Here is a 104,844-nt window from a genome sequence, read left to right on the forward strand (position 1 = left end):
CACCCCAACACCGGCACACCCCCAGCCCTGTGCACACTCCGACACTGGGCACCCCCCCCGCGCAGCCCTGTGCACACCCAGCCCTGTGCACACACACACAGCACACACCCCAACACCGGCACACCCCCAGCCCTGTGCACACTCCGACACTGGGCACCCCCCCGCGCAGCCCTGTGCACACCCAGCCCTGTGCACACACACACAGCACACACCCCAACACCGGCACACCCCCAGCCCTGTGCACACTCCGACACTGGGCACCCCCCCGCGCAGCCCTGTGCACACCCAGCCCTCTGCACACACACAGCACACACCCCAACACCGGCACACCCCCAGCCCTGTGCACACTCCGACACTGGGCACCCCCCCGCGCAGCCCTGTGCACACCCAGCCCTGTGCACACACACACAGCACACACCCCAACACCGGCACACCCCCAGCCCTGTGCACACTCCGACACTGGGCACCCCCCCGCGCAGCCCTGTGCACACCCAGCCCTGTGCACACTCACAGCACACACCCCAACACTGGCACACCCCCAGCCCTCTGCACACTCCGACACTGGGCACCCCCCCGCGCAGCCCTGTGCACACCCAGCCCTGTGCACACACACACAGCACACACCCCAACACCGGCACACGCCCACCCCTGTGCACACTCCGACACTGGGCACCCCCCCGCGCAGCCCTGTGCACACCCAGCCCTGTGCACACACACACAGCACACACCCCAACACCGGCACACCCCCAGCCCTGTGCACACTCCGACACTGGGCACCCCCCCGCGCCGCCCTGTGCACACCCAGCCCTGTGCACACACACACAGCACACACCCCAACACAGGCACACCCCCAGCCCTGTGCACACTCCGACACTGGGCACCCGCCCCGCGCAGCCCTGTGCACACCCAGCCCTGTGCACACACACAGCACACACCCCAACACCGGCACACCCCCAGCCCTGTGCACACTCCGACACTGGGCACCCCCCCGCGCAGCCCTGTGCACACCCAGCCCTGTGCACACACACACAGCACATACCCCAACACCGGCACACCCCCAGCCCTGTGCACACTCCGACACTGGGCACCCCTCCGCGCAGCCCTGTGCACACCCAGCCCTTTGCACACACACACAGCACACACCCCAACACAGGCACACCCCCAGCCCTGTGCACACTCCGACACTGGGCACCCCCCCGCGCAGCCCTGTGCACACCCAGCCCTGTGCACACACACAGCACACACCCCAACACCGGCACACCCCCAGCCCTGTGCACACTCCGACACTGGGCACCCCCCCGCGCAGCCCTGTGCACACCCAGCCCTGTGCACACACACACAGCACACACCCCAACACCGGCACACACCCAGCCCTGTGCACACTCCGACACTGGGCACCCCCCCGCGCAGCCCTGTGCACACCCAGCCCTGTGCACACACACACAGCACACACCCCAACACCGGCACACCCCCAGCCCTGTGCACACTCCGACACTGGGCACCCGCCCCGCGCAGCCCTGTGCACACCCAGCCCTGTGCACACACACACAGCACACACCCCAACACAGGCACACCCCCAGCCCTGTGCACACTCCGACACTGGGCACCCCCCCGCGCAGCCCTGTGCACACCCAGCCCTGTGCACACACACAGCACACACCCCAACACCGGGACACCCCCAGCCCTGTGCACACTCCGACACTGGGCACCCGCCCCGCGCAGCCCTGTGCACACCCAGCCCTGTGCACACACACAGCACACACCCCAACACAGGCACTCCCCCAGCCCTGTGCACACTCCGACAGTGGGCACCCCCCCGCGCAGCCCTGTGCACACCCAGCCCTGTGCACACACACACAGCACACACCCCAACACCGGCACACCCCCAGCCCTGTGCACACTCCGACACTGGGCACCCCCCCGCGCAGCCCTGTGCACACCCAGCCCTGTGCACACACACACAGCACACACCCCAACACGGGCACACCCCCAGCCCTGTGCACACTCCGACACTGGGCACCCCCCTGAGCAGCCCTGTGCACACCCAGCCCTATGCACACACACACAGCACACACCCCAACACCGGCACACCCCCAGCCCTGTGCACACTCTGACACTGGGCACCCCCCCGCGCAGCCCTGTGCACACCCAGCCCTGTGCACACACACACAGCACACACCCCAACACCGGCACACCCCCAGCCCTGTGCACATTCCGACACTGGGCACCCCCCTCGCGCAGCCCTGTGCACATCCAGCCCTGTGCACACACACACAGCACACACCCCAACACCGGCACACACCCAGCCCTGTGCACACTCTGACACTGGGCAACCCCCCGCGCAGCCCTGTGCACACCCAGCCCTGTGCACACAACACACAGCACACACCCCAACACAGGCACACACTCAGCCTTGTGCACACTCCGACACTGGGCACACCCCCCGCGCAGCCCTGTGCATACCCAGCCCTGTGCACACACACACAGCACACACCCCAACACCGGCACACACCCAGCCCTGTGCACACTCCAACACTGGGCACCCCTCCGCGCAGCCCTGTGCACACCCAGCCCTGTGCACACACACACAGCACACACCCCAACACCGGCACACACCCAGCCCTGTGCACACGCCGTCATTGAGCACCCCCCCGCGCAGCCCTGTGCACACCCAGCCCTGTGCACACACACACAGCACACACCCCAACACAGGCACACCCCCAGCCCTGTGCACACTCCGACACTGGGCCAATACCCCCTCGCAGCCCTGTGCACACCCAGCCCTGTGCACATGCACAGAGCACACACCCCAACACAGGCACACCCCCAGCCCTGTGCACACTCCGACACTGGGCACCCGCCCCGCGCAGCCCTGTGCACACCAAGCCCTGTGCACACACACACAGCACACACCCCAACACAGGCACACACCCAGCCCTCTGCACACTCCGACACTGGGCACACCCCCCGCGCAGCCCTGTGCACACCCAGCCCTGTGCACACACACGCAGCGCACACCCCAACACCGGCACACACCCCCACACCCACAGCCCTGTGCACATGCCGACACTGGGCACCCGCCCCACGCAGCCCTGTGCACACCCAGCCCTGTGCACACACACACAGCACACACCCCAACACCGGCACACACCCAGCCCTGTGCACACTCTGACACTGGGCACCCCCCCCCGCGCAGCCCTGTGCACACCCAGCCCTGTGCACACACACATAGCACACACCCCAACACCGGCACACACCCCCACAACCCCAGCCCTGTGCACACTCCGACACTGGGCACCCAGCCCGCGCAGCCCTGTGCACACCCAGCCCTGTGCACAGACACACTGCAAACCCCTGTGCACACACACACAGCACACACCCCAAACAGCGGCACACACCCCCACAGCCCCAGCCCTGTGCACATGCACACTGCAAACCCCATGCACACACACACAGCACACGCCCCAACCCCGGGCACACCCCCCCCACAGCCCTGTGCACACTCCGACATTGGGCACACCCCCCCACGCAGCCCTTTGCACACCCAGCCCTATGCAAACGCACACTGCAAACCACTGTGCACACACACACAGCACACACCCCAACCCCGGCACACACCCCCCGCACACCCAGCCCTGTGCACACTCCGACACTGGGCACCCCCCCATGCAGCCCTGTGCACACCCAGCCCTGTGCACACGCACACTGCAAACCCCTGTGCACACACACACAGCACACACACCCCACACACACAACCCTGTGCACACCCCGACCCCAGGCACACCCCCCGCACAGACCTGTGCACACCCAGCCCTGTCCACACACACACTGCAAACCCCTGTGCACACACACACAGCACACACCCCAACCCCGGGCACATACCCCCTGCACACACAGCCCTGTGCACACTCTGACACTGTGCACACACCCCCATGCAGCCCTGTGCACACACACAGAGCAAACACCCCAACCCTGGGCACACACACCCCCACACAGCCCTGTGCACAGTCCAACACTGTGCACCCCCCGTGCAGCCCTGTGCACACCCAGCCCTGTGAACACGCACACTGCAAACGCATCTGCACACACACACAGCACACACCCCAACCCCGGGCACACCCCCACCACAGCTATGTGCACAATCCAACACTGTACACACACCCCATGCAGCCCTGTGCACACCCAGCCCTGTGCACACGCAAACTGCAAACCCCTGTGCACACACACACTGCACATACCCCGACTCTGGGCACTCACACCCGGCACACACAGCCCTGTGCACACCCCGACCCCGGGAACACCCCCTGCACAGCCCTGTACACACCCAGCCCTGTGCACATGCACACTGCACACCCCTGTGCGCACACACACAGCACACACCCTGACCCCAGGCACATCTCCCCCACAAGACCTGTGCACAACCAGCCCTGTGCACACACACACTGCACACCCTGTGCACACACACACAGCACACCCCCCGACCCCAGGCACACCCCCCCACAGCCCTGTGAAGACTCCGACACTGTTCACACACACCCCATGCAGCCCTGTGCACACCCAGCTCTGTGCACATGCACACTGCAAACCCCTGTGCACACACACACTGCACACACCCCCACCCCAGGCACACGCACCCCACACACACAGCCCTGTGAACACTCCAACACTGTACATAGACACCCCGTGCAGTCCTGTGCACACCCAGCCCTGTGCACATGCACACTCCACACCCCTGTGCACACACACACAGTACACACCGCAACCCTGGGCGCACCCCCCCACAGAGCCGTGTGCACACCCAGACCTGTGCACTCGCACACTGCAAACTGCTGTGCACACACATACTGCACGCACAGCCCTGTGCACACTCTGACACTGTGTACACACACCCCGTGCAGCCCTGTGCACACCCAGCCCTGTGCACATGCACATTGCTCACCCCTGTGCACACACACATAGTACACACCGCAACCCCAGGCACACCCCCCCACAGAGCCCTGTGCACACCGAGCCCTGTGCACACGCACACTGCAAACCGCTGTGCACACACATACTGCACGCACAGCCCTGTGCAGACTCTGACACTGTGTACACACACCCCGTGCAGCCCTGTGCACACCCAGCCCTGTGCACATGCACATTGCACACCCCTGTGCACACACACAGAGCACACACCCCAACCCTGGGCACACACCGCCCGCACAGCCCTGTGCACACCCAGCCCTGTGCACACCCAGCCATGTGCACATGCACACTGCAAACCCCTGTGCATACACACACTGCACATACCCCTTCCCTGGGCACACCCCCCTGCACACCCAGCCCTGTGCACACTCCGACACTGTGCACACCCCAACCCTGGGCACACACACTCCACGCAGCCCCTGACCCTGGGCGCACACACAGCCCTGTGCACACTATGACACTGTGCACACACACCCCGCGCAGCCCTGTGCACACCCAGCCCTGTGCTCATGCACTCTGCAAACTCCTGTGCACACACACACAGCACACACCCCAACACCGGCACACCTCCCCCGCACACCCAGCCCTGTGCACACTCCAACACTGGGCCCATACCCCCTCGCAGCCCTGTGCACACCCAGCCCTGTGCACATGCACACTGCAAACCCCAGTGCACACACACACTGCACACACCCCAACCTTGGGCACACACACCCCACACAGCCCTGTGCACACCCAGCCGTGTGCACACATAAAATGCAAACTCCTGTGCACACACACACTGCACACACATCAACCCTGGGCACACACACCCTGCACACACAGCCCTGTGCACACTCTGACACTGTGCACATGCACCCTGTGCAGCCCTTTGCACACCCAGCCCTGTGCACACACACACTGCACACCCCTGTACACACTCACACCGCACACACCCCGACCCTGGGCATACCCCCCACGCACAGCCCTGTGCACACTCCGACACTGTGCACACAACCCCACACAGCCCTGTGCACACCCAGACCTGTGTGCACACCGACAGCACACACCCTGACCCCGGGCACTCATACCCCGCGCAGCCCTGTGCACACCCAGGCCTGTGCACATGCACACTGCACACCATAGTGCACACACACACTGCACACACCCCGACCCCAGGCATATCCCCCACAGCCCTGAGCACAATCCGACACTGTGCATACACCCCCCGCACAGCCCTGTGGACACCCAGCCCTGTGCACACACACACAGCACACACGCTGACCCCAGGCACACACACCCCGCACAGCCCTGTGCACACCCAGGCCTGTGAACACACACATGGCACACCACTGTGCACACACACACTGCACACACTGCAAGCCCGGGCACACCCCCCCACAAAGCCCTGTGCACACCCAGCGCTGTGCACATGCACACTGCACACACCCCAACACAGGCACACACACCCTGCACAGACAGCCCTGTGCACACTCCGACACTGGGCACCCGCCCCGCGCAGCCCTGTGCACACCCAGCCCTGTGCACACGCACACTGCAAACCCCTGTGCACACACACACAGCACACACCCCAACACCGGCACACCCCCAGCCCTGTGCACATTCCGACACTGGGCACCCGCCCCACGCAGCCCTGTGCACACCCAGCCCTGTGCACATGCACACTGCAAACCCCTGTGCACACACACACTGCACACACCCCAACCCCAGGCACACAGACCCCGCACACACAGCCCTGTGAACACTCCAACACTGTACACACACACCCCATGCAGTCCTGTGCACACCCAGTCCTGTGCACACACACACTGCAAACCCTTGTGTGCACACACCCCAACCCCAGGCACCCCCCCACACAGCCCTGTGCACACTCCAACACTGTGCACACACACCCCATGCAGCCCTGTGCACATGCACACTGAAAACCCCTGTGCACACACACACTGCACACAACCCAACCCCAGGCACACACACAGCCCTGTGAACACTCCGACACTGTACACACACACCCCGTGCAGTCCTGTGCACACCCAGCCCTGTGCACATGCACATTGCGCACCTCTGTGCACACACACACAGCACACCCCCCAACCCCAGGCTCACCCCCCCGCACAGCCCCTTGCACACCCAGCCCTGTGCACATGCAGACTGCAAACCCCTGTGCACACACATACTGCACACACCACAACTCCAGGGACTAACACCCCGCGCAGCCCTGTACACACCCAGCCCTGTGCACATGCACACTGCAAACCCCTGTGCACACACACACTGCACACACCCCAACTCTGGGCACACACGCACACACACACCCCCACAGCCCTGTGCACACTGTGACAATGTGACACACACCCCACATAGCCCTTTGCACACCCAGCCCTGTGCACATGCACACTGCAAACCCCTGTGTGCACACACACACTGCACACACCCCAACCCCGGGCACCCACTCCCTGCACACCCAGCCCTGTGCACACTCCGACACTGTGCACACACACCCCACACAGCCCTTTGCACAGCCAGCCCTTTGCACATGCACACTGCACACTCCTGTGCACACACACACAGCACACACCCCTATCCCGGGCACACACACCCACACACACAGAGCCCTGTGCACATTCCGACACTGTGCACACACACCCCACGCATTCCTGTGTGCACACGCACACTGCACACCCACTGCACACACACACACAGCACACACCCCAACCCCAGGCACTCACCCCTGCACAGCCCTTTGCACACCCAGCCCTGTGCACACGCACATTGCAAACCCCTGTGCACACACACACTGCACACACACCAACCCTGGGCACAAACACCCTGCACACATAGCCCTGTGCACACTCTGACACTGTGCACACACACCCCGTGCAGTCCTGTGCACACCCAGCCCTGTGCACATGCACATTGCACACCCCTGTGCACACGCACACAGCACACACCCCAACCCTGGGCACACACACCCCACACAGCCCTGTGCACACCCAGTTGTGTGCACACACAAACTGCAAACCCCTGTGCACACACACACTGTACACACACCAACCCCGGGCACACACACCCTGCACACACAGCCCTGTGCACACTCTGACACTGTGCACACACACCCCGTGCAGCCCTGTGCACACCCAGCCCTGTGCACATGCACATTGCGCACCCCTGTGCACACACAGAGCAAACCCCCGAACCCCGGACACACACCCCCGCACAGCCCTTTGCACACCCAGCCCTGTGCACATGCACACTGCACACCCCTGCACACACACACATTGCCCACACCCCAACCCTGGGCACACACACCCCACACAGCTCTGTGCACACCCAGCCATGTGCACATACTCACTGCAAACCCGTGCACACACACACTGCACACACCCCAACCCCGGGCACACCCCTCTGCACACCCAGCCCTGTGCACACTCTGACACTGTGCACACTCTGACACTGTGCACACCCCGACTCTGGGCACACACACTCCACGCAGCCCCCCACCCCGGGCACACACACTGTGCACACACACCCTGCACAGCCCTGTGCACACCCAGTCCTGTGCACACACACACTGCACTCCCCTGTGTACACACACACTGCACACACCCCAACCCCGGGCACACACGCACCCCACACAGACAGCCCTGTGCACACTCTGACATTGTGCACACACACCCCTTGCAGCCCTGTTCACACCGAGCCCTGTGCACACACACACTGCACACCCTGTGCACACACATACTGCACACACCCCAGCTCCGGGCACCCCCCCCCACAGCCCTGTGCACACCCAGCCCTGTGCACATGCACACTGCACACCCCTGGGCATATACACACTGCACACACCCCAACCCTGGGCACACACACACACCCCACACACACAGCCATGTGCACACTCTGACATTGTGCACACACACCCCACATAGCCCTGTGCACACCCAGCCCTGTGCACATGCACACTGCACACCCCTGTGTACAGACACACTCCACACAACCTAACTCCAGGCACACACACCCTGCACAGTTCCCAACCCCGGGCACACTCCCCCCGCACGCACACACTGGACACACTCTGACACTGTGCACATACACCCTGCGCAGCCCTGTGCACACACACATGACACACACCCCAACCCAGGGCACACACACCCTGCATAACCCTGTGCACACCCAGCCCTGTGCACACACACACCTCACACCCCTGTGTGCACACACACAGCACACACCCTGACCCTGGACACACACCCCGCACAGCCCTGTGCGCACCCAGCCCTGTGTACACACATATTGCACACCAATGTGTGCACCCACCCTATGCACACACACATGGCACACTCCTGTGCACACACACATGGCACACATTCTGACCCTGGGCACACACACACCACACAGCCCTGTGCACACACTGCACACTGCTGTACACACAGAGCCCTGTGCACACACACTTCATACCCCACCCCATGCACACACACTGCCCAGCCCTGTGCACACACACTGCACACCCCACCCTATGCACACACACTGCTCAGCCCTGTGCACACACTGTTCTGTGCACACATACACTGCACACACCTGTGTGCGCACACCATCCTGTGCACACACACTGCACATCCCCAGCCCCATACACCCATTAGTACACACTGTCCTATACAAACCCTTCTCCCTGTGCACACACTGTACACAGCTCACCCTGTGCACACACACTGCACATCCCTCCCTGCCCTGCACACACCACGCAGCACACACATATTGCACACCACCCCCTGCACCCTCTAGCCCATGTGTGCACACACACACTGCACAACCCACTCTGCCCTGCCCAGGACACACACACTGCACACTGCCTGCACACATCTCCAAGCATGCACCATATACAGCCCTGTGCACACATGCATACTGCATACCCTGCCCCTCACAGATACTGCACACCACACATCCTACCCTTAAACCACATACACCCCACCACATGCACAAACTGCACCCCACACACTGCACACACTGCCCTGCACTCCCTCCAGACATGTGCACACATACCCCGCACACTCCACCCTATGGACCTCCCACATGCACAGCCTATACCCACACACACTCTGCACACACACTCTCACAACACACCCACTCCAAACCCAACCCTTTGCACACACACACCTTGCTCCACACACCCACATACTCACACATTGCCCTGCACACACACATACACACACACACACACTGCTTGCTGTCCCACACACCGCACACACCCTGCACACAGTCTCCCACACCATACCCAATGCAAACCCCACCTTTTGCACTTGCACACCTTGCCCCACACACTGCCCCACACACACTGCTCCCTGTCCCACACACCACCCCCCCCCCCCCCACATTCTGCCCTGTGCATGCACACACCCCACCTCAAACTCTTTTCTTACTGCATACCGCACATGTATGCACACCTGCACACTCACACAAGCACACCCCCTCCTCCCGGGTGCCCCACACCCTTCCTACTAGAGTAGGCACACATACTCCAAGGGTACTTGGGGAGGGCTGGGCTGCGAGGGGTTAACCCAGCTCCCTGCTTATCTAGCAGGGAACTGGCCTCTGTTTAGTGCAGCAGCAGCCGGGAGGGATTTATCTGCTCATGGCAAAGGAATCCCTGGCCCTGGTGGGAGGGGACCGAGCCCCCGCCTGGATCACACTCACAGGCCCCTGGCAGACTAGCTGCTCAGCCACAACCACCAAGGGGTGTCTCCTTGGGCCCTGGAATGGAAAAAGTTAACCCAGGGCATCCCCACCAGCTAGCCAGGTCTCTCCTCCAGCCAAGGGCCAGGCTAGTCAGCCGACCCCAGGCACAAGCAGGCAGGAGCGGACCCGCTCTAAGAACGGGCTCTTTTCCCTGGCCCCTTGTGTGCCAGGCTCCCTCCCGCTGCATGCAGCTTGGGCTGGGGCATGGCACAGCCCAATGTGAGTAGGAAACTGCCAGGGCACATGGAGAGGCAGCAGGAGCTGGAACTGGGCTAGGAGGCCAGGGAATTCACAGAGACTCCTGCAGATCGTGCCAGGAGATCATTCATGGCCACCAGGGTAAGGACCAAGCCTGTCCATCTCATCCGAGCTGGGGCACTGGTGTCAGAGGGGAGAGCGCCCCCTCCTGAGCCCCCCAGCTGGCTCTCTGCAGCACTGTATGATCGTTGCAGAGCCCTAGAGGGCAGGTGTGTGCAGGGGTCTGGACACAGAGAATGGCCGACACCCTGTTTCCTGGCACCTGATGGTCTGGCCCTTCCCCCCTGCAAGGTGAGAGCTAAAGGGTTGGAGAACAAAGGAATCCGGTGCCCCCCTGGCCCGGGAAAGGGACAAAGCCCAGAGGAGGGGGGGACTGGAGAGAGTTTCAGTTTGGGGCTGGCTGGGGACACGGAGTGAAGTGCAGACGGGGTTGTCTGGCTCACTGCCCCCCAAGATGGACCCAGCTGAGGGGTCCTGTTCTCTGCACCTACAAGCTCTGTGTTAGACCATGTTCCTGTCGTCTAATAAACCTTCTGTTTTCCTGGCTGGCTGAGAGTCTTGTCTGACTGTGGAGTTGGGGGGCAGGACCCTCTGGCTTCCCCAGGACCCCACCTGGGCGGACTCGCTGCGGGACGCGCACGGAGGCGCAGAGGATGCTGGATGCTCCGGGGTCAGACCCAGGAAGGGGGGAGCCGGGTGAGCTGTGGGTCCTGCAGACAGGCTGCTCCCAGAGAGGAGACTTCCCCAGAATCCTGCCTGGCTTCGTAGGGAGCAGGTCCAGAGCCCGGGGACTCCGTGACAAGGTGTTGAACCACACGTGTCCACACTGGGCTCAGCACTGTTAACCCCACTGGTTTGAAGTCCCCCCTGTAGCGAAGCTGACGCTGAGCTGCAGAGACACGAGGCCAGGGCAGAACTCTGTCCCGGGCGCTGTGTGCAAAGCCCCCAGGCCGTGTGTGCAGGGCCCTGGTGCTCACGCCCTGGCTGCTGTGAAAGGCGGCAGGGGCACTGGAACGGCCCGGCAGGAGGGTCCTCGCTTTACTTCTCCCTAGGACACAGCAGTGGCTGCAGCTTAGCCCCCCAACCTCGCGCTGAGGCATGGGGGCCGGTGTCGTCTCTGACGGGAGAGCGCCCCCTACTGAGCCACCCTCCCTGCTGGAAGGGGGGATCCCGAGAGCCTGGGTTCAGGGAGCGCGGAGGAGGGCAGGGCTGGAGCCAGCACAGGGAGCAGCGGTCCGCACTCGTTCCTAGGGGCCGTGTCCCAAAGAGGGTTTGGGTCTCTGCAATAACAGAGAGGGTCTGACCCTGCCAGTCACCCACCGGCATCAGTCCCACCTGGGCACGGAGCGGGACCCCATCCCACCCGCGGACAGGAGGGCAAGGTGCAGTCTGGGGTCCATGCCCACCTGGCCCAGTGGTAGCGAGAACCTAGGTTGGGTGGGGGGTATGTGGACTCAGGCCCCAGCTGCTGGGTGGGGGCAAACAGGCCCCCGGGGATCTGGAGAAGACAAGTGCTGTCATGGACAGGACTGGTGCTGGTCCCCTGGGCTGTTACCAGGTCACACATGCACCCCCACCCTGGCAGCTCTGACTGCACAGGGCCTGGGCCTGAATTCTGAGCCCTGGGAGAGCTCCAGATGGGGCGGGGGTGCAGGGGGTGCTTCTCAAGAGAATCATAGGACTGGAAGGGCCCTCGAGAGGTCATCTAGCCCAGTCCCCTGCACTCAAGGCAGGACTAAGTATTATCTAGACCATCCCTGACAGGGGTTTGTCCAGCCTGCTCTTAAACATCTCCAATGATGGAGATCCCACAACCTCCCTGGGCAATTTATCCCAGGGCTTAACCACCCTGACAGTTGGGACGTTTTTCCTCATGTCCAACCTAAACCTCCCTTGCTGCAATTGAAGCCCAGAGCTTCTTGTCCTGCCCTCAGAGGTTAAACGAGAACCATTTTTCTTCCTCTTCCTTGTAACAACCTTTTACGTGCTTGAAAACTGTTCTCATGTCCCCTCTCCGACTTCTCTTCTCCAGACTAAACAAACCCAGTTTTTTTCAATCTGCCCTCACAGGTCATGTTTTCTAGCCCTTTCCTCATTTTTGTTGCTGTTCTCTGGACTTTCTCCAATTTGTCCCCATCTTTCCTGAAATGTGGCCCCCAGAACTGGGCACAATGCTCCACTTGAGGTCTAATCAGCGCGGAGCAGAGCGGAAGAATTACTTCTCGTGTCTTGCTTACAACACTCCTGCTAATACAGCCCAGAATGATGTTCACTTTCTTTGCAACAGCGTTACACTGTTGACTCAGATTTAGCTTGTGATCCCCTCTGACCCCCAGATCCCTTCCTGCGGTACTCCTTCCTGGGCAGTCATTTCCCATTGTGTATGTGTGCAGCTGATTGTTCCTTCCTAAGGGGAGTACTTTGCATTTGTCCTTATTGAATTTCATCTTATTTATTTCAGACCATTTCTCTAGTTTGTCCAGATCACTTTGAATTTTAATCCTGTCCCCCAAAGTGCTTCCCACAGGTCCTGGTTAGTGCTGCAGCGTGGAGGGGCCCCTTATCCTGGGCACTGTGGGGTATGTGGCACTAGCTGCAACCACCTGCGTACGACTCGACTCGTTGGCTCTGGGAGGCACTGGAGGAAGCTAGGAGCCGCTGCAGGACGTCTTTGTGGGAGATGGGACGCAGCGGGGGGGGGGGGAGTGTTGCCTGGGAATGTGGCAGGGAGTTTCACTGGGGACGGGAGCCCTGAGAGCCTGTAACCTGAGCCGGGAGGGGGAGGTAACCTCTGCCCTGGGAATGTGGACAAAGGCTGCAGGAGGGAGCCTGCTGGGGGGGGTTAGTTTCAGTTTGGGGCTGGGTGGTGGAACGCAGGGAACCCCAGGGCTGGGGTCTGAGCTCCCTGCCCCCCAGAAGGACTTGACGGAGGGGTGCTGGTTGTACCCACAAGCTCTGATGTAGACTGTGTTCCTGTCGTCCAATAAACCTTCCGTTTTACTGGCTGGCTGAGAGTCGCAGTGAATCCCGGGAAGAGGGGTGCAGGCCCCGGACTCCCCCACACTCCGTGACAGGAGCACATGGGGCCAGATCCTCAGCTGGTATCACGCAGGGCGGATCCACGGCTTGGCAGGGAGCTGTGCCGGTGCCCAGGACTCTGGCCCTGTGTGTGGATTGAGCCTCTCGGCAGGCCAGCGCGAGCGACCCCTCTGGCTCTGAGCACAGGGTCGATGTGCATTGATTTGGGAGCGGGCTGGCGCTGCGGGACGTGGGGAACTAGGCCAGTGCTTCTGAACTCGCTAACGAGCTGTATCCAGGCCAGAGCCGCCCCCTCAACACGCTGGAAGGATGTGGCTGCTTGGAGTCTCCCAGGTGGCTGACAGCGCTTAACAGGGGCACTGGCGGGGCTGGGAGCGCCTCACCCCACGGCACAGGGGAGCTCCTGCAGGCAGCCAGTGCCCCACCTGCTGTCCGAGGAGACATCCAGATGGAGGCCCCTGGGGAACGGGGAGATGTTCCTATGGGGGGAACTATAGAGGAGCAGCTCCCCTCAGGGCAGTGGGGACGGAGGTGTCAGGGTGGGAACACACCGCAGCAGGGCACCCCCTCTGCTGCCGGCTCCCCGGGGAAGCCCAGGTGTGACATGGAGCCGCCATGGCTGAGACCAGCCAACTCGTCTCACCCCAGCCACGGGCACCTCTCCAGCTGGTGCCAGCTGTCAGGCACCAATAACCCAAGGCCTCTGGTTTCCTCCAAAAGGGGGGGTGACATCTCCCACAGTGCTGTCAACATCTGGCCCCCGCCTGCCCTGGATACGCGCTTTAGGGCAAGGCCCCTGCCTCCCTTGTCCAAGGGCTTTGCTAAGAGCGGCTCACACAGCATCTGAGCCAGCAGCTCAGGCCGTAGAGAGGGGCCAGGCCGACACCAGGCTGTGGGGACAGGGTGGGAATGGGGGAGGTCGCTGGAGCAGCTGGTGTTACCCCACCCCCCAACACGCGTGAAAAGAGTCCTCCCCATGCCTGCTCCCCCAGCCCAGAGCGGCTCAGCCCCTACTTCTGCAGGCTGCGGCCCGGAATCTCCTTCCCCACATCTCGCACGGCACCGCACGGGGCCCCGTGTTACACCATGCTGATGCGAGGGCCGCCTGGGCCATGCAGTGAGTGTGCTGGGGGCAGCAAGCCGCGGAGACGGGGACTCCAAAGCACAGCATGGTGCAGTGGCCCCGGAGCGCTTGGCGCCATGTGCGGGTCCGTGCGCCAGGGCCATGCCACCTACTCCCTTGCCCCGCTGGGCAGCAGGCCTCTGGCAGCCCCATTCCTGAGCCCTTTGGCGCGCACCCGCCTGCCACACCCAGCTGCTGAGCAGCAGCGAGCGCTCGCCAGGTCACCACTGCGCCAGCTGCCCTGTCGGCTCCCATGGCACAGGCCTGGTGCCTGCTCCTGTCCACAGCAGCACCGCTCAGGAGAAACCCTGTGGCTTGAGCCTGGTCACGGAGCAGGGTCTGGCCCCGAGGGTGACACTGGAGATGGGTCTTCGGAGGCTTCAGCTGGCGTTGATGGGCTCCCAGGTGACAGATTAACCCCTCTGTGCACCCACGACCCCGCAGCCTGGCAGCGCACCCACCCTGCCGACGGCCAGGGCCAGCAGCTGCCGGCATGGTGATATCAGCCCCGGCAAAGGGCTGCCACAGCTGCCAGCCGCCAGACTTTCTGCTTCCCTTCGCCTCTGAAATTTATCCGCCTGGCTGCCTTTGAGAGTGACCCTGCTGAGCCAGAGCGCAGAGGGGTGAGCCAGTCGTGCCAGCATGGCGTGCGGCCGGCCTGGGGCCCATGTGCCCAGACGGCTCAGGGAGCTCCTGCAGACGGGCGGGGCTGTGTCTGCCCCCTGCTGGCCAGCCGACAACCTGCTCGGTGCACCTGGGAGCTGGGCGAGCAAGCTGCACACTATGGAGCCATGCTGGCCTGCTCAGACGGCAGCGGGCACACGGGAAGTGAAGGGCTGGTGGCATGTGGATGCCCACTTCTGCTGCATGGAGTGGAGAAGGGGCAAGCGTGATCATGCAGGGCAGGGAGGGGCCAGAGAGCAAGATGCAAGGAGAGGTTGTGGGGGGCAGGGGGCCAGTGACGCTGCAGGGCGGGGGAGCTGTGGAGTGGGGCACAGTGCGGAGGTAGCTCAGCAGGGCCACCCCCCAGCTGCCACCCCCGCATAGTGACGCCATCACCTGCCCCCACTGATCCTGCCCCCCCCACCTCCCACTCAGTTACACTACTCTCATGCGCCACCCCCACCGTGTCTCCATCCTGAATCCCCCCCCAGCGCCCCCCTCATACACACACACACACACACACACACACACGGTGACGCTGCCTCCCCCTGCCAGGCCGGGGGAATGGGGCTCGCCCTTCTCCTTGCCGGAACAGTAACTCTTGGCTCATTAGCTCCGCTCTGCTGGAGCCCTGTGCAGCAGGGATTCCCATGGCGAGAACGGGACACCAGCCGCGCTGGGGGCTCTTAGTCTCCGGGGTAATTTATAGCGCTGGGGCAGGGAAGGACATGCCCCCGGGCAGGGTTGGCAGCAGCTGCCCACAGAGCTGGGGAAGGGGGGCCGGTGGTTGTGCCATCATTAGCATTCCCTGCAGAACGCGGCCCTTTGCAGCTGCCACGCTCCAGCACCGATCACTGCCCAGCCCTCTGGGGGAGAGGCCCAGCAGTGCCCCATGCCAGGACTCCTGCTCGGGCGGGGACCATGCCCCTGGGGCCTGCCAGCCAAATCGGAGCGCCACAGAGCAAAAGGCAGGGCTCCCTGGGGCAGGAGGGGCTGCCTTTGGAACGGGAGCCTGGGCGGGAATGGCTGGGTGGGCATGCACCTCATTGGGCCCCCACTGCAGGGCCTTGGCATCGGTACCATGGCTCTTCCCCATCCTGCCCTGCAGCCCAGCCTGGCGGTGACATGGGGCCCTGCCCACGCTCACTCCCTAGGCTCACTGAAGCTGGGGGTTGGAGCTGGTGACCTTGGCTGCCAAGCCAATGGGGTTGGGTTGGCCTGACCTTGCCCATCTCAGTCGCCTCTCACGCCCCCACTAGAGAAGAGCCCCTTTGTGGCCAGGTTTCCGCTCTGGCACGGCGCCAGCTGGTGACTGGACACTAGCTTTTAGCATTTGGCACTCAGGCGCTCTGGGCAAGATGCTCCGCACTTGGGTCAGACACATCACCAGGCACATCTGCTCCCCCTTGCCTGCGGCTGTGCTCACACCCAGAGAGCTGGCCTCTCCCTCGTGCCCAGCTGCAGGGGCACGTGCAAACGCCCCAAACACATGTGCACACATGCACGTGCACACCCACACCAAACGTACACCCACACACATGCACATGCACACGAAACGTGCACACCCACGTGTGCACATGCACACCCACGCAAAACGCACACACACACCAAAAGCACACACACTTGCCCGCACAACGCACAGGCTGCCTGGTAGTAGAGAGGCCTGGTTCAGACTCTGGGAGCAGATGCATTATGAATGCCCAGAGCCCCATGCCCCCTAGGTCAGAGGTGAGCCCGTTCTACAGATCCGGGGGGGGGCCCTAGCACCCCTGCCTCCTAGCAGCCCATGGCACAAGCTGCCATGTGTTCCCGTGTCTAAGCGTTGGTGCCACCAAGTGGCCAAGGAGCATCGTGGCCTCTTTGGGTCCCCACCCGGGTGGGAAAGGCAGGCAGGGAATGCGGGTTCATTCAGGCTGGGCCTGTCAGCAGCCAATCAAAGGGGGAAATCATGTGGAAATACGTTTTTCATGATGGGGGGCATGAAATCCCATCTGTCCAGCTCCATGCGTCTCCAGCTGTCTGGCCCCCTGGGCACCTCGCCGCCCACCAGGGCGAGCTCTGTTACTATGAACACCTATAGCCCCCCAGCCAGGCTCCGGGCCTCGCTGTGCCAGGCGCTGCACGGACACTGAGTGAGAGATGGGCCCTGCCTGGCTGAACAGACTAGAAGAGAGACAAAAGGGGCGGGGGGACAGGCCCGGACCTGGGACAGGAGCTGGACACAGAACCCAGGAGTCCTGGCTCCCAGTTTTGTGGTGATTCTAGGACTGTTGAGGTAGCATGTCCTGGCTCGTGCTGTGCCTTGGGGCTCTTTGCAAAACTCCTCAGAGACCACTCGGGATGCAAGTCGCTTCCTCGCTGTGCAGAACCCTACTGCTGGGGGGAACGGGGAGGGGGTGTCAGCAGCCACAAGGGCTGGGTTCAATATCCAGGGGTTCCTCTTCACAACACAACCCAGAGCTGGCTTCAGCCCCCACCCCGTAAGCTGGGGCAGTTCCACACCAGCCCTGCGTGTCCCTGCGAGGCACCGCTCCCTCTCCTGCACGCCCTGAGTCGGAGCGTAGCACAGAAAACTTTTAATAAAAGGGGAAAGGGACCCGGCTTTAATTTGGGAAAACATCACAGCTGTGATTCGGAAGCATTGTGCCCATGAGCAAAACACCCACCCCAGAGCCCATCAGGCAGTGTCCTTGGCCTCAGCTTCTCCCCTGTGGCGTGGCCGTCCAACAACCAAATGTCCCTGTAACACACGACTGCCCCTCCTGCCACTGCACCCCACGCCCAGCTGCTGCCCCTGGCCAGCTGAGACCTGGAGTTCAGAGGTGAGTTCATAGAATCAGAGACTATCAGGGTTGGAAGGGACGTCAGGAGGTATCTAATCCAACCCCCTGCTCAAACAGGACCAACCCCAACTAAATCATCCCAGCCAGTTCACATGAGTTCACCTCCCTTGGTGCTGGGGGGAGGTGTCAGGCACTGTCAGGTGCTGCTAGCCGGCCTCTCTGCCTCGCTGTCCCCTGCACCGCTGCTCGCTCCACCAGCCTCGATTGCTGTTTGGCCACCTCAGCGTGCCCGGGGCCGAGTTCCAGCGGTGGCAGCTCCGTTGTCGAGCCGGCACTTGCAGAGCTAGGTGGATGAAAGCTGCCTTGTGCCACCCTCACTCTGTCATGTAGACCAGGACTAGGACTCTTAGAAACACATAAAAACACCTGTCCCTGCCCCCCTTGTCCCGACCCCCAGCTTAGCAAGTGCAGGTCAGTGCGGCGTGACCCCTCAGTCAGGGTCGGCTGGGTACAGTTACAGGATACCGACCTGTCATTACCCTGCACTCAATACGAGAGTGATTGGAACCCAACGCCAGCCAAAGCTGATCACTTTGGGCAACCCAGCTGTGGCTGCTGTAGTGGGTGTGGTCATGTAAATACAGTCTGGTCCTTCAGCCTTTCCCCTCCCCAACTCACCCCATCACTAGCTGTCAGGGGAGAGCTCCCCCTTCCAGCTGAGAATTTGTCATGCTGGCAAATCACGCTCCAGATGATACCAACTGCATGAGTTCTGCCCAAAGGGAACCTGCTACAAGCCTGGGAGCTAGTGTATCAGTTCTTCACTAAGGCTGAGATTCTGTCCTGGGTATTCTTAGTAAAACTCAGGGACAGGTCGCAGGCAAGAAACAAAAAGTCACAGAAGTCCACTGACTTACGTGTTAACAAGTGCCAAGCTGGATGCTCCAGGGAAGAGATGGGTGGCTGCCTTGGCTAGCTATGAGTTCAGCATTGTAAATAAATGCAAAGTGATGCACATTGGAAAACATCATCCCAACTGTACATATTAAATGATGGGGTCTAAATTAGCTGTGACCACTCAAGACAGAGATCTTGGGGTCACTGTGGAGAGTTCTCGGAAAGCATCCACTCAATGTGCAGCAGCCGCCAAAAAAAGCGAACTGAATGTTGGGAGTCATTAGGAAAGGGATAGAGAATAAGACAGAAAATATCATGTTGCCTCTATATAAATCCATGTTGTGCCCACACCTTGAATACTGCGTGCAGATGTGGTCGCCCCATCTCAGAAAAGATACATTGGAACTGGAAAAAGTACAGAAAAGGGCAACAAAAATGAGGAGGGGTCTGGAACGGCTGCCGTGTGAGGAGAGAGTAATAAGACTGGGACTTTTCAGTTTGGAAAAGAGGCGACTAAGGAGGGAGATGATCGAGGTCTAGAAAATCATGACTGGTGTGGAGAATAAATAAGAGTAAATAAGGACGTGTTATTTACTCCTCATAACACAAGAACTAGGGGTCACCCAATAAAATTAACAGGCAGCAGGTTTAAAACCAACAAAAGGAAACATTTTTTCACACAACGCACAGTCAACCTGTGGAACTCCTTGCCAGAGGATGTTGTGAAGGCCAAAACTATAACAGGGTTCAAAAAGGAACTAGATAAATTCATGGAGGACAGGTCCATCAATGGTTATTAGCCAGGATGGGCAGGGATGGTGTCCCTAGCCTCTGTTTGCCAGAAGCTGGGAATGGGCGACGGGATGGATCACTTGATGATTCCCGGTTCTGTTCATTCCCTTGGGGGCACCTGGCATTGGCCACTATCGGAAGACAGATACTGGGGGAGATGGATCTTTGGTCTGACCCAGTCTGGCCGCTCTTACGTTCTTATCCAGTGCTGACCAGGGAGAAGCAGTGTAGACGCAGATGTGGTGTACTGGAAGTTGCTGTGGTTCCTAGGGATGGTGTGAGAGCTATTTGCAGTGTGAGTGGTCGAGACAGAAGTCCATAAGCATTTTCCTGGGTGTGTCGCAGAAGCTCTGGGCCTTCCCCTGAGAGTGTGCCACCTGCCTCAGTGAATTATGTTTTGTTGGACCAATCTCCCTTGCCCATGCACAATGCCGCTGACTGGCAAAAAGCCCAGCTGCAAGACACTGACATTCATGATGCACTGCTTGCAAAAAGAGATGGGCAAAATCCTGCTGCAATTATTCCATCTATCTCTGAGGATAGAGCACGATTGAGGGAATGGAGCAAACAGAGACTGGTACAAGGAGTGCTGCACCGGATCCCAGCAATCCTTTACAGAATCAAAAAACACAACTAGTGCTACCAAAAGAGTGTGAAGCCCTGGCCATGGGCCCTGCATGATGACTTTGGACGTTTGGGAATGGAGAGAACCCTGGATCTTGTGGCACCTTAGAGACTAACAAATTTATTTGAGCATAAGCTTTCATGAGCTACAGCTCACTTCATCGGATGCATCCGATTATTATGCTCAAATAAATTTGTTAGTCTCTAAGGTGCCACAAGTCCTCCTTTTCTTTTTGCGAATACAGACTAACACGGCTGCTACTCTGTAACCTGTCATTTTAGAAGTGACTGACCATTTTACATGGTATGCGCAGGCATATCCCACGTGCGACCAGAGGGCCACCACTGTTGCTCGAGTGTTATGGGAGAAATATTTTTCAGTGTATGGAATCCCAGCTCAGATACACTCCGAACAGGGCAGGTCTTTGAGAGTCCCCTTCTGAAGGAGATGCTCAGGATGTCAGGAATTAAAAAGTCCAGAACAACACTGATGTAATGAAGTGGGACTGTTCTTAATGTTTTCTCGGAATACGGTAGGGGTGCCTCAGTTTCCCCTAGGCATTTCGTAAGTCTCTGGGGGTGGGATAAGGGGGTGTAATTGTTGCAGAGCAAAGGGCCAGGGTACATAAATGGCCGACACTCTATCTCCTGGCAACTGATGGCCTGGTCCTTCCCCCCTGCAAGGTGAGAGCTAAAGGGTTGGAGAACAAAGGAATCCGGTGACCTCCTGGCCCGGGAAAGGGACAAAGCCCAGAGGAACGGGGGGCTGGAGAGAGTTTCAATTTGGGGCTGGCTGGGAACGTGGAGTGAAGTGCAGACGTGGTTGTCTGGCTCACTGCCCCCCATAATGGACCCAGTTGAGGGGTCCTGTTCTCTGTACCTACAAGCTCTGTGTTAGACCATGTTCCTATCGTTTAATAAACCTCTGTTTTACTGGCTGGCTGAGAGTCACGTCTGACTGTGGAGTTGTGGGGCAGGACCCTCTGGCTTCCCCAGGATCCCGCCTGGGTGGACTCGCTGTGGGAAGCGCACGGGAGGGGCAGAGGATGCTGGATGCTCCGAGGTCAGACCCAGGAAGGTCGAAGCCGGGTGAGCTGTGTGTCCTGCAGACAGTCTGCTCACAGAAAGGAGACTTCCCCAGAGTCCTGCCTGGCTTCATAGGGAGCAGTTGTAGAGGATAGCCCAGGGACTCCGTGACACCTGGTGGCAGCAGTGGGATGTACTGCACCCCGTGGATGGCGCTTCCTGCAGTAAGTGACTGGGGAGCAGTAAAACGAAGGGGAATTGATGAGGACCAGGCATGCTGAAGGCTCAGAGAGGAGCGGTTTCGGGAGTGTGTGACCAGCGAGAAGGACGGTGCAGTAATGGGGTCCCCCTAGGGACTGCAGTGAGCAGTCTCAGGGGCGGAGGAGCCTGTTGGTTGGCCCTGGGAGAGAGAAGGATTTTTGCAGTAACAGGGTTCCCCTGGGGATTGCAGCGAGCGGTCCCAGGGGCGGAGGAGTCTGCAGCTCGACCCTGGCAAAGAGATGGTGACCTCGAGAAGGGCTGGCACACGAGGGGTTCTCCCTGGAAACTGTGGGGAGCTGAGAGCACACCTGCCTGTGAGTCCACAACAACTTGGGGACAGCGGAGTGAGGGCCTGTCACCGTCTCCTTAAGAAGGACGTTGTAACCCTGTGCAAAAAAAGAGGGTTGCACATTGGAAAGTTCCCCAAAGCACAGTTAATCGTGCAGCTGGAGGAGGATGATCACTCTAAGGAGCAGATTCCTGACCCCAATGGGGCTATAGCAGGATCTGGGAGCAGCTGGAGTAGTAGCCAGGCTCCCCCAAGACTCCTGTCCCCAACCAGACGGGGGTCTTCACGATCGGGTTCCCCATCGGGGGATCGGAGACGGACGGGATTGGTGCTGAGTCCGAGAGAGCAAGAGGACTGTGAGAGACAGCGAGAGCCCGAGGAAGAGCTGCAGACACAGCAGCAGCATGAACTGGCGATGGTGGAGCTGAGAGGCAGAGGGGACCTCCCAGGGGTGAGTAGGGATAGACCCCGGGGTGCCAGTTCCGCAGGGAACCTCGATACTAAATTGCTGCTCCTGGTTAAGAGGGGGGGGAATGTGGATGCCACCTCACCGCCTTTGAGCAGGCTGGCAATTTGAACCAGGGGGACCCTGTGGAACAGCCCCGGTGTCCAGCTCCCTTGCTGGGTCCCAGGGCCATAGACTCCGTCAGCCAGACGGATGGGTGGGGAGGTGGACAGGCTCCCACTCCTGACCCCAACCTATATGTGTTTATGGAGTTTCCTGAGCTCAGGCCCCTCAGACCCCCAGTGGGAGCGGAAGGTGATGGTCAACGGGGAGACAGTCCTGGGGTGGCGAGATCCTGGGACAGAGAGAACTGGTGTCAGGCCCTGGGTGAGATCCCAAGCTGTGTGTCTATTAAAGGGGAAGGATTCTCCAGTTCTTTGTCTGTGGAGCAGACAGAAGGGGCCTTTCAGCCTGTGATGGTGAGAATAGTGCAGTTGTCTCAGAGCTGGTTCTGGATTCAGCTAAAGCCCAGGAAGGGAATGGTCCTCAGTTTGTGTCTGCTCGGGAGAATGGCGCCGTAACTAGGTCGCATCCAGTTAGTGTCTATGTAAAATCCCAGAGACCAGACAATTCTGGTGCTTGTATTTTGCCTGTTGCTAGTGTGTGGCTGGAAAAGGGTGCAGTGCCTCTGGGCATGGCTATACTTGCAGATGTAGAGCACTTGGAGTTAAACCAGCCTTTGTAGAGCACAGTAGGGAAATCTGCAGTCTGTCCACACTGACAGGAACAAGCGCACTGGCGTGGCCACATTTGTGGCACTCACAGTGGCATTGGGAGCGGTGCATTGTGGGTAGCTATCCCATAGAGCACGTCTTCCCATTCTGGTGTCATGGCTTGTGGGAAAGGGGTGGGGAGTGTGGGGCATTCTGGGTCCTGTCCCAATGCCCCGTGATGCATCGGTTCGCATCCCAACAATCCCTGTGCTTCCCTCCACATTTGGCGTCATCTTTCAACGTTTTTTGTACTGCGCACTCTGTCTTCCCTTTCAGTCTGCGGGAATGGAGCCCGAACTGCTGAGGAGGATGCTGACGAGTCTCGCCAGCGCGTCACGTTTGGCAGTCGAGTTACTCCTTATGATCCAAAGTGACAGTGAAGGCTCTGATGATATCGACTCGAGTAACGCAAATGACACGAGATTGCTTGTGGCATTCACGGACATGCTCACCACTGTGGAATGCCACTTCTGGGCTCGGGAAACAAGCATCGAGTGGTGGGATCACATCATTATGCAAGTCTGGGATGACGAGCAGGGGCTGCAGAACTTTCGGATGAGAAAAGCCACTTTCATGGGACTGTGTGAGGAGCTCGCCCCCACCCTGCGGCACAAGGACACGAGATTGAGAGCTGCCCTGACGGTGGAGAAGTGGGTGGCTATTGCAGTCTGGAAGCTGGCAACTCCAGACAACTACCAATGGGTCGCTAATCAGTGTGGAGTGAGAAAGTCGACCGTTGGAATCGCCTTGATGCAAGTTGGCAGGGCCATTAATCACATCCTGCTCAGAAGAACCATGACTCCAGGTAACGTGCATGACATTGTGGCTGGCTTTGCACAAATGGGTTTCCCTAATTGCAGAGGGGTGATAGATGGGACGCATATTCCAATTCTGGCACCAGCCCCCCTAGCCTCCGAGTACATTAATCGGAAGGGGTATTTCTCGATGGTTCTCCAGGCGCTTGTGGATCACCGTGGGCACTTCATTGATAATAACGCAGGCTGACCTGGAAACGTGCATGACGCACGCGTCTTTTGGAACACTGGCCTGTTCAGGAAGTTGCAAGCTGGGCCTTTTTACCCAGACCAGAAGATCACCGTAGGGGAAGTCGAAATGCCCATTGTGATCCTTGGAGACCCTGCTTACCCTTTGATGCCGTGGCTCATGAAACTCTACACAGGGAGCCTTGACAGCAGCAAGGAGTGGTTCACCAACAGGCTGAGCTGGTGCAGAATGACTGTGGAGTGTGCTTTTGGCCGTTTAAAGGGTCGCTGGCACACTCTGTATCGGAAGCTGGACCTGGCCGATAACAGCATCCCCGTGGTTATATCTGCGAGCTGTACCCTCCATAACATTTGTGAAGGGAAGGATGAACAATTCACTCAGGCATGGAACTCGGAGGTTCAACACCTGGAGGCCGAATTTGCATAACCAGAGAGCAGGGCTATTAGAGGGGTCCAGAGTGGAGCTGCAAGGATTAGGGATGTCTTGAGGGAGCAATTTGAGGCTGAAAGCCATCAGTAATGTCTGGTGTGGTGCCCTGCATGGGAGTGAAGTGCAGTAGGAATCTGTGTTTCACAGATTTGCGTATATCCTGTCTGGAGTGCTGTGCAATGAGTGCTGCACTTCAGGATGGCTATACTGCATGGTGATGGGGGTTGAGTGCAGTGGGTAAGGGTCGTAGTTTTCAGGGCTGGGTGGTGAAGATGTTGGAGGCAGCGGGTGGTGGTAAGAACCCAGATGTGGAGGAAAGTGGTTTAGAGGTGACATGGTGGCACAAGGGGAAGAGTTTTGGGACAAGGGCTGCAGGGGGAGGTGGGCGCGGTAGTGCTCCCCCTGCATGGCTACAAGCGCCTGGATCAAGTCCGCTTGGTGCTCCATGATGCTTATCAGCCGCTCTGTGCTTTGGTGCCGGCGATCCATATTCTGCTGGCGGACCTCCTTCCATCTCCTGCCACTCCTGCACTTTTTTATTTTCATTAGTTGAATGCTGCATGATTTCATGCAGCATGTCCTCTTTGCTTCTACGTGGCCTCTTCCTGATTCTTTGCAGCCTCTCGGCTGTTGATAACATGGATGGCTGAGATCTCAAGGTTGCATCTGTAAAGGCAAAATGCAACACTTGACAGAGGCAGCATTGTTCACACCAGACAGAGCAATGATTCCCCTGTGCTCAAGGGCAAGGGCTTCCGCCCTGGCCCATATGCAGCTTCCTGTGTGCAGCAATGGTCCCTGTGCCCCTCACGGCACAGTGGCGTGGACCTGTTAGCCTGACTGGGACAAGGACCACAGTGGCTGTCCCGAAACACCTGTGCAAGCGCATTGCCAGAGTTCTGGCTGAGACCTTTGAAGAGATCACTGAGGCCGATTACTGCGACGAGAGAGAGCACATCAACGCCCTATTCTGCATCTAGGCATGCATGCAGCCCTAACCCTCCTCGCTCCAAGAGCCCGCACTGAATAACTTCCTTCCCAAAACAAAAGCCGCTTACTGGGAACCTCCTCTGGTGTTTGTCCTTCCCCAAGCACCGGCCGCCGCGACTGGCTACCTTTCTCCGGGCTTGAGAACAGCTCCTGGCTGCCTGCACCTAGGGGTTCTGGGGTGTCTTCCTCCACCTCAGCACCCTCGCTCCCACTTTGTTCCTCCTCCTGCCTTGTTGGACTGGGCTCTGAAGTGCCCATGGTGGTCCCCGGAGTGGAGGTGGGTCGCCCCCAAGTATTGCGTCCAGCTCTTTGTAAAAATGGCAGGTCGGAGGGGCAGCACTGGAGTGGCTGTTCACCTTGCGGGCTTTGCGGTAGGCATCCCGCAGCTCCTTCACTTTAACCCTGCACTGCAATGCGTCCCGGTCATGGCCCCTTTCCAGCATGGCCCTTGATATCTGCCCAAAGGCATCGTAAATCCTACAGCTGGAGCACAGCTGGGACTGGACAGCTTCCTCCCTCCAAAATACTCATGAGGTCCAGCACCTCGCCATTGCTCCATACTGGGGATCGCCTGGTGCGTGGGGGCATGGTCACCTGGACAGATGCGCTGAGAGCACTCCACGCCTGGCTGAGCAAACAGGAAGGGGATTTTCAAAATTCCCAGAGAATTTAAAGGGCAGGTCTGACAGGTGGTCACCTGAGGGCAGGGCAGCAGAGTTCAAAGTGATGACCAGTGGGGCTAGCACAGGCATTGTGGGACATTTCTGGAGGCCGATCAGAGAGCACTAACAGACCAGGGCATCCACACTGGCGCCGGGGCGCAGAAAACATTATTCCCCTTGCCGAGGTGCAGTACCAGCAGCGCTGTAGCCTCAGAGTCAGAGCGCTCTACGTGCCTTGCCAGTGTGGACGGGGAGTGAGCTAGTGCGCCCGGAGCTGCTTTAATGTTCTTTAACCCGCAAGTGTAGCCAAGCCCCAAGAAGGCCAATGGCATATTGGGCTGTATTAGTAGGAGCGTTGCCAGCAGATCGAGGGACGTGATTATTCCCCTCTATTCGGCACTGGTGAGGCCACATCTGGAGTATTGCATCCAGTTTTGGGCCCCACACTACAGAAAGGATGTGGACAAATTGGAGAGTCCAGCGGAGGGCAACGAAAATGATCAGGGGGCTGGAGCACATGACTTCCTAGGAAAGGCTGAGGTTATTTAGTCTGCGGAAGAGAAGAATGAGGGGGGATTTGATAGCAGCCTTCAACTACCTGAAAGGGGGGTTCCAAAGAGGATGGAGCTCAGCTGTTCTCAGGGGTGGCAGATGACAGAACAAGGAGCAATGGTCTCAAGTTGCAGTGGGGGAGGTTTAGGTTGGATATCAGGAAACACTATTTCATGAGGAGGGTGGTGAAACACTGGAATGGGTTACCTAGGGAAGTGGTGGAATCTTCATCCTTAGAGGTTTTTAAGGCCCGGCTTGACAAAGCCCGGCTGGGATGACTTAGTTTGGGACTGGTCCTGCTTTGAGCAGAGGGTTGGACTAGATCATAGAATACCAGGGTTGGAAGGGACCTCAGGAGGTTCTAGTCCAACCCCCTGCTCAAAGCAGGGCCAATCCCCAATTTTTGCCCCAGATCCCTCAATGGCCCCCTCAAGGATTGAACTCATAACCCTGGATTTAGCAGGCCAATGCTCAAACCACTGAGCTATCCCTCCCCCTCCTGAGGGCTCTTCCAACCCTAATCTTCTATGATTCTAGGATGCTATGAGCCAGCTGATGTTCTTGGAAGCCCTGGGGTGCTTTAGAACATTTTGATTTTAACTTGATGCAACGTGTAGGAATCTTTGCATCCCTAGAAACTATTGTGTCATGCCCCTGGTAGGTGTTTTATGGTAATTTTCCTCTCTCTTCAATTAAAGCTACACTCTGCAGCTTGTAATGGGGGCAGGGGGGCAGTGCAGTGATCCGCTCCCTACAGAGGCAGATTGTCTTGAGCAGCTTCTGCAAATAAGTATGCAGAAAGAAAAGGAGTACTTGTGGCACCTTAGAGACTAACAAATTTATTAGAGCATAAGCTTTCGTGAGCTACAGCTCACTTCATCGGATGCATTTGGTGGAAAAAACAGAGGCCTCTGTTTTTTCCACCAAATGCATCCGATGAAGTGAGCTGTAGCTCACGAAAGCTTATGCTCTAATAAATTTGTTAGTCTCTAAGGTGCCACAACTACTCCTTTTCTTTTTGCGAATACAGACTAACACGGCTGCTACTCTGGAACCTGTAAGTATGCAGAGGCTCCCCCCACCCCGGCTGCCCCTTCCTGCTGCCAGTACTGCCTGGCACTGCAGGGCCAATCCCCCAGCCTGGCCTCAGTGAGGGTTTCTGTAACTGCCTGCGCTGGGCAGCGGCTGGGCCAAGGCTCTGGGATCCCCCAAGAGCCCCATAGGGACGGAGCAGCGGCGCTTCCCCACTAGCTGCAGCAGCCCGGAGTCTGCCGGGTGCCCCGGGCCCCGGCTCCCAGACTTTCTCCTCCGCCTGGCCAGGGCCTTTCTTGGGCTGGGGCTGCCCCCCCCGTAACCAGCGCTGCAAGGAGCCGCCGCGACAGGCGCAGGCTGCACCGACCTGCCCCCACCCCCCGGGCCAGCAGCCGGTCCCGATCCCCCCCCGCCCAGGGCGCACTGACTCCCCTGCCCGCTCCCTTCCGCTAGGCTGGGGTGGATCTGCCCCGGTGCGGGGGGACGGGAGCTGCCCCGCGGCACGGATCTGCCTCGGGGGAGGGGCAGTTCCCCGGCACTTCATGCCCCCCCTTTATCGCCCCCTCTAACTAGCTGGTAATTTGTAGACGGTTCCAGGGGGGCGGGGCTTGTGCCGCTTGGGCGGGGCCGGGAGCGCAGGCTGGGCCAGCAGGAGGGAGGCGGGGCGCCCGGGGGGCTGCATCCCGTGCGGAGCCGAGCCGAACCGGGCCGGGCAGAGCGCGCTGGGACGCGGCACCGCCAGGGTGAGCAACGCCCGCGGGCACCGGGCCGGCACCAGGGGCTAAGGGAGCAGCGGGGAGGTGGGGGCGCGGGGGGTAGGAAGTAGTGGGGGGTGCCTGTGGGGGGTAGGGAAAAGTGGGGAGTGCAGGGGGAGGGAGCAGCGGAGCGCAGGTGCCCCAGGTAGGGAGCAGCAGGGTGGGGGGTGCATGAGCCCTTAGAAGAACCCAAGGCTCTGTCTGCTCTGCTCTGCTCTGTGAATCTAGGGTGCTGTGTGGCAGCCTGGCTCCACCTCAGAGCTGGCTGCACTTGTGGGGCCCCAGTGGCTGGGGCCAGCAGTGGAGGGGGAAGCGCTGCCTGGAGCTGTGCCCCCCCTTCGTGCCACCCACTGCCCGCTCCGCCGACAGGTTGCAAGGGTCCGTCCAGTGCCAGGCGATGAACTCTGCCAGGGCAGCCCCAAGCCGCTCGCGGAGCGTGGGCTGACTTCACGTCCCCAGGGCAGGGTCCATAGCCAGAGAGATCTTGGCATGTTGGAGACCCTGGGCAGCCACAGTGTCTGCAACCTGGCCATGGTGTCCCCCGTGGGTGGCGCAGTGGGTGGGGCCGGGGGCCCAGCCCTGCCTGGGTGAAATCAGGGGAGGGGAAGGACTGCGCCAGTGGCAGCCCAGCCTTGGCCAGTGAAGGGGGGGGCCTGTTCCTGAGGCGGGGGGGCTGCCTGTCTGTGGCATGTCCGAGGCCTCTCCCCATGCTGCCCATTGCTGGGGGAGGTGTGCCAATGTCTCAGGCAGGGTCCCCAGGGCTGAGCCTGCCATGCTCGCTGCCTGGCACGTGGCTCATGCCTTTATCTGGATGCTTAGTGAGTGTTGCCATGGCACCCTGGCACCATGTGCTGGGCCCTGACCCAGCCGGGGTCCACTCCCCGCAGGTCTTTGCACGGGGAGGGCAAGGTGAGGGGCTGAGCAGGTCAATTCCAGGTGAGGGGTCCCAGCTCCACGGCTAGTGGGGACCAGGGAGCTGCAGGGGGTCATTGGCAGGGCCCGTGACTGGCTAATTCGTAGGATTATACAGGATTGCAGCCCAGCCCCCCAGTTACCAGTGCCATGTGCTCCCACAGCTCGGGGTACATGGGATCCCTCAGAAGAGACCTTGTCCCCCTCCCGTCCTGGTACTGGGGTGCAGCAGGGTCCCTCGCTGGGGGCAGCAGCCCCCCAAGACAAGATGGGGGGGATTATCTCTCAGGCCCTGGTGGAGAGATGGGCGGGGAGTCCTCACTACTCCAGCTGCTAGGTGGGAGTCAGAGGGGGCTGTAGGCGCTCAGCCCTGCTGGGGCGAGGAGTGTCTGTGTGGTGCCCAGGGGCCCCAGTCTCCAGAGGGGTGGGCCTGGGTACCTGGCCCAGCTGGAGGTGAACAGGAACTAAGGGCTGGCCCAGACAGCACCATTCTCCAAGTGCAGGACGGGTCAATCTGAGCTGCTGTCTCCCATGTGAACTCAGAGCCCCTGGGCTATATCCCCCCTCCCCAGCCCAGGTGAGATGCTCCACCTGCCTGCTTCTCCCTCTGGGCACAGGCTGAGCCTGGCTGACAGGTGCATCGTGCAGGACGGGGAGGCGCCCAGGTATGCTGGTGGAGAGTGCAGTGGGAAGACCCACAGAGCGGGATTCGATTGGGTGGGGGGCAGCTGGCAGGGCAGCACCTGGCCTCCATCTGGAAGCTGGGTCAAAAGTACAAGGGGCTCCCCAGTAGAAGCCCAGTATCCAGGGGGCCGTTCAGAGCAGGTGGTGTCTGTGGGGAGCAGAGATCCCTGGCCAGGAGGGAGGGAGCTCTGTGTGGGGCTGGTGCCAGTGGGTTTGAGGAGCCCAGGCGCTGTGGAGGTGTGTGTGGGAGGGCAGGGAGAGAGGGGCAGGGGTCACAAGGGACTCAGCATGAGGGAGATCAAGCCCTCCCCAGGGAGCAAGGGAACAGGCTGTTCCTTTGGCTGGCGGCCAGCGGGTGGGAGGCAGGAGGCCCCTTCCCTTGTCTCACGTGGCATCTCCCTCCTGCCTTGGGCTGAGAGTGGGCGCGGTGCCAGCCCTGCCTTGTGTAATCTGTTATGTAGCCATGGCTGGGCTGTCCCAGAATACTCCATTTCCTGTGCGAAGCACGCTGGGCTGGCAGGCTGCCACCCACCTCATCCCTCACAGGAATGGGGAGAACCCTGCGCAGTGTGCAGCAGGTGGGTGCCCAGCGTGGACTTAGGGCAGGGGCAGTGGTGGGGTCTATCTAGAGCTTGGTACTGAGGGTTAAAATGCCAGAGAAGCAGGGAACAGAGCGACAGCCCAGTTTGCCCTGCGCACAAAGAGCCAGAGAGCAGAGGGGTGTGAAATATGGCCTTCTCCCCAGATCAGCACGCAGGAGCGTGGGGCCCGAGCCCCAGGGCATTGTCTCCCCTGCGGGCGTCACAGCAAATGGCTGGCAGGGCCCTGCTGGCTGAGCACACAAAGGCAGGAGCTGTGCACACTGGACAAGCTGCCCTGGCAGGCTGCCGTTCGTGGCACAGCTTGTCGCCAGGTTAGTGCATGCCCTCGCACACCCACTGGGCACCTTTCCCTGAGAGCAGTGGCCAGGCTGGGCAGCCCTGAGGTGCCTCTAGCCCGGTCTCCTGCTTCCACCCGTGGCCTCCCATGAGGTGTTTGAATTGGGTGAGTGGTTCTGCCCACGGTCCTAGTGCCCCGCAGTGGCAGGGAAATCATGGTGCTGCAGGGTCTTTGGCTCTAATGCCCCGGTTGGCCACGTTGTCCCTGTGATGGCCGGTCACTGTCCGTCTTCCATGCCCGTGGCTGCTGGCCTGGCCACCTGTCTGTTGGGTCCGATGGCTGGAAGCGGCCACTAGCCAGACTCAGCCTGGAGCCAAGGTGCAAGTGCTTGGCAGTGAGAGGAAGGAACCATCGGAGCCACTGGCCACAGGGGATTGTCCATCACTGGCCATTTTTCAGTCCAGGCTGGATGTTTGCCTGAAGCTCGGCTCAAGGGATGAATTCTGGATGGTCCCATGCCGTGGGGAATGGGTGAACTCAGAGCCCAGCCCTCCTGCCAGAAGCCGGGCCCTGGCACTATACCCAGCTACCGGTCAGGGGCTATGCAAAAATCCAGGCTTCATGCTTAACACTGAGGGCCCAGACTGGGCAGCGCTGGGGCCGAGCCCCCTTCGAGCCTGGGTCTGGGTCCTAGCCCCTGGGTCTGACACCCCAAGCCAAATGGGGCAGGTGTATTCCCTGCCCATGCTGGTGGGGGGCCCTACTGGCCGAAGCAGTGTGACCATCCGGCCCTGCCTAGCAGTTGCAGGGACTTGTTGGAGGGCTGTTTGCAGGGCAGGGCCAGAGCCCACAGGGCTGATCACAGAAGCGGGGCCCCAGTTGGGCAGACACACGAGGGTCTCTTGTCCCTTTGCTAGGGATGAATGCTCTAGTCCAGTGGGACTGAGACCTTTTTGCAAATCCACCCTCGGGAAGAAAACTTTCTGGAGCTGGTGAATGGGGATGGGTTTGTCGTGCCAGGGCAGGGCTGGGAGGCAGGACTCCTGGGTTCTTGCTCTGGGAGCAGAGGGGTGTAGTAGCTAGATCCTGGGTTCTATTCCCTACTCTGCTATTGGCTCACTGTGTGACCTGGGGTAGGACATTTCCCTCACCGTGCCTCAGTTTATCTCCCCCAACTCCCCACAGCCCGTGGGGAGACAGTACTCCCTGCTGCTGGGGACGGTGCGGGAGCCGTGGCTCCTCTGCCAATGTGATACCCCATGCTGGTTCCAGAGGCATGAGCCTGCCCGTGCATGTCTTGCAGGGCTCCCATGCCTGGATGCTAGAGGTAGCACGGCCACAGCAGCCTGGATGCAGATGGAGCCAGCTGGAGACACCAGGGCTACCCCCCCAGTGCAGCCTCAGGGCCCAGAGCCGCCCGCACTGCGGGTGGTGCAGCCTGCGGAGCTCTCTCTTGCCCCTGGCGGGGCAGCAACGGTGACAGCCTTTTCCAGGACCATCCACCTGTACAGCAGCCCTGCGCCTGGGGGCAGCGCCCCCTCCAGGCCCCTGGTGGTGCTGCTGCCCTGGTTTGGCGCCCGGCCCCGCTCCATGGCGAGGTATCTGGAGCTTTACCTGCTGCGCGGCCTGGATGTGCTGGTGGTGGAGAGTGATCTGAGCCACTTCCTATGGCCCCGGCACGGGCTGGCGTACGCAGCCTGTGTGCTGAGCCTGCTCCGGGAGAGCCAGCCCCTCTGCTCCCGTCCGCTGCTCGTCCACGCCTTCTCCATCGGCGGCTACACCTTCGCCCAGATGATGGTGCACATGAGCCGGGAGCCACAGCGGCACCAGCAGCTGACAGAGAGGATCCGGGGCCTGGTCTACGACAGCCTGGTGACAGGCAGCCTGGGGGACATGGCGCTGGGTGAGTGGAGTCTGGGCAGGTCCTGCGGGGCAAACCCCCTCTCCAGGCACTAGCCCCTGGGGAGAGGAGCGAGGCAGAGGACAGATCTTGCACTGTCCCCTCCAGCCCCAGCTGTTCTGGAGCCCTGTCCAGCCGGGAGATCACCAGGATCTGCAACAAGATGCGGAGCATAAGAACGGCCCCCCTGGGTCAGACCACTGGCCCATCTCTGACAGGGGCTGGTGTCAGGTACCTCAAAGGGAATGAGCGGAACAGGGCAATTATCAGTGATCCATCCTGTCACCCAGTCCCAGCTGCTGGCAGTCGGAGGTTTAGGGACATCCAGAGCACAGGAATGTGTCCCTGCTTATCTTGTTGACTCATAGCCATTGCTGGACCTGTCCTCCAGGAACTGATCTAGTTCCTTTTTGAACCCGTTATACTTTGGCCTTCCCAGCATGCCCCGGCCGTGCGTGCCACAGGCGAGCAGGACTAACCTGTTTGTTCTCCGCGTCTGTCCGTTGGAACGGGGGCGATGCACTGGCTGGGTGGGCTGTCCCCTCTGCAGATGCTGCCCCAGCTCCATCTGCAGTTTGGGTCCTCTCCTCCCAGGCTCCTGCTGTCACCCCTCCTGCCACATGGGATTCAGGCTGGGTTTGGCCCAGAACCACCCCAGGGCAAGGAGAGGAGCTGCTCAAACAGCCCTGGGAGGTGGCATCTGTGAGAGCCGGGAGTCCTGGCAGACGCTGCCATTGCCCAGCCCCCATGGTTAGAGCAGAGGTGTGGGTGGGGCCGGGTCTTGGCCGTACCCTGGGCGCAGGGCCTTTCCCAGTGTGCCCAGCCAGCACTAGCCCCGTGGCTGACAGAGGCACAGCCAGGGGACATGGGGAGCAGCAGGCAGGGCGTCACGGCCCGGCTGTCTCAGGACTGTGAGGGCCGAGGGAACAGGCGGAAGCCGCAGCATGGTGGGGTCCCCAGGGAGGGTCTGCGTCTGGCCTGGCGGCTCCCCTGCCCGCTAACCCCCTTCTTGCCCTGTGCAGGCGTGGCTCAGATGAGCAGCTCCGCGGCCCTCCGGCCCCTCATCAGGGGAGGCACCAGGCTTTACTTCAGCCTCTTGCATTGCTGCACCGTGCGGTACTACAAAGCGGCACAGGGCGTGTTCTTCCGGCCGCCGCTTCGCTGCCCTGTCCTGGTCTTCTCCTGCTGCAACGACTCCCTGAGCGACCCCGCCCTGGTGCAGGAGCTGCTGGAGAGCTGGAGAAGGGCGGGTGTCCTGGTGCAGGCCCAGTCCTGGCAGGACTCACGCCATGCAGCCCACCTGCGCCAGCACCCCCAGGAGTACCAGGAGGCACTGCAGGGATTCCTGAAGCAGCTGGACATGGCCCTGCTCCAAGCCAGACTCTAGCAGCTGGGGCTGGGTTGGCCCAAGAGCCCCTCTGACGTGGACAGGGTGACATGCAGCTGCTGCTGCAGCCAGAGCCCTGCTCCTCCCTGGCAGGCAGGGTGCTCCTGCCATCAGCCGCAAGCTGTGCCATTCACCTTCCTCAGCCGGCCCTGCCAGGCAGGCCAGACCACGGTAACAACTGCTGCACCATGGACACCCCGGCCGGGGGAGGAGAGCCACTGAGTCCTCCGCCCCAGGGAGGCATGATGGACACCTGCCTGCTCTAGCCCCATGGGGCGGTGGCAAGGGGGGGAGACACGTTTCCCCCAGGTGGGTTGATGAGAAGGGATGGCAACTGGTGCAGCCCTCCCCTCCCCTCCCCCAGTTTCGCCTCTGCCCTGGGCTGTAGGGGGACAGGGACAGGCTGCTGGTGGCTGGCTATCACAATTCAGCAGCTCCACCTCCCACCAGGAGCCCAGCTGCCTCTCTGCACCTGCCCTGTCCCTGCACAGAGCAAAAGCCCCTTGCAGGGCCTGGGGGAATGGCCAGGCTGAGCAAGGATGGGAGGCGCAGGCTGGATGGGGGCTCTGTGCCCCATTTCAGGCTAGTTTCAACACAGTTATTTAACCCCCTCTGTAAATTGATTTGAAATCCCCTCGGCCACAGGACCCTGCCCTGCCCTGCTGCGGTTCTACAGTGCAGCTGCCACTGGTCCTGCAGCCACATGCCCTAGCCGTGCTCATGCATGTCCTAAGCCCAGTCCTCAGGGCCAGGCCAGGGGGAGGAGGGGGATTGCACCCCCTTCTCCAGTGGGCTGGTGGTTTGCCCTAGCGAGTTGAGCTGGAGTCCCACTCAGCATGCTCCATCACACCAGCCCATGCCAGGCCCCGATGCTGCATTACTTTATTATTATTATTCAATACACAATTACAAACACTGGACCCCAAATGTGCAAAGTTAAAGCCTTCTAACGAGTGGGGGGGGGGGTCGGTGCTGCAGGGGGAGAGGCCGGGACTTGCCAGTAGCTGCAGTGACAGAAAAAGGAGATTTAAACTCATCTGGCAGAAAGAGAGTGGAGGAAATGGATGCCCAGAGCCTGCAGCATGTGGCAGCACCGGGCTGCACGGCAGAGGGTGCTGCAGCCAGGCCAACAGCACAGCTTGCAGAAGGGTGGCCAGGCCCCATTCCAGCTTTGGGGGTGGCTTTAGGGGTCACGCTGGTCACCCTGCCTAATCCAAGAGGGATGTCACCCTGTGGCTGGGTAGGCTGCAGGGACCCCAGCAGCAGCTGCCAGGCGTGCAGCAGGATGATGTTCCGGGGGCTCTGTAGAGAGGGACAATGATGGAGAAGTCCGGGCAGCTTCTGGCCAGGACTGGAGGGGAGTTGGCTGGTCCATGGTGTTTGGTCCAGGTTGGAGAGACCCTACTAACAAACAGCCTTGGGGGGCAGGGTAAGACAGCCCCGGGGCAGCGGAGGATTAATAGGCAAGGCTCAGCCTCCTGTACAAGTTTATAAAATCCCTTGAAGCCCAGCGGCTACTGGGCCAGAGCCAGGCCCGGGCTGTCAGCAAGATCCTTGGGGCTCACGTCACTGCCCCACTGCAGGGAAGGGGAAGTGCTGGAGCCCCCCAGCCTGTGCGCAGCCGTGGCCCCCCGTGCAGCACTAGCACCGGTGGGGGGGACATGCCGTGGGGGCTGGCGGAACCGGAGGCGTGGATGGGAGCCGGCATGGGGGGAATGTGGGCTCCAGCCAGGCTGTGGCTGCCAGGGCCGATGCAGTGGGGGTGGGGGGAGCTGGGGGCCCTGCTCAGTGCTCCCGTGGAGGACGGCCCAGTGCTAAGGGCTGAATTGCTCCTGCCCAGCCGGCAGTGGGAGGTGCCCCCCCCACGGCCCCCGCAGCTCTTTCCAGCACCTGCTCTCTGTTCTCCTGCCCCGCCCAGGGGGGCTGGTTCCTGGGGCCTTGCACCAGGCGCTGGGGAGATCTGGCTGCCGTCCAGTCAGGGCCAGGTCCTGGCCACAGGCGGCTCCGGGCAGGCGAGACGCTCTTGGCCATAGTGCAAATCCATCCCTGCGAGGAGAGTCGGAGTGGAGGGCTGGGCTACACGCGGCGGGCGGCGACCGGGGCAGGGACGTTGGGAGCTACGCGCTGGCTGCTGCTTCGGAGCCCGTCTTCAGTATAGCCGCTTCTCGTAACTGGCGGGGAGAGGGGGAGGCAGGGTTAGCGCGGGGCCGACAGTGCCCGCCCCCCCGGGCAGGGCTCAGTGAATTCGCCCATGTTCAGGAGCCCCTGGCCTGTCATCACCCCTGAGCCGGAGCAGGGGCTGAGCTGCTCGGTTGAGAGGGCGAGGGGAACGGCTGCTGGCAGGACTCTGTGGCCAGGCCAGCCCCTCCACAGACCATGTTGACACTAGCTGGTGCCCTGAACCGAAGCTGGGCCTTCCCAGGGTTCATGGTCTCTGTTGCACTCCTGCATGGCACCAGCCTGGGATGAACAGCCAGGACCTTAAATCAGACCTTGCTGGTTGGTTGCCCCCTGCAACGAAGCAGGACTGTTCTTAATGTTTCCTCTGAATAGTGTGGGGGTGCCTCAGTTTCCCCTATGCAATTCTTAAGTATCTAGGGGGTGGGATAAGGGTGTATGATTGTTGCAGAGCCCTAGAGGACAGGTGTGTGCAGGGGTCTGGACACAGAGAATGGCCGACACCCTGTTTCCTGGCACCTGATGGCCTGGGCCCTTCTCCTGCAAGGTGAGAGCTAAAGTGTTGGAGAATGAAGGAATCAAGTGACCTCCTAGCCCAGGAAAAGGACAAAGCGGGGGGGGGGGGGCTGGAGAGAGATTTAGTTTGGGGCTGGCTGGGGACGTGGAGTGAAGTGCAGACGGGGTTGTCTGGCTCACTGCCCCCCAAAATGGACCCAGTTGAGGGGTCCTCTTCTCTGTACCTACAAGCTCTGTGTTAGACCATGTTCCTGTCGTCTAATAAACCTTCTGTTTTACTGGCTGGCTGAGAGTCACGTCTGACTGTGGAGTTGGGGGGCAGGACCCTCTGGCTTCCCCAGGACCTCGCCTGGGCGGACTTGCTGCGGGAAGCGCACAGAGGGGCAGAGGATGCTGGATGCTCCGAGGTCAGACCCAGGAAGGGGGAAGCCGGGTGAGCTGTGGGTCCTGCAGACAGGCTGCTCACAGAAAAAAAGAAAAGGAGTACTTGTGGCAACTTAGAGACTAAGGTACACGTACTCCTTTTCTTTTTTGTGAATACAGACTAACACGGCTGCTACTCTGAAACCGGCTCACAGAAAGGAGACTTCCCCAGAGTCCTGACTGGCTTCACAGGGAGCAGTTCCAGGGCTCTGCTCGGGGACTCCGTGACAACTGGTGGCAGCAGTGGGATGTACTGCACCCCGTGGATGGCGCTTCCTGCAGTAAGTGACTGGGGAGCAGTAAAACGAAGGGGGATTGATGAAGGCTCAGAGAGGAGTGGTTTTGGGGGCGGTTAACCCCTGGGAGTGTGTGACCAGGGAGAACGACGGTGCAGTAATGGGGTCCCCCTGGGGACTGCAGTGAGCAGTCTCAGGGGTGGAGGAGCCTGTGGCTTGGCCCTGGGAGAGAGAAGGACTTTTGCAGTAACAGGGGTCTCCTGGGGATTGCAGCGAGCGGTCCCAGGAGCGGAGGAGTCTGCAGCTCGACCCTGGCAAAGAGATGGTGACCTCGAGAAGGGCTGGCACACGAGGGGTTCTCCCTGGAAACCGTGGGGAGCTGAGAGCACACAGGTCTGTGAGTCCACAGCAACGTGGGAAGAGCGGAGTGATGGCCTGTCACCATCTCCTTAAGAAGGACATTGTAACCCTGTGCAAAAAAAGAGCGTTGCACATTGGAAAGTTCCCCAAAGCCCAGTTAATCGTGCAGCTGGAGGAGGATGATCACTCTAAGGAGCAGATTCCTGACCCCAATGGGGCTATAGCAGGATCTGGGAGCAGCTGCAGTGGTAGCCAGGCATCCCCAAGACTGCTGTCCCCGACCAGACTAGGGTCTTCACGATCGGGTTCCCCATCCGGGGATCGGAGACGGACGGGATTGGAGCTGAGTCCAAGAGAGCAAGAGGACTGTGAGAGGCAGCGAGAGCCCGAGGAAGAGCTGCAGAAGCAGCAGCAGCATGAACTGGTGATGGTGGAGCAGAGAGGCAGAGGGGACCTCCCAGGGGTGACTGGGGATAGACCCCGGGGGGCCAGTTCCGCAGGTAACCTCGATACTAAATTGCTGCCCCTGGTTGAGGAGGGGGGGGGGACGTGGATGCCACCTCACCGCCTTTGAGCAGGCTGGCGATTTGAACCACAGGGAACCTGCGGAAAAGCCCCAGTGTCTAGCTCCCTTGCTGGGTCCCAAGGCCATAGACTCCGTCAGCCAGATGGGTGGGGAGGTGGACAGGCTCCTACTCCTGACCCCAACCTATATGTGTTTATGGAGTTTCCTGAGCTCAGGCCCCTCAGACCCCCAGTGGGAGCGGAAGGTGATGGTCAATGGGGAGACATTCCTGGGGTGGCGAGATCCTGGGACAGAGAGAACTGGTGTCAGGCCCCTGGTGGTGCAGCCTCAGATGCTGGGGGGCTGTGTGAGCTGGGTGAGGGTCCCAGGGATAAAGCCCCTCGCCCTGCCTACGGCCCAAATCCCTGTGCAGATCCAGGAGGGGTGGGGCTGGCTGGTCGTTGGGGTTCTCCAGGATACCAGCTGTGAGACCCTGTTGGGGGGTGACTGTGTCCCTTTGGGACAGGATCCAGGCCCTGCTCCTGTAACGGTCGAGGGTTTGAATTTGAATCCAGGGAACCAATCGGTGGAGAGGGAAATGGTCAGTGAAAATGCAGCTGACCTGGCTGGCAGCAGGGAGGAGCTGCTAGGCTCAGGCTGCCTGCCTGTAACCAGACCCCTGGGGCTGGGTGGGACAGAGAGATGCTCCCCACCCCCTTGCACACCAGAGAGGGGGCTCACGCTGGCTCTGATGCAGTGAGGAAAGCAGGGAGCTCGCTGCCGACCCCCACTGGGACAGCAAGGGCAGCGCTGAGCAAAGTAGGAGCTGAGACCCCAGCTGAGTGGGGGGAGACACAGGCAGGGCAGGGGATCCGTTGGGAGTGGCAAGGTGCTTGGTAAGGAAAGTCTGGATGAGCCTAGGCAGCCTTGTGAGCTGATGGCTGTGTCTAGTCAGCAGGGTGGGAAGGCCAGGAGAGCGGAAGACGAGTGTCCCTGCACCTTACCTGTTAGCTGGGTGGAGAATTGGGACAGGGAAGGAAACGTGCCTGTGTCTGTCAGGGGTATTGACTCGCCTATGGAGGGAGCTACCCCGGTCTCCAAGCAGTTGTCTGTGAACAGCCCTGTGTGCTGGGACCAGGGGAATGAGATCCCGAGCTGGGTGTCTGGGAAAGGAGAAAGTGTCTCCGGCTCTTCTTTGTCTGTGGAGCAGACAGAAGGGGCCTTTCAGTCTGTGGTGGCTGAGAATAGTGCAGTTGTCTCAGAGCTGGTTCTGGAGTCAGCTAAAGCCCAGGAAGGGAATGGTCCTAAGTTTGTGTCTGCTCGGGAGAATGGCCCTATAACTAGGTCGCATCCAGTTAGTGTCTATGTAAAATCCCAGAGACCAGACAATTCTGTGCTTGTATTTTGCTTGTTGCTAGTATGTGGCTGGGAAAGGCTGTAGCAACTCTGTCTAATCAGGGTGAGATCCTAGCCAGGGCACAAGGAGAGCAGAAAGGGGATTTGATCCTGTTACCTACTGAGGGTGTGGAAACCTGTAGCAAGAAGGAAAAGATTCCTGAACTTGTGTGTGGCAAAGGGAAGGAGAAGGCTTCCAACCTTTTCTCTAGGAAGTCTGTGAGTTTGCCTGAAAGGGGATTGTGTAGGAATCCGCCTGATGGGCCAGAGGTGATTCTGGATGTAAGTGAGACCCAGAAAGAGTCTGTTGTTGCTCAGGAAAGTGTTCCTCTAGAGCAAGCCCTAGGTGAAGAGGGTAAGGGCAGAATTTCTGTGAAGGGTGAATTGTTGCGTAGAAAAGCCCCTGGGGAAAGGAATCCTCATGGAGTCTTTGCAAGCAGTTTACTGCCACTGAAGGGTGGGAAAGTGATTTAATCAAGAAAGTTTCAGTTCTTAACAGCCAGAAATTTTCGCTTGTGAATGAAGCCACTGACTTTCCTGTTGGAGGATCCAGTGTGGATAGCTTTGAGAAGGTCTCAGATGAAGTGAAAGCTGTTAAGAAAGTTAAACAGTCCTCTAACCAAGTGGCTGTGTTTGGCCAGCTTGTTGGGGAGACAAGGTTGTTGAGAAAGGGATGTCTCCATGCTAGTTCTGTAAGTGAACAGTCTGTGGCCCAGGTCAAGATGGGGGCTCTTAACCAAGAGAGCCCGAATTGCAGCCCTCCAGACTAGAGCGCTGGGAGAAGACCCGATCCCAGTTTGACCCCCGGAGGTTTTGGGGTAGCAAAAGGGCACGGGCCGCATGAACCTTCTCATATGCGAGTGCTATCGACCACGCCCAACCTAAGGGAGGGCTTGAAACTGGAAGGGCGTAAAACTGGAAGGGCCTGATGTAACTCCCACTGAGGAATGGGAGAGATGCTGGGGCATCCATGGGAACATTGGTGGGTTCGAACTTCCCCAGGTCACCAGCGAAAGTGACCCTGCTCAGTTTGGTCTCGAAGAGGGGAGAGATGTGACAAAGTGGGACTGTTCTTAATGTTTCCTCTGAATAGTGTGGGGGGCCTCAGTTTCCCCTAGGCAGTTTTTAAGTATCTAGGTGGTGGGATAAGGGTGTTTGATCATTGCAGAGCCCTAGAGGGCAGGTTGTGCAGGGGTCTGGACACAGAGAATGGCCGACACCCTGTTTCCTGGCACCTGATGGCCTGGGCCCTTCTCCTGCAAGGTGAGAGCTAAAGGGTTGGAGAACAAAGGAATCTGGTGACCTCCTGGCCCCGGACAGGGACAAAGCCCAGAGGAGGGGGGGGCTGGAGAGAATTTCAGTTTGGGGCTGGCTGGGGATGAGGAGTGAAGAGCAGACATGGTTGTCTGGCTCACTGCCCCCCCCAAAATGGACCCAGCTGAGGGGTCCTGTTCTCTACACCTACAAGCTCTGTTTTAGACCATGTTCCTGTCGTCTAATAAACCTTCTGTTTTACTGGTTTCAGAGTAGCAGCCGTGTTAGTCTGTATTTTCAAAAAAGAAAAGGAGGACTTGTGGCACCTTAGAGACTAACAAATTTATATGAGCATAAGCTTTCGTGAGCTACAGCTCACTTCATTGGATGCATACCGATGAAGTGAGCTGTAGCTCTCGAAAGCTTATGCTCAAATAAATTTGTTAGTCTCTAAGGTGCCACAAGTCCTCCTTTTCTTCTGTTTTACTGGCTGTCTGAGAGTCACGTCTGACTGCAGAGTTGGGGGGCAGGACCGTCTGGCCCCCCAGGATCCCGCCTGGGCGGACTCGCTGTGGGAAGTGCACGGAGGGGCAGAGGATGCTGGATGCTCTGAGGTCAGGCCCAGGAAGGGGGGAGCCGGGGGAGCTGTGGGTCCTGCAGACAGGCGGCTCCCAGAGAGGAGACTCCCCAGAGTCCTGCCTGGCTTCGTAGGGAGCAGCTCCAGAGCATCGCCCAGGGACTCGGTGACACCACCTCTCTGGCCCAGGAGGGAGTGGCTGATGCTGGCAGGCTGAGCCCCACACTGAGGGATGGCAAAAGCCTACAGAGCCCTGGCTCCCCAGCAGGGAGCGCTCATGCCCTGGCCTGGCCTGGCCTGGGGCTGGCTCCCACAGGGCATGTGGTGGTGACGGGCTGGCCAATGCCCAGAGCCAAGCAGCCCCATGCCAGGCTCATGCAAAGCAGCCTCGTGTCACGAAGGATCCAAAAGTGCTTTCCAGACACGGGCGCACACAAGCTCAACGCACCGGGTCAAACCCTCTGCTGTTGCAGCTCCACTGGGCTCGCTGGAGTTACAGCAGCAGATAATTCGGCCTAGGACTTGCTTCATCCACCATGGATAGGCAGCCACCTCTGGGGTGGGCCAGGGCAGCTGGCTGACAGCTCACAGCAACCCTGCACAGCCGCTTAGGAGAAAGTGAAGGAGACACCCATCCCCAGTTGGGGAGGGAGGCCAGGACCAGAATCGTGAGGGTCACGCTCTACAGCGAGGCGGGCAGCTGGCTAACCATCATGAGAGGGCAAGATTTTGACCACCTAATGGTGTAAAACCAACCAGTTTTCCCCAAGCCCTGCAGTAACCTTCCCCCAGGCGAGTGCTCCCCCATCTCACACAGCCCTGCTCGCCCCTCCCGTCCCACGTTCGGGTCCTGCCTAGTCTGTCCTAGAGGATGGGGGATGCAGTCAGAGACCAGCCCCCCCACATGCCTGTGGGGCGGGAGTGATATTTATGCACAGCTCAGACCCGGGCCTCATTCCAACCTCTGACCAGCAGCTGGGAGAAGAGAGCACTGAGACAGACCCCCCCCCACCCCCCCCGAGGGATAACAGTGCCGTCCTAAGCCACATTACCTGCTCCTCCAGCCCACAGGGAGGCCAGGTGCAAAAAGCCAGCAAGGCCTGGCCTGACACCCAGCAGAGGAGTTCAGAGCCCAGCCAGCTCCCCGAACGGCGCCCACCCCAGTGCGAATGAAAGGATCCCACCCCTCACAGAACCACCGCTGACATTACGGGGCTCACCCAGGGACCCAGCTGAGAAAAGAACCCAGGAGTCCTGCCTCATAATTCCCCTCTGCCTGCTAGGTTTCAGAGCATCACGCTCCTCAGCTACTGGACAGCTGGCCTTCCCTTCATCGGCTCGAGCATGGGGCGCTGGCCCCGTTGCCCTCTTGGGGTTTGCCCTCGCAAGCTCTCTGTGCCCCGCCTGCCCGCTGTGGGGCCGGCGATGCTGGTGGTTTTGTTTCTAACAGACGCGCATGCTGGACCACGCTCCTGGCGAGGCATCCGCCCGCCCAGCGGCAGGGCCGTCCAGCCCCGGCAGCCGCGAGCCGAGGAGAGCGTGTCCGGTGCACGGCCCCGCTGGTCCAGGGACACGCGAAGGAGACGGGGCCGTAGGAGCCTGAGCTCGCACCTGATACAAACTACTGCGAACGCCAGCAGTACCCAACTCCCACTCTCAGACAGCGGGCACAGGCTGCCCCCACCACGCAGGGCACCCCCCCAAGTACAGCCGCACCCACTGCTGCAGGGACATGACATCCCTCGGCTCGGGCCCCTCTGCCACCGGTCAGGGCCCCTCACCTGGCCCCCCTGTCCAGGCTCTGCCATTGCACAGGGGCTGACGGCTCAGAACCCCAACTCCTCCAGGGCAGGCCTGGCCCAGGGAATCTGCCTTCGACACCAGAGGCCCTGGCTGGCCTATCCCCCCAGAGGCTCTGCCTCTCCACTACCCACACGGCCCCAGTCCCTCACAGTACACCCCCAGGGCAGGGCCGTCCCGTCCATCACCCCCAGCCACCACTGAGCCCTCGGGCCTGAGCCTTCCCGCACTGGCACATGCCCGCCCCACAGAGCGGGCACCACACGCTCTGTGGATCCCAGTCCAGGAGCCCTATGGTGCACAGACCGCAGTGGCCTTTCAGTTCATTAGCCTCCCCTCCCGCACACCCTGTCCTCAGACCCCCGGCAGAGCCGAGCTCCATCCCCCCAGGCATCGACTCCTGCCCAGACCGGCAATGCCCAGGCAGCCCCCCTCCAACCACTGACCCCCGCCCCCGGCCAGGCAGGGCTCAGCTCCCCCCCACCAGCCTCTCTCCCCTAAACAGGGTCTGTGTGCACTCCTCGGCTGGGATACAGACCCCTCTGCAGGGAGCCCAGGACATTGGGGTCCTGATGGGTGGGGTGCTGGGATTCTCCCCCATTCCTTGGGGCAGGCCGGGTGGGATTTCATGGCAAGGCCAGCGCAGCTTGTGGCCCAACAGGCAGAGGCAGGAACCCCATCTCCCCCGGCGTGCTCGGCCCATCCAGAGGCATTAAACCCCTGGCTTGTCCAGCTCCTGGCGCGGCAGTGATGGGGGGGGGGGGGAGCCTGCTCTGGCCCAACCCTGGGGGCACGCAGACGCTTCGGCCCCTTATCTGGATGGGAGCGTTTGTAGCTGGGGGTCACGGCATCCCCTTTTCCCTGCAGCGCCCCCCGGTGAGGAACAGCCCTCCTCCAGCAGGGGAATTGGATTGTGGGAGCCTGGGCACCAGACCCAGAGGGGGCCCCCCCAGACTCAGCCCCCACCCCGATCACTGCTCTACAATAACTACGGAAAGGAAAAGAGCTGGTTACTTACATGGCAGAAACGTAAAGCTACGGGCGGAGGCATGAGCAGGAAAGAGAGAGAAGGTTACAACGTGTTCCAGAGAGATGGGACCCTCTGCCCGCCCCCCGGCCAGCAGGGAGCCACCCCTTCCCCCCACTGCTGGGCACTGCAGCTGCTCAGATTGCAACACCGCCAAGAGCACAGCCTGGCCGGCCGCCCTCCCACCAGCACCAGCAACGCGGCCCTAGCACGCCGAACGGGGCCCCCGGCACCAGCAGCGCGGCCCTACCCGGCCCAACGGGACCCCCGGCACCAGCAGCGCGGCCCTACCCGGCCCAACGGGACCCCCGGCACCAGCAGCGCGGCCCTACCCGGCCCAACGGGACCCCCGGCACCAGCAGCGCGGCCCTACCCGGCCCAACGGGGCCCCGGCACCAGCAGCGCGGCCCTACCCGGCCCAACGGGGCCCCGGCACCAGCAGCGCGGCCCTACCCGGCCCAACGGGGCCCCGGCACCAGCAGCGCGGCCCTACCCGGCCCAACGGGGCCCCGGCACCAGCAGCGCGGCCCTACCCGGCCCAACGGGGCCCCGGCACCAGCAGCGCGGCCCTACCCGGCCCAACGGGACCCCCGGCACCAGCAGCGCGGCCCTACCCGGCCCAACGGGACCCCCGGCACCAGCAGCGCGGCCCTACCCGGCCCAACGGGGCCCCGGCACCAGCAGCGCGGCCCTACCCGGCCCAACGGGGCCCCGGCACCAGCAGCGCGGCCCTATCCGGCCCAACGGGCCCCCCAACACCAGCAGCGCGGCCCTACCCGGCCCAACGGGGCCCCGGCACCAGCAGCGCGGCTCTACCCGGCCCAATGGGCTCCCGGCACCAGCAGCGCGGCCCTAGCTAGCCGAATTGGGCCCCCGGCACCAGCTGCGTGGCCCTACCCAGCCGAACGGAGCCCCCGGCACCAGCAGCGTGGCCCTAGCAAGCTGAATGGGGCCCCCGGCACCAGCAGCGTGGCCCTACCCAGCCCAACGGGGTCCCCGGCAACAGCAGCATGGCACTACCTGGCCCAATGGGCCCTGGGCCCTGCCGCTAAGCACCCACCACCACCACCAGCCAGCCCAGCCCTGAATGGGTCCCTGCCTCCCAGTCACTGGGGGCCCATGAGCCTTTGTCCATGAGGATCCCACTCACGGGGGACGCTCGCCTCACACATGAGGTCCACTGGGGCCATGTGAGTGCCCTGCAGACCCTCCCCCACCACCACCGTACAGCCAGAGCAGCCTAGAGCACCCCGCAGTCCCCTCCTGATCCCCGATCCCAGCAGAGAGGGACTGGAAGGCAGGGCCCGCACGGACAGCACGTCTCAGAGAACCACAGTCACTGTTCTCGTCACGCCTGCCCACCTGGATCCCATTATGGTGACCAGCTGGTAGGTCCCAGCTCTCCTGAAAGTGGCCCCTGATCCCCGCAGCCGGCGCGCAGGGCCTGGGAAAGGCACATGCTGCGTGCCGCGTGGCTGCCCTGCCCCGCGCAGGGATCTCTCACGCCTGCCGAAGCTGCCTGGCCTCTCGCAGCGCGAGCCCCGACGCTGGAGGGAAGGTGACCCCTGCATGCTGGTAACAAACTGCATGGCACAGAGTGAGCCACTTGGCTGTCTCCGGGAGGGGGCGCCGGAGCTTTTCACAGCTGCCCCCGGTGCCGAAAAGAAATGGGGGGATTTCCGGAATGGCTTTGGCCCAAGTGATTAACAAGGGCTCTGCAAACCCCGTGGCGCGTGGAGCTTGGTTTGGGGAGGTGTAACGGTGCGGACTCACCACCATGGGCGCCTCCTGCTGGTTACTCCAGGAATTAGCTCAGTGCAGCTCCGGCGCGCCCCTTGTGAGTGGTGTCTTGCCTGTTGTCTGCTCTACTCTGCTGTTTCGGACCTGTGTTGCTCCCCTGGCTCGGCGGTGTCCTCTTCAGGACACTGCCCTCCGGCAGCGCCCACTACTTCTTTCTCACCCCCCTTCTGGGGGTCACGGCAGTCCTGTGGCTTGCACCCGCCGCAAGGACCCACCACAACCCAAAGTCTAGCCCCTCACTTCAAGGGCAAGTTGCAGTCTGTATCAGCCACTCTCCTCTGCGGCCAGGTGCAGTGCAAGGTGGGGGACCCAGGCCCACCCGCAACTCTGGGTCCCGACCCAGGCACCCTCTAGTGGCAGCTTCTCTGCCCTCCTTCTCTCTCCTTGTCTGCCTATCATCCCTGGGCCACTTCCCCTTGGCCCTTGCACCTTCTTGGCCCTCTCTGGCAGGGGCCTGCAGCCTAGCAGGTAACAGGCCAGAGCTCCCCCTAGACCCCCTGAGCCTGCCCAGCACTGCTCTGTCCCTGGTGCTACCCCTGGGAGCCCGTCCTCCTCCCTGCTTATCAGGGAGAAACTCCGCTCTGCTGGGCTGGGCCACTCCTTAGATCTGGGCTGTCTCCAGTCTGGCTCCTAACAAGCCTCGCCCTAATTAGCTGCAGGTTTCCACAGCCTCCCTGGCTGCTTTTGCCCCACTCCAGGAGAAAATGGGTTAAAGTGGGCCAGAGAGGCTGCGCAGATGGGCAGCCCATCAGAAAGGGCCTGTGGGCAGCCCGTCAGGGCCAGGCTGAGCACTATATAAAGGCTGCAGCAGAGCGGAGAGGGCAGTCTCCCCCTGACCGGGAAGGGAGGAGGGCTGGCTCTTGGGAGTAGGAGCGGCACCCTGGACCGAGCAGTGCTGGGCAGGGTAGAGGGCAGTGGGGGCTCTGGCTGACCCTGCCAGACTGCAGGCTTTGAAACAAGGGCTGAGTGGGTGCTAGGGCTATGGGGAAGTGGCCCAGGGAAGGCAGGCAGCGATGGGGAGTGGAGGAAAGCAGCCAGCAGCTGCCACTCAAGGGTCCCTGGGCTGGGGCCCAGAGTAGTGGGCAGGGCTGCGTCCCGGTCCCCCCCTTGCACTGCACCTTGCCACTAGAGAGCATGGCCCACAGACGGCACCTCGTCCCTGAGGCAAGAAACTAGACTTTAGGCTGGCAGGTGGCCATGAAGGCAGGTGTGGACTAGCACTGCTGATATACCCCCAGAAAGGGGGAGAATGGAGTAAATGGCACTGCTGGAGGGCACTGTCCTGAAGAGGACACCGTGGTCCAGAGAGCGACGCGTGTCCCGGTGGTGGAGACAACACAGATAAGCAGACAACGAGCGAGACACCAGCCAGCAGGAGGCACTCCAAGGCTGGAATGAGCTAATTCCCAGAGCAACCAGCAGGAGGCGCTGCGGTGGTGAGTCTTGACCCCGTTACCAGGTCAATCGCTCGGTTCCAATGAAAAGACCTCCTGGGTGAGGTCTCGGCCCCACCTTATCCCTGAGACGCAGCGTGTGCTGGGACCCAGCTAACGGCTGGCGCAGGCAATAGCCACCGGGAAGATGTTTTACCGAGTGGGAGGGTAAAGAAAGCACTTGGCTCAGGGCTCAGAGGGGAGGTTCCACACGGCCCAAGGAGCACAGGGCTCACAAATCGGGGACCAAGCCTGGGCCAGTCCTTTCAGAGAGTCTGAGCCAGTGGGCTCGGGGAACGCTGTATGGGCCCACACTGGACGATGGGAGGTTGTCAGCAGCAAAGCGGACCCCACGTTGAGGCTGGATAGCTGGAGTTGACGGATGGCATGTGAAATCTTGGGAAGGCGGGGATGGGAGGGGTCCTGATGGGTGAAACCCGGCTGTCAAGCCCAGATGCAAAATCTTTGCCACTTTGATCTCGCAGGGGGACTCCTGCCTGTGTGTAGATGTCTTGTATGGCTCTGCGACGAAGTGGGAACGTTCTTAATGTTTTCTCTGAATACTGTGTGGATACCTCAGTTTCCCCTATGCAGTTCTTAAGTATCCAGGCGGTGGGATAAGGGTGTGTGATTGTGGAAGAGCCCTAAGGGGCCAGTGTGATGTGAAGAACGGCCGACACCCTGTCTCCTGGCAAGTGATGGCCTGGGCCCCTCCCCTGCAAAGGTGCCAACTGAAGGTGTTGGAGAACAAAGAGATCAGGTGGCCTCCTGGCCCGGAAAAAGACAAAGGCCAGAGGAGGGGCTGGAGAATTTCAGTTTGGAGCTGGCTGGGGAAATGGGGAGAGACTCAGATGGGGATCTGGCCTCCTGACTCCCAAGATGGACCTCACTGAGGGGCCTGTTCTCTGTACCTACAAGCTCTGTTTTAGACCATGTTCCTGTCGTCTAATAAACCTTTCGTTTTACTGGCTGGCTAAGAGTCACGTCTGACTGCGAAGTTGTGGGGCAGGACCCTCTGGCTTCCCCAGGACCCTGCCTGGGCGGACTCGCTGTGGGAAGCACACAGTGTGGACAGGGATGCTGAATGCCCCGAGGTCAGCCCCAGGAAGGCCGAAGTTGTGTAAGCTTCTTGCCCTGGGGAGAGGGCTTCCACAGAGTCCTGCCTGGCTTCGTAGGGAGCAGTTCCAGAGCATCGCCCAGGGACTCGGTGACAGGCTCTCTAGAGCCACCCCTGGCTGCAGTGCTCAGCCAGCTTCCATGTCATCCGCTGTACCATCGCTGGGGCTGGATGAGGGATTCCGGTACGAAACTGTGGAAAAACCTGAGTGTCTCTGGATTAAGTTTAGAAGTGTGTGCAACAAGAGTGATGTCATGGTGGGAGTCTGCTATAGACCACCGGACCAGGGGGATGAGGTGGATGAGGCTTTCTTCCGGCAACTCACGGAAGCTACTAGATCGCATGCCCTGATTCTCATGGGTGACTTTAATTTTCCTGATATCTGCTGGGAGAGCAATACAGCGGTGCATAGACAATCCAGGAAGTTTTTGGAAAGCGTAGGGGACAATTTCCTGGTGCAAGTGCTAGGGGAGCCAACTAGGGGGAGCGCTTTTCTTGACCTGCTGCTCACAAACCGGGTAGAATTAGTGGGGGAAGCAAAAGTGGATGGGAATCTGGGAGGCAGTGACCATGAGTTGGTTGAGTTCAGGATCCTGACGCAGGGAAGAAAGGTAAGCAGCAGGATACGGACCCTGGACTTCAGGAAAGCAGACTTTGACTCCCTCAGGGAACAGATGGCCAGGATCCCCTGGGGGACTAACATGAAAGGGAAGGGAGTCCAGGAGAGCTGGCTGTATTTCAAGGAATCCCTGTTGAGGTTACAGGGACAAACCATCCCGATGAGTCGAAAGAATAGTAAATATGGCAGGCGACCAGCTTGGCTTAATGGTGAAATCCTAGCGGATCTTAAACATAAAAAAGAAGCTTACAAGAAGTGGAAGGTTGGACATATGACCAGGGAAGAGTATAAAAATATTGCTCGGGCATGTAGGAAAGATATCAGGAGGGCCAAATCGCACCTGGAGCTGCAGCTAGCAAGAGATGTCAAGAGTAACAAGAAGGGTTTCTTCAGGTATGTTGGCAACAAGAAGAAAGCCAAGGAAAGTGTGGGCCCCTTACTGAATGAGGGAGGCAAGCTAGTGACAGAGGATGTGGAAAAAGCTAATGTACTCAATGCTTTTTTTGCCTCTGTTTTCACTAACAAGGTCAGCTCCCAGACTGCTGTGCAGGGCAACACAAAACGGGGAAGAGATGGCCAGCCCTCTGTAGAGATAGAGGTGGTTAGGGACTATTTAGAAAAGCTGGACGTGCACAAGTCCATGGGGCCGGACGAATTGCATCCGAGAGTGCTGAAGGAATTGGCGGCTGTGATTGCAGAGCCCTTGGCCATTATCTTTGAAAACTCGTGGCGAACGGGGGAAGTCCCGGATGACTGGAAAAAGGCTAATGTAGTGCCCATCTTTAAAAAAGGGAAGAAGGAGGATCCTGGGAACTACAGGCCGGTCAGCCTCACCTCAGTCCCTGGAAAAATCATGGAGCAGGTCCTCAAAGAATCAATCCTGAAGCACTTAGAGGAGAGGAAAGTGATCAGGAACAGTCAGCATGGATTCACCAAGGGAAGGTCATGCCTGACTAATCTAATCGCCTTTTATGATGAGATTACTGGTTCTGTGGATGAAGGGAAAGCAGTGGATGTATTGTTTCTTGACTTTAGCAAAGCTTTTGACACGGTCTCCCACAGCATTCTTGTCAGCAAGTTAAGGAAGTATGGGCTGGATGAATGCACTATAAGGTGGGTAGAAAGCTGGCTAGATTGTCGGGCTCAACGGGTAGTGATCAATGGCTCCATGTCTAGTTGGCAGCCGGTGTCAAGTGGAGTGCCCCAGGGGTCGGTCCTGGGGCCCGTTTTGTTCAATATCTTCATAAATGATCTGGAGGATGGTGTGGATTGCACTCTCATCAAATTTGCGGATGATACTAAACTGGGAGGAGTGGTAGATACGCTGGAGGGGAGGGATAGGATACAGAAGGACCTAGACAAATTGGAGGATTGGGCCAAAAGAAATCTAATGAGGTTCAATAAGGATAAGTGCAGGGTCCTGCACTTAGGATGGAAGAATCCAATGCACCGCTACAGACTAGGGACCGAATGGCTCGGCAGCAGTTCTGCGGAAAAGGACCTAGGGGTGACAGTGGACGAGAAGCTGGATATGAGTCAGCAGTGTGCCCTTGTTGCCAAGAAGGCCAATGGCATTTTGGGATGTATAAGTAGGGGCATAGCGAGCAGATCAAGGGACGTGATCGTTCCCCTCTATTCGACACTGGTGAGGCCTCATCTGGAGTACTGTGTCCAGTTTTGGGCCCCACACTACAGGAAGGATGTGGATAAATTGGAAAGAGTACAACGAAGGGCAACAAAAATGATTAGGGGTCTAGAGCACATGACTTATGAGGAGAGGCTGAGGGAGCTGGGATTGTTTAGTCTGCAGAAGAGAAGAATGAGGGGGGATTTGATAGCTGCTTTCAACTACCTGAAAGGGGGTTTCAAAGAGGATGGCTCTAGACTGTTCTCAATGGTAGCAGATGACAGAACGAGGAGTAATGGTCTCAAGTTGCAATGGGGGAGGTTTAGATTGGATATTAGGAAAAACTTTTTCACTAAGAGGGTGGTGAAACACTGGAATGCGTTACCTAGGGAGGTGGTAGAATCTCCTTCCTTAGAGGTTTTTAAGGTCAGGCTTGACAAAGCCCTGGCTGGGATGATTTAACTGGGACTTGGTCCTGCTTTGAGCAGGGGGTTGGACTAGATGACCTTCTGGGGTCCCTTCCAACCCTGATATTCTATGATTCTATGATTTGCCCCTGGTTCTGAGGGACTGGCGACAGGTCAGCGTCTGTACAGACGGGTGCAGCCGCAGGAGGTCTGTTAGCCTCTTACTGGGCCAGCCAGCATCAGCTATGGAGCGACTGCATCCGGCCTCGTCTTCCTTACAACCCTGGGTATTGGGTTGGGGAGGCACAGAGGGCACGGGGCAGGCTTCCTGGAGGGACCCTGGGCTGGTGCTCTGGGGCATCTGTTGTTCCTGTTGGGGGTGAGCAGGTCTGTCGCCCCGTCTGTCGAATGCAGGTCTGAGAATGCAGTGTTTCAGTGACCACACACTTTGGCTCAGTGCTGTCTGCCCAGATTGCGATATGCTCCTGGGAGGAGGAGAGCCATGCCATTTATTCCACGCGGCGGCTGACCGAGCGGGGCACCGTGGTTCCTTTCAGCACTGTAGGAATGCTCTGCAGCCAGGGCGATCGCCCCGAATTCCAGCCCGTTGACCTGGGGGTCAGGACTCTTTCTGGGCTTCTGCAATCATGCCCCTTCGGAGGAGCGCCTGCTTCCCTCTGCAGGCTGCCTAGGGGTTCGGCCAGCCGTCAGGCCCAGGAGGTGAGTGTCCACAGGATGCTCAGCCATCCTGGAGAGAGAGTGGGGTGACCTCTGGCAAGCAGAATCACATCTGTGCTTGGTGCCACGTGACCCAACACTCTGAGACAGGGTTTTTCTGTCCGATCATGGACATATTCATCTGGGCCCGAGCCTCTGTGCGTTCTGTGGGCCGGGCAGGACCGAGTGGGCGACCTGCCATCCCATGCTCAGTCATGACTCAGTTTCTTTGGTCTCTCCGTTCTGGGAAAGAGGAGCCCTTACATCGGAGTGCAGGCGGTCCTGGGCTCCAGTGCCAAGCTCCCAGCTGCTGCCAAACTGTTTGGAGGCCACGGGCGGCTGGCTGAAGGGGCTGCAGACACTTTCTGGGTACCAACAATAGGAGCCTCCAGCAAAGAGTCCCTACTTACAGGGCACGGGAGGAGTGGGAGCTCAAGGAGGAGAGTCCCTTTGGGGGGCCAGAGAATCTCTTTCCAACTGGACGCTCCCCTCATAGCTCACTCCAGCAGGGAGAGTGTTAGACGAGCATCCCTGGACGGGCGGGTTCTGGCGGAGAATGACCAGCAGCCTAGGACACGGCTCCCACCAAAGGAAGAGATCCCGGCTGGGCCCAATATGTAATGGAGTGAGTTCATCGCTCGGTGGGAAGCCGGAGAACTTGGTTTGGCCACTCGGTCAGAAGGTGCCTTCGGCACCAGGAATCGTCAGGGGAAGGAAATGAAACAAGTAAAGGAGCTGGCAGCAAAGTGTTCCTCAGCTAACCCCCCCGGCAATTACTGCAGAGCCTCTACTAGCAGCTGACCGGGGCAGAAACCTCTCCAGGTGACAGCAGGCCCGGGGCAGAAGTGCCGGGAGGAACCATTCAAGGCTGTAAGTGCACCCTGGGTACCTGACTGCTTGCTTTGAGAGATCAGCATCTCTCCTTTGCCACCAACTCCCTCCGTCTGGTCACGCCTGTGCAGCTGACCAGTGGACACGGCTGCAGGGCGCCGGGGGTGGGAGGTGCCGCAGGGCGCCATCTCGCTGTCATGGAGGGTCAGAGGGGGATGAGGGACGGCCACGGCTGCTCTGCCCTCGGGGGGGGGTGCAGGAGCAGCCCCATGGACCCTGCCAGCCCAAGATCCTGATTTGTGCCCGAGGCGCCGGAGATGGGACCCACGCAGACAATGGGACCCACGCAGCGTTCCCCCAGCCGCCCCATGCGAGCGCCAGCAGCCCCCAGGCAGGGAGCCCGGCCCAGCGAGCCTGCAGTCTGCCCGGGAAGAGGGGGGGACAGCGCAGGCAGGTTAACCCCAGCAGAGGCAGGGGAGCCGGTGCCATGGGCTCTAATCCCCCCAGGCAGGGCAGGGGCTGAATTCGAGTCTCAGCCAATGAGCGAGGAATGGGAAGATAGGCAGGCCAGCCAGCCAACCAGCACGGTTAGCTACGTGACAGCACAAGCCCCGCCTCACCCAAGCACAAGACGATCCTCTGCGGCACTAGGGAGTAAGGGCAAATGTGCGGATGCCAAGCTCCGGGCAGGGGCATCCTGGTACCTCCCTGCTGGGAGGGGCCTGGGGAGACGGGCCCAGCTGCCCTGAGGTGTAACCCCCCCGCCCCCGAAGGCTGGAAGCTGCTGACAGCCCAGCCATGGGCATGTCCCTGGTTATCTGGGGACGCTCCCACAGTCATCCGGGTGCAACAGACCATGCCCTGAAGGACCCGAGTGGATTCTCTACCCTGCTCCATCACAGCGCTAGCCTGTCCGCACACTGGGCTCGAGGGCTAATCTGGGCCATGAATCCAGCCCGTCTCCCAGCCCACACACTCCAGTCACAGCCACGCTCTCAGGCCCGGATGCCGCTGGCGTCGTTACAAGCCTGAGTTACCGAAGGGAGAACGTGGGAGAGGAAAATGGAGCTCTCAGCTGGGAGAGCCTGGAAAGCGAAGGGAAAATCCCATAATCAGCCAGCCACGCGCCAGCCAGGCTGAGCGCGTGTCTCAGAAGCCACAGCGTTCGCTGAAGGGCCCGTCTCCTGAACCGATATTTACACTCGTCAATGCACCCTTTTGCCTAGGGCTCGCCTGCATCTGAAGATCCCTCCGACAAAGCCAGCAGTGTCGGTTTTGGCAATGGGACATTGCTCCTCCACAGACCCCGCCTGGACGCTAGGCTGGACTCACACCCAGACCCCAGCCGTGGGTCCCGCTGCTGCTCCCCCCACGTCCCAGCTGTGCCCACGCAGACTTTACCAAGTGAAACTAAACGCTCCTCCTGCCCAGAACGAATCGAAGGCTGCAGCCTTCCCACGGGCCAACAGATGAAAGACGCTGGCGTTTCCAGGCCATGCCCCGTATCTCCCGGATACGTTGCCGATTCGCCCCCCACGCCCCAGGAGCACTCGGCGCAGGGCTGAGATCACGCGGCTGGCCTCGCAGGCTGAGCAAAGTCAGGGTAAAACATTGGGTCTCTATGGTGCTCACTCCGTGCGGCCTGACCTGGGAGCTGTCTGTTGGCAGCACATTAACCGGGGGGGGCTGGCACGTGAGCACACGCAGCCTCTGGGTCAGCAACGGCCTCCAGAGCCTGAGTGCCCAGGCGCTGCCCTCAGGGGCCGGGCTCAAGGCAGAGCTCTGCCTGCCGGGAACTGCAGGTTGCACCCTCAGTATTCAGGGTGGATGGCCACAGGCCGTTCACGATGGCTCTGGCAAGTGGCTCTTACCCGCCAAAGCCATCTGGTCAATTTAGACTAAACTCTTTCGGGCAGAGACCCTCTGCTACCCCGAATTCATGGAGCGCCCAGCACAAGGGGGCCTGAGCTCAGCTGGTCCTTAGGCACTACTGGAATAAACACGAGTAATAACAGGCGATGCCGTGACAGCTCCAAGCGTCCTACCTACGATACACAGTCCCTCGGGCAGGGGGTTGCTAACCCAACCCCCTGGGGTCCCACGGGTGCTCAGACAGAGATCACACCCCGGGGCAGACGCCGGAGCAAGGAGCCAAACGTCGCCCTGCTGTGAAGGGGAGAACAGGTGAGCATTTGGGATCCGCTCCCTTGCGGACAGCGCAGGGGGCTGTCAGAGACACACATTGCTCCGCAACAGTGCCCAGCATTGCACGTGAGCGGCTATTCGCCCAGCCCCAGGATGGGCCAGGCCTGGCCTCTGAGGGGTCAGTGACATGTGGAGAAGCTCTCTTGCTCTCACTCCTCCTTGCCAGCAGGACACTGCTACCAGCCTCTGCCCTCACCTCTCGCCTGTCAGAACAGACCCCAGCGCGGAGTCAGCTGCTGCCAGCACAGTGGGTGCCCAGTGGAGACGGGGTCTGGAGACTGATGATGCCAGGGTCGTGCCCAGCTAGCAAGGGGTGGCAGGTCAGCATGGGCATGGGGTGGCAGGCACAGCCTGCTGTGACACACTGACTGGCTGCCATCCCCGAGCTGTGTCACCGGAGGGGCTCGGCGCCGGAATACTGGACGTGCAGCGCTCTCCATCCCCGGGCCTCGTGGAGCGAGGCTGCAGGCAGCCCTTCTCCACCAGGCGAGCTGCATTCCCAGCGCACCATGTGGAGCGAGCACAGAGGTGGCAGCGGCTCTCCGAGGAGGGTCCCTGCCTGCCCCAGTGACAATCCTGCTGCCCACCCAGAGCAGGGAGCGGGCACAGGGAGCTCCACAGATCCACCCTGGCCCTCCCCACCCCCAGAGAAATCCTCGGCTGCCCCCCAAATGGGAGGAGAACATTTGGGATTTCCAGCAGGGAACCCGGCTCCAGGCATCTGTTCAACCACCGGCCATCCTGCTGACCCATCCTTTCCACTCTGCCTGTTTCCATCTGGTGTCTCTTGTCTCACACGGAGATGCTGAGCTCTGTGGGACTAGGAGCACCCTCCCATTGTGTGTTTGTACAGCACCTAGCGCCCGGGGGGCTGGTCCACGAGTAGGGCACCTTGGCGCTACCACAGCGCACCCAATGCCAGATTGGCATGGCAGTAGAGGAGGAGCAGCAGAGGGTGGGAAGAGAAGGATCCTGGTCGACACACGGCGAAGGGGGCAGAGGGTGGCAGGAACCTTTGGGATGGTCACTACTGCCTGTGCACAGTGGGGAGCCGGGCACTAATGGGGGACACTGAGCTGGCTGCCCGTGGGGCTGCAGGGTCACAGGAGGGCCCCTGCCTGCACCAAGCCCTCCAGCCAGTCAGGAAATGCAGGGACGCCCCCCCGGGCACTGCACCACATTCTGGGTAACCACAGGCTGCCAAGCAGCAGCCAGAGCCGGGGCATGGGCAGGGAAGCAGCAGGACACTTACGAGTGGAGGCCATGAACGCCGCCTTCGATCTGGGCTGACATGGTTCTCTTCTCGAACTTCAGCTCGCCCGAGTACATCATGGAGCTGGCAAGCAGAGACAGCGCGGCTAGGAGTGAGGCAGAGATACCTGCGACCGGCCTGGGGGGCACGCGGGGGACAGGGCAGAGCACGCACAAGAGCACGTCTGCCAGAGCAACCTGCCAGGCCCCATGCCGGCACCCACAGCAACTGGCTTGGCCCAGGCTGCGCCATCCCCACCATGGCAACCTGACCCAGGCCAGCCCACACAGGTGCCACAACAAGACTGCCCAGCTGCGTTGGCCCCGCCACGGTGCCCCGGCCCCAGGCAGTAACTGCGACCCGTCACAGGGATCTAAACCCACCCAGGGCCCCGCTACCAGAGCCCCGGGACTCAGTGACGTAACTGCCCAGCTAACGGGGCCCCGGAGCAGCCCCCACGTGTCACAGGGCCTGGTCAGCCGCCCCTTGGCCTCTCCCGTCCCATGGCACCCCCAGGCGCTGTGGCCGCCATCTGTGTGAGACACCCTCAGCGCGGTCTGGGGGGATGAGCACTCGGGCGGGGAGCTCAGCTGCTTTCCCCAGCTTGACTCCCCACCCCTCAGATGCCACCAGTCCCCCGCTCCCTGGGAGGGGACAGCCCAGGATCTTGCTGGGGCCAGGCAGGGCTGATTTCTCAGAGGCCCCAGCCCCAAGGTGGCCCCAGGCAGGCCCCTCCCAGGACAGCCTGCCTTGGGCCGAGTGAGAACCGCAGCCTGGCCCCTCACCGGAGGATGGAGAGGCTCCTGGCCCCGATGTCCTGGCAGCCGTGCTGAATGCCCGCAATCAGGTATGGGACGAACTTCTGGATGGAGCCCTTGTCCTGGATGGAGCCGGAGACGCCCTGCGCCACCTTCACCTTATCCCCTTCGCTGGGGGGGGAGAACACGGCGGCTGTTACGGGGGGGCCCGCGCCAGCCTCTGCTCCCCAACAGGATCCTGCCTCCAGCCTGCCCACCCCCGCCCCCCAGCTGCCCTACTCCCCCTGGGCCCCACGCCAAGCTGTGCCCAGCGTCTGCCTGGCAGGCTGTGTTCCCGGCTCCCGCCCCAGGCTGGACAGAGGGGTCCATGCCCCTGCCCCACACCTGAAGTATCGCTTCTGGCTGCTGCTGTTCTTCTCCATGGCGTCGAGCGAGCCCATCCCGCGATACTTCTTCAGCCTCACGCCGTCGGAGAAGAAATACTCGCCCGGGGCCTCCGTGGTGGCCGCCAGCAAGGAGCCCATCATCACTGCCCGGGCGCCGGGGAGAGGGGCAGAGAACGGGGGACATTAGCGCCACAGCAGAGACCGGGTCCCCCCCCGGAGCATGCCTGGGCACGACCGCAGCCCCCGAACCCCCAAGGTGCACAACGGTGCCCGGCTGCCCAGCTCCCAAGCCCCCCGCCCCGTGTCTGCCAGGCTCTGACCCCCTGCAGTAATCGCCACATCAGGGCCGAACGTGGCTGTCTGGGGCGCAGGAGCCACCACCTCTTGGGCGTCTGCCTGAAGACTCTGGGGCCAGCACCCCCAGCATGGAGGGGATTCGCCTGTGGAATCCAACAACCCAAGGAACGTGGTATTTCATGCACCCAGCCGTGGCACACCGAAGCCAGCACCGGCCAGGAGGGGAGATTGCCCCCTGCTGAGCCCCTGCCCCACTCCCTCAGGTCAGCACCCCCTAGTGCCACCCGGGGCACTGACTGCAAGGGGACAGCGCCCCGGCGGAGCCATGCACCCCTGGGGACAGGCAGGCTGGCCCCACGGCGACAGTCTCACTCACCCGTAGAGGCTCCTAGAGACAGCGCCTTCACCACATGCCCCACCGTCTGGATGCCGCCATCCGCGATCACAGGCACGCCGAACCTGCGGGCGTACTCCGCCACCTTGTACACGGCCGTGCCCTGGGGCCTACCGCACGCCATCACTGCAGCCAGGAACAGGAGCGTCAGCGCCGGGGCAGGCGTGGGGGGCAACAGGCGGGCTACTGACGCGCCGGGCACCGCGCGGGGCTGGGTTCCTCTGCCGGCCGCGGGCGTCAGCCCCGCCGACAAAGGCCACTGACGCGCCGGGCACTGCACGGGGCTGATTCCTCTGCCGGCCGCAGGCGTCAGCCCCGCCGATGAAGGCCAGGAGCTGCGCGCACAGGGGCCCGGAGGCCTCCAGCAGGGTGGAGGTGGAGGGGAAGGAGACGGTGGGGCGGAGCAGCCCCCAGCCGGCGCGACGCTGGTCCAGGCCCTTCCTGCCCCGCCGGGGGCTGCGAGGCCCCGCGATGCCCGGAGCTCGCCCCTACCTTCCTGCGTGATGCAGATGGAGCCGCAGCCCATGCCCACGCGCAGGCCGTCCACCCCCGCGTCCGTCAGATGCTTCGCTTGCGCCGCTGTCACCACTGGGGATCCAACAGGAGACGGAAGCAAAGACAGCCGTGAAATGCCCCTGGTCGCCAGGGCAGAGCCCAGGGCCCCGGGCCCCGCCTGGCCTGCTCTCAGACCGGGAATCCCAGCCCCTCTCCCCACCCTGCAGCAGCACCCACCAGGGCCTTGGGCTGGCAGACGTGCCCCAGCAACGGCCTCGGCCGGGGAGGAGGGGCAGGGCAGGGCAGGTGCAGGGTGGCGCTGGCGGGCAGCGCCTCGGCCCACCCTCTGCTGGCTCAGGCAGGGCTGCTCCAAGGGGTCTGGGCAGGCAGGGTCTGCTACGGCTCCCGGTCCCCGGTCCCAGTGAGACAGCTGCGATCCCGGCACGGCGAGCACTCGCTCCAGCTCCGCCTTGGCTCAGCAATTGCCACCAGCAGCGTGGTACCCAGCTGCCCAGAACAAATGGGGCAGGGGCTCCCTCAGCTTGAGGGGGGCCCTCGGCACAGGGGCGGGCGGAAGGTCCCTGCTTTCATCAGCCCCGACGACCTGTGGGGCTTGTACATGGTGCAGCCCGCTGGGGATGGGCCCCACACAGCCTATTGCTCCCAGGCGAGCCCTGTCCCGAGAGAGGGTGGTCAGATGTATTCCCCTGCCCCATGCGCAGTCCCAGCCGCTGGAGCCGTGCCAGGGAGCGAGGAGAGCTGGCCCCAGACACGCTGTGCGGGGCACCGGAGCCGTGCCGAGGAGCGAGCAGAGCCAGGCCCAGACGTACCAGGCCCAGACATGCTGCGTGGGGCCTTCCGGCAGTGGTTCCCCACACGCAGCTCCATACAGTCCTTGCTGGAGCAAGGTCATAGAGGTACCACCTGGGTGTCCAGTGCTGTGCCCATTGGAGCCACGGCCCGAGCGCCCTGCCCTGCACCTGCCAGCCAGGGCTGCAGCCCCCAGAGACTCACCATTCCCACCGATCACCTGCAGCTCGGGGTATTTCTGCTTGATGTAATGGATCATGCCGATCTGATACACGGAATTGCCCTGGGAGGAGTCCTGTGAGGGTGGGGACGAGACCACAGTTAGAGCAGGAAGGGAGCAGGAGAAACAGCTCTGGCCCCCCCAGCACCGCTGACTGCAGATGGGCCCAGGGGCCCCTGGGAGCTGGAAGGGCCCTAGGAAGAGAGATCCCCAGCCCTCCTCCCCAGACCCTGCTCCGCCCAGGGGGATCCTGGCTCTTTCCTTGCCCTCCAGCACACACTGGCCTGGCAGCTCTCCGGCAAGCCGCCTGTGACGAAATGAGACTGTTCTTAATGTTTCCTCTGAATAGTGTAGGGGTGCCTCAGTTTCTCCTAGGCACTTCGTAAGTCTTTAGGTTTCCACTGAATGCATCCGATGAAGTGAGCTGTAGCTCATGAAAGCTTATGCTCAAATAAATTTGTTACTCTCTAAGGTGCCACAAGTCCTCCTTTTCCTTTTGCGAATACACGGCTAACGACTAACACAGCTGCTACTCTGAAACTGGATAAGGGGGTGTAATTGTTGCAGAGCAAAGGGCCAGGTACATAAATGGCGACACTCTGTCTCCTGGCACCTGATGGCCTGGGCCCTTCCCCCCTGCAAGGTGAGAGCTAAAGGGTTGGAGAACAAAGGGATCAGGTGCCCTCCTGGCCTGGGAAAGGGACAAAGCCCAGAGGAGGGGGGGCTGGAGGGGGAGGCAGTTGGGGGCTGGCTGGGAACACAGAGTGAAGTGTGGACGTGGTTGTCTGGCTCACTGCCCCCCAAAATGGACCCGGCTGAGGGGTCCTGTTTTCTGCACCTACAAGCTCTGTGTTAGACCATGTTCCTGTCGTCTAATAAACCTTCTGTTTTACGTGGCTGAGAGTCACGTCTGACTGTGGAGTTGGGGGGCAGGACCCTCTGGCTTCCCCAGGACCCCGCCTGGGCGGACTCACTGTGGGAAGTGCACGGAGGGGCAGAGGATGCTGAATGCTCCGGGGTCAGACCCAGGAAGGGGGGAGCCGGGTGAGCTGCGTGTCCTGGGGACAGGCTGCTCCCAGAGATGAGAGTCCCTCAGAGTCCTGCCTGGTTTGGTAGGGAGCAGCTCCAGAGCATCGCCCGGGGACTCTGTGACACTGGTATCCCAGCGAGCATGTGCCTGCAATGGTGCGGGACCGATCCAGCTCCTCAGGCTTGGAGGCTGGCCCCACGTTTGAGATCCCCACACGCACCCTGCTCCAAGCACCAGAAGACAGGGAGTTTAAGAGGTCAGACGGGAGGGAGCAGCTGACCCAGGGTGGCAGACACCAGGCCCACCAGATGATCCAATCTGGGGCGGGGTGGGGGTCATCTGACCCCGGTGGGGAGGTGCCAAGTGTCTGGCTTGGCTGGCAAGGGTCTCAGGGCCTTAACCCTTGCTGTGCTGGGGGTCAGGGAGGCTGCTGGGCCGGGGGCAGGAGGGAGCCCCCTGAGCCCGGTACCCACCAGCACCACCACGTCGACGCCGGCCTGCGTGAGCAGGTCGAGCCGGTACTTGTCGTCCTCGCGGGTGCCAATGGCCGCCCCGCACAGCAGCTGCTTGCGCGAGTCCTTGGAGGCCAGCGGGTAGTCGCGGTTCTTCTTCAGGTCCGTGCGGGCGATGATAGCCACCAGCTCGTCACTGTCGTTCACGATGGGCAGCTTCCCTGGCAGGGGGAGGCCACAGCGGTGAGGGGGCACCTGGCAGAGCCCCACAGCCGCACGCGCAGTGGGGCTGGCTCCACCGTGGGGCCATGGCGAATGGCCCCGCTGCCCCCGGCCCTGTTCCCCAGCTCAGCCCACCCGAGACCTGCACAGAGCAAGCCAGTGCCCGCAACCCGGCTCAGCGCCCCGCCCCGGCAGCCCCCTCCTCGAACTTCAGCTGCTAGTGACGCTGCAACCTCGGCCACACCGCCCTGCCCACCAAGCCGCTCTAAGCATGTGGGGCTGGCCCCCTACGAGCACGAACTGCCCCACATGCCCCAGTCCACCTCCAGCACCCAGGCTCTGCTCAGCAACAGCAGGGCCGGGCCAGATACCACCATCACGGCTCCCTCGAATCCAAGCCCCGGAGAACAATCCGCAGAGTCAGCAAGGAGAGGGAGCCCCAGTTAAAGAGTATGGGGGGGGTCGGGTCACACTTGGCCTCCTGCCCAGGCACAGAGGGCACCAGCCCTGGGGCAGCAAAGAACCTGTAAGGGGCTTGGAAGTGTCTCAGTCTCTCCCCTGCCTTCCCTCCAGACAGCTCACAGAGCCCAAGGCGGGGCTAGCAGGGGCTGCGGGTCGGGAGCGAGGGGCACCGGCACAGCGGGGTGTGTGGGAAGCCCAGGGCGGGGCTAGCAGGGGCTGCGGGTCGGGAGCGAGGGGCACCGGCACAGCGGGGTGTGTGGGGAGCCCAGGGCAGGGCTAGCAGGGGCTGCGGGTCGGGAGCGAGGGGCACCGGCACAGCGGGGTGTGTGGGGAGCCCAGGGCAGGGCTAGCAGGGGCTGTGGGTCGGGAGCGAGGGGCACCGGCACAGCAGAGTGGGTGGGGAGCCCAGGGCAGGGCTAGCAGGGGCTGCGGGTCGGGAGCGAGGGGCACCGGCACAGCGGGGTGGGTGGGGAGCCCAGGGCAGCGCTAGCAGGGGCTGTGGGTCGGGAGCGAGGGGCACCGGCACAGCGGGGTGTGTGGGAAGCCCAGGGCGGGGCTAGCAGGGGTTGCGGGTCGGGAGCGAGGGGCACCGGCACAGCGGGGTGTGTGGGGAGCCCAGGGCAGGGCTAGCAGGGGCTGCGGGTCGGGAGCGAGGGGCACCGGCACAGCGGGGTGTGTGGGAAGCCCAGGGCGGGGCTAGCAGGGGCTGCGGGTCGGGAGCGAGGGGCACCGGCACAGCGGGGTGTGTGGGGAGCCCAGGGCAGGGCTAGCAGGGGCTGCGGGTCGGGAGCGAGGGGCACCGGCACAGCGGGGTGTGTGGGGAGCCCAGGGCAGGGCTAGCAGGGGCTGTGGGTCGGGAGCGAGGGGCACCGGCACAGCAGAGTGGGTGGGGAGCCCAGGGCAGGGCTAGCAGGGGCTGCGGGTCGGGAGCGAGGGGCACCGGCACAGCGGGGTGGGTGGGGAGCCCAGGGCAGGGCTAGCAGGGGCTGTGGGTCGGGAGCGAGGGGCATCGGCACAGCAGGGTGGGTGGGGAGCCCAGGGCAGGGCTAGCAGGGGCTGCGGGCCAGTTCTCTCCCGTGCCCAGGGCAGGGCGGGCAGCACGAGGCCCCTGGTACCTTTCTTGCTCCGCTGCAGGATCTCGTTGGCCTCCTTCAGGGTGACCCCGGCAGGCGCCACCACCAGGTCATTGCGTTTCGTCATCACCTGCGGGGCCAAACGGCACATGGCAGCGCAACCAGAGGGGCCCCAGTGCCATGCCCCTCCCCCAACAGCCCCATCCCTCCACCCTGGTGCCCTGCCCCCTTGCACGCAGCCGTGCCTCCCAAGCCACAGAACTGGGTGCTTGGCACCCCAGCAGCCATGTCCAGAGGGATGAGCTACCAGAGGGCAGCGAATTCCACCCCCGCCGCCCCCGGACAGGGGGAAGGCTGGCGCGAGATGCAGCCCGGGCCGCAGGGGGGCTGTGTCAGGGGCAGGTCCCCAGGAGTCCCGCGGGCGGGCGGGTGGTACCTCGCTGAGGTAGGTGGCGTAGTCCTTCTCGGTGAGGAAGTCGATGTCCCGCGAGGTGACAATGCCCACCAGCTTGCTGCCCATCTTGCCCGTCTCGGTGACGGGGATGCCCGAGAAGCCATGCCGCAGCTTGGCCTCGAAGACGTCTCCCACGCTGTGTGTGGGGCTCATCACCACCGGGTCCGTGATGAAGCCCTGCTCAAATTTCTGCAGGGGAGGGAGAGGGGGAGTCACCAGCCGGGTGCCTGCAGCATAGAGCAGGGTTAGCCTCCCGCAAGCGCCTGCCAACCCCGCGACTGCCCCACACTCCCTGGGGGGCACCACTCTCCCCACAGTGCCGCACGCTCCCCGGGGGCGCCACTCTCCCCACTGACCCCCACAGCGCCCCACCCTGCCCCACACTCCCCAGGGGGTGCCACTCTCCCCACAGTGCCCCACGCTCCCCGGGGGCGCCACTCTCCCCACTGACCCCCACAGCGCCCCACCCTGCCCCACACTCCCCAGGGGGTGCCACTCTCCCCACAGTGCCCCACGCTCCCCGGGGACGCCACTCTCCCCACTGACCCCCACAGCCCTGCTCTCCAGAGACCTGACCCCACAGCGCCCCACCCTGCCCCTACACTCCCCGGGGGTGCCACTCTCCCCAAAGTACCCCACACTCCCCGGGGGCACCACTCTCCCCACTGACCCCCACAGTGCCCCACCCTGCCCCACACTCCCCAGGGGGTGCCACTCTCCCCACAGTGCCCCACCCTCCCCAGGGGCACCACTCTCCCCACTGACCCCCACAGCCCTGCTCTCCAGAGACCTGACCCCACAGTGCCCCACCCTGCCTCTGCGCTCCCCCAGGGGTGTGTGTGCACATGCGCACTGGCCTTGGTACTGCCCCATGATCCCTAGGGGGTGACACCTCACCCCTGACTCAGCCTGGCGCTCTCCATGGCATGCACACCGGCAGCAGAAAGCCAGGAGCTCGCGGCTCCATCTCCAGCCCTGCTGGTACTAGGACACTGAGCAGACGGGGCAAACCTCTCCCTCCACAGCCACCCGGACGTCCTGGGGCTCTGGGAACCGTCTGGCAGGCCCAAGGGGGGCAGCACCGGGTGTCTCCACACGGCTCAGATCCCCACTCGGGGTGTTAATCTAAATGGGGCTGGGAAGCCCGTCAGAGCCGTACGCCAAGGCCCGGCATAGTCATCTGCTGGAAATGGCTCCGTGGGGGCACCACACCGCGGACACTGGGGTGGGGTGGGGCCACAAAGGACCAGGGTCCTGAGAGGTGATGGGTGAGGAGGGGCAGGGCAGACCGGCCCCCCCACGTCTGACCAGAGCCAGTCTCCTGGTGCCAGGGTCACCCCAGGGCACGGCTGGTACTTGCCTTGACCTTGCGCACCTCGTTGGCCTGGAACTCCGGGGTGCAGTTGTGGTGGATGATCCCGATGCCGCCCATCAGCTGCGGGGAGAGAACGGATCAGCCTCTGCCGGCCCCATGGAGCAACGGGGTGCCCCGTGGTGGGGGCAGGGCAAGGCCTCTCTGGGGCAGCGCAGGGGAAAGGTGCTCACGAGGCGCCCAGCCCAGCTACCTGACGCTTGGAGCTGGGGCTGGACTCCAGCGAGAGGGTTGGGGACAGAAACTGAGGGCCACTGACATCAGAGCTGTGGAGCCCCTGCCCCGACAGGCTGGACCCCCCCACACTCTTACCGCCATGGCGATCGCCATGTCTGACTCGGTGACGGTGTCCATGGGTGACGAGATGAGCGGCGTCTTCAGGGTGATCTTGCGGGTCAGCGCCGAGGTCAGGTCCTGGGGGTACAGAGCCGTGAGCCCCTCAGCCCCCCCCTGCATTAACCCTCCGGGGGTGGGGGAGAGCACAGACCCGTGAACCCAGCACCAACCCTAGCCCAGGGCTGCCCAGCCGCCTGCCCGATGCCCGTGGGGGCAGCAGGGTGTAGGATGGGGGAGACACCCCCACCTTAGTGCCCGTGGCTCGCCAGGCGTCATCACCTAGATAGGGACCGACAGGTGCCTGAAGCTATATTGTCAGAGATCAGGACCCCCCCCCACAGCCCATCCCCTCAGGCTGAGCGGCACAGGGGCAGTTCAGTCCCTGCCCTACAACCGGAGCCCCCAGCGCTGAGCTCCCCAGTGAAGGATCTTTCCATGCCTCCTCCCAGCCAGGCACTGGGAACTACTCAGCGTCAGCTGCCCTGTGCCAGCCCACGGCCCTGGGCGACGCCGCAGGGAGCTGGCTGGGGAGTGGCATCATGGCAGGGGCCTGTGATGGACACAGCACCCCAGGGCACATGGGACTGGCGTCCACGCCCGACCCTGTCATGCAGCCCACGGCAGCGGGAGGTCCTTAGGTGCCAGCTGTGGAACTGGGCAGTGCCCACCATGGGCACTGTGCCAAGACGGCCCTTCCCTGTGGGTGCACCGCAGCGCGCAGGCTGAGGGGACATGGCACAGGCAACACGGGGGCAGTGCCAGGACTAGACCCCAGAGCTCCTGGGTCCCACCCCACTGCCCGAGCCACAAGGGAGCCCAGCCGCTCCAGTCTGCCACCCATGAGGGAGGCTGCTGGAGGGGCCCATGCAGCCTGGTGGCTAATACAAGCACGTCCCATGTGCACAGGGTCCCGGCCCTAGAGCTCAGAGTGCGCTGGGCCCCGACTCTACCCCCCAAGCCAGGAGAGCTCAGAGTGCGCTGGGCCCTGACCCCCACCCCAGGAGAGCTCAGAGTGCGCTGGGCTCTGAGCCCTGCCCTGGGGGAGCTCAGACGGGGCATCTGCCAGCCGCCCCACGTCCCATGCCAGGAGAGCTCACGGAGATTGGCTCTCCCCTGCCCCAGCTGGCCTTCCCTTCCCACCCTCCCTGCTCCCCACCTGGGTGTGTTTGCTCCCCTCCCAGCTCCCAGGTCTGACCTTCACCAGAGCCCAGCCCAGCCGGGAACCTGATTAGCCCTGAAATGTTGCTCTCTGCAGAGCTAGATTCCCAGCTGGGAGCTGTGGCCTGGTTCTGCAGAGGAAATGGGGCGTGGGGCCCAGCCAGGCTCGGACACACCCAGGAGGACCCAGCTCGGGGGACGCACCCCAGCCAGCCAGACTAATGGGACTCACGTGTCACCTGCAGGGACTCCAGATCCCAGCACGCAACGCTGTAGCTCGCTACGGGACGGGGGCCATCAGACACAGCCCCCCACTTGCCCCATGAGCTGCCCGGAAACACCCTGCAAGGGCTGGGGGGTGAGGGGGGAAGCTTGGGATCTGCACCGGGTGGATGCCGCCTGGCTGAGCTGCATGCTAACTGGGTCCCAGCACCTGGACTGTGGCTGCACCATGGATTGGCCTGCATGGTAGCGGCCTGTGTGGGAAGAAGGGTGCCTGTCACTCCCCACCCCATGTGTATTGGGGGGGTTTATGGTCAGACTGACGAGGGGACCAGGCTATGGTACAGCCCTGGTGGCCCCTGGCCCAGGAGAGCTGGCTAGCAGCAGTCACTGATCACAGGGCTCAAGCCGTAGGCTGCAGAGACCTGACTCTGTGCTCTGGGGTTAAGGGTCCTGGACTCGCCCCTTCTAGGGCTCCCCACACAGGGCTCTGCAGTTTGACTCTGCACGGCTGCCAGCCGAGGGGCTACCACCAGCCAGGTGTCACCTCAGCCCGGGGGGGTTACCACTGTCAGGGGGCACGGGGACCCAGATGGGGGAAGGGACTCACTCCGAGTCACACAGGGAGTCTGTGACAGGGCCAGGGTAGAACCCAGGACTCCTGGCTCCCAGCCCCCTGCTCTAACCACTACACCCCCTCCCTCCCAATCGGATTCAGAACAGACGGGGCTCCCCAAGGCTCTGTATCTCTGGCTGAGTCCCCGAGCTGGTGGACACAGCATGGGAAGGGCAGACCCATAACTGACCCCTCTGCTTCACCAGCTACCCGCTCGCTAATTCCACTGCAGCTGGGTGAGGGAGGGGCCTGCCCGGGGGACACGAGGGCAGCTTAGCATGGCCAGCCCCGAGCTCGGGAAGCCAGAGAGGCTGCCGGCGCAGGCAGGTGGTTAGAGCCGTTACTGGCTGTGCCGGAGCGCAGCGCCCCCCGCCCCAAGCACAGCGGAGCCACAGGGCTCCCCTTCAGAGGAGTCCTAGCAACGTTCAGGCCAGGACCAGACCGTGCAGGGCCGGGAGCTTCCCCGCACCTGTGCCGGGCTTCGGCGCAGCTCCCTGCTCAGATCCCAGCCCCGGGCCAGCTCCCCGCACTGGGCACCGGCCCCATTTCAGTGCAGCTTCCTGTCAGGAGCTGGCACAGCATCTGCCCGTCCCCCCAGCCTCTCCAAGCCCCAGACACTGGCACTACAGGTTGTGCACATTTATAGGGTCAGGGAGACACCGGCCGGGGTGCTGGATGACACCTCTCCCTGAGGCGCTGGGCCAGGCAGGCAAGGGGCCTGTAAGCTGGAGGACGGGGTGTGACGAAGTGGGACTGTTCTTAATGTTTCCTCTGAATATTGTGGGGGTGGCTCAGTTTCCCCTATGCAGTTCTTAAGTATCTAGGGGGTGGGATAAGGGTGTGTGATCATTGCAGAGCCCGAGAGGGCAGGTGTGTGCAGGGGTCTGGACACAGAGAATGGTCGACACCCTGTTTCCTGGCACCTGATGGCCTGGGCCCTTCCCCCCCGCAAGGTGAGAGCTGAAGGGTTGGAGAACAAAGGAATCCGGTGACCTCCTGGCCCGGGAAAGGGACAAAGCCCAGAGGAGGGGGGGGCTGGAGAGAGTTTCAGTTTGGGGCTGGCTGGGGACGAGGAATCAAGTGCAGACATGGTTGTCTGGCTCACTGCCCCCCAAAATGGACCCGGCTGAGGGGTCCTGTTCTCTGTACCTACAAGCTCTGTGTTAGACCATGTTCCTCTCGTCTAATAAATTTTCTGTTTTCCTGGCTGTCTGAGAGTCACGTCTGACTGTGGAGTTGGGGGGCAGGACCCTCTGGCCCCCCCAGGACCCCGCCTGGGCGGACTTGCTGTGGGAAGCGCACGGAGGGGCAGAGGATGCTGAATGCTCCGAGGTCAGACCCAGGAAGGGGGAAGCCGGGGGAGCTGTGGGTCCTGCAGACAGGCTGCTCCCAGAGAGGAGACTTCCCCAGAGTCCTGCCTGGCTTCGTAGGGAGCATTGCCCGGGGACTCCTTGACACGGGGCAAATGCATCACCCATGCAGCTCAGAGCCCAGACCCACAGCCGTGTAGGGAACCCCAACGGGATCATCCCAGGCCCCCAGGCTGTCCTGCAGGCCCCATGGTGGGGACACCACTTCCCCAGTCTCCCCTCCTGCAGCTCAACCCCACACCATCCCTGCTGGGCCCCAGGGATGCTGCTCCCAGGCAGACGCGGGGTTGGGGGCTGCCCTCCAGCCCAATGCCCCACCCACAATGGGACACCCTAGACCCAGAGGGAGCTGAGCGGACGGCGGAGGGGCCTCCCTACGGGGGATGGTGGCTCAATGTTAACACCCCCCAGCTCTGGTGCTGCCCTGGTCCTGTGCCTGGCAGCATGGCACTGCCCACCCCCGGGTGCAAAGGGCTGGCAGCGCCGGGCCCATGGAACACCCCGGCGAGCGCTCCAGGGGCTGGACTCACCACCTCGTCCGCTGTGAAATCGATGAAGCCTGGGAGGATCAGGAAGTCACTGCAGAAACAGAGCAGGGGAGAGTGTTACATGAGGGCAGGGCCTGCCCCACAGCCCCCCCATAGCCCCACAGTGACCCTTCACCCCCGGAGCCTGGCACATGCGTAGCCACAGCTGCGCAGAGCGGGCAGGCTGGGCTCCCCGCAAGCCGCACTCGGGGCACGGGGCCGGGGCCGTCATCGTGGCCGGGCCCCAGGTGGCTTTGCAGGAGGGCAGGGGACTGGCAGGCAGGGAAAAGCTCCCATCCCATGGCTGCCTGCCCCTCTTAGAGCTGGTGCCCCGCCCGGGCCAACCCCCGCCACCGTCTGAGCCAGCCCCCGCCCGGGCCAAACCCCACTCCCCCATCTGAGCCGGCTCCCACCCGAGCCGGCCCCCCTGCCCGTCTGAGCCGGCCCCTGCCTGCCCCAACCCTTGGAGCTACTGGAACACAAACCCTAGGAAAAAGAAAAGGAGTACTTGTGGCACCTTAGAGACTAACAAATTTATTAGAGCATAAGCTTTCGTGAGCTACAGCTCACTTCATCAGATGCATTCGGTGGAAAATACAGTGGGGAGATTGATATTCACAGAGAACACGAAACAAGAGGTGTTACCATTTGTATATATATACCATGTGTATATAAATCTCCCCACTGTATTTTCCACTGATTGCATCCGATGAAGGGAGCTGTAGCTCACAAAAGCTTATGCTCAAATAAATTTGTTAGTCTCTAAGGTGCCACAAGTCCTCCTTTTCTTTTGCGGATACAGACTAACACGGCTGCTACTCTGAAACCCTAGGAAAGGGCAGAGAAGAGAGCGGGGCCGGCGAGGGGATGACTGCGTGGGCTGGGGTACCAGGACCCTGCCCCCTTTCAGGCCGCAGGGCAGCCCATGGCCGGCACAAAGGCAGGGTGTCAGAGGGGCCGGGCCCCTGGGAAGCCAGCCAGACGGGTTAGGAAGCCCTTGGCCGGCACAGCAGGTCGGCTGCAAGCAGGCAGGATTACAGGCCCGGCTGAGCTGCTAATCCTGAGCTATTTGTGAACCAGGCGGGGCTTGGCCCCCTGCTCCCACAGCTGCTTGGAGTGGGCAAGGGGCCAGTACAAACACCTGCTGGGCTAGCTCCCTGCAGGGGGCCTCTCCGAGCCGGGGTCAAGCATCCCCGCAGGACTGCGTGGGCAAGGCCGGGGGGGCACAGCCTGGAGCCCTCACGGCAATGGCGAGCTGCATTCATGGGTGCCAGCCACGGGGCAGGGACGCAAGGGCCATCGGGGGACAACGGGGGGGGCCCATTGGGGTGCTGGGTGGGGAGGGAATGGGGGCGATGCGGCGGGCACCCTGCTGTACCTGCGCAGGGCACCAAGACACACACGGGGCCGCCAGCCGGCACAGTGGGCATACGAGCTCGGGGAGGGGGCAGGCCCCATCTGCAGCCTGTCCAGAATGGACGAAGCTCTGTCAGGGACATGCCACCCCACTGCTTGGAGGGAGCAGAGGCCCCTCCGTTGGCTAGGGGGGAGAGGACCTGGGCATGCCCCCCCCCAGCCCCTTTGCCGGTCAACAGGGTGCGGAGCCTAGAAGTAGGGACCTGGGGGGAGCAGGGCTCCATCCAGCCCCCTTGAATTCCTCCTTCCCCAGCTACAGGAAGGCACCTGCTCCTCCCCGCTTGCCTGGCTCCCGCTCAGATGTGGCAGGAGGGGGGAGGCAGCAGCAGCTGCTGCAAACAGCAAGGCCTGTGCAGAGCGGGGGGAGCCCACACCTCCCCAGCCACCCGAAAACTAGGACCCAGCACCACTCTAGCCACCCAGATCCCACCCAGGGGTCAGCGCTGACCCCCCCAGCCTGGTGCCAGAGTCCAGCACCCTGCTCCTACCCCAGTGCACAGGGTCCCATGGGGCGCGGGCAGAGCTGGGGGACAGGATCTCTCCATGTGGGTAAGGGTGCAGTGCGGGATCCTGCCAGGCAGGCAGTGCCACTGGATCCTGGCAGGGCAGAGGAGCAGCAGCACCCCTTTTCCCCTCCCCCCATCCCCAGGGAGATTCCCGGAGCCCAGACCAGATGGGGATTGTCTAGTCCAGTGGTTCTCAAACCAGGAGTCCGGGGCCCCTCGGTGCCCATGAGCAGGTTTCAGGGGGTCCACCAAGCGGGGCCAGAATTAGACTCGCAGGGGTCCAGGGCATAAAGCAGAAGCCACATTGCCTGGGGCCCTGAGCCCCGCCACCCGGGATGAAGCCGAAGCCTGAGCAATGTAGCTTTGTGGGGGCCTCCGTGGCGTGGGGCCCCAGGCAACTGCCCTGCTTGCTACCCCGCAACGCCGGCCCTGGCTTCTATATGCAGAAAAGCAGCTGTTGTGGCACATGTGGGCCGTGGAGCTTTGCTTGCATGTTAAGGGGGTATTCTTCCTGTGGTGGGAAGAACACCTCAACAGCCCAACACTGAGGCATTTAATTTCAGAAAGGGGAACTACGCAAAAATGAGGAGGTTAGTTAAACAGAAACTAAAAGGTACAGTGACTAGAATCCTTGCAAGCTGCATGGACACTTTTCAAAGACACCGTAATAGAGGCTCAACTTAAATGTATACCCCAAATTAAAAAACACAGTAAACTAACTAAAAAAGAGCCACCGTGGCTTAACCACCATGTAAAAGAAGCAGTGAGAGAGATAAAAAGGCATCTTTTAAAAAGTGGAAATCAAGTCCTAGTGAGGTAAATAGAAAGGAGCATAAACACTGCCAAATTAAAGGTAAAAATGTCATAAGAAAAGCCAAAAAGGAGTTTGAAAATCAGCTAGCCAAAAACTCAAAAGGTAATTGTGACGAAGCGGGACTGTTCTTAATGTTTCCTCTGAATATTGTGGGGGTGGCTCAGTTTCCCCTATGCAATTCTTAAGTATCTAGGAGGTGGGATAAGGGTGTATGATCATGGCAGAGCCCTAGAGGGCTGGTATGTGCAGGGGTCTGGACACAGAGAATGGCCGACACCCTGTCTCCTGACACCTGATGGCCTGGGCCCTTCCCCCCTGCAAGGTGAGAGCTAAAGGGTTGGAGAACAAAGGAATCCGGTGACCTCTTGGCCCAGAAAAGGGACAAAGCCCAGAGGAAGGGGGGCTGGAGGGGGAGGCAGTTTGGGGCTGGCTGGGGACGTGAAGTGCAGACGTGGTTGTCTGGCTCACTGTCCCCCAAAATGGATTTGGCTGAGGGGTCCTGTTCTCTGCACCTACAAGCTCTGTGTTAGACCATGTTCCTGTCGTCTAATAAACCTTCTGTTTTACTGGCTGGCTGAGAGTCACGTCTGACTGCGAAGTTAGGGTGCAGGACCCTCTGGCTTCCCCAGGACCCCGCCTGGGCGGACTCGTTGTGGGAAGTGCACGGAGGGGCAAAGAATGCTAAATGCTCCAAGGTCAAACCCAGAAACGTAAAAGTTGTGTAAGCTGTGTGTCCTAAAAACAGTCTGCTCACAGAAAGGAAACTTCCCCAAAGTCCTGACTGGCTTCGTAGGAAGCAGTTCCAAAGCATCACCCGGGAACTCCGTGACAGTAATAACAAAATGTTTTTTAAGTACATCAGAAGCAGGAAGCCTGCTAAACAACCAGTGCGGCCCCTGGACGATCGAGATACAAAAGGAGCACTTAAAGACAACAAAGTCATCGCAGAGAAACTAAATGAATTCTTTGCTTTAGTCTTCATGGCTGAGGATGTTAGGGAGATTCCCAAACCTGAGCCATCTTTTGTAGGTGACAAATCTGAGAAATTGTCACAGATTGAAGTGTCACTAGAGAGGTTTTGGAATTAATTGAGAAACTTAACAGTAACAAGTTACCGGGACCAAATGGCATTCACCCAAGAGCTCTGAAAGAACTCAAATGTGAAATTGCGGAACTATTAACTATGGTTTGTAAGCTGTCCTTTAAATCAGCTTCTGCACCCAGTGACTGGAAGATAGCTAGTGTAACGTCAATAGAGGTGATCCTGGCAATGACAGACCGGTAAGTCTAACGTCAGTACCAGGCAAATTAGTTGAAACAAGAGTAAAGAATAAAATTGTCAGACCCATAGAAGAGCATAAATTGTTGCGCAAAAATCAACATGGTTTCTGTAAAGGGAGATCGTGTCTTACTGATCTATTTGAGTTCTTTGAGGGGGTCAACAAACATGTGGACAAGGGGGATCCAGTGGACATAGTGTCCTTAGATTTCCAGAAAGCCTTTGACAAGGTCCCTCACCAAAGCCTCTTACATAAATTAAGTTGTCATGGCGTAAGAGGGAAGATCCTTTCATGGATTGAGAACTGGTTAAAAGACAGGGAACAAAGGGTAGGAATAAATGGTAAATTTTCAGAATGGAGAGAGGTAACTAGTGATGCTCCCCAAGGGTCAGTCCTAGGACCTATCCCTATTCAACCTATTCATAAATGATCTGGAGAAAGGGGTAAACAGTGAGGTGGCAAAGTCTGCAGACGATACTAAACTGCTCGAGTTAAGACCAAAGCAGACTGTGAAGAACTTCAAAAAGATCTCACAAAACTAAGTGATTGGGCCACAAAATGGCAAATGAAGTTTAATGTGGATAAATGTAAAGTAATGCACATTGGGAAAAATAACCCCAACTATACATACAATATGATGGGGGCTAATTTAGCTACAACTAATCAGGAGAAAGATCTTGGAGTCATCGTGGATAGTTCTCTGAAGACCTCCACACAGTGTGCAGCGGCAGTCGAAAAAGCAAACGGGATGTTAGGAATAATTAAAAAAGAGATAGAGAATAGGACATAGAATATCTTATTGCCCTTATATAAATCCATGGCATGCCCACATCTTGAATACTGAGTACAGATGTGGTCCCCTCATCTCAAAACAGATATACTGGCATCAGAAGAGGGCAACTAAAATGATTAGGGGTTTGGAACAGGTACACTCTGAGGAGAGATTAAAGAGGCTAGAACTTTTCAGCTTGGAAAAGAGGAAACTGAGGTGGGATATGATAGAGGTCTATAAAATCATGAGTGGTGTGGAATAAGCGAATAAGGAAAAGTTATTTACTTGTTCCCATAATATACGAACTAGGGGCCACCAAATGAAATTAATGGGTAGCAGGTTTAAAACAAATAAAAGGAAGTTGTTCTTCACTCAGCGCACAGTCAACCTGTGGAACTCCTTGCCTGAGGAGGATGTGAAGGCTAGGACTATAACAGGGTTTAAAAGAGAACTGGATAAATTCATGGAGGTTAAGTCCATTAATGGCTATTAGGCAGGATGGGGAAGGAATGGTGTCCCTAGCCTCTGTTTGTCAGAGGGTGGAGCTGGATGGCAGGAGACACATCACTAGATCATTACCTGTTAGGTTCACTCTCTCTGGGGTACCTGGCATTGGCCATGGTCAGTAAACAGGATACTGGGCTGGATGGACCTTTGGTCTGACCCAGTATGGCCGTTCTTATGTTCTCTCCGCTCCACCTGCCTCCTCCTGGACTTGTGGGCCCCAGGGCTCCAGCCGTGGTCACGCCAGAGGTACAATAACCCTCTGCTCCTGAGCGAGGGGGCTATGGAGAAGTGCCCCCTCCCCCCCCACGTCACTCCCGCAGAGTCGTTCTAGAGGGTTGCCCAGCCCCACGCCATGCCGCAGCCCACCTGGGTCTGCCCACGCACACAACACCCAAGCAGGGACCCCAGCAAGGGTGCAGGCTGGGGTGGGGAGACTTCACTCTCCACCCCCGCTCAGAGTGACTGGCCCCCACTCCAGTAAATAGGGATGTCCACGCCATGAGCCCCGCCCCACCCCGCACTCCCCCCAAACCCACAGCCCAGCCCCAGCAGCCATGTGGGAATACGCTCTGCTCCACAGGCTCCCGAGAACCCGTGCCCCCGCGCTGGCACATGGCCCCGTCACACCTGGAACGCTGCAGCAGCCACCAGCTGGACCCCGCTGACACCACAGCGGGGTCACTGCTTAGTGCCTGGAGCAGGCCCGGGCCAGGACGCTTGTGCAGCCCAGGAAAGAGACTGGCTTGGTCCTACCCTGAAACCAGCAAAGCGACTGCCACTGGGGCAGCACCCCCCTCAGGACCTGTCCATGCCCCCCACCCCAAGGGGCTTGCAGAGGAGTTACACTGTGCACATTCCAGCCGCCCAGAGCAGGGCAGGGCCTTCCCCCGCTGCACAGAGCCAGCCAGAGCCCGACTAGGATCAAGAGGGCCAGCCCGTCTATCCATAGGCCACTCACGTCAATGGGCAGCAAGGCTGGAGCACAATGGCCAAGTGGAGCCAAGCCATGGAGGAGGCAAGATGGCCCCGGGGCAGGGTAGGGAACAGGTGATTTCTCCTGTATCTCTGCCCTTCAGACTCACTCTCTGGGATTTGAGGAACCCCCAACCCACCCTGCAAGCTGCTCTGCCCAGGTATCCAGTAGCTCACTGCACCCACAACGAGCCCCGCTGAGCTCAGCAGAGTCCCACGCATGGAGCAGCTTGTCCATTCACACACGCACAGGGGCCTCCTTCACCCACCATTGAAATGCAGCCACCTCTGGGGAGGAATGCAGCAGCTGTTGAATAGCCACTCAGCCAGCTGGGGCAGGAAGAGTTCTGGGTGGGACTGGAACTGGCCAAGGGAAAGGCAGCTCCCTGGGTCAGGTCTATGTGTAAAATGTAAATAGGGTCCAATTAGTGACACATTGCCATGGCCCCACGTAGCTATCCCGGGCGCTTCCGACCCCAGCAGGTGGGTCATGCCCATCTGCTCTGGGAACTCCAACAGGGGCTGTGCCTTCCGCTCCCCACCCCCATCCCCATGTCCCAGTCTGTACCTCCCTACAGACCAGGGGAGCTCAGCCCACAGACTGCTGAATCCCAGACACCGGGCATCTCTGCCGAGATTTTGTCTTCCTCCGCCCAGAACTGCAGCTGCCTGGCTACCCAGCCCGCAGCGCCGCCTGCCCCACGGCCCCAGGTTCGGGGCTGTGCTCCTGGACAGCAAGATCTTGAGATGCCAAACACCAGGGAGAGCCACCCGTCTCCTCCGCCCGTAACAGGGTCCGCAGAGCCAGCAGCAAGGCAAAGCTTCTGGCGGAGAACAGGGACGCCCAACACCCGGCAACTCACAAGTTATGGTCCCCACAGCCCCATAACTGGATGCTTGAGTGCTGGTGCCGCTGTGCCCCTGCCCGCTCCTTGCATGGTTGTGCCATGGTGCTCCTGCTAAGAGCATGCATGGGAGCCACACGCTGGGCCCCAGTTATGGCCACTGGGGAGCCGGGCCGTGCACCCCGCCCTGGCTTTGGCACGTGTCAGTTGGCAGCCCAGGGGCTGAATTTCCCCTCCCAGAAGGGCAGAGCACCGGAGGTGCCCACGCCCAGGGGAAGGCACAGCAGCCAGCTTCCCCCCGGTTGCTGGTAGTACAGGAGCGCCAGGAGGCAGCAACTCGCCACGGTCACCGTTAGGAGCAGAGCGAGGAACGAATTGTCTGACTGCAGGGCCACCCTGGGCTGAGCCCTGTCCTAGATCAACAGCTAGTGATCTCTGCTAGCTGGGAACCAGCCCAGAGCCTCCAACTCATCCTGCACAGAGACAGAGTGCTGCAACCAGACATCAACCAACGGGGAAACTGAGGCACCATGAGGGGCTGGGACTTGCCTCAAGCCAGCGGCAGGAGACCCCATGGCCAGTCTCACGCTCATCTCCCCCACCCGCCCCGCAAACAGCCCATGCTCCCATGGACAGGGTGAGGCCAACGGGAGCTTTCAAAGCACAGGCTCCGCTGGAAAGAGAGAGCGAATGAGCCGGCACTCACCCGCTCCCCACGCCTGGGAGCCCCATTCTGTGTGCAGGCAGGGGAAGGGAGCAGGGTCTGCCATCCCCCCGAGCACCTGTGCTGTGCAGAGCGGCAGTCCTGTCCATGGCTCTCAAGCACAGCCGAGAGCCTGGGCTTCCTTCACTTCCTTCCTCTCCTTCGCAGAGGGCAGGAAACTCCACACCCGAAACCTGCACGTCAGCGACCAGGCATGCACGCCCCAACTGCACCCCTAGCGCGTGTCCTACCCGCCCGCCCCTAGACGTGTGCAGGACCATAAAGCTTTCAGTTCCCACACGTATTTATACCACAGGATGCCCCCCGAACGAGCACAGAGACCAGGCAGCAGCCACCCCCCGCTCGGCCCATTAGTGCCCACAGGCTCAGGGCCTAGGAAATCAGTCGTTTCCTGCAATTAATTCCACTTGGAACCCAACCTTCGGAGGGGCAACCTGGCAGAGCCCTCACGGCCAAAGGGCTTCCATGGATCAACCACAAATCTCCCATTACCAGGGATTTAGAGCTTAGGGGAAAAGCTCTGAAACACCTGCCACAAGGAGTCAGCCTGCAGCCCGGCGAAGGGAGCGGACGCCCCTGCCCCAGCGCCATGGGAGTCGCAAACAGGTCCCAGATAGGGCTCCACTGCACCAAGGGCCACACAAAGTGAGCAAGGGCCCAGTGACATGTCAGGGTCCTGGGATAACAGCTCAGGAAGGGGTGCGATTCTGATCGGCCAAAGCCCTGCCGTGGATGCAGCTCCATAGCCCTCTAACGGGAGTGCTTATGCCCCTTCCACGCTGGACCAGCTGTCCTGGTGCAGGCACTTTGATATTGGTACAGCCGACTGCACTGGTGTCACTCCAGTGGGACAGCTACAGCCGTACAACCTCTAGATGCAGACAAGGCCTAAGTGAAGCTGCGTCTACACTAGACCGTTCCATCGGTACAGCTGCCGGCTAGAAGCGTGAATCCGGCCCCCCAGCCAACATTGCTATGCTGGCTAAACCCCCAGTGTAGATGTAACCCTGGGTCGGGAAGGTGGTTAGCTTATGCTGTGTCTCCACTGGGGCCGGCACAGCTGGACAGGCACAGCAGCCGTAGTGCGGACAAGCCCTCGTAGACACCTCCTGGCCCCAAGAGCCAGACAACGGACAGGGAAACGGAAGGATTCGCCCCCAGTTCACAGCTGCGATCCGAGGCCCGGAGCGATTCGGCGACTCACCCGGAACCAGCAATTAAACCCAGGCTCCTGCATGCCAGCCCTGGACTCTGCCTATTGCACCATGCTGTCTCCCCCACTGGAGAGCACCTGGGGAAGGATGGGCTCAGACTCTCCCAGCAGAGAGCCCTCGGGGGGGCAGGAGGCTGAGCAGCCCCAGCAGGGCCGGGAGGACAGGGGGGCCAGGCCAGGCTGGCTTTATGCATGCACAGGAATCCTGCCAGACCTGCTCAGGTCTTTCTCCCTGTGACGAAGCGGGACTGTTCTTAATGTTTCCTCTGACTACGGTAGGGGTGCCTCAGTTTCCCCCAGGCATTTCTTAAGTCTCTAGGGGGTGGGATAAGGGGGTGTAATTGTTGCAGAGCAAAGGGCTAGGTACATAAATGGCCGACACTCTGTTTCCTGGCAACTGATGGCCTGGGCCTTCCCCCCTGCAAGGTGAGAGCTAAAGGGTTGGAGAACAAAGGAATCCGGTGACCTCCTGGCCCAGAAAAGGGACAAAGCCCAGAGGAGGAGGGGATGGAGAGAGTTTCAGTTGGGGCTGGCTGGGGACATGGAGCCAAGTGCAGACGTGGAGTGTAGTGCAGACGGGGTTGTCTGGCTCACTGCTCCCAAAATAGACCCGGCTGAGGGGTCCTGTTCTCTGCCCCTACAAGCTCTGTGTTAGACCATGTTCCTGTCGTCTAACAAACCTTCTGTTTTACGTGGCTGGCTGAGAGTCCCGTCTGACTGCGGAGTTGGGGGGCAGGACCCTCTGGCTTCCCCAGGACCCCGCCTGGGTGGACTCACTGTGGGAAGCGCACGGAGGGGCAGAGGATGCTGGATGCTCCGAGGTCAGACCCAGGAAGGGGGGAGCCGGGGGAGCTGTGGGTCCTGCAGACAGGCTGCTCCCAGAGAGGAGACTTCACCTGAGTCCTGCCTGGCTTCGTAGGGAGCAGCTCCAGAGCATTGCCCGGGGACTCTGTGACATTCCCCATCACCCCCACGGCTCCCTGGCAGCAGGCAGCGCCGCTCCACGGCCCCAGCCAGCTGCTTGGCTGACAGCAGCAGTTCCGGCAGCGTGGGGCTGTGGTTTGGGTCAGAGAGGCAGCTGCCCATCGACCTTTGCCCAGCATGGTGCAGTCACAGCGGCTTCATTCACAGCTGCGGCCTGGCAGGAAGGGAACAGGCCGTCTGGGCTGCAGGGAGCTGCCACGCCGATGGGCCTCAGCCTCTGAAACAGCCAATCTCCTCCCCAGCTTCCCACAGGGATGCAGCAGGGCAGCCCACTTCTTCCTCCGAGCCAGGCCCAGCAGAGGTCCCTGACCACGGCCGAGACAAACCCACCACACAGCCCCAGCTGGGACTGGGAGGGTTTCCAAACCTCCCTGCCCAAGAACAATGCATGATTGAGCATGGTCCCTGTGAAAGGCCGGGGGGGCTGCCCATGTGCTGTTCTCTCTCTGACACACACAGCAGGATCTGCCTGGCCAACAGGGGCCAGTGGGCTGCTCAGAGGAAGGTGCAACCCCTCAGCGGACAATGCCATAAACCCCGCACCTCGTCATGCTCCCCTCCCAGCCCGCACTGGGTTCTTCCTCACATCTGGGCAGCCAGCCGGAGCCTGCACCAGGCAAATCTAAGCTACCAGTGTCTCCCTCCCTGGGAGCACCTGCCTCCACAGGCCAGAGCAGGAGGATCCCAGCCATGGGCAGCAGGCTGCACCCTGCCCCTTACAGATCTCTAGGGTCCTCCCCCAATAATGCTGCATCTCCCCATTCTGGGTACCAACAGGGATGCTGCAAACACTGCGCTACCGACAGGAAACTGACTGGCGGAACAGAGCCAGGAGCCTCATGCATGGCCCCGGAAAGTGCTGTCGGGACCAGCACTCGGCTATTTGAGACCCAGCGCTAAGGCCAAGTGACAGGCACGGAAGCCAGTGTTCCCTTGCCAGCTCCATGCGGCAGTCGAGCCCGGGGCTGGTCCTGGCAGCAGACACATGAGCAGCCAGCTGGGGGCTAGTCTGGCTCTCACATCAGCAGCTCCACTCTGACTGGACTATGGTGGTCCCCAGCCAAGGGGGGAATACTAACTGCCACCTCCTGTGGGGCCAAACGGGCTTCGTATCGGCACGGACGCCAGCAGCTCCAGCGCGGATACAGATATGCCGGGAGCAGCTGCGAGGAGCGTGCTGGGAACCCTCGCACCCCACCACCTACTGTGGGCACTGTCGGACTGACGCAGAGCGAGAGTCAGAGCCCCTAAACGGCCCCGTGCTACAGCAGGCTCCCCTCAGCCCCACCCCGAGCTATAGCTGTGTCCATGGGGCACTGGGTGGGTGGGATCAGAGCCTGTGCTTAAAGAGGAGGAGGCGGGAGACAATCATGCAGAGATGAAATCCTGAGGCTGCCCCACATAGCGATCCCCCATGCAGATGCAGGACTCGCTTCCCCCCGGCATTTCACATCCTGCTTCCATGCCTGTTAGAGCCACAGTGGCGCATCACCCCGGCCTGTCACAGCCCCAACGGGCCCGGGTCCTCCCCACCTCCGGGTGCGCCCCTTTGCTGCAGCAGAGGGGGAAGGGCAGGCGAAGGTCTGGGACCAACCCCCTCCCTCCCCTCCCCAGCCTGTCTCCATGCAGAGGAAGGAACCCTTCGCTCCGCAGCTTTGCCTTGACTTGGCAGCGCCGTGGCCCTGCAGTGGTGAATCGAGACCAGGCAACTGGTGCCAGGGACTAACCCCCCGTCCCTCCGGCGCAGAGGGCGGCAGGCTGCCCTGTTTGCTGATGCTGCTGGCAAGGCGGCGGGAAGCGTCTCAGCTCCTGCTGGGCAGAATGTCACCCAGTGGGCGAGCACCACGGCTGCTCAGCCTGCCGCCAAGGGAGACGCTGGCCCGGGCTCTCCTCCAGAACGGCCACTTCCCCAGACAGCACCTTTCTCCAGGGCTTGCCACCCACCCCTCCCACACTGAAGTGCAGCCACCTGGGGGTGCGGGAGGACAGCAGCCAGCGGGCCCCCAGCTCGCTGCACACGATCCCTTCTCCCGAGATCTGTGACGTCCCTGTGGGATCTGCCCCTGCAGCGTGGCCTACGAAGTGCCGTCTGTGCCCCCTCCCGGGAGATGGGGACTGGCTATTTCTGCCAGCCGCTGTCCAGGCAGGCATGTGCTCCCGGAGGGCTCACACCCCCACTGCTTCGCTCTAGGGACCCTCACCGCTGCACAAACCTGGCCAGGTGTTCAGGGCTCACGGCCTCAAGGCCACAGAGCAACCCGCTGCCCCCACCAACCCCCGCCCTTCACCCAGATATCTGCAGCCCCTACCCACCCCAGGGGGCAGACAGGGGCAGATTAGGGATTTGTGGGGCCCTGGGCCAGAGCAAGTGGGGACCCCTCTCCACCCCTTCTGCCTGCAGCCCCTTCCACCTCACCTGGCACTCCAGCCAGGGAGCGGGATTGGGGCATGCCCATTTTTCCAGGGCCCCCCAACTGGCCAGAGTCCCTGGGAATGGGCCCCACTGGCCCAGTGGCTAACCCACTGCAGGGGGCAGCTGCAGGGCCCAGTCTGATACCGGGGCTGTGCACAGAATCGGTACTACTGTACCCCAGCACACACGCCCTTCTCAGAGAGGCTGCCAGCCAGTACCCTCACAGTGTGGGGGCGACTGGCTCCGCTCAGCCCATGGGAGACCCCTGGGACGGTGAGCCGGGGCCCGCTATTGGCTGACTGAGCCCACGCCAGCATCCAATCCGCTTTCGCCAATGGCACTGTTCAGCCCGTGAGAAGAGGGCTCCGAACCCTTCCTGGAGCAGGCTGGCTCAGCACTGTCGGGGGGCTGGTTTATGGGGGGAAGGCTGAAGCAGGGCAAGCATGGTGCAAGCAGACAGAGATGGACGTAAGCACGGTGCTGCCATGAGAACTGGCCGCAGGGTGTCCCACAGGAATGCCCCCCTCCCGCATGCTGGCTGCCTGAACCCTATTTATCTCCCTCCTTAGCTCAGGGGCTGCTAGCAGATATAGGCCACCGCCGCCCCAGGTCACATCTACCCCAGGGATCAGGGGCAGTAGGTCCTGTGACACCAGAGACTCCCAGCATCACAGAGAGGGTGTTGGACAAGGAGACATGACCGATAGCTACCTGCCCTGGAAAGTACCTCAGGCCTCCCATCCCTCCCGGGGGTTCAGAGCCTCCCTGCCAGCAAGGATGAATTGGCAAAATAATCACCATCGATCAGAGAGAGGCAGGTCTCGCGGCACAGCCAGGGAGCCCCATGTGCCATTCTGGTCCCCCCGCCCCCGTCACTGCACAGACTCTGCTTGGGGGGAGCAATAGGGGGACTTAGTGTTAGTGAAAGGGGACACACCTCCCTCAAAGCCAAGTCCCCCCAGGCAGGCACTGCCCTGCCAAGGAACATTTCCCCGTCCTCCACGAGCCCCCTGCTCAGAAAGGAGCCGAAGCGACACCCCCAAATCATCTCCATCCACGGGCTGAAAACCTGAACGCCCCTCCCCCAGGCCCGATCCTGCAATCAGAGCCACACAGGCCCATGGATCTGCTCCCACGGCTCCCATTACAGGATCGGGGCCCACCAGGACAGCCATGCTGCAGAGGAATGCCGGCGACCGATGTCAGTGGTTTAAAAGCTGCCCTTTCCCACCACCAAGCGCCTGTCACTGGATTAGCTGGCGCTATTAGCGCGGAGTTTCCACGGCAACAGCGCCCTTGGTTTCTAAAGTTAACACATCGCTTCTTTTAAAAATCAGCAACCCCGTCGCGCTACTAATCGCTACTTGCCTCATGCCAAAGCCCAGACGCTGGCCTCGAGATCAGCCCCCCGCTGTGCGTGGCACTGCTCAGAGACAGCCCCTGCCCCGCAGCTCTCACACCCCCAAAGGGGGGCGGGGACACAGTCGTTCTGGCCCACGCCCCACAGGACAAAGCAACTAACCCACCTGGCCAAAGGTGGAAGGTACCAAGGATGTGACCCTGCAAGTGCCTCCACGCAGACCCGCCCGCAGGATCAGCGCTCACATGCCGGCACTAACCTAGCCACTAGGATCCAACGATAGGCTGAACCTCGTCCTGGTGAAGGCCATGGTTGGGCTCATGGACGTTAAGGCCTGAAGGGACCGGTCTGATCATCCAGCCCAGCCCAGCCAGAGACCCTCTCTCCCTGATCCCTGTGCCCAGCCCAACAGCTTGTATTGCAGAACGGCAGTCGCTCTCGCTGTAAACGGAGAACGCCCCGAGCTCTACGGAATCTGGGCCCACAGTTACATTACCCTCCTGGGTTAAAATCTGCAATTTATTTGCAGGCTCAATTTCCAGCACCTTTGGGATTTTTTCAAGCACATTTTTTAAAAATCCAATTGAATTTTCACCGTGAATATCACCTGGGCTTTTTGCATAGACAGAAACTAGACCTGTCAGTTTCATATTTATTTACAGTCAGTTTCACTTTCCAGTTGCCTTAATGAGGTTGGAGAGGCAAATATTGCAAAGGAAGATTTAGACAAAACCCTTTTTTATTTTAAAAATATTTCTATGAACATCAGGATTTGTATAAATATATATATATATATATATATATATATATATATTGACAGAGCATCATCAATTGTATGCTATGTATCCATTAGATCGTTTATACCAATATATTTGATATTTACTTTTACACACACATCTGGAGCCTGGATATGCACATGTACACACCCCAAAATAGGGTGCATGCATCTCTCTCTGCATCTGATTGTTCAGATCACGAATACAAGCCTAAAGGGACAGGTCAGGCCCAGCATGTAGGTACGTTTCAAATAAAACAAAGATGTTATGACATCTGACAGTCATAGAAATGTTCCAATACACAAGAGGTTTTTCCTTCTGTGATGTGACAAAAATTCACTTGTGTTTGGTGCTGAAACGCATCAGAAGGGATCAGAACCACGGAGACCAAGGTACTGCTGGAGCAGCCGGCCTGTTGGCAGGGATGTAGCCGGCCTAGGAATCACCATGGGGTGGTGGCAGGACAGCCGGGGAGAAAGGAGAGGCACTTCTAGTGAGGCCTGCCGGGGTGAGGCACATACTGGCCTTCGCTGCTGTAGGGAGCCTTTCCCAGGGGGCTCGAGCAGCCTGCAGCAGGGCCAGCGCTCGGCAGGGGAGCGGGCGCTGTGCTGGGACACACAGCAGCTGTCCAACATCCTGACTGCGTGCGCGAGCCACCCTGGCTGCCCTGGAGCAAGCTGGACAGCAGCAACCCCAGCGCCGCCAGCTGCCAGGGGCCTGCCTGCAGGGAAGCTTGTGCCCACCCGCCTGCCGAGAGAGGCTGCAGCCACTTACTTGTAGGTGAGGCCGTCGGCGATGGCAAAGAGCTGCTGGGCCGTGAGGCCATCCTCAGGGACGTAGCCTGTGCCCCCGCTGATCAGGTAGTCAGCCATGCTGCAGGGAGAGGGGCAGAATCGTTAGCATGGGCACGGCACCTGGCACCCGCCCGCAGCCCCGGGGGCACCGAGCATGTCTCAGTGCCACAAGCCTGGGGGAGCAGGGGGCCAGGCCCAGGGAGGCTGGCTCCTACGGGCATGGGCTGGGTACCGCCCGGGGCACTGCCAGGGTGGGGAGTCGCGCCCCCGGGGTGCGGGTAGGGCCACACCCGGCCCGGCGGGCTGCAGGGAGGGAGCCCCATCCCCAGGCGGCCTGCAGGGAACCCTGCGCCCCAGCTCCGACCCCCGGGGAGGGACCCGCGCGCCCCAGCCGCTGCGCCCCGCGCTAGGGCTGCAGCTGGGGGCGCCACGCACCTGGGCGGCGGGGGAAGCGCGGAGCCTGCAGCGGGCGGGCCCGGGACCCGCCGGGCCGGAGCGCAGGGCGGGCCCGCGGCTCGGCGGCTGCTCCCGGCGCACACGCAGGGCCGGGCCCGCCCCGTGGGGGAGGCGCAGGGCGCAGGGCGCAGGACGCAGCGCACGGACCCCGCCCCGCCCGCGGTGCCGGATCCCGGACCATGCCCGGCCCGCGGGGCCCCGCGCTCCGCCCGCACAGACCCGGCAGCGGGGCCCGGCCCCTTGCAGCGCCCGGGGCGCGGGGAGCCAGGCCGGGCTTTGCCGCGTGCTGGGGGCTGCAGACCGGCCGACAGCAGCTGGCACCGCCCCGCGCCCCCGACCTTCCTGCTCCCTGGCGCCGCCCGAGCCGGTACCTCGCGGGCTCCCCCTCGCCCATGGCTCGGCCCGGGGCTCCTCCGCGGCCGCCGCTGCCTGCAGGCTGCTCGGGAGGGAGAAGTGGCTGGAGGAAGGGCCGGGGGAGGAGAAGGCACCAGCCCGGCCCACGCTGGCAGGCGGCCAAGGAGGGGAGCCAGGCCTGCCCCTGTGTGCTAGGGCCGCAGTGGGCACGCAGGATGGAGAGGCCAGCGGCAGCCGGCCCCGAGCGGCCCTGGGGCTCCAAGGGCTGCATTTGGCCAGGCCTCGTCCGGGCAATGCGGAGGGGCCACACCTGGGCTCGCATCTTTTCATGGGTCTCGCCTCCCTAACCTGTGCCGATAAGCCCAGGCGCTGGGACGTCCCGCGATGCGCCGGCCGCCGGCCCGGTGCACCCGGCAGTCCTGACCTCTCCCTAGTGTCCCTGCCCTTTCCGCCTCAGCGCCCCTGCGCTGGGCCGGACCGCTCGGCCGGGACACGGTGCTGTCTGCACGGCCCTGGCCGTGTCGGCAACCACATCTGAACCCACGCCTGCTGCTGCTTTGTCACTGCCCAAGTCCCTGCTCAGATCTCAGGCCTGAGCCAACCTCCACTGAAAAAAGAACAGGAGGACTTGTGGCACCGTAGAGACTAACACATTTCTTTGAGCATAAGCTTTCATGAGCATTGACTTCAGCAGGCTTCGGAGCAGGCCCCTCGTGGCGCGGCCTGGCACAGAGAGGATAGTGTAGTTGGGTTTGGAGCTGTTCCTTGCTAAGGCTCAGGAACAACCCAGAAACTACCAAAGCTGCAGCACGTATCTAGACCCAACCCTCCCCATGCACACCTGAGCCCAGCAGCCCTAAAAGAGCTCGGGGGGCAATTCTGGAAGGAGAGGGGAACCTGTGCACAGTGTGAATCATTGCGAATATCTGGAGGATGAAGGAGTGGTCACCAGCAGCCAGCATGGATTTACCAAGAACAAACCCTGCCAAACCAGCTTGATTTCCTTCTTTGGCAGGGTAACTGGTTTGGTGGATGGGGGAATGCATTAGACACGAGATACCTGGACTTCAGAAAGGCTCTTGACACAGTCCCGCATGACCAGTGGTGGATTAGCCACTGGGACAATGGGGCCTGTGCCTGGGCGGCCCAGAAAAATGGGCCCCCCATGTCCCAACCTGCTCTGCCCACCCAGTGCTCCTGCCAGGGAGCAGGGTCAGGGTGTGGGGGTAAGCCTCTGACCCTGCTGCCTGGCAGGAGTGCCAGGGGGACACATGGGGGGGACTGCAGGAAGAAGGGGTGCGGAGGGGCCCCCACAAAACTCTAATCTGCCCCTGCACATGACATTCTCGTAAGAAAGCTGGAGAAATGGGGCTTGGCGGAACTACCGTTAAGTGGCTACAAAGTTGGTTAAACAACTGCAAACAAAGAGTAACTAAAGTGGACTGATGGATTGGAGGGAGATTTGAGGTGGGGTTCCCCAGGGATCTGTTCTGGGGCCGGTGCTGGGTAACATCTTTATCAATGACCTGGATGTAGGACTAGCGAGCAGACCGATCAGATTTGCAGATGACACAAAGCTGGGGGTGTTGCAAACACTTTGGAGTGTAGAGCTAAAATTCAGAGGGATCTTGATAAATTGGAGAACTGGGCTTGAGACAACACAATGAAATTCAACCAAGACACATGTAAAGTGCCACCCTTAGGGAAGGAAATGCACAGATACAGAATGGGGGATAACTGGCTTGGCAGCAGCATGGCTGAGCAGGATCTGGGAGTCGGGGTGGATCGCAACCACAGCACGAGTCAGCAGTGCGATGCTGTGGCAAAAAAGCAAATGCAATTTCAGGTTGCACTAAGAGAGGCACAGCCTGCAAGTCACGGGAGGCGATAGTACCGCTCCGCTCAGCGCTGGTTAGGCCTCAGCTGGAGGACGGTGACCAGTTTTGGGTCCCACACTACAAGAAGGATGTGGAAAAATTGGAAAGCGTCCAGCGGAGGGCAACAAAAATGATTAGGGGACTGGAACACATGATTTATGAGGAGAGGTTGAGGGACCTGGGATTGTTTAAGTCTGCAGAAGAGAAGAATGAGGGGGGATTTGATACGCTGGAGGGTAGGGATAGGATACAGAGGGACCTAGACAAATTGGAGGATTGGGCCAAAAGAAATCTGATGAGGCTCAAAAAGGACAAGTGCAGAGTCCTGCACTTAGGAAGGAAACCCTCTGCTCAAAGCAGGACCAATCCCCACCTAAATCATCCCAGCCAGGGCTTTGTCAAGCCTGACCTTAAAAACCTCTAAGGAAGGAGATTCCACCACCTCCCTAGGTAACGCATTCCAGTGCTTCACCACCCTCCTAGTGAAAAAGTTTTTCCTAATATCCAACCTAAAACTCCCCCACTGCAACGGGAGACCATTACTCCTTGTTCTGTCATCTGCCACCACTGAGAACAGTCTAGATCCATCCTCTTTGGAATCCCCCTTCAGGTAGTTGAAAGCAGCTATCAAATCCCCCCTCATTCTTCTCTTCCTCAGACTAAACAATCCCACTTCCCTCAGCCTCTCCTCGTATGTCATGTGTTCCAGTCCCCTAATCATTTTTGTTGACTTCCACTGGACGTTTTCCAATTTTTCCACATCCTTCTTGTAGTGTGGGGTCCAAAACTGGACACTGTACTCCAGATGAGGCCTCACCTATGTCGAATAGAGGGGAACGATCACGTCCCTCGATCTGCTGGCAATGCCCCTACTTCTAAAGCCCAAAATGCCATTGGCCTTCTTGGCAACAAGGGGACACTGTTGACTCTTATCCAGCTTCTCGTCCACTGTAACCCCTAGGTCCTTTTCTGCAGAACTGCTGCCGAGCCACTCGGTCCCTAGTCTGTAGCGGTGCATGGGATTTTTCCTTCCTACGTGCAGGACTCTGCACTTGTCCTTGTCGAACCTTATCAGATTTCTTTTGGCCCAATCCTCCAATTTGTCTAGGTCCCTCTGTATCCTATCCCTACCCTCCAGCGTCTCTACCTCTCCTTCCAGTTTAGTGTCATTTGCAAACTTGCTGAGGGTGCAATCCACGCCATCTTCAACATCATTAATGAAGATATTGAACAAAACCGGCCCCAGGACCGACCCTTGGGGCACTCCACTTGATACCGGCTGCCAACTAGACATGGAGCCATTGATCACTACCCATTGAGCCCAACAATCGAGCCAGCTTTCTATCCACCTTATCATCCATTCATCCAGCCCATACTTCTTTAACTTACTGGCAAGAATACTGTGGAAGACGTGTCAAAAGCTTTGCTAAAGTCAAGGAACAACACGTCCATTGTTTTCCCCTCATCCACAGAGCCAGTTATCTCGTCATAGAAGGCAATTAGATTAGTCAGGCATGACTTGCCCTTGGTGAATCCATGCTGACGGTTCCTGATCACTTTCCTCTCCTCTAAGTGCTTCAGAATTGATTCCTTGAGGACCTGCTCCATGATTTTTCCAGGGACTGAGGTGAGGCTGATTGGCCTGTAGTTCCCAGGATCCTCCTCCTTCCCTTTTTAAAGATGGGCACTACATTAGCCTTTTTCCAGTCGTCCGGGACCTCCCCTGATTGCCATGAGTTTTCAGAAATAATGGACAATGGCTCTGCAATCACATCCACTAGTTCCTTTAGCACTTTCGGATGCTGCGCATCCGGCCCCAGGACTTGCTTTTCTAAATAGTCCTGAACCACTTCTTTGTCCACAGAGGGCTGGTCACCTCCTCCCCATGCTGTGCTGCCCAGTGCAGCAGTCTGGGAGCTGACCTTGTTCGTGGAGACAGAGGCAAAGAAAGCATGGAGTACATTAGCTTTTTCCACATCCTCTGTCACTAGGTTGCCTCCATCATTCAGTAAGGGGCCCCACACTTTCCTTGACTTTCTTCTTGTTGCTAACATATCTGAACAAACCCTTCTTGTTACTCTTATAATCTCTTGCTAGCTGCAACTCCAGGTGTGATTTGGCCTGCCTGATTTCACTCCTGCATGCCCGAGCAAGATTTTTATACTCTTCCCTGGTCATTTGTCCAATCTTCCACTTCTTGTAAGCTTCTTTTCTGTGTTTAAGATCAGCAAGGATTTCACTGTGAAGCCAAGCTGGTCGCCTGCCATATTTACTATTCTTTCATCCCAAACACATTGGGATGGTTTGTCCCTGTAACCTCAATAAGGATTCTTTAAAATACACCCAGCTCTCCTGGACTCCTTTCCCCCTCATGTTATTCTCCCAGGGGATCCTGCCCATCAGTTCCCTGAGGGAGTCAAAGTCTGCTTTTCTGAAGTCCAGGGTCCGTATTCTGCTGCTCTCCTTCTTCCCTGTGTCAGGATCCTGAACTCGACCATCTCATGGTCACTGCCTCCCAGGTTCCAATCCACTTTTGCTTCCCCACTAATTCTTCCCAGTTTGTGAGCAGCAGGTGAAGAAGAGCTCTGCCCCTAGTTGGTTTCTCCAGCACTTGCACCAGCAAATTGTCCCCTACAGTTTCCAAAAACTTCTTGGATTGTCTGTGCACTGCTGTATTGCTCTCCCAGCAGACATCAGGGTGATTGAAGTCTCCCATGAGAACCAGGGCCTGTGATCTAGTAACTTCCTTGAGTTGCCGGAAGAAAGCCTCGTCCACCTCATCCCCCTGGTCCGGTGGTCTATAGCAGACTCCCACCTCGACATCGCCCTTGTTGCTCACGCTTCTAAACTTAATCGAGAGACTCTCAGGTTTTTCTGCAGGGGAAAGGAACCAGCCAGGTTTAAAGGAGAACAAAATCTGACAAGAAAATGGCCAGTTGGAACGTTCAGAAAGCCTGGGAATTCCCCTCTCACTGTTTAGCTATGATTGAGTCATGTCAAAGCCAGGAGAGTCCATTCTGTCCTGGGTCTTCTCCTTCCACACCAGGTCTAGGAGCCTCCTGGGGCACGTCTACACTACAAAAACACACCAGAGCCTGGGTCTACAGGCTAACAGGGCTTGTGCTGCAGCACTAAAAATAGCCACAGAGACGCGTCTGCTCAGACTGGAGCGGGGTGTGTGTGTGAAATCTGGTGAGGGGTGTGTGTCCTGCAGCCCGAGCTCCAGCCCGAGGGGGTACATCTGCATGGCTATTTGCAGTGCTGTAGCGTGAGCGAGTTGACCCAGGCTCTGAGACTTGCTGCCATGGGGAGTTTTTTGTAGTATAGACATACCCACACAGGCCTAAGAATGGGATTGGGGGAATTTCTAACCCTTTATTTTTCCATTGGGTCTGGCAATGAATTGTTCAAATGCTGCTGATCTGCTCCATGGCTAGGCCCAGCTCTTCCTTCCCAGAGAACAGCTGGTGGACGTCAAACCCAGACCAGTGCTGGAGAGCTGATGCCAAACTAGATGGACCCTTGTATGACACAGTACAGCTGGATACTGGGCTAGAACTACGGCCGGAGATGAGATATAACCAGCTCGAGGATCCCATTGGGCTGATCTGGTCTAGCCAATCCTGCTGCAACCGCACAATGCTATGCTGGCTACAGGCTCAGTCTCCCTTACCTAGGTCCCCTTTGCTCGGGCTGCTGGCTGGGTCTTCGGGCCCCTTAGGAGACAGGCAGGTGCTGCCCTAGCCCACAGCGACCACAGCAACCCCCAGGGACATAGTGCAGCGGCCAAGAGGCATGTTCTGGGTGCATGTGACATGGCCCAGTCATGTGTCAGTGGGAAATTCAACACAATTAATTGGCCATGATGACCACGAGGGTTTGAATCCCTTGCTTTGTTTCTAATTATCTGTCCTTTTCCATTTCCGCCTCTCTTGACTCTATTTTAAAACTCCCTCACATGATTCTGGCACTGCTGGCCAGCCCTCATTGACCTCTGCAGGGATTAAAGGAGTTTTCTCAGGCCTTGAAACAAAAATAATTTTTTCAGTAAGCCACAGATGCAGAGAGGGCCTGGTTTGCGAATGGATGTGCACCTGGCTGGGTGCAGATCAGGCATTCACTGAAACCCCGTATTCTGTTGTTAGTCGCTTTGTGCGTGCCAAGGTGTGATTTGCACATCCAAGTGAGGCACGTTTATTTGTGCCCATGTAACCACCTCAGCGTCCTCCCCAGAATGTTTAGGGCTGCAAAAACCATCAACCCCTTTCCCCCAGACTTCTCCCTCCCTCCCTGCTAGGTTAGCCCTGTGAAAAGCACATATGACAAAAGCCAGGCATCTGAGACACTTGTGATTGGGTCATTTCTGGGCTTGAGACGAACCACTGCTGGGTTTCCCGGGTAGGCGTAAGGAAACAAAAGGTTTTTTATTCGGTGGTTGCCCCCTTCAGGCAGAGCATCTGCAGCAGGCTTACTCAGGTATGTTCTCCCTTTCGAGCTTCTCCCTCCAAGCTGGACACCTACTACAGGTGTAGGGGGCAGGGCTGATTCAGAGTCTAAAAGGTCAGATGGGACCTCTGTGATCACCTAGTCGGACTTATTGTCCTTAGCTTTGCTGGCCAGGGACTTAAGGACAATGAGGAGTTTCTCAAATACGTTAGGCACAAAAAGAATCCTGACCACGGTATTGGGCCATTACCAGAGGGAAATGGCAGAATTATCAATAATAATGCAGAAAAGGCAGAAGTGTTCAATAAATATTTTTGTTCTGTATTCGGAATGGATGATATAGTCTCATCATGTGGTGGTGATAACACTCTTTCCATTCCACTGGTATCTCAGGAGGATGTTAAGTTACAGCTACTAAAGTCAGACATTTTTAAATCAGCAGGTACAGATGAGTTGCATCCAGGAGTTTTAAAAGAGCTGGCTGAGGAGCTCACTGGACTATTAATGATGCTTTTAATAAGTCTTGGAGCACTGGGGAAGTTCCAGAACACTGGAAGAAAACTACTGTTGTGCCAATATTAAAAAAGGGTAAATGGGATGACCCAGGTAATTAAAGTCTGACATTGATCCTGGGCAAGATAACGGAGCAGCTGATATGGGACTCGATTATAAAGAATTAAAGAAGGATAACGTAATTAATGCAAATCAGCGTGGGTTTATGGAAAGTAGAGCCTATCAAACTAACTTCATATCTTTTTTTGATGAGATTACATGTGTGGTTGATAAAGATAATAGTGTGGTTGTAATATACTTAGACTTCTACAAAGTGTTTGACTTGGTACCACATGATATTTTGATTAAAAAACTAGAACGATACAAAATGAACGTGACACGCATTAAATGGACAAGAAGCTGGCTAATGGATAGGTCTCACAAAGTAAAGCATCATTGAACAGGTGTGTTTCTAGCAGGATCCTACAGGGTCTGTTCTTGGCCCTGCGCTATTCAACATTTTTATCAATAACTTGGAAGAAAACATAAAATCATCACTGGTAAAGCCTGTAGATGACACAGAAATTGGGGGAGTGGTAAATAATGAAGAGAACTGGTCACTGATATAGAGCGATCTGGTTAACTTGGTAATCTGGGATCAAGCAAAGCAATCTGTGTTTTAATATGGCTAAATGTAAATGTGTACATCTAGGAACAAAGCATGCGGGCCATACCTGCAGGCTGGGGGACACTGTCTTGAGAAGCAGCAACTCTGAAAAAGATTTGGGGGTCATGGTGAATAATCAGTGGAACAGGAGCTCCCCGGGTGGTGCTTCAGCCAAGAGCCTTAATGCAATCCTGGGATGCATAAACAAGGGAATGTTAAGTAGGAGTTGGCACTGGTGCGACCGCTGCTGGGATCCTGTGTCCAGTTCTGGTGCCCACAGTTCCAGAAGGATGCTGATGAGTTAGAGAGGGGTCAGAGAAGAGCCACGAGAATGACTGAAGGATTAGAAAACATGTTTTGTAGTGATAGACTCCAAGAGCTTAACAAAGAGAAGGCTAAGGAGTGAGGTGATCTCAGGCTGTAAGTACCTACATGGGGAACAAACATTTTACAATAGGCTCTTCAGCCTCGCAGAGGAAGGTGGAACACAATCCAATGGCTAGACAAGTTCAGACTGGAAACAAGGCGTATATTTTTAACAGTGAGAGTCATGAACCACTGGAACAATTTACCAAGGGCCATGGTGGATTCTCCATCGCTGGGAATTTCCAAAACAAGACTGGCTGTTTTTCTAACATCTCTGCTCTTGGCGTTACTGTGGGGAAATCCCATGGTCTGTGCTATGCAGGAGGTCAGACTAGATCAGGGGTCCCCAACGCGGTGCCGCTGGGGCCGTTGTGTGTGCCGGCAGGACACCCCGCTGCCGCCGAGCACAGCATTTCGGCAACTGGTTCCGCGGGGTGTCCGGTGCTCGCCACAGTCTTCTGGGAACAAGAAAGGTTGGGGACCACTGGACCAAATGATCACAGTGGTCTCTTCTGGCCTTGGAATCTGGGCTTTCCTGTGGTGCACAAGTCACATTAGGGTTTCCCTGAAATAATTCCTGTTTGAACTAGAGCAGAGCTGCTAGAAAACCAGCCAACCCTGACGTAAAGATTGCCCATGAGGGAGAATCCACCGCACCCTTGGGAAGTTGGTCCAACGGCTAATTATCCTCCGTGTTAAAAGGTTACATCTGACTTCCAGTCTGGATTTGTCTTGCTTCAACTTCCAGCCATTGGATCCCATGGGACTTTTCTCTGCTAGACTGAAGAGCCTGTTATCAAAGGTTTGTTCCCCACATCTTCTCTTTGTTGACTGAGCTCACGGCAGCTCATTAACCCTTTCCCGGCCAGCATGGGGTTTGTATACCCCATCACAACCCTGAACCCCTTCAGTGAACCCACTTTCAGCATGAGAAAGAGTAAAGATAAATGTAGCTAGCTAGGAGGGGAGGCTGGCCTTACAGCAATAGACATCAAGGAAGGAAATACCTGTTCTGTTCCTTCCCGCTGGTGCACCTGGCATTGGCCACAGTCGGCAGACAGGATACTGGGTGAGATGGACCTTTAGTCTGACCCAGTCTGGCCACGCTTATGTTCTTATGAAAACTTGTATTGGCCAAACTCACTGCACTGCTGACAGTTATTGGTTGACAAGTCCTGGAAAAGCGGTGAGGTCCCAAGGGCAGAAGAGACACGTAATGTCAGTTTTCACATCCGGTGCAGAAGAGGGATGCTGACCATTGCTGCCCAAGAGATCTGTAATTCAGCATCACCTAGACTGCAGTAGTGCCTAGAAGGCTAATTTCTTTCCCCAGGAAAATAATAGAACAAGTCTTGAGAGGAAATAAGCCACTGATTGTGGGGCCGTGTGCACTAAGCAGCCTGAGTTGGAGGTGAGGCTGCCAAGAGCATCAACTGTCAGAAACCGGGCTGTTTTTCCTTCTTCAATACAATTGCAAACTCAGCAGGTGGGAGAGGGAGAGGTCGGTGTCACATCAGGATTTTGGGAAAGCCTTTGGTACCACATGTCACAACAGCTGATTCTCCTAATGACACTGAACAGGTTTTCACGTGGCTTGGAAATCAGACAGAGGGCCAGAGACCCGCAAGGCGCTGCCGCGACATTGCGACTGGTTGTCAGTGACACCACCAGGAACGAACCAGGTGAAGAAAGAAGCTGCAGCTGACAGTGTATTGGAAGCATTGCTGAGGCGACCCCTCCTCCTTTGCCTGTGGGATTCCTGGGTCACGAAGTGTAAAAAGGACATGCGAGTTCATAACAATGTCACACTGACCATGGGTTTCAGAGTAGCAGCCGTGTTAGTCTGTATTCGCAAAAAGAAAAGGAGTACCGGTGGCACCTTAGAGACTAACAAATTTATTAGAGCATAAGCTTTCGTGAGCTACAGCTCACTTCATCGGATGCATTTGGTGGAAAAAACAGAGGAGAGATTTATATACACACACACAGAGAACATGAAACAATGGGTTTATCATACACACTGTAAGGAGAGTGACCATGAACCTTTTTCCGGCTTGAAAATGGACCATGGGAAATAGGTCAAGTTACTTTCAGCAATGAATGTTATGAAGAAGTGCCAGGGAACCACACAGAGAAACTGGCTTTGCCCCCGCAAAAGGACCCACTGATCTGGTTCACATGGGAAATCACACTCAGTCAGAACAGAAGATGTGGAGCCAGAAATGAATGCACCAAAATTGGTGTGGCGGCTTCGTTGGTGGACAAAATAACGAAGGGCTGACCTGTGCCGCCCACGTTTTCCCTTCTTGGGCCCCTTACAAAGAGATTTTGTAAAAAGAATCTCCTCTCCCATCCCAACTTTCACCCCAGCTCCTCCCGTCTGCTCTCCCTCGCCGGGCCCCCAGATAGAAGGAACTGACCAGACTGGACGACATCCTTCCTGGCGGGAGGAACTTTCTCTTTCATTGATAATCATCATATCATCCTGACATCCAGGCCTCAATCCCTGGGCGAGGGGGGCGGCGGGGGGGAATGGACCTTTCAGCCCCACCCCTCACCCCACCTTCTCTCCTCTCCTCTCTCTCGGCTTTTCATCAAATCTAGAAATCCATGGCACTACATCAGTACGGTGACCACAACCCTGACCTGTCTATGGAGAAAAGACCCAACCAAAGGATGTCCTTGACCGGAAGGTGAACCAGGGTCCAAGCACCAGATGCTGTAATCAACCTGCCAGCCAAAGTCTCCATTCATGACTGACCAGCCAACCAGTGCTCCCAAGACATCAACAAAAACCCTGTGTCCCCCACCTTTCCCATCCAATCTGCTCTCCACCTGGAGACGTGAACACCTTAAGACAGATATTAAATTCACCCTTTCCTTTTTGTCAAAGGAAGGTTGTTGCTTAAACAAAAGAGACTCTGATAGTTTCCTCCAAAAGGAAAGAGACTTGAATAGGTTTTAATTACATTGGTTTTGCAGAATCACTAATTCCAGTTTCAGTACAAATAGCCTGGGGCATAAGGTAGTCAAATCTCATTCTGTTGGCAAGGGACGGAGAGAAAGGGAAGGCACATGTCCTTTGATTCATAAAAATCTACAGAATCATCATTTCAATGGTATCACCCATTGTGGTGTGGGTGGGGGGGCTGCACTGTCCCACCCACCCCCAGCTCCCAGCTCCAGGGCCCCTGATTGGTAGAAATGTTGATAATACAATGGCATCGGAAACGGGTCGAGTTGGGTATCATTCAAAAGCCCCTTCTCCCACAAACACAGTGATACCAAACATGACAGACCTAGGGCAGTTGAGTAGATAGATATTGACAGGGGCACGTGCAGAAATTTAACTTCAACACGAGAAGTAATTCTTCCGCTCTGCTCCGCGCTGATACGGCCTCAACTGGAGTATTGTGTCCAGTTCTGGGAGGCCACATTTCGGAAAGATGTGGACAAATTGGAGACAGTCCAGAGAAGAGCAACAACAATGATGAAAGGTGTAGAAAACATGACCTGTGAGGGCAGATTGAAAAATCTGGCTTTGTTTAGTCTGGAGAAGAGAAGACAGAGCGGGGACATGAGAACAGTTTTCAAGTACCTAAGAGGTTGTTACAAGAAGGAGGGAGAAAAATGGTTCTCGTTTAACCTCTGAGGGCAGGACAAGAAGCAACGGGCTTCAGTTGCAGCAAGGGAGGTTTAGGTTGGACATTAGGAAAAACGTCCCAACTGTCAGAGTGGTTAAGCCCTGGGATAAATTGCCCAGGGAGGTTGTGGAATCTCCATCATTGGAGATTTTTAAAAGCTGGTTAAACAAATACCTGTCTGGGATGGTCTAGATCAGTAGTCCCCTAACTTTTTACCCTGCGCCCCCCTCCCCATGTCCATGACCCTTGGGAGTGGGGACGCGGACAGGCATAAGGGGGCTGAGGTTGGGGCCACAGTTGGGGGTGGGAGCGGATCGTTGGCTGGGGGCTGAGACCTGCAGCTGCAGCCGGGAGCAGAGCCCTGGGTGTGGGTGGGGCAGGCAGCCAGGATCCTGGACACGGGGCTGGTGGCCGGGAGCCAATCACTGGGCATGGGGCCAGGAGCTGGGACCCCAGGCGCGGGACCAGCAGCCATGACTAGGAGCAGGACGGATCCCTGGGTACAGGGCTGGTAGCCAGGACTCCGGGTGTGGATCCCCAGGAGTGGGGCCAGCAGCTGGGGTTGGGACCAGGAGTGGAACTGGGCAGTGGTCCCTGCCCGCCCCCTGTGGGGGCTAGTCTGGGCAGCAGCCACACCCCCCCGAACGTTACTCCACACCCCCCTGGGGGGGGCGCGCCCCACAGATTGAAGACCTCTGCTCTAGATAATACTGAGTCCTGCCATGAGTACAGGGGACCAGACTAGATGATCTCTCGAAGTCCCTTCCAGTTCTATGAGTCGATGAGTCTTTGGGTTTTGAAGTCTTCATGCAAGTCATGACCCAAAGTATCCATTCGGCTGATATCTCTGGCTAGCTCATCACTGAAGACTGCTTTCCTCATGATATGAATGAGCTCTGGGCCGTCAGACGTGACCCGTTGCCTGTGTGTGCGAGTAAGCTCATCCTGTAGCTTTACAGTTGCCCCTTCTTGGCCTTTAACAGCCCCTCATGCAGAGGTCTCCAAACTGTAGGGTGCGCTCCCATAGGGGGGCATGGAGGAACGTCCGGGGGGTGAGGCAGTTAGTGAGATAGTTCTCTGAAAACTACAGGCATAATTTGCGGCGGGAGCAGGGGGTCATTGCCCACAAAACTGCAAGCCCCAGACAGGTGTGGAATTTGCCCCCCCCCCCCACATTCAGCCCCATTGGCCTAATTGGAGCTGCCCTCCAAATATAGAAGTCAAACTATACCAGCAGTCCCCAAACTGTGGGGAGCGCCCCCCATGGGGGGCATGGAGGAATGGTCAGGGGGACACAGCATGGCCTGGACCAACCCACACAGGGGGTGGGGAGGGAGCGCCCCCCAATCCCGCTCTGCTCCCAGCTCCATTCCTGGCCCCAGGCCCAGCCCCTACTGCGGCTACAGCGCTGGCCCCAGCCCCAACTGTGGCCCCCTCCCAGTTCCCATCCACTTCCCTGCTCCTGGCCCCAGCTCCCCACCACGGCTTTGGCCCCGACCCCAGCTCCCAACTGCAGCTCCTGAGGGGGCACAGACCAGATAAAGGTGGGGGGAGCATCAGCAAAAAAGTTTGGGGACCACTGAACTACACCTATGCTGAAAACATCCTCTCAAAGTGCAAAAACGAACAGGAGAACTTGTGGCACCTCAGAGACTAACACATTTATTTGAGCATAAGCGTTCATGGGCTACAGCTCACTTCATCGGCTGCATATCGCAACCTGCAGCGGCAGTTAAAAAAGGGAACAGAATGCTGGGGATCACAGGAAAGGGACAGAGAATAAGACAGAAAATATCACATCGCCTCTGCATAAATCCATGGGACACCCATAGCTTGAATGCTACACCCAGATGTGGTCGCCCAGCTCAGGAATGAGACAGAACCAGAAAGCGTTCAGAGAAGGGCAACAAAAATGCTGAGGGCTCTGGAACGGCTGCCGTACGAGGAGAGAGTGAAACGACCGGGCCTGTTCTGCTCGGAAAAGAGCCGCCTACGGGGGAGATCACCGAGGTCTCTACAATCAGGACTGAGGCTGCGAGACTGTCACGGATTTTGTGACCTCCGTGACCTCCATGACTTCTGCAGTGGCCGGTGCTGGCTCAGGGGCTGCCTGAGCTGGGTAGCCCCTGAGCCAGCAGCAGCAGTTTGGGTGTGGGAGGGGGCTCAGGGCTAGGGGCAAGGGGTTGGAGAGGGTGCGGGGGGGTGCTAATCTCAGGGTGGGGGGCTCCCTGGCTCCTACTGGCATGGCCCTGCAGCTCCTAGGTGGCGGAGGGCCAGGGAGCTCTGCCCACTGCCTGCTCCCGGCCAAAGGGAGCCGCGCAGCCGGGGCTTGTGGTGGGAGCAGCGCACAGAGCCCCCTGGCCCCTCCACTGCCTAGGAGCTACAGGGACACACGGAGCCGGGTAGGGAGCCCCTGCCAGCCCTGCCAACCCTCCAGCCCTCAGCACCAGCCTGGGTCCCAGGCTGCATACCACAGCCTGGCTCCCCCCCACACCAGTGGAGTCCCAGGCCACCTCCCCCAGCACCCATGGCACCCCTGGACCAACACCACCCCCAGAGCTTCCATGGCCCCCATCCAAGTTTTAGTTAGGGGTATATAGTAAAAGTCATGGACAGGTCATGGGCCGTGAATTTTTGTTTACTGCCTGTGACCAGTCCATGACTTTTACTAAAAATACCCATGACTAAAACGTAGCCTTAATCATGACTGGTGTGGAAACAGTGACTAGGGAAGTGTTATTTACCCCTTCACATAACACACGAATCAGGCATCACCCAATGAAATTAATTGGCAGCCAGTTTAAAACAAACAGAAGGAAGTATTTCTTCACACAACGCACAGTCAACCTGTGGAACTCCTTGCCAGGGGATGTTGGGAGACCAAAAGTATAACTGGCTATAAAAAAGAACTAGATAAGTTCATGGAGGACAGGTCAATCAATGGCTCTTAGCCAGGATGGTCAGGGATGCAACCCCATGCTCTGGGTGTCCTAAACCTCTGGCTGTCAACAGCTGGGACTGGGTGATGGGATGGATCACTCGATAACTGCCCTGTTCTGTTCATTCCCTCTGGGGCACCTGGCATTGGCCATTGTGGGAAGACAGAACGTTGGACTAAACAGACCATTGGTCTGACCCAGTGTGGCCATCCTTACGTTCTTGTCATGCCAACTGCCACGTGTGACCCGGGGGGCTAGATTTAACACACACTGCCGGCAGGGTGAGAAACAAGGAATGATTTGGTTGGCACAAGTGGACCAGCACTTTGGATTTATAATTTGAATCACCAAAAATCCCCTTGCGTTTCCATGCTGGGAAGGGAAGGGTCCTTTCAGCGGGGGGTGGTTCGACAGCACCGCATTCCTGCCGGTCGCACACAGCCAGGTCCGGAGCATAAGATGCGTTCTGGCCTCCGCTCTCAAACAAACCCCTCCTTTGCATTCCCAAGCTGTGGTCAGAAGTCACCCAGCCAGAACTGGGGGGTGGGGGCTGTGCGCTCTGATTCCAGCAGCTGTTTCGCAACACGCCCGGCGGGTCAGGAGCCGTAAATCATGCGGGACGTTACTGGTACAACATGAAACGTGGCTTGTTCCCCAGGAGGCACATCTAACAAGCATGTAATCAGCTGCTTGTGGTACAGCTCTACACCTTCAATGGGGACGGGACGCTCAGTTCCAGGCACTCCACTTTCAAGGAGGAAAAACTCACTAGGGGGATCTGGATTCTACTCCCGGCTCCTGCAGGGAGCTGCTGCATGGCCTGGTCTGACTCCCCTCACCTCAGTCCCCCACTCCCCTTGTGCCCCTTGCAGCCCGCTAGGGGCCGGATCCTAGCCAGGGGGACTCTTCTATTGAACTCAGGGGCTCTGTGTCAGGCGCTGGCTGTCCCCAGCAGCCCGTCACCGCCACCTGTCCCCCGAGTCGCTGCTTCCAGTGCAGCCAAGCTCAGCAGAGCTGGAGCGTCTGGGTGCACGTCTGAAGTGAACACGTCTCAGTCTAGGTCCTGGCCATGCAAACAGCCCATGCACCTGGCAGGTTCAGCAGAGAGAGCAGGGCCAGAGGGTCTCCAGGCCAGGGTGTGGCGGGCTGGGGGAATAACCAGAGGCCATTGGTCTCCGGGGCTGCCAATCCAGCACTCGCACCAGTGCAGCAATTCTCTAAAACAGATCCCCCTTCCCGCCCCCGATGTTGGCAGCCTCATGCCCGGAACCAATCCTGCAGGATGCACCGTAGGGCCCGAGACTCCCCCTGGGGCAGGGATGGGCTCTGTTCTGGGTTTGTCCAACTCCCAGCCCTCGCGGGGTGGAGCTCCTGGCACTGCCCCATGCCCACACTAAACTTGCAGCTCGGCTGGCATGGCAGTGTAGCACCAGTGACTGGCATGGAGTAAGGCCCCATGACATTTTAATACCAGGCCGCCAACCACGTCCACCAGGGCTGCCCCCCAAAACAAACGGCACACAGGATGGTGGGTGCTGGCTGCTCCAGCTGCAGGACACTGGGCAGAGCTGAGGAATCATGCAGTCCCACGGGAAGAGGTGCCCGCGCTGCCTCCTTGGAGGGCAGCTCCTTCCCAGCTCCATCAGCGCAGAGAGACCACTGGGTCCTGGCATGAGCCCCTGGGCACAGCAGCGCAGGGGCGGAAGTGGTGTAAGGAGACCCCCAGGCTGTTACTACAGAAAGATGGGGGGGGGTCTGCAGCCACATAGTGGTGCCAGATCCCATCCAGGGTTCCTGCCCAGCCCAGAGTCTCAGGGCCAGGACATTGGAAACAAACCAGTGGGGCAGAGAAAAGTATTAGGGCCCAGAGCTCAGGTCTCCAGCGAGTGTAGCTAGCTGCTCCAGGGAGGCATGGGGGCCCTGAGAGGTCAAGATCCCAGGCCACTGGCAAAGCATCAGTGGTGTCCCTCACAGCTATCCAACCCCCGCCCTAGATCTCACAAGGCCCCGGCTGGAGAGGAATGTTGGAATCCCCGGCTACCCCCATGGGGCAGAGCTGGGATGGGCCGTGAGATACAGCCCTTGGAGATCACACCCCCACCACCCACCGTCAGGCTGGGTTGCAATGGTTGTTATCTCAAGAATTGCCAGAGCGGGAACAATGTGTGTAGCAGGGGTGCTGAGTAGGGGTGACACCCGTCCAGCTTTCACCCAGACGGTCCGGGTTTTGGCTTGTGTGTCTGGGTGCCATTTGACAAGCCCTGATGTCTGGCTTTTTCTTCTGGGGGGGAAGAGGCGGAGTGGGGTCAGGGCCATGGGGGGAAGAAGTGGAGCGGGGTGGGCCCTTGGGGATGGGGCGGAGAAGGGGCGGGGCCTAGAGGAAGAGGCGTGGTGGGGGCAGGACCTCGGGAGTTAAATTACCAGCCCTGGCAAAGGTGGCAACTCTGCAGCTGAGAGCCATTGAACCAAACTGAAAATGCTGGATGGGATGGAAACCAGTACAAGCCAGGGGGTGCAGCTTCCCCCCCCCCGGCATCCCTAATTCCAGCACCTAGGAGAGCGGCATGTCCCTGCCGAGCCTGAGGTGGTGCCGGGCTCCTTGTGCCCCTAGGGGCAGGGAGCAGAGGGGCTGGGATTGGAGTGGGTGGGGGGCCATGCGGGAGATTGGGATGAGCAGGGGGTTTCAGCTCTGCACCATAGCAGCATCTTCCCAAGAGCTCATGTTTGTCCCAGCGTTGGGCTCCCACTGCCCAGCAGAGCCCTGGGCCTGTCCATGGATACCCCAAACCTTGCTAGCTGCAACATGCATGGGGGTCCCCAGCACCTGGCCGGTCAGCCCCCCAGAGGAGGTTGCCAAGTCCCTGCCAGTTCCTGGTCCCAGCTCCGGGGGAGCCCCACAGGCCCGTCAGGGGAAAACCAGGTCTACAAAAAACAAGTGTGAAGTTTGCTGCCCTTGTGGCTTCTCTCAGCGCGCGGCAGGAGCTGAGTGAGGGGGGCAGCAGCAGGACCTGATCAGACCCTCAGGCTGGGCCGGGCCTGCCAGGGGAACCGCGGCTCCTGGGCAAACAGCCTTGTTTGGGAGGTTCACACAAGTGCTACCAATGCAGAAAAACTCTAGGGCAAAGCCTGCCCCGCTGCGAGCGCTGATCTCCGAGCCCAGCCAGGCAGAGCTGCTCTCGGGCCCTCCCAGCTCTTACGGGGGCCTGTGATCCGGAGGAAAGGGTCTGGCAGAGACAGGGAGCATGGGAGATGGGGCCAGCTGTGGGAGCAGCCAGGATGTGTCCGGTCCCAGGAAACGCCCTCGGCCATCCGGGCCCCGCTGGGCACAGAGGCGCTGAGCAGTCTGAGGGCAGGTTGGAGCGTGGCAGAGCGAGGCTGACGGGGCAGGAAAGTGGGAAGCTGCAAAGATCCAGAAGCCAGGCTTAGCCACAGAGAGATTATTTCCCGGAGTCCCCTCCTGCCCTGCTCCCATCTGGGCCTCGGGGCTTCAGCCCTACAGGAGGTGCTGGGGCTCCCGTGGGTCTGGAGATATTTCCTGGAGCTCTGCGCTGGAGGGCTCTGACTGAATTTAAGGAGCCTCCAGGCGAGGGCAAACAGTGCCCCCCACAAGATCCAGGCCACGGTCGCTAGCCATGGGGCCACAGCCAGGGGCTGTTGGGAGGGGGCTGTGCGGGGCCACGTGCCAGCAGGGAGATGAGCTGCCAGCGTCCCCAGCCGGCCCTCGCCCGATCCCCAGGCAGCACTCTGCCCCCCTGGCCACAGCGATCCCACAGGGGCTGAGGTGTGCCCAGCCCCCACCCCATGCCTGGCTTCGCTCCCCGCCCGCCTTCCCTCGGCCGCTCGCGCAGGGCTGTCCCTGGGCAGCGGGGTGGGCTGCTGTGCAGACACCAAGCCCCCTCTCCAGCACTGCGAGGTTGCCCTCCAGTGGCCTGATGGAGCACGGCAGGGCCACGCCCGCTCGCCCTGGCTGCAGGGCTGCGTACCCCCCTGATGCCCGAGGGCGTTGTGCATTTGGCAAATGGAGGGTGGGGCGGTGGTGGCCAAGGCTGAGCAGCCCCCAGCTTGATCCTGGGCAGCTGGTGTCCTCTGGACTCCTCCCCCAGTGTGATGAAGCGGGACTGTTCTTAATGTTTCCTCTGAATAGTATGGGGGTGCCTCAGTTTCCCCTAGGCAGTTCTTAAGTATCTAGGGGGTGGGATAAGGGTGTATGATCGTTGCAGAGCCCTAGAGGGCAGGTGTGTGCAGGGGTCTGGACACAGAGAATGGCCGACACCCTGTTTCCTGGCCACTGATGGCCTGGGCCCTTCCCCCCTGCAAGGTGAGAGCTAAAGGGTTGGAGAACAAAGGAATCCGGTGACCTCTTGGCCCGGGAAAGGGACAAGCCCAGAGGAGGGGGGGGCTGGAGAGAGTTTCAGTTTGGGGCTCGCTGGGGACGAGGAGTGAAG

The 104,844-nt window shown here is 59.8% G+C and overlaps 2 protein-coding genes across 12 annotated transcripts; one reads left to right on the forward strand and one right to left on the reverse strand.

Annotated features, from left to right (window-relative positions):
- Positions 1–28,959: 28,959 nt before the first annotated feature.
- LOC119859388 (transmembrane protein 53-like) lies at positions 28,960–35,769 on the forward strand. Of its 2 annotated transcripts, none has more exons than XM_038411480.2 (3): positions 28,960–29,075; positions 32,866–33,465; positions 34,485–35,769. In XM_038411480.2, the coding sequence occupies exons 2-3, from the start codon at positions 32,913–32,915 to the stop codon at positions 34,847–34,849; spliced, it is 918 nt and encodes a 305-aa protein (XP_038267408.1). In that variant the 5' UTR covers positions 28,960–29,075; positions 32,866–32,912; the 3' UTR covers positions 34,850–35,769. The 2 variants fall into 2 exon arrangements, with proteins under 2 accessions (XP_038267408.1, XP_038267398.1); XM_038411470.2 differs by lacking the exon at positions 28,960–29,075 and adding an exon at positions 29,225–31,261.
- On the reverse strand, positions 35,715–86,124 carry IMPDH1 (inosine monophosphate dehydrogenase 1). Of its 10 annotated transcripts, none has more exons than XM_043500216.1 (16): positions 85,986–86,124; positions 85,139–85,237; positions 69,786–69,834; positions 65,866–65,967; positions 65,542–65,616; positions 64,164–64,370; positions 63,770–63,857; positions 61,992–62,191; positions 60,473–60,563; positions 59,456–59,560; positions 58,946–59,089; positions 58,271–58,415; positions 57,914–58,057; positions 57,129–57,212; positions 45,112–45,128; positions 35,715–37,020 (listed from the first exon to the last, which is right to left on the reverse strand). In XM_043500216.1, exons 1-16 carry the CDS (start codon positions 86,006–86,008, stop codon positions 36,926–36,928), a joined length of 1,668 nt encoding a protein of 555 aa, XP_043356151.1. In that variant the 5' UTR covers positions 86,009–86,124; the 3' UTR covers positions 35,715–36,925. The 10 variants fall into 10 exon arrangements, with proteins under 10 accessions (XP_043356151.1, XP_043356148.1, XP_043356157.1 ...); XM_043500213.1 differs by having other exon boundaries at positions 59,456–59,563; XM_043500222.1 differs by having other exon boundaries at positions 59,456–59,551; positions 85,986–86,123.
- Between the last annotated feature and the right edge of the window lie 18,720 nt (positions 86,125–104,844).

The sequence above is a fragment of the Dermochelys coriacea genome, chromosome 1 (assembly GCF_009764565.3).
Source record: "Dermochelys coriacea isolate rDerCor1 chromosome 1, rDerCor1.pri.v4, whole genome shotgun sequence".
Lineage (NCBI taxonomy): Eukaryota > Metazoa > Chordata > Testudines > Dermochelyidae > Dermochelys > Dermochelys coriacea.

What these genes read in the sequence shown, in the direction of transcription:
- LOC119859388 (XM_038411470.2), top strand. Translation starts at nt 31,147, where the DNA reads ATGGCTGGGCTGTCCCAGAATACTCCATTTCCTGTGCGAAGCACGCTG. An exon ending in CCCTGCGCAGTGTGCAGCAG is followed by an intron (nt 31,262 to 32,865) that starts GTGGGTGCCCAG and finishes CATGTCTTGCAG; the next exon opens with GGCTCCCATGCCTGGATGCT. An exon ending in CCTGGGGGACATGGCGCTGG is followed by an intron (nt 33,466 to 34,484) that starts GTGAGTGGAGTC and finishes TGCCCTGTGCAG; the next exon opens with GCGTGGCTCAGATGAGCAGC.
- IMPDH1 (XM_043500213.1), bottom strand. Translation starts at nt 86,008, where the DNA reads ATGGGCGAGGGGGAGCCCGCGAG. An exon ending in ATTTCACAGCGGACGAGGTG is followed by an intron (nt 65,968 to 69,785) that starts GTGAGTCCAGCC and finishes CTGTACCCCCAG; the next exon opens with GACCTGACCTCGGCGCTGAC. An exon ending in ACGAGGTGCGCAAGGTCAAG is followed by an intron (nt 64,371 to 65,541) that starts GCAAGTACCAGC and finishes CCTCCCCTGCAG; the next exon opens with AAATTTGAGCAGGGCTTCAT.